The sequence below is a fragment of the Phascolarctos cinereus genome, unplaced genomic scaffold (assembly GCF_003287225.1).
Source record: "Phascolarctos cinereus isolate Bilbo 61053 unplaced genomic scaffold, phaCin_HiC Scaffold_726;HRSCAF=1367, whole genome shotgun sequence".
Classification (NCBI taxonomy): Eukaryota; Metazoa; Chordata; class Mammalia; order Diprotodontia; family Phascolarctidae; genus Phascolarctos; species Phascolarctos cinereus.
In genome coordinates this window covers 225044447-225171753 of record NW_027556098.1, presented here as the reverse complement: position 1 = coordinate 225171753, position 127307 = coordinate 225044447, and the positions used below count along the sequence as shown (strand labels likewise).

General features: G+C 37.4%; 1 protein-coding gene across 2 annotated transcripts; it reads right to left on the bottom strand.

The window, feature by feature from the left end:
- Positions 1–45266: 45266 nt before the first annotated feature.
- Positions 45267–115392, bottom strand: SLC38A11 (solute carrier family 38 member 11). 2 transcript variants are annotated; one of them, XM_020990848.2, is made up of 13 exons: positions 115209–115392; positions 114977–115040; positions 114348–114468; positions 112816–112890; positions 103650–103784; positions 101534–101599; positions 92100–92206; positions 87925–88004; positions 67452–67522; positions 66698–66859; positions 63499–63611; positions 58297–58428; positions 45267–45601 (listed from the first exon to the last, which is right to left on the bottom strand). In XM_020990848.2, the coding sequence occupies exons 2-13, from the start codon at positions 115037–115039 to the stop codon at positions 45314–45316; spliced, it is 1413 nt and encodes a 470-aa protein (XP_020846507.1). In that variant the 5' UTR covers position 115040; positions 115209–115392; the 3' UTR covers positions 45267–45313. The 2 variants fall into 2 exon arrangements, with proteins under 2 accessions (XP_020846507.1, XP_020846510.1); XM_020990851.2 differs by having other exon boundaries at positions 103650–103757.
- Positions 115393–127307: the final 11915 nt, after the last annotated feature.

Here is a 127307-nt window from a genome sequence, read left to right as displayed (position 1 = left end):
CAAGGGTCACAAAAGGAAATTAATAAGACAAACTAAAAGACTAGGGGTAGTTTTGTTCTGTTTTAATGGTCTTGAGAGGAAAGAATAGAGAAAGAAAATAAATTGATATTCCGGGAAAGAAGAGAAGAACAAGGAAGTGGACCTTACTCTTTTTCACAGATGGTATGTGAGAAGAAGGAATGGGAGGAGTGGGAATTAAATGAACCTAACTCTTATCTGAAGTTGATAAAGGAGGACTGCACACACACACACACACACACACACACACACACACACACAAAGTGGTATAGTAATAACTTAAATTGAACTGATAAAGAAGAGGAGAAAGGAGAGAGAGAGAAAGGTTGAAGAGGAAGGGTAGAGTTGGGAAGCAAAACAAAACTTCAAATTTGGAGGATGGATTATAAGAGGAGGATTATAAGGAAAGAATATAAGAACTAGTCATTAATATCTGAAAGAACGAGAAGAGGAGCAACCCAGTGGAAGCAGATACCTTCAATTATAGACAAGTGTTGACAACAATTCCTTCTCTCTCACCAACTTCTTCTCTGATATAAAGATGGATGCCCAGGGCAGAGAGAAAAAAGTGTAAGAGGATATTATGGGAAAAAATACACAAATGCCAATCATAACCACAAATATGAATGAGATATACTCATCTATAAAATGGAAGATGACAGCAGAGTGGATTAGAAAGGAGAATCCAACCTTGCGTTGTTTACAATAAATATACTTTCTACTTAAAAATTCATGCGGTTAAAATGAGGGGGCTGGAGCTGAATTTATTATGCTTCAGGTTAACTAAAAATAGGAATCATGGTTTCAGACAAGGTAACAGTAAAAATAGATATGGTTAAAGGAGATAAATAGGGAAGTTACATTACATTTAAAGACATCATTGTTAATGAAATACTACTGTTTAATATATGCAACAAATGGAATAACATCAAAGTACTTAAAGGAAAAAGTTGGTTGATTTGCAAGGAGAAATAGTCAGGAAGACCAGGAGTGTCTAGCCCTTAGGGTTCAAGCAGATTATAAAACTCCTAAATTCAGTCCAAACCAATTTAAAATGCAATTGAGAAATGTTTAACAAAATTAATAAAAATATAACATAGATAATGTTAATTTGTGGTTATTTAGTCAATATGTGGCCCACAGTGATCCATTTCTATTTGAGTTTGGCACTGCAGAATAAAACTATAATAAATGGGGAGCTGAGTATGCCCTTTTCAGACAAATCTCTTTTAAAAAGCTAAATATTGAAAAAAGTGATAGCTTTGGTAGAACTTTGGAAATGTTAGAAATAGAAGTTCCCTTGATATTACTGAAAAGACATAGAAAGGAGTATACATAGATCTTAGTTATTCATAGCACCTTTAAGATAATTGACCATATATTGGGGCATAAATACTTCATTAACAAATTTATTGCTGCTGTTGTTCAGTTGTTTCAGTCATATTTAATTCTTTGTGATCCCACATGGGGTTTTCTTGCAAAGATAATGGAGTAATTTGCAATTTCCTTCTCCAGATCATTTTACAGATGAGGAAACAGAAGCAACCAAGGTTAAGTGACTTGCCCAGAGTCACACAGCTAGGAAGTGTCTGAAATTAGATTTGAACTCAGATCTGACTCTAGGCCCAGTGTTCCATCCACTATGCTGCCCATTAACAAATTCAGAAATTTAGAGTTATTTTTCAGTCGCGTAGCTAGTTGGATTGAACTCATAGAAAGGAGTCTTCCTGCCTCCAGGCCCTCCTTGAGAGTAGGGATTGACTTTTTACTCTTCTCAGCACTTATCACAGTGCCTAGCAGATAGTAGGTTCTTAATAGACATTTCTTGGTTGATTGGGCGTGCAATTTAAGAAAAAAATAGAAAAGTAACAAATCAAAAAACTTTAATGAAGAAATAGAAATCCTGAAAATCAAAGAAGTGATTACCAAAATTTAATAGTTACAAAAACCCTGTTAAGTAGATAAATAAAAAGGAGTTGTTTAAAAAATAAAAATGATAATAATAGGTAAATTGTTTACTAGTCTGATTTTTTTAAAAGAGGAAATTCAAATTACCAATATCAAAATGAAAAATTAGAATTAACAACAATTGAAAAGGAAAGTATTAGAAAAAATATGCCCAATTATGCTCAGTGAAAGACTATTTTAACAGTAAAAACACCCAGATTAACAGTAGATGTAATGGAGAAGTAGAATGACTAAATTTCAGAAAAATAATTTGAACAAGTCATAAATGAACTCCCAAAGGGAGAAAAAACCCCTGAACCACACAGATTTAAAGTGAATCTTATCAAATATTCAAAGAGCAATTAGTCCCAATAGTAAACAAATTTTCTATGAAAGTAGAAAAGGAATGAATGCTCCCAAATTATTTCTGTCATACAAATTAGATCTTGATGCCTAAATCAGGGAGAGACAAAATAGAGAGAAAAAGCAATTGATCAATATCACTAATGAATATGATGCAAAACAATATTGATTAAGAAATTAGCAAAAATGCTACAGCAACATATTAAAAAGGTTACATACTATGACCAGGTTGGATTTATATGAGGAATGTATGACTAGTTCAATATTAGGAAAATTATAAACATAATAGGCCATATTAAAAATAAAAAATAAAAACACATGATATAAATTTGGACAAAATACAACAGCCATTTTTGTGAAAACAATAACAAATGCAGGAATAAATGTACCATTCATTCTTATAATAACTATTGCCTATCTAAAATAAATACTCATAATTGCATATAGTGGAGAAGCACTAGAAATTTTTGCAATAAGATCACAGATAAAGCAAAAATGTTTATTTTTAAAATATATTTTATTTTAAATTTATGGATGTTTATTATAACTACTACTCCTTGATATAATTTTCAGAAACGCTAGCTATAGCAACAATACAAGGAAAAGAAATTGAGAGAAATAGACAAAGAGGAAACAAAATTACCATTTTTTTTGGTAGATAATGTAACGATTTGCTTAGAGAACCCTAGAGATTCACCTAAAACTTAAATGGAACAATAGCTTCATGAATTTATAGGACACAAAATGAACTCACATTGATAATCAGACTTTCTATAAATTATCAACAAATCCCAGAAGGAAAAGAAAAAGAATTTCCATTCAAAACATTTATAGAATATCTAAAATATTTGGAAGTCTACTTACCAAGATACAAGTAGGAACTATGTGAATACAACTACTAAACACTCTTTAATGAAGTAAAGTACATATATATATATATATATATATATATATATATATATATATATATATAGAGAGAGAGAGAGAGAGAGAGAGAGAGAGAGAGAGAGAGAGAGAGAGGTGGTGGAGGGGCTTAAATAATTGATGAGATTTTTTTTGTGTGGTTGGGCTATGCCAATGTAATAAAATTGATAATATTATGTAAATAAATTTACTTATTCAGTGTCCTACCAATCAAACTACCAAAGATCATTCTATAGACATAGAAAAAAAATGAATTCATCTTGAGTAACAAAGGCCAATAATTTCAAGGAAAAGCTTGAAAAATATGGGAAGGAAAGAGGGACAATATCTCAAACTATAAAGCATTAATCATCAAAATGATTTAGTACTGGTTGAAAAATAGAAAAGTTCATCAATGGTACAGATTAGGAAATAAGACCCAGATATAAATGAACTTATTAACATAATGTTTGATAAACCCAAAGATATCATCTAATGGGGTAAATACTATTCACCAAAAACTTCTAGGAATACTAGAATGCATTTAAGTAGAAATTAGTTTTAGACCAGCATCCCAAATCATACTACACCTACACCAAATACTACACATCATCTCTATAATAAACTCTAAATGGATACATGAGATATAATATTACATCATTGACATAAAATCATTGATGTTAAATGTTAAATCATTTCTTAAAATGAGCAAAGAGACACCTTTCACAACTATGGATAGGTGAAAAGTTCTGGAACAAAAAAAGGTTAGAGAGGATCATAGGAAATAAAATGGAATATTTATAAAAAGTTTTTCCATAAACAAAATCAATGCATCTAAAATTAGAAGGGAAACAGTTTACTGGGGAAAATACTTGAAGTAAGTTTCTCTAATAAATGTCTGGTATCCAAGAAAAATAGGGAACTGATTCAAATATATAAGAATAAGACAAACAGATGAATAAATGGTAAAAGGCAATGATCAAGCAGTTCTCAAAAGAAGAAAAGCAAGATATTAACAACCACATGGGAAAAAATGCTCCAAACCCCTTAATACAAGAGATGAACATTAAAACAACTTTTAGGTTCCACTTCATATTCATCATATTGGAAAAAGATGGGAAAAAAGGAAATGACAATCATTAAAGGAAAATGAGAAATGTGGGAGGAAATTGGATTACTAGTGGAGCCATGAAGCTGTACATAACATTTGACCCAACAATACTGTTATTAGACTTAACATGCCAAAGAGATTTGGTACTAATTAAAAAATAGAAAAGTTCATCACTGGGACAGATGAGGAAATAACGCACAGAAGACCATTGTAAGGAAAAACAACTATGAAAAACTTAATAAGTCTGATGAATGCAATCACCAGTCATGATTCCAAAGGACTGATAATGAAGCAGTCTTTATACCCTTGAGAGAAAGTTAATGTATTAGAGTTGTAAAATGAGACATACATTTTTGAATATGGCCAATGGGTGAATCTGTGACTAGGCTTAAGAGTTACAAGGAAGAGTTTTTTTTTTTTTTGGTGGTGGGAGAATTTGGAGGGAGAATGGGGAAGCTGGAAATAAAGATGCAAAAGAAAAAAAAAAGGAAGAGAAAGAAATGATGAGTGTCAATGGACCATTTAAAAATGTACAAGAAAGAAGAGTAGGAGATTCAGAGGAAGCAGAAAAATGGGACAGCTAGGAAAACTTGACACTTTTCAAACCAATGGGCTGAAATTATATACTTAAAAAACAAGTTGTATATAATGGTTTTATGTACAATTCCCTCAGTACTTTTTTATAGAAATGAATATATGTTGGTCAAGTTTAGAATAATGAAATAAAATTTATTTAAATAAAATAGCCAGTCTTCTGTAATTTCTTAACTCATCATCATTTTAAAAATACTTTGGAGTTGAGCCTGGTAGCACACACCTATAATCCCTCTTATGGGGGAGGCTGATGCTGACTGAACCCAGGAGTTCTCAACTGTAATGGGTTAATCCAATGAGGTGTTTGCACTAAATTATGAAGGAATATAATGAGCCCCTGGGAATGGAGGGTGAGGGGGAGGGGCAGTTGTGGTGGTGGAATGGATGTTGCCCAAGGAGGGTTGAACTGGCCCAGGCCAGAAAACTGAGCATTTCAAAGCATCCAAGCTGATCATAGGAGGACCTCACCTGTAAACAGCATGAGATAGGGAGACAATCTTTACAAAAAAAAAAAGAGCCATAGGCTTATTTTAGTTTCACTTATGGCTTAAAATTCCTCCCATCTCAAATTCCCCCTAAAAACTTATTTTAAAAAATTGGTGGAATTGATAACTCCATAACAGATTAAAAGTGGCAGTATGAGAGGTGTTAACCTCACACCAAAACACCAAACCGATTTTTTGTAAACTTCTCAGTATTTCTAATATCTCCTGCCTTCTCCTGTTCAATCTTGGGAAGCCATCAGGCTAGCCTCTAAATAAATATCCTTCCAACTTAAAAATTTCTCATTAAAGTCTAAATATTAGATTTGCCTTCAGTCTCCCTACCTCCATAGAAATAAATGTATCCAAGACACATGTGGACTGAAACATTTTTTAAGATCAGATGCAACAGGATCAGCTGTAAAGTTGTTTCAGCTGGATTTATGATTTCTCATTTAATTTAGTAGGTAACAGGAGTAACCATGAACAACCTAACCTCCATTTTCTCAATGTATGCAGAACAAATGACTTTATTAAGCAGGCTGCAAGCCCAGCAACCTGAGACAAGTTCAAAATGTAAGAAAACAACTTTTAACTTGTGTAGAGTTGGGCAACGTATCACATTCTGAAGGTAATTCTTAACTAAATTGTGAATAGATTGGGCTAGCTGTCAAGAAATCTGAAATCAAATCCTTTCTCTCTACCACTGAGCAACTGAATGTTTTTGAGAGATACTTAATCTTTAATTTTACCATCAGTAAAACTTGTGGTAGAGGTCTGGGGAAAGGGATGTTAATATCTGTCTCCCAATTTCTTTATTCCATAGGCATTGTGGGAATATGTGCAGTAGCATATGCAAAACCACCTTAAAAAGAAAGATCCAGTATAAAATCAAAGAGATTATTATTATTATTTTTCAATTGGGTCTCCTTGGCAGAGTGAAAAAAGGATTTGGAGTCAGGAAAGACTTAGGGTTTGACTAGCACATGTGACATTTAATAGCTGGTGACCACAGGTGAGTCATTTAATCTTTATTAGCTTCATTTTAAATGGGAATTTGTAAAATTCCTTATCTGTAAAATGGGAATAATAAAGCCTGTATTACCCACCTTAAATGGTTAGTGGTTAGTATCAAATGAAATGATGTGTTTTTATAAAACGGAAAACTCAGAGTAAATGTCAGCTATTATTCATTCATTCAACAACCTTATTAGGCACCTTCTCATTAAAGATACCAGGTCTCCTAACTCCAAAGCTAGTAAGCTTTCCATTACACTCAACTCTTGCGGGTGGTTTAATTTTAATTTAGGCTGGTATTGAAATAAGTCTGCCATCACTGTAATTGCTGCAAGATATATAAATTCCATGTTAAACCAAACCTAGCATTCTGTTAACAGTTTCTAGAGGACAAGATGGATAACAGGCATTTGTAATTATGTTCCTTCTGCCATCTGGTGGACTATATCCTTAACTACAGTAAGCCCAACAATTGTGAATGAATTGGCTGGATTCAAACTGGAAGAGCTAAATGAACATTCATTCACCAAAGTCTCTCTACCCCAGATCCCCAGAATCCAAACTAATTATGGAACCACATTATCTGAATTAGATATATGAGTGAGAAAATGAAACAATTTAATCGTGTATAGAAACACCAGAGCCAATTACATGCATTACATAGACTGCATATTGCTGCACTGTGGATTGACAAAGCCCTCTAACTCTGGAGGAGAGAGTGAGTCTGATGATTTTGTGCAGCTCTGTCTCATTTTTTTATTCTGTCTCATTTATATCTAAATATCTGTCTCTCAGTTTCTGTTCCCCATATGTACTTTGGGAAGAAATGCAGTAGTATATGCAAAACCACTTTAAAAAGTGAAAAGGGAAAGATAACTAGTTCAGTTTTGCTCATCTGGAGGTTGAAATCCCTATAGGTTATCCAAATGGACATAGCAAGGTGCTAGAGATATCTGAATAGAGATTATAAATTCCTGGGAGCTGATGATATCCTTGGTGGAGAGAATGTGGACAGATAAAGAGATCTCAAGATGGAACCTGGGGTCAGGGAGGAACATTACATAAAGAGCCTGACATTCATGATCATGCAGTGGAGATTCAAAATGGATTGTCAGACAGGTAGGAACAGAATTAGGAAAAAAAAGAACTAGAACTGTCACAAAAAACCAAAAAGGAAAGAGTACCTGATATCAAAGGTTCAAACAGATTGAGTAAAACAAAGTCTGAGAAAAGGCTTTTTAGATTTAGCAATAAAGAGATCATTGGTGACTTTGGGGAAGGCAATTTCAGTGTTGTAATAGAAGCCAGGTGGTATGGAGTTAAGTACTGGGAAGTGAGAAAGTGGAGGCAAAGATTATAAATAGCTTTTACTGTATTCTCCTATTAAAATTTGTGCTCCTCAAGAGCAAGCACTGTCTTTTTTTTTCTATTTATATTGCTAGTGCTCAGTACATAGTATATTCTTAAAAATAGATTTCATTCATTCATTCATTTATGATGACAACTTGAGGGAGGGTCAAGTAAAGAGTATTTTTTAAAAAGGATATGGGAGATCTGGGCAGGGATAAGGAAAGTTTGGAAATTTGGGAGACATATAGGAAGATGGGGTGAAAATAGGGGATAAACTCCCAGGGGAAAGGGAAGGAAAAATGAAACCACAATGCTACTACAAAAAGGATGTGAATGAATAGCCTATATCAGATTGCTTGCTGTCTTGGGGAGGGGGAGAGGAGAGAAAGGGAGAAAAAAAAATGGAACTTGGGGCAACTAGGTTGCACAGTGGTTAGAGCACCAGCCCTGGAATCAGAAGGATCTGAGTTCAAATCTAGCCTCAGACACTTGATACTAGCTGTGTGATCCTGGGCAAGTCACTTAACCTCATTGCTTGGCAAAGAAAACAAAAACAAAATTTGGAACTCAAAATCTTATAAAAATGAATGTTGAAAACTAAAAAAAAATAAGCAATTAATTAAAAAAAGAAGAGTACAGCCAAACCAAATTAAAAAATAATTGGGAAATATTTGACAAAATAAATAAAAATACAAAAAAATGAAAAAAAAGTATGTGGAATGTTAAAGACCTATATTGATTAAAAATGATAATTGTAGTGCTTTATTCAGAGAGAATTAACAAAGTTCCCATTAATATTAGACCTCTCACAAGTAGTTTTCTTTATTGTAAAACAGAGGTGTCAAACATGCACCTGTATGAGTACCCCAACATGCTGAGTGTAGGGAACAGATTAAAATGTACTGCCAATTTTATCCTAATGTATTGATGTATTAGAATAAAAAGAAATCTATAAACATGTGCAGTTTCCTAAATGTGGTCTGCATATTGGGATCTTTGTATACAGCTAGCTAGTGGTCCCTGTTTCTATTTGAGTTTGACACCATTGTTGTAAGAAGGCATTTCTGCTAGTTTTGGGGCACAGTAAGGCATCCTGAGGCTACATATAATACCAATAGTGAAGTCTCATAAAAATCACAGAAATGAAGCATGAAAACATGCTAACCATTACCTCCAGGGGCTATATTTTTTTGAAGTGGATTTTCCTGTTCATCTGTAGTTCATTTTCCACCAGGTTTCACACCTTTGGATTTCTCCATCTTGACCTAGAAACCTCGTCATTCTGAAAAGTCACATCACCTTTGGAAATCACACATCCAAAGTAGCCCTGGGTCCTTTTCTCTGTTTGGAGGATTCCTCCCAGAACCTCCATTTAAGAGGGCCCCAGGCCCCTGAACTCTTCGTTTCCCACCAGGCTGCACTACCCTACCCTGGACTTGTGGTACTACTCCCCCCGCCCCCATGTGTTGTCTTCCCCATTAGAATATAAGCCCTTTGAAGGCAGGTACTGAGTTTTGCTTGTATTAGTATTCACAGTATTTAGCACAGTGGTTATTAAGCAAATAGTAAATGCTTAATAAATACTTACTGATTGACTGACTCCATATGAGATAGACAGACTGAAAAACTCTATCGAGTGTCCATCCAACTTCATATTGATATTTGTGCCAAAACCAAACTCAGCAGCTTTAAAATTTTAGAGCTTTTGAAGAAGAGTCTATGGTATTTGGGGATGCAAACATCACAAAACAGAAGCATCTGGAGGATTCCCCACAGGGAATCAATCCCTCTTTGATCTAGGCTCTCCATTGGATCTCCTGCACTACCTTGGGGAAGCATCCCTCTCCCCTTGGGATCCTTAGGATCAAAGAATCATGGAAAAGAATTATTTCTGTTGCTATACCTTCCAAAAAACTTTGGGTACCTCTAGGATCAAATATCAACCCTGCCACTTAAATCTCTTCACAACCTTTCTTGTTCTTGCCTTTACAGTATTCTTACAAATTACTCTCCTTTGTGCTCTAGGATCCAAACATGTTCGCCTATTCATTGCTCTGCTTTCATGAAGCTACATTTCCCATCTCCACACCTTTGTACTGGCTGTTCCTTAGGCCTGGAATGTACTCCTTTCTCATGTCCATTTCTTAGAACCACAGGTTTCCTTCAAGACAGTTTAAGTGCTACCTTTTACATGAAGCTTTTCTGATTCTCCAGTGCTAGTCCATGCTTCCCTAAACTATCACAAATTAATTTTATATATATTATGTTTACTTATATATGTATATATTGTCTTCCCTTACAGTTATATATGTGTACATGTATATACTTATAGGAAAAAGTCCACTGGAATTCTCTGATCTCAGAGCATGAGTTTCCTTATTACTTCAACCCTGGATGTCTATGGAATTTGTATTTCTCCTTTGCTCAGAGGAAAATGTTGATCTGAATATTTATTCCAGTTATCATAAATATTAGTGAATTGGGAGGCTTTGTGGTATAATAGATAAGATCATAAAATCCTACAGAGAGAAGAGACCTTAGAGATCATTAAATTCAGTGTCTTCACTTTTTAGATGAGGAAACTGCAGCCAAGGGAGGTAAGTCCCTAGACTTACCAAGGATCCCAAAGAAAGTAAATGACAAAGCCAGAAGAGGACGCTGAATGCTGGCAAAACCTGGAGGCTGGTCTCAGCTGGGTGTCACCTTAGGCAGCTCTTTAAACCCCTCCAGGCTTCAATAGCCTCAACATCACAATGTTTTAAAATTGTTATCTACCCAATCTCTGTTGATTCAATATTAGACTAATTTGTCTCTTTTCTTGAAAGGAAAAAAAAATCAGATGAAACGATTTTGCAAAAGAAAGAACCAAATCTCATGTCTATGGCATAGAAAAAAAAGTATAAGTGTAAGAAAATGTACTTATGAGGAAATTAAGGAACTAGAGCAAAGGAACAAGATAGAGATCTTTTGCTTCAAGATTAACAGAGGCAGAAAGAGAAATGACGTTGTCAATGGAGAACAATACACATGATTCGGACTGAAAGAGGAAATAGATGAGTATGGGAAACAAATACAAGCCTGGCATGAAAGCACAAGAAGGGACTCTGGAATACTGGTCAGTCAGTCAATAGGCATTTATTAAGCACCAACTGTGTACCAAGTACTAGGGACACATAGAAAGGCAAAAGGCAAGTCCCTACTCTCAAGTAACCCAGTCCAAGAGTAGGAGATAATGCAAATGGCTATGTACAAATAGAACATAAAACTGGAGATGATTTCAAAGGCAAGACACTAAGATTGAGGAGGGTTGGGAAAAGCTTCTTGCAAAATGCAGAAATACAGCCGAGACTGCAAGGAAGGCAGGGCAGCCAGAAGACAGAGGTGAGGAGGGAGAGCATTCCAGGCATGGAAGATGGACAGTGAAAATGCTCAGAGTTGGGAGACACTACTAGAATAGCAAGGAGGCCAGTGTCACTAGACTGCACAATATAGAGGTGGGAGGTCTAAGGTATAAGAAGACTGGAAAGGTAGAAAGGGAACATCTTATGGAGGACTTTAAAAGTCAAAAGATTTTATATTTGATCACAGAGGCGACGGGCAGCTAGCCGGTACAGTGTAAAGAGTACCAGGCCTGGAGTCAGGAAGACTCATCTTCATGAGTGCAAATCTGGACTCAGATACTTACTAGCTGTGTGATACTGGGCAAGTCACTTAACCCTGTTTGCCTCAGTTTCTTCATCTGTAATAATCTGGACAAGGAAATGGCAAACCACTATAGTGGTTTCTTTGCCAAGAAAACCCTGTTTTGGGATCATGAAGGGTCAGACATGACTGAAATGACTGAACAACAACAAAATAGAGGCAATAGGGAGTGACTGGACTTGATTGAATGTGGGGTGACAAGGTCAGATTTGCAATTTCAGAATGTCAACTTGACAGTTAAGTCGAAGATGGACTAGAGGAGAGTTGAGGAGCTATTGCTATTGCAATAGTCCAGACATGAAGTGAGGAGGGCCTGCACCAGGTGGGGGTGGTGTCAGAGGAAAGAAAGGAGTGTATGTGACAGACATACTATAAAGGTAGAAATGACAGGATTTGATAAATGATGGAATAGCAGTGGTGAGATAGAGTGAGAAGTCAAGAATGATGCTTAGGTTGTGAGCCTGGGTGACTGGGAGGATAGTGGTACCCTTGACAATAATAGGGAAGTCAGAAAGAAGGGAGAGTTTTTTTGGGAAAGATAATGAGTTCATTTTCAGCCTTGTTGAGTTTATGGTGTCTGTGAGACATCCAATTTGAGGTACCTAATAAGCTGTTGAAAATGAGAGACTGGAGGTCAGTAGAGAAGTTAGGACTGGGCAAATAAATCTGCATAGAATCATCTGTATATCATTATAAAGATAATAGTTGAAACCATGAGAGCTGATGAGATCACTAAGTGAAGTAGTATGAAAGAGAGGTGTGAACCATGCTACCTTCCAGGCTAAATGAAGCCCACAACACTCCCAAGTGTGGCCGAAACCAGATTAGAATGTAATTGGGAAACATTTAACAAAACAAATAAAAGTACAATAAAGCATAGGTAATAACACAGTTTAAAAATAAAACAATATGCAGCCCACAGGGATCCTTATGCACAGTTTAATGGTTGCCAATTCTATTTGAGTTTGATACCATTGGTATAGAAGAAGAGAAGAGGGGCTAGGACAGAACCTTGGGAGACACTCAAGATTAGCAGGCATGGCCTTAATTAAATTCCAACAAAGAATTTTGAGAAGGAATAGTAAGACAGTAGGAAGAAAACTAAAAGAAAGCAGTGTCACAAAAAAATTTAGAGAAAAGAAAGTATAGGGGGGCGGAGCCAAGATGGAGGAGTGAAAGCAGTGGCTGGCTTGAGCTCTCCCCCAAACCCCTCCAAATACTCATAAAAAATAGCTCTAAACAAATTTTGAAGCAGCAGAACCCACAAAAAGACAGAGTGAAACAACCAGCCCAAGACAACCTGGATGATTGATCAGAAAGGTGTATTGTGCCGGGCTGGGAGTACAGCACAGCGTGGTGTGGGCGGGCAGACCGCAGCAAACCTGGAGCAGGCCTCAGAGGACTGAATCTCGGGCAGCTGTGGAGGTTTCCAGACTCCTCAATCCACGAATGCCAAAGACAACTTAGAAGGTCAGTGGGAAAAGTCTGTTTCTGTCGGTGGTCAGAGAGGAAGGCAGGGTTTCAACTCCATTCCCCAAGAGCGTGGCCCTGGGGGAGGGGCAGCTGCTTCCCGAGCTTCCGGCCCACAGACTGAGGGGGAATCCAGTGGCTGATCAGAGAGGGACTGCAGGGATCTCTTTGCCAGTGCTGAGGCAGGAATCCCTTGCTTTGCCCGTGTGTGGATCTGGGTCACAGTTCTGGGTGGCAGTGCTGGGGTGAGGAGGAGCACTAGCGTGGTGGAGCTTGTAGTGGCTGTGGAGAGAAACCCCTCCTCACAGTTACGGGACAGAAAGGAATACTTGTGGTCACAGGCCAGGAAAGGAGTAATCACCTCACCCCTTATCATATCACCTTGGAAGAACTGAAAATTTACAGGTCCCTACAAGTATCTCTGAAAACAGCTACACAAACCCCTGAAGCTTGGGACAGTACACTCTCCACATTGGAAGCAGACTCTTACCTTAACAAAGAGTTTAAAACTCAAGTAATTGGCTGGGATCATGAGCAAGCAGCTCAAAAAGAGTCAGACTATATTATCTTACTTTGGTGAAAAAGAAGATCAAAATATACAACCAGAAGAAGACAACAAAATCAAAGCTCCTACATCCAAAGCCTCCAAGAAAAATATGAATCAGTTCCAGGCCTTGGAAGAGCTCAAAAGGGATTTTGAGAAGCAAGTAAGGGAAGTAGAGGAAAAACTGGGAAGAGAAATGAGAGTGATGCAAGAAAAGAAAGTATAGAAGTAGAAGAGGGTGATGGGCAATGTTGAAAGGCTGCAGAGAGGTCAGGGAAGATGAGGAAAAAACTCAGGTTAAAAACAAACAGTCACATTTAGACAGTGAGCTTGACTTAACTTCCTGGACTGGATTATGAAGTAGAAAAGGAAATGGTGATCACAGAGAGCTAAGTCATTCCGGACTAACCTCATTTTCCTTTCTGACAGTGGTACTGGTCTGGTAGGTAATAAGAATGCTGTAGCTATCGTTTGCTTAGATTTTAATGACACATTTGATAACATCTCTCATGCTATTCTTCTGGGAAATGTGGAAAGATTTGTGCTGGACAGCTAGCCAGATTCAGATCTGGCTGAACGACATTGTGATTTGGTGGAACTTGGAATTTGGAGTCAGGAAGATGTTCCAATCCCACTTTATATACTAACTACCTGTGTGACCATGGGGAAACTGTCTGAATTTCAATTTATTCCTGTGTAAAATAGGGATGAAAGTATCTCCAGGGTTGTGTGGCTCAAATGAGATAATGTACACACAAAGTTCTATGCAACCTTGAAAGTGATAACGTAAGTACAATCTATTATGGAGCTGGACCCCAAGAGCACTTGTTTCCAAAGTACTAGATCAGGAGAATCGGCTAACCGGTAGAAGATCTGGGGGTTTTAGTGAACTATGAGCTCAGATTGAGTCAACAGTCTGATGAGGTGGCCAAAGATGCTAACTAAGTTTAGGTTCTGGTAAGAGAAACATGGTGCTGAGGACTAAGGAGGTGGTGGCACATCTCTGTCCTGGTCAGTTCACATCTGGGGTAATGTGTTCTGTTACTGAGCACTCCATTTTAGGAAAGATATTGACAAACTGGTGGTAAAAATAATTTAATTTAAGAATCCTTTATCAAGCGTTTATTATATGTCAGGCAATGTGTTAGGCACTGAGGATACAAAGAGAAAAATGAAAAGCTTCTGCCCTCAAGCAACTTAGATTCGATTTGAGGAAAACATATAAATGTATAAGCAAATATAAAATATATACAAAGAAATTTCTTCAAGAAGGAAACAAGTTTAATATGAGGCATAGTTAACAATACACTAGAGGCTGCAGAAAGATGATGAAAGGAAATGTTGAAAAGACTGGGAGAGGGACACCAGAGGGATGGAGTTGACATGGATGAAAAGGAAAAAAAGGAGGAAGGAAAGGAGGAAACAAGCCTTTATAAAGTGCCTACTATATTCCAGGCACTCTGTTAAGTGCTTTAAAAATATTATTTCATTTGATTTTCATAACGATACTATGAGGTACTTGCTATTAATGTCCCCATTTTACAGTTAAGGAAATGGAGACATATAAAGTTAAATGACATGTCCAGGGCCACACAGCTAGGAAGTACTGAAAATGAATTTAAATTTTGGGCAAAGTGGCATAGTACTAGGCTTGCAGTCAGGAAGATCCATCTTCATGAGTTCAAATCTAGCCAAAGACACTATCTGTGTGACCCTGGGCAAGACCCTGTTTGCCTCAGTTTCTCATTTGTAAAATGAGATGGAGAAGGAAATGGCAAACTACTGTAGTATGTTTCCCAAGAAAACCCCAAATGGGATCACGAAGAATCGAACATAACTGAAAGGATTCAGTAACAGAAACAACTTCCTGATTCCAGGCCCAGCACTCTATCCAATGTACCAACCAGCTGGGATGGGCAGAAAGGAAATTTCTCTTTGTATTGATCTGAAATTTTCCTTTCTGAAACTGTCACTCATTGATTGCAGTTCTAATCTTTGGAGTGGGGGTGGGGAACCTGTGGCCTTGAGGTCACATGTGGCCCTTTAGGTCCTCAAGTACAGCCCTTTGGCTGAATCCAAACTTTACAGAACAAGTCCCCTTAATAAAAGGATTTGTTCGGTAAAACTTGGACTCAGACAAAAGGCTGCACCCAAGGACCTAGAAGGCCATGCCCAAGGACCTAGAAGGCCACATGTGGCCTTGAAGCCGCAGGTCCCACCCCTGCTCTGGAGTCATGAAGAATAAGTCCCAATCCTTATGACGATGCTCAAATATTTGAAGACAGGTACTATGTACCCCAAATCTACCCATCTTCAAATGACCAAAGGAACTTTATAGAAATGAAATATATAATAGCTAAATCCATGTTTCTTTTGAACAGCAGCCTCCCTTAAAATGTATCTCCTTTAACCTGTGACCTTGGCCTTTGGGTGCTTGTTTTCATTTTCTTGTTTGCTGTTAGCTAACTGTGACATTTCTATGATGTTTCATCATCCAGGGCAACTGAATTGTGAAAGCACATAATAGACTTGTAGAACTTACTGTGGTCTTACAGCTGGCAATAGATGGCTGTAAAAAAGCACTGTCTTGATCATTTTCAAAATTCAAAGCGAAGAATCTGCATACCACGACTAGGGCTGATACAATTGGAAATAGCAAAGCTGTTTGGCCTTGGAATTCAGGAATTAGAAGCAAGCTGCCAAGTCTTCTCTAACAACCGGCCATGAGTACAGTTCATTCTTTTGAGTTTCAAATACCAAAGGCAGGGCAGAGGCTTTAGGCATTTCTTCCCTTTTCTAGGAGGCAAATCTTCCTATTAACACCTCCCCCCCCCCCCCAATCTGTCCCCTAGGATTTCAGGACTCTGGAATTTTCTAGGCTAAGCAGCACTGATGAACAAGGAAGCAAGCAATGGAAAGAGGGTAGGGACTAAACATCTTTGAAGATTTTTATCATTGTTTTTTAAAGCATCCATAATGATCCCTCACTTCCTTATGGAATAGATGACTGACCTCTTTAAGGATCTTTCTATCTTGATGCCTCTAGGATAGGTCTATTTTGGTATCTTTTTTGAGGTCCCTAGACCCCACCACCTTTTTTCAAGGTGAGCTAGAAAAGTTTTCAGAAGAAACAAAAAAGCCTGAAAGTAGGCAACAATAACCACCATGAAAAGAATATCATATTTTAAAAAATCATTAACTGATCTAGGCTCTAATAGGTATCTAGCTCCTTTTGTAATGTAAGTCAATAAACATTGATTAAGTGCCTACTATGTGCCAGGAACTGTGTTAAGCCCTGGGGATGTGAAGAAAAGCAAAAGATAGTCCCTGCCCTCAAGGAACTTACAGTCTAAAAGGAAAAGACAACATCTACAAACAATCTATATACGGTATAAATTGGAGATAATCAAGAGGGTAAGGCGCTAGAATTAAGAAGCATTCGGAAGGGCTTCTTAAAGAAGGTAGGACTTCTCGGGGCAGCTAGGTGGTGCAGTGGATAGAGCACCGGCCTTGGATTCAGGAGGACCTGAGTTCAAATGTGACCTCAGATACATAATACTCACTAGCTGTGTGACTCTGGGCAAGTTACTTAACCCCAATTGCCCTCACTAAACAGCAACAACAACAACAAAAGCCAAGAAGGTAGGACTTCATATGGTGTTAAAGAAATCTGGGGAAGCCAAGAGGTGGAGATGAGGTGGAAAGGCATTCCCAGCAGGGGAGATAGCCAGAGAAAATGCCCTGGGGTTGGGAGATGGAGAGTCTTGCTCCAGGAGGAGCAAGGAGATCAATGTGGGGAGGAAGGGAGGGAGAAGTTTATGGAGAAAAGGGTGGAATTTAAGGAAAAAGTCATTTGAAGAGGAAATAATCTCTTTACCATTATAACTGGTTTCTTGAAGCCCCTCCTAGTTATCCATAAAGCTTACACACCTACTTCCAGTTCACCCTCTACTTAATCTACTACATTCTTCTTCCTTAATTACTGTCTACTTTTTTCCATTCCCCTAGGTCCTTCTCCTTTATCCCATGCAATATCATTAAGATATGAAACAACACAAAATTAGTAAAAAAGAAAAAAAAAATTAAATCCATCATATGGACACATAGTTATACTTTCCTGCAAGTGAATGCAACGCTTCTTGTGACCTTTTAAATATACACCCATGTCTTTGCAATATTCTTTAAAAAGAATATTCTTAGAGGTCAGAGACTGTTTTCTGTTATTAATTTTGTAATGAAGGGCATTGCTCAAAGCCTGGTGCTACAACTTGCTACCAGCCACTTGGAGTAAAACTTGGAGTAAAGCATCTAGGTGTTTGAGGTGGAGAGTGATGACCTTCAGGGGGTTTCCCTCTATTCTTTATTTGCATGAGAGATCAAAAAGAATTGTAGGGGGTGCGTGCATACAGTTAGCCCTTGGTAGCTTGTTGAAAGAGCAGACTCTAAAATGTATCTGAAGAGGTACAGTTTGGCAATCAGACATGGAGTGGGAGTAATAAAGGTTTTTTCTAACCATTTTCTGAACCCTGTCCTTGTTGAGTAGGAAGTTGAAGTTAAAAATACACTGTGCCTCTGGCTGCTACTTATCTGAAGTTAGTCCTAGGGAAGGGAACTCCTTTTGGGAAGGAAAAATCAACGTCCCTCAAAGCTCTGGGAACCAGTAGACTTTCCTTATGGAGAAAGCAGCTAAGGATTGGATTCCTTCCCTTAGCCCAAGACTGGGTTTGTGTGGGCCTTGCCTTTCTAAAAGAGCTAAAGCTTAAGTCTGAGTACTTTTCTAAAATAGAGATGCAAGGGCTTCCTTTTTAAAAATACATACATACATACATACATACATACATACATGATTTATTTTTAGTTTTTGACATTTACTTCCATAACATTTTGAGTTTTAAATTTTCTTCCCCTCCCTGTTCTCCCCCTTCCCCAAGATGGCATGCAATCTGATATAGGCTCTACTTATATGTTCATATTAAGCATATTTTCACATTAGTCATGATGTATAGAATGATTAGAACTAATTTGAGGAACCACGAGAAAGAAGAAATAAAAGTAACAACAAAAGAAAAGGAGAGTGAATAGTATGCTTCCATCTGCATTCAGACTCCATGGTTCTTTTTCTAGATATGGATAGCATTTTCTATCATGAGTCTTTTGGAGTTGTCTTAGAGCCTTGCATTGCCGAGAAGAGCTAAGTCTATCAAAGTCAGTCATTGAACAACCTAGCTATTACTGTGTACAATGTTCTGGTTCTGCTCACTTCACTCAGCATCAGACCATACAAGTCTTTCCATGTTTTTTTGAAGTCAGCCTGTTCATCATTTCTTATAGCACAATAGTATTCCATTACATTCATATACCACAGCTTGTTCTGTCATTCCCCAGTTGATGGGCATCCCCTCAATTTCCAATTCTTGGCCACCACAAAAAGAGCTGCTATAAATATTTTTGTACATGTGGGTTCTTTTCCCTTTTTTGTGATCTCTTTGGGATACAGACCTAGAAATGGCATTGCTGGGTCAAAGGGTAGCACAATTCTATAGCCCATTGGGCATAGTTCCAAATTGGAGGTTCCTTTTACAAGGAAGAAGAGTAGCACCTTAGTTGAGGGATCTAGCTAAAGCCAGAAGCCAAGATCAGAGAGAAGCTTTACAAACTTGGATTCATTGGAATCATGTCTGATAGGGTAGGAGGCACCAATGGAGAACGACACATTAGCAAGTATAGGGTGATCAGCAGGGAACACTGGTCAGCAGAGATGACACATCATGCTAAGGTACCCTGCAGAGACCACACAACACTACAAACTAACAGGGGCTTGGTTCGTTAGATGGAGAATCACCAAAAGACCAAAACGCCCCTGCAGCCCCAGAGTTCTTAGGCACAGCTCAGCCATGGAGACCCGATCAGAATTTAGGAGCCTGGAAGAACTGCTGGCAAACTGACAATCATTTTGCAACGTCTGTTGATGTCACTGTTTGTTTTGGCCCTCCTTGGGAAATTTGGTAGGAAGCCAAGGGGACAAAGGGCAGTACTCAAAGTACAGTTGAGGGAGGCAGTCAGGGTGGATCTCTTGAGAAAGAGAAAGAGAAAAAATGCTTTACTGGACATAGCTACAAAGGTTACATGAGGTTAACAAAACAGATTTAGGTTGGAACAAGTAAAACACCCCCGAAAAGCCTGAGAACAAATTGAGTCAGAGAAGATATACCTTACACTCGTGGGAGAAAAGTTTGGTCCTTAAGAGTGCCCCAAAATATACACACACACATATATATCAATATCTCTCTATAATATACAGTATATACATCATGTATATAATAGATATATACACACACATAGAAACAGAGACAGGGAGACATATCCATATCTGTACCATGTTATCATTCAGTCATTTTTCAATCTGACTTTTCATGACCGCATTTGGGGTTTTCTTGGCAAAGATACTGGAGTGGTTTGTCATTTCCTTCTCCAGCTCATTTTACAGGTGAGGAAACTGAGGCAAATGGGATAAAGTGACTTTCCAAGGGTCATACAGGTAGTAAGAGTGTGAAGCCAGATTTGAACTCAGAAAGATGAGTCTGGTTTACTCCAGGCCTGGTTTGCTATCCACTTTACTACTTAGCTGCCCATATCATCTAACACACACACACACACACACACACACACACACACACACACACGTATATTTGCAATCTTCTTTAAAAGAACATTCTTAGAGGCCAGAGACTGTCTTCTGTTATTAATTTTGAAATGAAGGGCGTTGCTCAAAGCCTGGTGCTACAGCTTTCTATGAGCCATGTATATAATAAAGACAGAGAGAGTCCATTGAACAATATTGATGACATTTTAGTTTAAATACTGTTGTTAATTAATACACGTGCTTTAGGCAAGTTGATGATATCCATTAAATAGATCTCACTAATAAATGTGGAACGAGGTAAAAAAATCTAGCAGCGTCTTTGATCTACCTACTTAATTATTTAATTCCTCTTGAAGAAAGGAATGCAAGAAGCTTCCTGAGTAGTTAGTTACTATGTGAATATAATGAATACTTATAGCCAGGAAGATATAGGGCAAAGTAACTTACAAAGTTACTCTGTATCCTACAGACCAGATTTATGCCACTGTAATACTCAAGAGTCTTCCATACTTTAATAAATCCGTGATCTAATTATGTGAGTATTCTGCCCAATTAACAATGCAAACAGAATCCCATCTACATCTTTTTTATACATTTATTTATTTTATTTTTAATTTCTGGAATAAAATAAATACTTCCATAACCTAGTATAATAAAAAAGATGCTTGCACATGAAACTGCACATCTATTTTGTACAACTTGCTATTCCTTTTAAATACATAATAAAGTTATCATGTAGATTTCTTTTTTCCCTTTCTTTTCTTCTCTCTCCTCTCCCTCCCCCCCCATCCCAATGGCTACCATGAGACACAAATGTACCATCTACATCTTTTCACTGTGTGTGGCTTTTGTCCCTGGTCTCCAGTGAATCCTCTACTTGGGGTTTGCCAGTGGTGGGTGGGGCATTGTCATTCTTCCTCTAGATTGATTTTCATTTTGTGGGCATCCTATAGAGGAGTATACAGGCTATCCAGTCAGCTTTTATCCTTGATCTTGCCTCGTGACGAGCTCAGTTTTTCTGGCCACACATTTCTCACTGACATCGTTATTCAACTTCTCTTACATAATTCTTTGTTTACAATGTATTGCAGCCTATTTATTCCTCCCTCCCTATCTCTCTCTATTTCCCTTTGGGTGACATTTCCCTTTTGTTCCTTAAAAACCATGGTATTTCATAGCCTAGCCATAGCATTACTGGGAGAATTTATCTTTTTTTTTTTTTTTTGGTGATTGTGGATGGTTCAAAGCTGTGATTTCACTAGTATAAAAAAAATTCCTAATGTGAAAAGTATGTTTCAAATGGAGCACTTCGACCCGTCTTCCTAGATTCTAAGGTTGATAATAGCTAACGTTTATATAGTGCTTATTATGTTCCAGATACTGTGCTAAGCACTTTACAACTCTGTGAGGTAGATGCTACTATTATCCTCATTTTACAGATGAGGACGCAACTCACACATGTCCAAGATCACCCAGCTAGTGAGTGTCAAGTGGACTTGAACTCAGGTGTTCAGGGCCAGCACTCTATATACTATGGTGCCACCTAGCGGCAAACCCATGCTGCTTCCAACCAGAGAACTTTTGGTTTGGACTCATGATTTCACTGTTGAAGGGAAGCCCTCTGGTGAGGAAATTTCCTCTACCTAGGTAGAGCTGTAATTTCTGGGTCACTGAGAAATTGAGTGACTTATCCAGAATCACGCATCCAGTGTGTGCCAGAGGCAGCACTTCAGGGCTTGTTGACGTTGACATCAGCTTTTTGTCCACTTTCTATCCCATATCCGAAGCTTTCTCTCAATCAGAGAATGTTATTGTTAAAAAATATGGGACTGTGTTTCAGAGAGAAGTTGTAAATCATTAAAGGTACCCGATAATTTCCTAAAGGCAATCTGTTCTACCCTCTTCGTCTTATTTAAGTCTTGGTCTAGCTCATTGTTCATGAAAGACACACGCACACATGGTATATCATATCTGCATATACAGACATATAAATACATGTACACATGTGCACACACAAATAAATATAATCTGCACATATGAACTAGCTCTATGTTATATGTATAGTTTCATATTTTAGTCTGTTAAATAGACATTTTTCATCTACTTTGTTTTTTCTGTGTTGATAATATGAAGTATCTGAATGATCCCTCTTAGGTGAGGTTGCAGCTAATTCTAGGGCTATCACTCCAAAACTGGAGCGTCTGGAAGACCTGGCCTACTTTGGACATAATCTACTGTAGAGACAAATACCTTTAGTGAGTATGTGATAACTTATTTTGTTATTTCCCTGATATCAATAATTACAGGGGGGTCAAACTGTGGTTATATACTTGAAATCTTGTATGATTTTTACATATGCATGAAAGCCAATTTGTAGGAGAAGAGCCCACAAGGTAACATTTTGCTTCACCGTATCAAATTTTTTTTGTAATCAACAGCTGCAATGTGATCAATATCTACCAGAGTTCCTTCCTCCCTGCCCCTTCCCCTACAACATGGGTTAGGAAACTGAAATAAAGCCAGGTCATGGCTTAAATCATGCCTCCCTTGACACAGCTTCCTAGTGACCTCTGACTATGCTGATAGACATAAAATATCCCATGTTGGTGGGGTGAGGAAAAGGGGAGTGACCTCCACCTTGTTGGATGTATCAATACCCCTTAAGTTGCTATGTACTGCTCTGCCGACTAGACTCATTTCTAGATGGAGATGAAGGAAGTTGAGTGTATAGAAACTAAGTGCCACTGTATCTTTGCTGCACGTCCTTGCCAAGTTAGGGCTAAGCTAACCTCTTTTTAACTGTTTAGTGACTCACAAGTGCCTTTTTTGTTCTCAAATCAAACCAGAACCACAAGGGGCCAACTTCAGGCCCACTGGGAACTACAAACAATAAACACAGTGGGATCTTGGGTTTTCTACACATTTCAGTCAATTGTATCACGGTATAGGGAGAGATCTGCTGCACAATATTGTTTGTGAAAACCTTCCTTTTCTCATGCCTTCATAGAAGATGCCTTTAATACTTGTGTAGATTATTCTCATAAAATCTTTTGTAGAGATGGGAAAGTAGGTATGTGGGTCAGTAGATATTAAAAGTCGCTCAGTCTACCCTTTTTGGAGAGTACCAATAAGATCAAAGTCCTGCTTCCCCCCCCCCCCCCACTTCTGAGCTTTTAACTTTCTGCTCTCTTTCATATACCATTGGAATCTATGACTCAGCAGCTCCGAAACTGTCTCATTCACCTTAGATTTCCTCTTTAGATATATTGTCTAGTTACATTGCTATTCTCATCTTTATTCTCTTTACTTTTCTACTTCTTAATTCAGAATGACAGCCTGTCCAAATGTTATGGTTGGTGGAGACAAGACTTTGTTTTAAAAATCCCTTTTTTTTTTGGACTGTTTGTATCCTCATTCTACTGGTTCATACTTAAATGACTTCAAAATGATTTTATATAGTTGGGTCTTTGGATAGATTTTCTCTATTTGCTTCTCATCCCATTGCTTCTCACTGTCTTATGAGATGGTATTTCTAATAATCACCCCCCCCATCCTCTCTTGTAAGATTTTATGAACAAGTTTATCAGAAAGACACTGAAAATCAGAGTGGCAAAGTACTCTGTAGGTTATTTAGTCCAACCCCTACTTAAGAAAGAATCCCCCTTAGACCCATCCAAGAGGTAGTCTCCCAGCCTTTGTATAAAGACCTCCAGTGAGGCAGAACCCCTTACCTCAAAAGGTGCCTAGTGCATTTTCATATAACTTTTATTTTTTTTTTAAATTTTATTCTTTTATGAGGCAATCGAGATTAAGTGACTTGCCCAGGGTAACAGAGCTAGGAAGTGTCAAGTGTCTGAGGGTGGATTTGAACTCAAGTTCTTCTGACTCCCGGGCCAATGCTCTATTTACTGTGCTACCTAGCAGCCCTATATGGCTTTAATCTTAAGAAATTCTGTTCTGGCCAGAAACTCCTAGGGTCTTCCCCTCCCACTGATTCTTTTGTGAAGGCACACTAGGCCATCTTTTGCTTTAATTATTACCTAGCCTCTTGCTGAATGGATATTGTCTCAGACAACCTGAGACCTGAGACCTGAGAAAAGACTTTAGCTTAAAAAGCCCCAGGTCTCCCATTGCATCCTGGGTCATCACTAGTGGTCTTGACATATCTTGTCACTGGAGTGAGGCTGACTTTAAGTAAGGCACAGCTTTGCCGCACTTAAATCTCATTCACTTCCAAGCCAAGACATCACCCTCCTGATGAATAAAAGACAAACAACATCATTTCTAGATACTTGGTATTGCTTTAATGATTTGTTGTTGTTCTGGCATTTCTATCATGTTGGACTCTTTGTGACCCCATTTGGGGTTTTCTTGGCAGAGACACTGGAGTGATTTGCCAATTCCTTCTCTAGCTCATTTTACAGATGAGGAAACTGAGGCACACAGGGTTAAATGATTCGCCCAGGGTCAAACTGAGGCCAGATTTGAACTCAGAAAGATCAAGGTGGTTAGTATATTTAGACTCACAGTTGTCTTTAATGAATGAATACCTATTGAGTGAAAAATGAATTAAGTTTAGATGTACTCGGTGATATTTTGTTGACTTAGCCTTCTACTTTCTGGTACCAGGAAGGCAAACATTGAGTTTAATTGAAAATATTATTTAAAAAAGGAGAAAGTAATTGGGCACATCACTCTGAGAATGTTATTTCAACACTAATTCCTTTCTTTTTTTTTCTTTTACCCTAGAGTGTTAATAGGAGAGGGTAACTTTTTTATTTCAGTGTAATTGATCAGTGACCTACCTCCAAAACCTTAGGTATGAGATAAAACTAGTTCATTAATCTTGAGTCAAGTTCTCAGACATTCTGAGAAGAATGTGAATTCGAACACATTTGGACTCAAAAGAATTATTATAGACAAATGTGGGTCCACTGAAAGTCTGCTAATATAAATTGAAGATAGGTCTAAAGCAATAAAAGACTTATTTTTAATGATCAGTTTATATGTACTATGTATCTTGAATATGTATTCTAAACTCTAGCTAATGTCTGAAGTGAGGGAAGAATAATTAGCAGATTCTTTCTTATACTTTTTTCTCTCCTAGCTGGCTAATTATCTACTTGTATAAGTAAGGTCTTCTTTACTTACCAGGGCTTTTTGCACACGAACAAGAATCTTGCATTTCACACAGAGAACCTAAACTCAAGGGAAAAATTCTCCCAACTTTCATATGCTAATTTGGCTGGTCAACATAAAAGACCTTGTTTAATCAGTAAGTTGAATTCAACAAAAGATTTGCTAAATCTTCTTCCCTCATTGCAGATATGATATTTATAGGTACAGAATCTGAATGTTATTTTCATTATTGATATAGGGGATGTCTTTCAGAAGTTAACAAAAATGTGGGTGCCCACCTGAGGAAATTATTGTTTAATAATTTTAATTTTCTTTCCCCTGGTTTGTTCATAATATTGTTTTGTCTCCGTACCATAAAATTACTTTGAAAAATGTGATACATTTAGTCTCATAATTGAATTGGAAATTTTAGGAATCTAAGATTGACTATATTTCTCACAATATCAGTGGTAAATAACAAAATGATTCAGATTCTTTGGAAGCTCCATGTTATTCTTCATCCCTATGACTAGGCTTTTTCTCTAGGGATTAAAGAGCAAGAATAAAATCAGCCCATACACACTGAATCTGGCTGAAGATTCATCATTCCTTAGCTCTCTATCTTTGATGTTTGCTTTATTTGATCCCTGGAGCAGATCTACACAGGCACTCATACATTATAACTTCTTCCTTGCTGGACACGGTGAGAACACAAGGAACCTAGGCTCTGGATTCAATTTCACTTTTCCCTCCCACTTCGACAGGTTTCTCTAAGTGCTCAGACATCACTCTCACTACATGTTCAACTTAAAACCATGCATAGGCTGCTGTGACCAAGAACCAGCCATTCCCATTTCCCTGACTACGTGACTGTACTAAATATCCTGGTAGAAGGAAGGGCCAAGCCAGCCTCCACACATGGGAGCGCCCTAGGAGAATCTTTCGTATACACCTTTTTGTATACATAAAAGGCAACACCTGTGCCCTTTTCTGATTTTGGACCCCACTCTTCCTACCACACTAGGATACAGGTCAGTAAATGAGAATTTGTGTGTTCAAGCTGCTCTGTAAATAAACTAAAAGCTTATTTTAGCTTTCTAAAATTAAAGCAGGAAAAAAAATCCTTAACAGATTTTTGTGATGGAAGGAAGTGAAAATTGGAAATGTTATTAATAATCTATCATCAAAGAAAGATCATAGAAATGAAAAAATAAGTACTAGTGTAAGTTTGTCACTTTAAAAGTTTCTCTGGGCAGAGTAGGGGGGAGCAGGGAGCAAACGTCCCTTTCTCTTGGTAGACTTGGAGCTATCAGCCTGGTTAGACAGGGGAGTTATACTAGAATTAAATGGATTAAGCCTCCTCCCCAAAAAAAAGCTTCTGCTTTCAGTTGTGTCTGACTCCTAGTGACCCCATTTTTTTTTGTGGGCAAAGATAGTAGAGTGATTTGCATTTCCTTCCCTAGTTCATTTTACAGATGAGGAACCAGAGGCAAACAGGGTTAAGTGACTTGCCCAGGGTCACATAGCTGATAAATATCTGAGGCTGGATTTGAACTCAGAAAAATAAGTCTTCCTGACTCCAGGCCCAGAACTCTATCTTATCCACTGCACCATCTTGCTGCCCCTTCTCTTCCGTATTGGAGCTCAAATGTTCCTTGGGTTGGAAAAAGATGTCTTCATCCTTGTCCCATATTTTTTAATGGTGCTAAATTTATGTTAAATTCAAGGAGGAAGCTTCTATTTTATAGACAGAGCCTTGTGAAATTACCCCCCTCAAATATATATATATATATATATTTTCCTACTCTATTAGGAAAAAAAATTACATAGGAAAGGGCCTTCTCTGTAAACCTATGTGAGTACTCATAGGTGACTTGGCTATTGGTATCCTCTCTTCACCCTCCTATTGGCCACACTTTAAAAGTGAAAGAAAAGGACAAATCTAATACTTTTCTATGAGCATTATATTTTTTGGGGGGTGGGGTAAGAGGTAAATTCTCTCTCTGCATAAATCTGTGAAGGATGGTTCTGTGTTGATTTGTGCATACTTCTTTTCTGATATACAGATTGGAGTGTTATTCTTACTGTTTGCTCTAGATTATAATGGGAATATATTATTATAAGTACCAGCCAATTATATCTCATTTATAATTACATTATATTTCATGGTACTTAAACACATGTTGAAATAGTTCCATTTGTAGGGTAAATACCAATTCAGAAATAATCTCTCAATTACCAGACTGGAAATCAAGTTCTAAGCTCCCAAATATGTTAATGCAATAGAAATAATTTTTTTTAAAAGACCTCCTATACTAATATAGGTTCATTTCTTTTCCTTTGGCAAGGCAATCAGGGTTAAGTGACTTGCCCAGGGTCATACAGCTAGTAAGTGTCAAGTGTCTGAGGCCACATTTGAACTCGGGTCTTCCTGACCCCAAGGGCCAGAGCTTTACCCACTGCGCCACCTAGCTGCCGCAACAGGTGCATTTTTCTCAGCAAGATTTGAATCTGTTATAAGCAAAATGATTTGTCTCACTTCTTTGGTAATTATAATTTCTGATATTGCAAGATTTCAGGGTAGCTCCAATTTTGTCACAGAATGTTGTAAAATTTTCGAAGGCATAAAGATCCAAAAATTGACTTTATTCAGAAAAGAGAATGTGTGCTATATAGCATAATTTGGGGGAGTTAAAAGAATTGGTATACTCAAACTCCAAAGATATTGGAACTATTCTAGAGTCCTCACCATCATGTGAGAAGGGCTTTAGAAGTAGACCCAAATAGGCAGCTAGGTGGTGCAGTGGAATAAGCGCCAGCTGTGGAGTCAGAGGGACCTGAGCTAAAATTTGGCCTCAGACCAAACTGGCTGTGTAAGCTAGTCATGTAACCCTGTTTGCCTCAGCTTCCTCATTTGTAAAATGAGCAGGAGAAGGAAATGTCAAACCACTCCAGTATCTTTGCCAGGAAAACCCCAAATGGGGGCATGAAGAGTCTGAAACAATTGAACAACAACAGGCCTACTTTACTTTAGCTTCCTAAATCTGTGCTTTTCATGCTTTCCTTTTATTTGCCTAATATTTTTTCTTTGTTTGATGTCCCTTCTCTATAGAAGTTCTTTTTACTTTTAAGCTGTTATTAAACCAACTTTGTTACCTATTATTTCCAAATAGAGTACACTGCCTGATAGGTGGAGTATCTTTATAAATATATTATGTTCTGTCCTTCTAAAGACTTTCAAATATGTATGTAGCTGTTTTGCTGTGTGATGGAAGAGTATATTTACAATGTGCTTTTGAGAACATTTCAGACCTCTCTTTTTAATTTCCCACTAGAAGCAGCACATAGAGCCAGTCACTGATTTGAAAATGTCTATCCTTTCATAGATCACCTAGGTGGGACAGTGGATGGTATGCTAAGCCTGAAGTCAGGAAGACTCACCTTCTTGAGTTCAAATCTGGCCCCAGATGTTTACTAACTGTGCAACTCTGAGCAAGTCACTTAACCCTGTTTGCCTCAGTTTCCTCATCTATCAAATGAGCTGGAGAAGGAAATGGCAAACCATTCCACTATCATTGCCAAGAAAACCCCAAATAAGGTCATGAAGAATCAGACATGACTGACCAAAACAATTAAACAACAACAAATCCTTTCACAGATGATTGATATATTTTAAAATGAGCTTTAAACTATTAAAAACATTTTTTTAAAATGAAACTTAGGGCTGTTACAGAAGTTTGAATTTTCCTGAAGGTAACCCATCCTACTTTTTTCCTCTGGTGTAACTGTGGCCCTAAAACCTTGTCCATTTATATTTATTGTCTGTTGTATACACACACATGGGCACACACACACACACACACACACACACACACACACACACTGACAAGTTATAATAGGTTGTCCATCTAACTACTCATCTTAAGTTGGGCTTCAGGTGCTCTTCATCCATTTGGCTTTCTCTGTGTGGATAGTTAAGTCAAACTTTCTTGAGCAGCTACAGATGTCTTCCAAGAAGCTCTGTAATATTTTTGAGCTTCATATAAATAGTATGATGTCATTTCCAGGCAGGAGGAGGAATTCACAATATAAAGTCAATACTTTTTCATCATGGACTCTGCATTGACCCTCTTTCATGACGGCCACAAATCAAGAAAAATTATAGTCCCCAAAGAATGAAAAATGATTACTGCTTAGAGAGCAGAGGAGAAGCACATGCTTAAATGGGCAAGAATGTCACTGGGGAAATGCATGAATGAAAGAGAATATGGGCTCATGCCATGAGTGCCTGCGTCCGCAGCCGTGGTCTGATGCCAGCAGAGTGGGAAGAGAGAAAGAATCATGGGCCAGGTGGAAGATGTGAAGAACAAACTTTGTTTATTATCTGAGGGCTCAGGCTTATATAGTGCTGGATCAAGCAATAGTAACATTATTTTCTAAGAAAAGCATAAACCTAATTAAGTGATTTCCTTATTTCCTTGTACCTTAATTGTTATTTTCTTTCCTGCGTCCTGTCCTGTTCCCTATCCGTTTCCTCCCTTCCTGCATCCTGTTCTCAAGAGACAGAACAGGGGGGTGGTGAGCCGACATCCTGAGTTTCACAGCTGTCGGGCTTAGTACAAACTACAGATGAGACCCGGGCTGGCCTAAGCCCTCCAACTCTCTAGAGCCGGCCCTCTACAGGCTCATCATATGACAAGGGCAAGAGGCACTATGTGGGCAGCCTGAGGGTTGCACTCAATGTCAGGAGAAATTGGAGGAAGACCCTGTAGCATGTCAGGGGGGCAGGAGACTATTGAGGCAAACTGATCATAGGACATGGGACAGAGGCATATAGAATGGGCAGTCAAGGATGGGTCATGCTTGGCATTGGTGGAGGAAGAATCTAAAGTGATGACATTGCAGATCCATTTGAATATTTGTAAGCCTTTTTTCTTTTTTAAGGCAATTGGGGTTAAGTGACTTGCCCAGGGTTACACAGCTAGTAAGTGTCAAGTGTTTGGTCTGAGGCCAAATTTGAACTCAGGTCCAGTGCTCTATCCACTGCGCCACCTAGCTGCCCTGAATATTTGTATTCTTAAATAATTGAGCACATTCATACATTTATTTATGAAGTTTTCTGTGTGCATTTGCACATACATATTTTGTTCAGTGCTCCAAGATTAGGCATTTACATATAGCTTTACTTCTATTATTCCTTTGTAAATGACAAACATAGAGCATAAATTAGAAACACTTCATTATGAAATAAACCCTTCTTTCATCCATTTGTCACAATTATAAATGTAGAATTTTTAGAATTCTAAGGGATCTCTTTTACTCTCTCTATTGCACTACCTTTTGGGTCCTCTTACAGTGTAGCAAAGAAACCATTCAATTTCCTAATCTAGACACTGCATTTTACCAAATGAACTGATAAAAAAATGTGGTGTTATGTGTATTTGTTTACAGTTGGGTCTGTTATATGTTTATTGATAGAAATGAAAACAGAACAAGGCCCAATAACAGCTGTAAGCACTATTAGGCCTATATCCCAAAGAGATCAAAGAAAAGGGGAAAAGACCTATCTGTACAAGAATATTTATAGCAACTCTTTTGTGGTGGCAGAACAAGGAGAACATTGCACACAGAAATAGCAATATTTTAAGGGTGTTCAACTGTGACAGACTTAGCTGCTTGGATCAATACAATGATCCAAGACAATTCCAAAGGAACCCATGATAAAAAATGCTATCCACGTCCAGGGAGAGATCTAATTAACCCCTAGTGCAAATGGAAGCATACTTTCTTTTCACTTTCTTTATGTTTCTTGCTATTTGTTATTATTTTTACAACAAGGCCAATATGGAAATATGTTTTGTATGGCTTTACAGGTATAATTGATATCATATTGCTTGCCTTCTCAATGGGTGGGGTAGAGGGAGACAATTTGGAAAGCAAAAATTTTTAAAAAATCAATGTTAAAAATAAATAAATTTTTTAAAAGTTGTCCTTATTTTCAAGGAGCTCAGAATCTAATTGAGAAAAACAGACAAATATGTGAAAAGGTTAAGCCAGGAGAAATAATTGCCAAATTGGGTGTGGGAAGAACTCATAGACTCTTAGAGTTGTAATGGAACTTAATATCTTCTTATCTAGTCCAGCCTCTCAATAAAGTATGAATATTCTCTCTGACAGTCTTATTTTGAGACTGATCTCCCTAACTTGTCCAGGCTGAAAGTCTAATTACTTTTTGCTGCTCAGCACTGAAGCCGACTCAACTCTGTTCCTAACCTGGATGGGTTCACCTCTGTTTAGGCAATATGGTGGCTCCCCTGCTTCTACAGGTCATTGTATTGGTGCTGGACTTAATATGGATGAATGAAAGGTTTTAGCACTACCGTAGCTCAGATTTCCCCAACTCAAGCAACTCACCAGCCTCAGACTCCCCTAGTATTAAGGATTATAGACCAGTACCACTTCCCTGGGTTTCTCTCTGAAATTTCTGACTGGTCTCTGCTTCCATTGTCAAGGAACTCACTACTTTGCTATCTTACAAGAGAGTCTATTCTTCTGTCCGATTGCAAATAGCAAGCATTTTTTGTTCTGGCCAGAAACTCTGAGGGTCTTCCCCTCCCAGAATGATTGTTTTGTGAAGAAAAACTAGGCCTTCTTTTGCTTCAATTCTTACCTACCCTTTAATTACTGAATGGGTGTTGCCTCAGACAAACTGAGACTTGGGAAAGGCCTTAGCTTAAAAAGGTCAAGGTTTCCTATTGCATCCAGAACCATCGCCAATGGTCTTGACTTATGTCTTGCCACTGGACTCAGACAATTCTGGAGCAGAGAGTGAAGCTGATGACTTTGCCCAGCTTTGCCTCACTTAAATCTAATTCACTTGCAAGTCAAGACATCACCTTCCTGAAGTCTTTGGTCCTCTTCAAGAATGAAGGGTGAATAACAAACACAACAATGCCTCTGCCAGGCAGCTCTAAGTATTTGGAAATTCATCTTCATACTGAGCTGACTTTCTGGAGCTTCTAAATATTGAAGCTTCTTCAACAGAAATGTGAACCACATACATTTCTAAGTCTATCCTGCTTTTGAGGGGGTAGAGGGATGAATCCTTTTTGTAAAGATTTGTAAGGCTTCATGCCCAGAGCCTTGTCTGTAAATTTTGTTCTAAAGTGATGACTCCCTACCAGTTCAATAGTTTACTTTGGGTAGCAGAAAAGGCCAGACAAATCTAGGATTTAATAGCTAATAATAGTAGCTAGCCTCTATAGAGGGCTTTACGGTTTTCAAAGCACTTTACAAATACCATCTCATTTATTTCATACAACAACCTAGAATGTAGGTGCTATTATTAGCTCCATTTTGCAGATAAGGAAACTGAGGCCGGTAGTACTTGTGACTAACTGGGAACCACACAGCTACTGTCTGATGTTGGATTTTTTTTTTTAATTTGGAGGCAACCAGTATTACATGACTTGCCCAAGGAAGGTCACACAGCTAGTGAGTGCCTGAGGTCACATTTGAACTCAGCAACTCCTGACTCCAGGGCTGGAACTCTACCCATTCCTATTAAACATATTCTCAGATTAGTGATGTAAATAAAAACTAGAACCAATAGGAGGAACCACCAGAAAGAGGAAACAAAACTCAACAGAATAGAAAAAAAAGCAAACATTATGCTTCAATCTGCACTCAAATTCCATAGTTCTTTCTTTGGATGTGGATAGCACCCTCCATCATGAGGCCTTTGGAGATATCCTAGATCCTTGCATTGCTGGAAGGGTCAAGTCCCTCAAGATTAGTCATCGCACAATGTGGCTGTTATTGTGTACGATGTTCTCTTGGTTCTGCTCACTTCACTCAGCATCAGACCACACAAGCCTTTCCAGGTTTTTCTGAAGTCATCCTGTTCATCATTTCTTATAGGGGGAGGTGTCTTAACCATTTTTATGGACCTTTTGTCAGGTGGTGCAGATGACAGAGTGTTAGGCTTGGAGTCAGGAAGACCTAAGTTCAAATTAAGCTTCTGACACTTACCAGTTATATAACCTTGGGCAAGTCACTTAACCTCAGTTAACTTTCCTCAACTATTAAATAGAGATAATAATTCATACCTTACAGGGTTATTTTGAGTGTCAAAAAAAGATAATATTTGTAAAAAATGCTAAGCACGATGCCGAGGCATGCTTATTCCTTTCCTTTTTCTTCCCTGAATGCTTTTTTAAAAAAAATTCATAGAAATTAAAATATTTCCTTCATAGGAAGCAAATGCTAAGTTTTACTTAGAGGTTAGTGAAAATAAAGATGTAATTTTTTTTTCACACCCAAGTTCATAGACCTTCTGAAATCTATCCATAGAAAAGAACTCCTGTTGTAGAGCGCTAAGCTAGCTGGGTCTACTGTAACTTTCCTTTGGAAAATCTTAGTGTGGATCAGTAGTGGTACATACTACCCAGACAGAACTCCTATTAAAGACTTCATCAGGAAATGGAAACTGGGAAAAACATTCCCCCAAATTGTGCTTCCAAATGAAACATATACCATGTGTCAGAATTTTAAAAAAAAGAAAATCTATATTCTCTGGCCAGGAGTGCTGTAGGAGATTAAATGAGAAACCTTCATAAGCTGGAGTGGCTTGGAGAGGGTATTGGAAGGGAGAGGATTTTGACTTTGGACTGAAGAATACATAACATTTTAATAGCCGGAGAGAAGCAGGGGCATCAACTCAGCCAACATTCAAAAAGACGTGAAGGGTAATAGAGTCATTCATTCCTTAACTTATTCAATGAGCACTTAATAACTACTTAATATATGTAACGTTAAGAAGCAGTTCTGTCATATATTGGTTACATGATGGTAAGAAAGTCCCTACACTCTCATTATCCTAGGATCTATATCAGGGGAGAGTTTCCACACTGATGGGAGCATAAGTCCAGATCTTCCCCTTGTCCCTTCCTCCTCCCACTTAAAAAAAAAAAAGGAAATATACAAGATGTGATCTCTGCCTTCACAGATCTCACAACCTATAAGGAACAGGGATAAAAACATAAAATATTTCTACTCAGAAAGCTTACAATCTTTAAAAAATGAATTTTTAGCTAAAATCTATTTTCTCCTTAAAACACACACACACACACGCACACACACACACACACACACACACACACACACACACACACACACATACAAAATGTCTTTCCATGGAAAAGTCAAATTGTTTTGTAGGACAAGGAAACTTGATATGGTGGAAGTAGCCAAACACCAGGTTTCAAAACCTGTCTTTACTACTTCCTAACCATGAAACTTCGGGCAGACCATTTCCCCTTCTTAGGACCTCAGTTCCCTCATCTGTAAAGTGAGATTGGATAAGATGATTCTTAAGGTCTCTTCCAATTCTAAAAATCTATTCTTTTGAGACATTCTCCTGACATGTATCTTTTTATAACCCACAGACTCCATTGTTGAGTACTTATATAGGGTTGTCTCTTGCCCTCTTCAAAGACTTTTATTTCTTTCTTTCTTACCTTAGTCTAGGACCAGCGCTCCTACTTTACCTAAATGAGTTTAAAATAGTGCAGCTGAAAGACCACACTCCTTGAGATCTGGCCAGCAGAAAGTTTCAGAATGGGTTGTAGATAGGGCATATCCTTCTCATATGACCCTGTAGTTATGCAAGAAATAAATATTTCTCTCATATTTAATAACTAATTATTGTATTAGGACCAAAGTTTTTCCCCTTTTCTACTTCCTCATCCAGAAATCAACCAGTATGGGAAATCCCTCTTAAAGATTTACCCAGGCCAAGATCTAATCAGAGAGTAAAATAAATTCTAAGATTAGGCTTATGAGTATATTACTGCTTGTGTTTGCTCAGATGGGTCCTGGGAAAATATTGATTCTCCCTATTATGAAGACAGGTGATACAGAAATGGATGTCTCTGATAAAGATTTGAGGGACCTAAGTTACTTACCCAAAGATAGCCCACCTCCTATTTGATTAACCAATCAAAGGTGAGTAGGCACCAGGGGACTACCTCCTCTTCAAAGGGCATGTAAACTGTGACCCCACTGCCATTAGGAGTCTTTGGTCTAAGAAAAACGACCAAATAATCATCTTTTTAAAATTAACTACCTGCTGGCCTTATTAATAAAATGATTAAATTACCCAGAAACTATGTCTCTCAAACTTCTTAATTGTCACAGTTAAAAAGGTGCATCTACCATCCAAGTCTTTGCTTTTTAGGTCAGTCCTAGTATATTCAGTTATGTACTGACTAGAATATCCTGCTAAAGGATTGTTACAAAAAAAATGAATTTGGAGGGGCAAGAAACAATATATTTTAATTTTAATCCTAGGACCTACAAATTTTTTAAAGTGTTCTGTTGCTACAACCGTGGCTTGTTTGCAAGAAGCCTGTGCTGAATTTGTTTTCTGGAACTGTCATTACTACCCTTAGGCCAAAAAGAATAAAGCAAAGATAAATAAATTTGTGCCACAGTGCTTTGGAAATAACATTTTCCAAATCCCTTGAAATTCTAAATTATAACCTGCTACTTTTGCCTGGAGGGATTTTCCTAAAATTATTTGCTTGTTCCTGAAATGTCACCTCTTTGTTCAGGAGGGTATCAAATTACTAAGGGGTTTTCTGAGGTTAAGCCTGGTGACAATTGTTTCTGGTCTGTAAACAAATTTCCTTCAATGATTAGCTCGTTTCTTTATGTAATGACTCAAGATAATATTGAATGAGGACAAGGCAGCAATATCATATAAAGGGTCCTTGAGAAAGTTTCATGATGGCGTATGAAGTTAGAGATCATAAATATACTTGAGTGACATATATTGAATCAGTTTCCATTGGGTATTAGGCTCAGTAGCAAAGGGAAAGGTTTGTGGTGAGGGAGTATGGGTTTTAAGAATTTATTAAAGCTCTCTAGAATAATTTCTTCAAAGACTAACCTATGTACAATGATGCAGTCCAAGATATAGCCATATCTTGGAAAGGATACTGACCAAGGTATAGCGTTGATTCATTTGAGTACAGCTTCCTGCTTTTGGGTTAGCCATATTGGTCTGCTGGCCTGAAGCCTAATGGAGAACAACTCCTGGATTCACATTGGCTGGGTTTTTTCCTTAGGCCACTAGGAAGCTATATCAATAACTCAAGACTTAGTCCTCTGAGCCAATTAAATTTTGAGGATAATTTCTTTTTTTTTTTTGAAGATGATTTTGATACATTTAAAGGAGAAACTAACATAGCCTATATAGCAGATATTGCTTCTACCATAACCTGGAATAAGTTGCCTAAAATTACTTGAAGATTTTCTGTTCTGTAAAGTACTCAGGATGTCACTATGGACAACAAATGAGTAAATAATTAATAATAATATAAACCCACTTTGCTGGATTATTCTGTATTAGACATTGGAGGAGTAGATTGTATCCCTATTCTTGGAGGGCTCACAGTTCACAACTGATAATTTATCTTTTGATTTATAATGGATAGAGATTATTTGAGGAGACAGGACATATACCAATAAAACATCTAAATAATAATTTGTGGCAGCATAGAATTAAGAGTTAAAATCAATAATGCATTAATTCAATGAAAATTTATTAAGCATCACTGAATATTATGATAGACTCTGGGCAAGCTACTAAGTTTAGAGGGGGACATATCCTTGTTCTTTCCTTAAATTAAAAAAAAAGTTTCTAAAACAAATATACAGTAAGAGAAGAAAAACAAACATGTAAACTTTAGTAGTAAAACTTAAATACAAAATATAAATAAAAATAAATACAAAAAAAGAAAAAAAGTCACGTGCATAGCAGAATGTAAGAGAGGATTCAAAATATATAGCAAAATTTCCATTTCAAGAAAGTCCATGTAACAAATAAGACATGTTGTGTTGAGAGCCAACTGTCTTTCCTTCCTTGTAAGTTTTCTTTTGTTGTCTGCTGTGCACTTTTTACTTTGTTCTTTTTCCCCCCTTCCTCATCCTCCCCCACACCTTAGAAGGCTACCATTATGCATGGATATATTTATATATAGATATAGATAAACATATACATATACATATATACACACACATACATAAACATATACTTTCCCTAACAGATTTTACTCCTGATCTTCGTTTCACATTTGTTTTATCTCTTATTTCCTATTCCTCCTGTCTCTTTTACTTCACTTCTGCCCAGTACCTTGCCTTCCTATTACTTAACCTACCTTTGCCCCTCAAGAATCCCTCCCTTATCCTCCCATTTTCATAAATCTAAACCCCCTCCCATACCCTCTCTTTGACCTATTCCCTCCCCCCCCCTCTAAAAATCCCTCCTTTATCCTCCCAAGGATTCCTCCCTTATTATCCCATCTCCATTAATCTAAACACCCTTCTATACCCCCCTTAATCTATTCCCCTCGCCTTAGAGATCTCTCCCTTTTTCTCTCTCCTCTCCTCATCCCCTTAGCATTTTATTTCTTTCTGAATTTAGACTTTTATACTCTTCTAGATATATATGTATTGTTCCCTCTTGAACCCATTTTCAATGAAAGTAGGTTATTAGAACTAACAACTCTCTTCCCCCTCTAATTCTTTTGTGTCAGTTCTTCCTCTTGCACCTCATTTGTATAAGATAGTTACTGATTTTAGTTGTTCCTAAACAGTTTTACTTTTTAAAGTCATATCATACTCAGGTCTACCATAATCTTTCTTATGAACTACCCATTTACTAATAACAATCTTAGACATGTTTTTACATTTTACATGCATAAAAGGTAAACAGTCTATCCTTATTGAGTCCTTTGTAATTCATCTTTGTTATGTACCTTATATTTCTCTTGGCTCTTCTATGTCAAATTTTCTATTAAGTTTAGGGGTTTTTTTCTTTACAAAGTCCTGAAAGTCTGACGATTCATTAAATGTCCATTTTCTTAAAATTTAGGATTATGCTTAGCTTTGCTGGGTATTTTTCAGCTAAAACCCCAATTCTTTTGCTCTTCAATACATAATGTTCCATTACCTGTGGTCTTTTAGTGTCACTGCTGCTAAGTCTTATGTGATTCTAATTATGCACCACCATATTTATTATTATGTTTTTCTTGTTGCTCATAGGATTTTATCCTTCAGCTGGGGGTTTTGGAATTTGACTATAATATTCCTGTGAGTATTCCTCATAGGATCTCTTTCAGGTAGTGATGGCTGGATTTTTTTCTGTTTCTAATTTCCCCTCTTGTTCTGATGCTTCAGGACAATTTTCTTTATTTCTTGTATTATTGTATCAAGATTCCTTTTTTTGATCATAGCCTTCAGGTAGTCTGATTATTCTTATGTTTTCTCTTCTCTATCTGTTCTCCAGATCAGTTGTGTTCTTATGAGGTGTTTCACATTCTTTTCTATTTTTTTCATTTTTTATATTTCATTTTATTATTTCTCCATCTTTTATAACTTCAGTGGCTTTGCCTTGCCCAATTCTGATTTTCAAGGAATCATTTTCTTCCTTAAGATTCTGGATCTCCTTTTCTAATTGGTTGACTTTCTTCTCATAATCTTCTTGTTTTTCTTGGATTGTTCTTTTTTTTTTCTCAATCTCTCTCATTTGATTTTTAAAGTTTTTTTTTAAGTTCTATGAATTCTTTTTGGGCAGGTGATCATTTGACATTACTCTTTGGGGTAGAAGAGGGTTTCTTTACTTCATCCTCTTCTGAAGACAAACCCTGGTCTTCTCTATTCCCCTAGCAATTCTCTATTGAATTCTTTCTCCTTTCCCTGTGCATTTTCACTGCTGTGCATTTATTATTGTGTGTAATAGCTTAATTTTTATAATCATCTCTAGTCATGGGGTATAGGGGATGGTGCCTCTGGCCTCAGATCCTCCTTGAGTTCTGCTCTCTGGCTGGGAACCTAGATCAAGACCTCAAGCCTCCTGTAAGTGCCCACAGTCAGGGGCATCCTCCATCCCACTGCTTCTGCATTCACCAAGCTGGTGTGTGCTGGTGCCCTCCCTCCCTCAGCCACCCTCCATCTCTGCAGCTGGGTCTGGTGTTCCTTGTCAGCAAAGGTTCCCAACACAGCTGACTCCAGGGCTTGTTATTTAAGCGGTCTCTAGCCTGGCGGTATTTACTCTTCATATTGTCCCAGAAGGACCGCTCTTCTGCCCTAACTCTTATTTATTTTTATCACTGCTATGTTCACCCTGAAATGCTATTTTACCTCTTTTGTGGGGGAAAGTCTTGAGAGCTTGGAATTTTCTGACCTACTCTGCCATCTTCCCAGAATCCTCTCCCACATCCTTGTTTTTATAGAGCTCACTGTATACTAGTGGGACAAGACAGAAACCTAGATAACTATGGTATACAATATTACACAAAGAGGAACAAAGGTACAAACAAAGTGCTTTGAGAGGCCAAAGTGGAGAAAGGTCATTACTGGATGGAGTGAAAGACTGACAAGTCAGAGGAAGGTGGATCAGGGAAGGCTTAGTAAAAAAGCAGAGAATGCATGTTACAAGAACTCAAAGAAGAGATCAATGTGGATCCGAATGATTGAAGGTGATTCCATGAAGTAGGACCTGAGGTTTGGTGTTGTATAATTTTATAACAAAAACATTTTTTGGGGGCAGCAAGGTGGTGCAGTGGATAGAGCACTGGCCCTGGATTCAGGAGGACCTGAGTTCAAATCCAGCCTCAGATACATAACACTTACTAGCTGTGTGACCCTGGGCAAGTCACTTACCCCATTGCCTACCAAAAAAATTTTTGTTTTTTACTAAACTATTACCAAGGGCTTTATCCAAGTGAAGGAAACAATGGAAAGGACTGGACTAAATGGGTATATAGATTGACATATAGTTCAAATATAATTTGCATAAGCTTACAAAAAGACAGTCATTTCTCAATTGATTTCAGGCTCCTGTACCTGAATTCACTTAGTCCTTTGCTACCTATACACACTGTTGTTGTCCCAGATTCCTGACTACCCCCACCTCCCAAATAAAAACAAAACAAAATAGAGTGAGGGATAGGCAGCATGCTACAAAAAGAGTGCTAGTCTTGTAGTTAGAAGCCTGGAGTTTAATTCCTAGCTCTGACACTCATTAGTCATGGACTATGAGCAAGACAGTAGAATGGAAAGGCCACTGGGTTTGGAATTAAAAGACCTGGGTTTGAATCCTAGCTTTGCTATTTATACATTACCGGAGACAAGTCACAAACTCTCTGAGCCTCAGTTTCTCCATGTGTAAAATGAAGGGACTAGACTAGATAATTCTGAGGTTTTTTCTAGTTAAACATAATGATCCTTGTGACACACATCTTTCGACCACTTGATAGGCTGTCCCAAGAATAGGAAGTGGTTGACTATGATAAGGATATCAATACATTCCTATGAAAGTTTCATCCATTTGCCCATAAGCTTGTACTTAAGGGATAGGAATTGGACTTGAGATTTCACTGGTATAGGGAATTCTTAGGTGTGGGAACTTCTACCAATGTAGGTCAGCAACTTCTCTGCAATTTCAGTAAATGTTGGCACTTTTACATTTGCTACTTTCAAATGACAAAACTAAATAACAACTATAGTTCTTTTATATGTTAGTATCAAATTCAATGACCATAGATGACAGATAAAATGGATAATGAAGACAAAGTTCCTTTTTCAAAAAATAAATGGTATAGCAATGATTAGCAAACCTCATGTCTGTCACTCACCAACTCATAAATTGGTTACAAAGGGAACATACAGTTTAATTTATGATATACGTTTGTTACAGTAGATGTGCAATGAAATCTTGAATAAAGGTGCTCCAACATGGTGGTTTGATGTGTGTGTATGTAATGTTAATAATATTATTGATACAATATAGCATATATAAATACATACTATTTATTCTATATACATAGTCTATATATAAGTCTATTCTATTCTAAAATGTATTTGTATATATACATATGTATTTGTATATATATAAAATGTATTTTGATATACATATACATATATATGTGTGTGTATACACACACACACAGAGATATATAAAACATCAGAATTGCATCAAGGCAATCTTGATAGAAGAATGAAGCATAAAAAAAGAGAAAAAACAAAATGGAAAGAAAAAAAATGTGCTTTACACTTTTAAGTACAACAAATCCACACATTTCTAGAGGAAGAGAGGGTAGGACATTCCTTAGGACACTGCCTACAGCCAGGGCATTAATGAATGGTGCCCCCTTTTTTTAATCAACATGGCTGGTAATTCAACTGAGTGCCTAAGTATCACTGGCCTACTTTGGACAAGCAGTTCAGCCTTACTAGCATAAACAATCACTTGTCTAAACAAATCTTGGTCCAAAAACTCTACATAGGAGACGCCTATGTTCTACAAAATCTACCAAGAAAAACAATTACTGTTTTCTGCAATCATGAAAAGTGGTACCAATGAAGTTTTCTAGATTATAAAAGTGCCTTAAAAAGTTTGTAACAAAAAAATTCAAATCTCAAAGCAGATTTATAAATGGCAAGATACAGTAGGCATCTCACCCCAAAAGAACTTGATGTAAAAAACCAGCATGGGAAGAAGGTGGTCCAATTCTTTGAGAGGAGCCCCTGAAGCTTTGCAAAATGGCAGAATTAGGGCACCATTATAGTGGTGTAATTTTACAAGTTCTTGTGAATCTCTTGGAACAGTTTTATAAACAACACTGGCATTGTTATTGAAAGTATGTGGAGAAATCTGTCAGTGCATGAGCCTTTTAAAATGCTCTACTGATTCTACAAAACAAGTCCCGGTGCTGCTAAGATGCTATACGTAGGGGAGTACTGTTCCTCACTATCTCTCCAAGCTGACGGATAGTGACAAAGCTGTGTGTCTAAATTAAAGAGGCTGTGCAGCTTCCTGTAGTGTTATTTGCCTCCAAATTTTAAAGGAGTTATCTTGATGTTGGTAATTGGTGGAGTAGGCAGCTTGGAAAGTAGCTTCTGTGTGTGATGGAGTATGTCAAGAACTCTTTGTAGATGCAGAAATCAGTGGTGTGGTTGTAATAGAGAGATTAATTATAAATCTATGAGGAGACTGCATTTGGGAGACTAATGTGCCTGAATAGAAGAAGCTCAGAGCATGAGTGGTTTATGTCAAGGTATGGATGACAAATTTGCCCCAAATCATTACTTTAGGGAGTGTAGTGAGTCTAAGAATTAGGGCACTATGTGGAGGCATGCACTTCCAGCCTATGTAGGTAGCCCGTAGGATTGTGTATGCTGTATTCTTGCTGCGAAATAATTACTGTCTTTTGGGGTCACATATCTGTCAGATATGATATATTTGAATGGCATAATTCTGAGCTTCAGAAGAGAGATATCCTAGGGGCCCAAATAGGCCTAGAATCCAGGGTGTGAGTAAAACAAGTATTTATTTAGTTCTTAATATGTCTAACAGTATATAAGATTTTATTAGGAATAGTACCTGACTTCGAGTAACTTCTATAGTTTCATTGGAGAGGTGAGATAAATGCACATGAATCAACGGCAAAAAGAAAAGAAAAATAAGAAATATAAATTTCTTAACAGTAGAGAGTGAATTATTCCTTGTATTTGTATCTCCAGCATATAGCACATCTTTTGCACACAGCAGGGGCCTAACAAATGTTTGTTGATTGACTGATATGACAGGGAGCATAATTAAATACTATAATGTGTGGTACAGACTAACCAATTTTAGAAGTCTGGGGGAGAAGTTTGAAATGATGAGAGGTATAGTTTAATGGAAAAGTATGAGGAGATAAGAGGAAAAGGTTTTATGTGTGTGTGTGAGAGAGAGACAGAGAGAGATAGAGAGAGAGATAGAGAGAGAGAGATTGAGAGAGAATTTCAGATAAGGAAAATATAAACAAAGGCCTATGGGTGGGAAGGTTATCATGTTTGAGGGAAAAGAAGCAACAAGTTTGGTTGGAGCCAAGGGTTAATGTTCAGGGAAATGATGTTGGTCAAGGAGGGTAGAGCCATATTACAGAAAGCCTTAAAAATTAAGTACAGACATTTAGATTTATTTTAATGAGGAATACCAAACCATTGCAGGTTTTTTTTTTTACAGAGCCACGGCAAAAGTGATATTTAAAGATGGATTAAAAGGGAGAAAAACTGGAGTCGAGAAGACTAATGAGAAGAATGCTGAAGTAATCTGCACATGAAATGAAGGCCTGAACTCAGTTTGTAGCAATGGAATTAAGGAAGGTATGTCTATGAGAAAGATTTTAAAGGAAGAATTGATAGGGTATGGTGACTCACTGAGTACGGGGAACAAAACAGAGACAAAAGGATAAAAAAAATGACTACAAGATTTTGAGTCTTGATAACTGGGAGAATAATATCATTAACACACAAGGAAGCTGACTTCTATCAGTGGGGGAATAACACCTTATTATTAATAATTATTAATTAATTAATATGTTAATATAATACCTTATTAATACCTAAGAATTAATACTTCATTAAGGAAAGGAAAAAATCAGTTATCAGTGATATAAGGTTCTGAGAACTTAGGAAACCCAGCACAGAATTTTAAATATCTTTGAAATTATTGTTCCCAAAAGAATAATAGCAATGATTAGTTCCTAGTGTCTTTTTTTGTAGCTAATATTCACCTGGACACTCAGTCAGTCAATAAATATTTATTAAGCACCTATTAGGTGCCAAAGACTGTACTAAGCCCCAGACATACAAAGAAAGGCAAAAGACAGCCTTGTTCTCATGGAACTCTAGAGTCTAATGGGGAAGACAATACATAAATAACTAAGTACAAACAGGATATATAAAAGATAAATGGGAGATAATCCACAGAAGGGAGGCACTAGCTTGAAGGGAAATCATCTTCTTGTAGAAAGTAGGATTTTTATTTCGACTTGAAAAAATCTGGGGAAGATAGGAGGCAGAGATGATGAAGGAGAGAATTCCAGCCATGAGAGAAAGCCAGTGAGAGTGCTCAGAGTCTAGTTCTGGGAACGAGAAGGAGGCCAACATTACTGGATCACCAAGTATTTGAGGTGGGGGGTGGAGAATAAGACTGCAACGGTTGAGGGGGGAGAGGGAGAAAGTATGAAGGATTTGGAGTGCCAAAGAGAGGATTTTGTATTTGGTTCTGGAGGTAATAGGGAGCCACTGGAATCTTTTGAGTGGGAGGGTAACATGGTCGGACCTGCACTTTGGGAAGGCCACCTTAATAGCTGAGTGGAGGATGGACTATGGCGGAAAGAGACTTGAGGCAGGGCAAACAAACCAGAAGGCTGTTGCAATAGTCCAGGCATAAGGTGATGAGGGTCTGTACCAGAAGAGTGTCAGTGTCAGAGGAGAGAAGAGGCAAGAGGTGTTACAAAGGTAAAGCGGACAGTACTTGGTAATAGATTAGATAGGCAAAAGTGAGGAATCAAGGAGGGTGACCCCCAGGTTTCAAATTTGGGTGACTAGGAGGATAATAGTAACCTTGACAGTAATAAGAAGTTAGGAAGAAGGGAGGGTTTGGCAGAGAAAATACTCATGCTCTAGAAAATTACAAAATACAACAGATAGCTTATTTTATCACTTTACTCAAAAAGAGGTGTATCACTAATTTCTGTCTTACCTAATTTCAGTGTAGATATCTTTGTTGGTCTTTGCTTTGTCTTTTCTTTCCTTTTTCTTTTTTCCCCCTTTCTTTCCTTTTAAAGACTTGATCTCGAAAATTTTATAATGTTCTAATATTTATTATAATATTCTATTGCTTATTAGAATATTATAATTTAGGAGGAGCTAGTAGATTTTAAAGACTAGACTTCTCACTCTATCTTTAGCAGTCATTTAAAGATGTGTGTCCTACTGCAAAATAAAACTCCAACCAAATTTGCTTCCTTCTTCAAATCACGGGCGCGGCCTCACGATAGAAAAGAAAGTGAAATATGAATAAAGGCTAGGGTATCAAGGGTATCTCCTGAACCAAGAGTAAGAGAAACAGAGAGGAATACAATTATGCAGCTCAAAACTTATAGGTCACATGAAAACATAATATTATTATATTTTTATTAGCAACTAAATCACTAGACAGTACTAATATTCAAAACAGGAGTTTGTGTTATTGGTTCAAGAAAAGATGACATATTGAAAAAAGAGACATTTGTGGGAAAGCAATAGACTATTTCCTGCCCATGGCTGCAATCTTGGGGATGCCGAACTGCCATGACAAATCCAACTACCATCACAACCACACCATTAAGAAGCAACACGCTGGCCATAATCTTATCTGGGTGGATCCATCTTTCTTCAGACAGCTTCAGATAACAAGCGGATGGGATAACAAAAATAAGTGGAGTTGCACAGAGGACACCCTGTGAGTTGGAAATGAGAAGAAACAAGGTAATTTGGCAGAACAAACACTTTTTTTTTTCCCCAGGCAGTTACCAAGCAAGAGTGTTTGTAATGGTTCTTGAAAACTTGTTTAATGATTTGCAACTGAATCAGAAAGAGGAGGAGAAAATGCCAAAGGATTTAGGAATCATATTTTACTCTTCTCAGGGTATTTTTACAAATAGAGGATTTTGCAACCACAGACCCAAAGAATATTAGAACTGGAACGGACCTCAGGGAGAATCTTGGACTGAAACCTAGAGATGTGTGCGGTAACCTCCCCAAGATCAGAGCCAGGTCTAGAACCCAGGCTTACTGACTCCTAAATCCAGTGTTATTTCTACTTATAAGACTTCAAAATACAAAAAGCAAATCACAACAGTGTAGGTAAACAAACAACTTTCTGAAGCTATTATGATTCAACATATATTTAAGAATAAGAATTATTTCTCATGAATACCATGGCAAATTGTTTTTTTTTTGCAAATACATATTTGAATCACTTTAAGAAATGTGTTTATCTACACCACAATTTCATTCAAATATCCTATTCATCAAACTAAAACTTATACTTCACATAGTCAATAAAATAAGGTATAAAGATTTATTTTAGACAAATTCTAGAAATTTCTTTTGTTTTTGGTTATGTCTTAGTTCTTTAACTTTTCTATACGTTGGTGAACTCTGTCAAATATAAAATGCCTAAACCTTTGTTGGCATGAGAGTAGATTTTTTGGGAAGCACATCTCCCCTTTTCATCTGAGAAGGCTCCTCAGTGTAAATTTAAGTATATATCCATGTAAATAAAAACAGGAAAAATAGCACTCTAAATGCACTTAGCAATAAATAGCACGTCTAAACCCTCCTTTGAGTAAAACCAAACATATTCATTACCTTTACAAATAGACATGAGGGCCTAAGTAGCCTGGCTAATCCACCAGATCAGATTAACATGTGGATAAATTCAACCAAAGGGCAAAGTGGTGGATTTAAAACAGAGGTTAGGAGATAAAACATAGAATTAAGAAAAGAGAGATTTGGCTATTCTACCTATTGTCAACATTTCCTTCCCCTCTCTCCTGCTATAGGTGTTATTGACCATTCTCTGTAGTTTATTAAAGACAGGCCAGAAGTTTTTAATTTAAAGGCTTGATAACAGAAAGTCTTGCCTTTCAGGCCACACAGCTAATGCACACATAGAAGTTTGTTGGATTTAACTGGATCCATAGATAATATTTTTCATAAAAGCAGTATTTTTAATTTTTAGAGTTTGCTTTATTTTCTGGTACTTCCACACTTTGCCTTTGAAAACACTTGTAAAGGCAAATCTTCTGAATATGAAAAAGAAAGAATAGATGACATCTACAGAGTAGCTTTAATGGAAGCACAGTCTTCGATGTGTGTCGATTTGGAAAACCTTGATAATACCTTGGTAACCTTGATAAAACTTTGATAACCTTGGAAACACCTTGATAAAAAGAACATGGGCAATTATGGGTTACAAAATTATTTAATGAGCAATAATGCCGACCTAAAAATGGCAAAAGGTGACAGATGCTATAGTGGCACTATGGTAAAGGTTTCAGGATCTGGGAGATTATGAATAAGAAAGGTATCACAGTATAATGCTGTTATTGGAGTTCAGATCCCAACTTTGAGACTTCCTAGCTGTTTAATAGCAGTAAGTTACTCAGCCTCACTGAGTCTCATGTATAGAATGGAGACAATATCTGCAGTCATTATCTCACAAGTTTTTTGACAGGCTTAAAAAAAACACTTCTAGAAAAATTCAAACTCGTTAAAGGCAAAAACGATTTAATTTTTATTTTTGTATCCCTGGTGCCTGGGAGGTTGAACTGAATTGAAGCAGGATTAAGGAAGGAAGAAAACAAGCATTTATATTGTGCTTGCTGCATACCAGGCACTGTGCTCAGCATTTACAAATATCTTTCATTTGATCCTCACAACCGCCTCGGGGTTGTTGTTGTTCAGTCACGTCTGACTCTCTATGACCCCATTTGGGGTTTTCTTGGCAAAGAGACTGGAAGGGTTTGCCATTTCCTTCTCCAGATCATTTTACAGATGAATGAACTGAGGCAAACAGGGTTAAGTGATTTGCCCCGAGTCACAAGACTAGTAAGTGTCTGAGACCAGATTTGAACTCAGGAAGATAGTCTTCCTGACTGCAGGCCCAGAACTCTACCCACTGTGCCACCTAGCTGCCCCTCAACCTGGGGAAGTAAGTATTGTTATTAACCTCATTTTACAGTTGATGAAATTGAGGAGACAGAAGTTCAATGACTTGCTCAGAGAAACACAGCTGGTTAAGTGTCTGAGGCTAGATTTGAACTCAGGTTGGGCCCAGTGTTCTATCCGCTCTACCTGCCTTCCCCATGCAGTTTGGGGAAGCAGAAAAGGCACTGAATAGGACTTAATAATCCTCTGTGGGAATGAGATAACACCATAAGACTATAAAAATGCTTTCCAATAAAAAAAAAACACTCGGAGTCTCTCTCTATAGTTTCCATTTAGAAAAGCTAACTGTAAAATGAATGGCTGAAAACTGACATGGAGAGCAAAAAAGATTTGTTTTCCACTGAGCCAGTTTTGAGTGCATCAGTGAACTGCGCAGACTTGGGCCACATAATGAGGAGCTGACTAACTATACTTGGGTGTGTGATAGAAGAGCCTGAACTGGCTCAATTCCTGTTTCTATGACATAAGTATTACTGTTCTATTGCTTTGAAATAAAGGCTTCTAAACATATCAAATGCAAAAATAGAAAGACTGTACTGTACTCTTCAAAAATTTACTTCTTGGCAGGGATAAACATGTGTGATGCTTATTCATCTAGAACCACAGAGGTGTGGAAGCACTACTAAGGCACAGAATTGCCGATAGTTCCTCTTAATGAGATCCTGCTGTCCAGACTTTTGGAACTGTTCCAATGCCAAGGTACTGGGCTTGGCAAACCAATGAGCATTGTGTTTTATGCTTCTCACAACTGAGAGAGTAGTTACTAGGAAGAAATCTAATGATTAGAAATAAAGCTAATATTTGGACTGGAGGAAGTCTGGTCAGATGTTATGTCTGAAGGCAAGGCTCCTGTCTCAGGATCTGCAAAAGCCTTCAGTCATCAGGAGTTAGCCCTGAGAATTCCACCAGAATGATGGCAAGTCTGACGATAGATGTCGACATTGACAGCACGCCCATTATCATTTTCTTTGCTTTGAGAAATTACACTCTTTCAAATTGAGGACACTGGGTCTGCTTTTGGAAGCATGTCATTATATGTTGTATAACAGAGAAATAAGGCAAGGCCTGTAAAGGTCTAATATTTTACCATCCTGTTAATGGAACATCAATTTAACTGCTAACACACTTAAACAGTATGATGTGATCTTTTCTACATGGCAAGTAAAGTTTCCACCACTTCATGTTGGCTACTATTAATACAATAAATCACATGAGTCACTTTCCTCTCAAAATGAAAAAAATAACCAAAAAAACCCCACTCAAGCTCAAATTAATTTTTTTCCTAATTTTGTCCTTTAATTCCTTTCACACTGGGCCAAATGATTCTTTTCCTGTTATTAATCCAATTCTGGTTATTAGATAGTTAAGTAATGTAATAACTTTATTTTCACAGCAAGTCCAGTCTCCTTCATTCCTTTAATCATATTACTTATTTTTTTCTCTCAGTTCTCTTCAGTTTAACTGTATGTGCCAAAAATAAACTCAGTATTTCAGATCCACTCAGAGCTATATTATCTTGCCTGGGTATTACTTTTAAAAGATTGTTTGGATGAGACTATTTTACTACTCAATTAAATTTTCAGTTCAGGGCAGTTAGGTGGTGCAGTAGATAAAGTACCACACCTGGAGTCAGGGAGACTTATCTTCCTGAGTTCATATCTGGCCTCAGACATTTACGAGCTATGTTACCTTGGGCAAGTCGCTTAACCCTGTTTGCCTCAGTTTCCTCATCAGTAAAATAAGCTGGAGAAGGACATGGAAAATCACTACAGTGGTTTCTTTGCATAAAGAGTCAGAGATGACTGAAACAATAAAATAAGATTTTCAGTTTGCTTGATTTCTTTTACTGTATCATACTTCCCAAAGTTGCTCCCCAAAGAGAATTAGAGATAGCAAGACTGGATTTGGATTCAGAGGACCTGTGTTCAAAGCTACCTCAGACATTTACTTGTTCATCTTTTCATGTAATGACTCAAGGTAATATCGAATGATGACAAGGCAGCAGTATCATATAAAGAGTCATTGGGGAAAGTTTCATGATGGAGTATGAAGTTAGAGATCATAAATATACTTGAGTGACATATGTTGAATCAAATTCCATTGGGTATTAGGCTCAGTAGCAAAGGGAAAGGTTTGTGGTAAGGGAGTATTGTGGCCTCGGTTTCCTCATCCAAAAAATGATGAGGTTGGACCTCTAAAGTTTTTTCTAGCCCTAAATCTATTATCCTATGACAAAGGTCCTTTCCAACCAAAAATCTGTGATCCTATGTCTTCAACAAAACATCAGGACAAAGACAGAGACCATTACTAAGTCTCCATAACCCCATTCATTTAGGTGATTTTTTTTAAAAGCAAATATGTAGCTTCTCTAGTGAATCAGAATCTCTGAGTTGAGTAGAGTAGGTGAAAAGCTGATGAAAGCTAAAGAAAAGGCTAGAGAGTATGCAACAGCACCCCATAGCCAGAGGTGAAAATACAAGCCCATTCTTTGTTTCAGGATTCTTTGTGAAGGGAATTTATTGGTATTTATCACCACTTAGAAGTAACCACATTGATTTTTTAAAAATTTCTGTTGAACTGCATCTACCCTAGGTCTCTTCTACATTGTACAACATTCTATAGCTTTGTTGCATATCATTTTCTCCAGAATTAGCAGTTTGCATTTTTTCATTTGAATTTCCTTCTGCTTTTTAGTCTAATAAGTGGTTAGTCCTACTTTTCTATCAACAAAATATCCTATAGCCTTTTCATAATCTGAAAGCATTTCCTGAGCTGCTCACACTTTTTTTTAATCAACAAAATGGAGGACATAATCTTTATGCCATCTTCTGCAGACACCATACTCTGAAGTAACAGTAAATGTTAGAAAAACAACACTTAAGAGAAGACTACTACTTTACTACCTGTAGGACATTGTATCTCTCTCTCTCTCTCTCTCTCTCTCTCTCTCTCTCTCTCTCTCTCTCTCTCTCTCTCTCTCTCTCTCTCTGTCTCTCTCTCTCTCTCTGTCTCTCTCTCTCTCTCGTCCCTATCCCCCAACAATTAAGTGGGAAAGATATAATGACTTCTGTCTCCGCTCCCCCCACCCTAGCCTTTTTGGGAGGTAATCAGAATTAAGTGACTTGCTCAGGGTCACACAACTATTAAGTGTCTGAGTCAAATTTGAACTTGGGTTCTCCTGACTGCAGGACCAGTGCTCTATCTACTGTGCCACCTAGTTGCCTCTGACTTAGTTCTTAACTATGATATTGAACATAGGTTCTCCTATTCCTAATTAACCTAATGTCTTCTGTTTTTACCCATTCATTTTCTGGTTGAGATTAGAAACTGAAGTGTAATTACAAGAAGAGGAAAAAAGACAGTTGTCCCTCTGTCCTATGAGATATGGAGTGGGAAGATCTAAGTGATTACCTTCCTACCCTGGGGAATCATGGAAATGATGGCATCACAGCACCAATATAAGGTTGCTATTGTAACCCCCACATCAACGATAGTGCTAGAATGGTATTATCACTTCCTCCATTCCACCTCAGTCACTGAGCCTAAACCAACTCAGCGCACCTTTACCACTTCCTCAGTCCAAGGAAAGCCAGGTGTTTTGCATCCTGTGGAATGTAATTTCTTTAGGGTTACAATAGTATTTTAAGCAAGAGGTTTAAAGAAGTATGACAGGCCAAAGGAGCAGTCAGAAGCAATTATAAGCTGGGTGCTCGTGAAGGAATTCAAATAAAAATCCTGGTAAATGTTACTGTGGTTTTGTAAAATGAAAACTGTGATGCTGCATGCACGTCTCGTTTGTGAGGTTTGCTCTGTTGCTCAGCAGTGGCCATCAGACAGGATTGCCAAAATGCTAAAGCTTATTAGCTAAGATAATATTTTTCCCTTAAGGTTCTATTTTTATTTCCTTTCCAGGCATTTAAACACAAGTCCTCTGTCACAGCCTATCCACAGGTGTCATTTTCCAATAAACTCAGTGGTTGGAATTTTTTAAACTTAGAGAATTTACAGGGAAGGGAATTGAGTTCTTTTGCATACTTTGGAGCTCAAGCTGAAGGGGAGAAGCTAGTTTCAGGACAGTCTTATAAAATGTTACAACAATAATAATAGCTAACATTTATATACGTGCCAGGTACTGTGCTAAATGCCTTACAAATATTATCTCATTTGTTCCTCATAACAACCCTGGAAGGTAGTTACTATTATTACACCCATTTTACAGTTGAAGAAACTGAAGCAAACAGAGGTTATGTGATTTGCTCAAGGTCACATAGCTGGTTAGTGTCTGACGCCAAATTTGGATGCAGATCTTCCTGACTCCAGACTCAGCTTTCTGTCCATTGTGCCACCTAAAAGGAAACATAAGTAGCTAGCCCTTCTAGTCTGTACTACCCAATTTAGTATCAATTGCCAAATGTGTTTTTTTATTTTTATTTTTTTTAGTCATGAGATTTATTATCACCAACCATATCATAAAATCTTGCTTAGGCCAAAGTACATGTCTTAGACATCTTTTGCCTTTACCCCTACTCCTTATCACTGGCCTCATTTCTCCCACTCACACACCAGATACTGACTGGCTTCCTAGTCACACTACAATACCAGTATGCCATCTTAGTACGCAAGTGTCAATTGATTGGAGGACTTTAAATGTGGAAATAGATGTCTGATTTTTATAGAGGGAGGTTCACAGAAATAAGGAACTTGCTTTATGGCCAAAAGGACTGGAATACACTAATCTTGTAGCATTAGGAATGTCTACATGTCTGTTTTGAAGCAGCAACAGAAAGCTATTTGAATGTTATTCATTCATTTCAATCATCTCCAACTCTAAGTGATCCTATTTGGGGTTTTCTTGGCAAGGATATTGGAGTGGTTTGCCATTTCTTTCTCCAGCTCATTTTACAGATGAGGAAATTGAGGCAGACAGGGTTAAGTGACTTGCCCAGGATCACACAGCTAATAATTGTTTAAGGTCAGATCTGAACTCATAGCAGGATGTAGAGTGGTGAAGAAATTACTAAAGATTTTCATTTCTCCTGTAATAATGTTCCAACTATTTCATGAAAAAATAGATGAGCTCAAATGAGACATTCCTAAAAGAGTAAATAATTGAGCCAGAAATGCCCATGTTGATCATTTACTGTACAGATGATGAGATACTTTCACTATGGTTCTCAATCACTTTAAAATTATTTGTGCTTTCCTGTGCCAGAAATCTCCCACTCTTGAAAAGATGTAGAAATAATTCCTGGACTATGTTCTCTTCTGAAGAGTAGTAGAGAATTATTCATACTATGTGCTAATTTCTCCACTAGTTTGTGTAAGGGATACAGAGAAAGGATAACATATATCAGACTCTCCTCTCAAGGAGTTTGCAGTTGAATTGCACAACCACAACTAACAGAAAACAAAGAGTCAACATGGATTTATTAAGCATTTACTATATGTCAAGCAAACTACAAGACACAATATCAGGGATAAGCAAAGCTGGCATACAAAATGACTTGTAGTGACACATTTAGGCACTTGTCCCCTCCCTTCAGTACCCTTTTCTTCAACCTGGTGTCTTACCTCACTCTCTTGGCTCCCAAGGTCCTTATTGAATTTATAAAGAGTACAGCTAACGGGTGGGAATAGTTCACTCTGTTGCTGTTTTCCAAACTGTAAGATTGCTGTATTGCCCTGAACGCTATTCTCGGGGGCAAGCTATCCTATCGCGTCCCCAACTATTCATGTGTCAGTCTGTCAAGTTGCCCTCATTCCACAGCTTGGAGATGTGGTATGTGGCCCATATGCTCTCTTCCCCTCTATATCTGGGAACTGGAGAAGGTGGGTTAATGTCTATCTGGCCCTCATAAACTAGAACCCAGTATTTCCAAGGAACTGGTAAATGAGACAGTGTGTTACTGTGGATGACCTTTGAAAAACTGTAGAGAATGAGATCATTGCCTTAGGACTTAAGAAGGGCAAATGCTGTACTGATTTTCTAAAAAAGGTAAGATAATGGGTTTTGTAAACTCTAGGTTAGTAAGCCCAATGTTAATCCTTGGCAAACTTCTAGAACATATTATTAAGGGATAGTTTGTAGGCATTTGCAGTGGGAAATGGTGATTACTAACAGCCAACCCATCTTTGTCAAAATGCTAAAATTTAATAGGAGTATGGAAATGCCGACATTTGGGTCCAGAAATTGGCTTCACAAATACAAGACAGGAATGGTTTGGCCTGATAGCAGTTTGTGTGAAAAAGATAAATGGGGTTTGGCCTACCATAAACTCAATATGAGTCAGCATGAAACATGGCTAATACAATCTTAGGCTACATCAAGACAGCCTATAACAGAAGAGGATCCTCTAAAGGAACTGGGGCTGTTTAGTTACTCCTGCTTGGGGTAGGGTGGGACCTGACTCCTGTCTTCAAATAGTTAAAAGGCCGTCATATGCTGCTTAGTTCCAGATGGTAGAACTGGAAGTAGTGGGTGGAAGTTGCAAAGAAGCAGATTTCAGTTTCGTTGGAGGGATCATAGGATCATATATTTAAAGTTAGAAAGGAGCTTAGAGGCCATCAAATCCAATATCCTTGTTTTACAGAGGAAGAAATTCAGCCACAGAGAGGCTAAGGAACTTGCTTACTATCCCTTAGCCAGTGGCTGAGGTGGGATTTTAATCTAGGTCTTCTTGACTCCAAATCCAATGCCCTCATGACTACATCCTGCTATATCCTTAAAAAAAAAAACATACCAGGAGGCAGCTAGATGGTGCAGTGGATACAGCACCAGCCCTGGATTCAGGAGGACCTGAGTTCAAATCCAGTCTCAGACACACAACACTTAATTAGTTATGTGACCCTGGGCAAGTCACTTAACCCCCATTGCCCAAAAAAACCAAAACCAAAAACACACCATAGGAAGGGATCTCAGAGACCTTCTAATCCAATACTTTCATTTTATGAGAGAATTGAAGTTTAAGTGATTGCTTTGCCCAAGGTCATACAGGCAGGAAATGTCAGAGGCAGAGTTTGAACCCAGACCCTTTGACCACAGAGTCAATGCTCTTTCCATTATACCAAACAGGCAGGTAAAAAAAAAAATTACAAAGAAATAGCACTACCTGAAAATGGAATGGACTCTTTGGGCAGATAGTAGATTCCCTCATAACTTATTTTCAAGCAGAGGTTGGAGAACTGCTTGTCTAGGATACCACAGAGGAGATTCCTGTTTTAGTGTGAGTAGATGACATAAACTTTGGGGCGGCTAGGTGGCACAGTGGATAGAGGACTGGCCCTGAATTCAGGAGAACCTGAGTTCAAATCTGGTCTCAGACACATAACACTTACTAGCTGTGTGATCCTGGGCAAGTCACTTAACCCCATTGCCTAACCAAATTAAAAACAAAACAAAACAAAATAAAAAAACCAAAAATAAATACTCCTTTAAAAAATAAAAGATGAGATAAGCTTCTGAAGTCATTCCAGTTCTGAGATTCTGTGATTCGTTACTACCCCTAAAATATAAATATAAAATATAAAAATAAAAATATAAAAAATAAATATAAAATGAGGACATGTTAAATTGTGCAGTAGAGATAAAAGGGTGATATAAATTCAGAGAAGGACGGTGAGGATTATAAGGACTACAGTGGCCAGTCTTCCTTCATAGAGGAAGACAGAACTTGAAGTGGGCCTTGAAGCAGAATTATGATTTGGATCAATAGTGTCCAATGTCGAAGTCATTGTCAAGTTTTTTGGATTCAACCTCTGTAACATCTTCCCCTGTGACCTGTTCTCTTTACTCATGCTACCAACACCCAAGTTTATGCTCTTGTTACTTTATCATTACAATACCTGGATTAGTGTAATAGCTCTTAAATTGTTTTCCTTCCTTCCAGGCCCTCCTTTGTCAAATCTCTTTCACGGCTACCAAAAGAAATTTTCTAAAGCATGGGTTGGACTGTGCCATTACCCTGACAAGAAACTTTCATCATATCACTATTGCCTGTAGGATGAAGAGCAAACCCATTAGCTTGGCATTTAGGGCCTTACACAAGTTGGATCCAGTCTAGATCTTTAGCCTTTTCATGTTATTCCTCTTCACATACTCTGTATGTCCTGGTCAGACTGGACTGTTAGCTGGCCCCCAAACTCTGCTTTTCATTTTCTACTGTCCCAAATTTGCATAGGATAATCTTTCATGCCCAGAAGTCCAATGAATTTTCTGTGATTTTTGACCCCAGTTGGGACACAATGGGAAGAAGTATCACTATAATATAAATATTATAAGTATGTACATGTAATATGCTATTGCCTGTGAATAATAATTTCCCTCGAGGCAATCAGGGGTTAAGTGACTTGCCCAGGGTCACATAGCTAATAAGTGTCAAGTATCTGATTCCGTATTTGAACTCAGGTCCTCCTGACTCCAGAGCTAGTACTCTATCCACTGTGTCACCTAGTTGCCTCAATAGCTCACACTTCTAAAGTGTTGTATAGTTTGAAGTTTCCCACAACAGCTGCTGTGAGAAAAAATGGTACCAGTATCATACACTCTACTCATCAACTTGTTATTCTCTATACACAACACTCTATCTCCTTTCTCTCTGCCTTTGCATGGGCTCATCCTCATGCCTAGAATGCTCACTTTTCCTTCTTGAAATCCCTAGCTTTCTTCATAGTCCAGATCATGCCACCTTCCACTCAGGGCCTCTTCTGGTCCTCTCAATTGTTAATGCCCTCCTTCCAAAATTACTTTGTATTTACTTTGTATGTATTTTCTATTTACTTATCTGTATCTGTGCTTTGCCCAATTAGAATTTAAGCATCTTGAGGGCAGGGGTTGTTTCATTTGTTTTTCTCTTTGTATTCCTAGTGCCTAACCCACTGCCTGGCACATAGTAGGCACTTGTTAAATATGAAATGCTATTTTCCAGATTCCAAATCCTCATCCAATTCTCAGCTAAGGTATCATCTCCTCTGATGCTTGCCTGTTATTTGCATTCCTTTCCTCATGTAATTTTCCTAGAACACTTTGGCTGATCTCTCCTTTGCCCCCTTCACTCTCCGCATTATATCATACTTTTCTGTGTACTTGTGATAGCCTCAAAACATGTAAACATCTTCAGAGGAAGGAATGTTCTCTTCATCTTTGTTTTAGGCACTGGGCGTATGATGTGGGTTGAGATGGATTGTAATTGAGGGATTTAGCTTTAATGGAATAGAAAATAAGGTTTTTGAGTAGTAGAGTGGCATGATGAAAGTAGTGATTAAGAAAGATTAGAATGGTGGTAGCATGTTGAATGGATTAGAAGAGAATAACCCATAATCAAGGAGAATAGCTAGAAGGTTATTGTTAAAACAATCCCAGACACGTGGTGGTGAGGATCTTGAATTAAGGTGGTAACAGACTGAAAAGAAAGGAATTAATGTTAAGAATAAATCAAATTTATGTACTACTTCTAGGTTTATAAAGAAAGAGAAGTTTTATAGGAAGAATGGTCAAGACTTGATGACAGCCAGATCTATGATATGGATAGATAATTATCTTTTTTTTTTTTTTTGCTAAGCAATGGGGTTAAGTGACTTGCCCAGGATCACACAGCTAGTAAGTGTCAAGTGTCTGAGGTGGCATTTGAACTCAAGGCCTCCTAACTCCAATGCTGGTGCTCTATCCACTGCGCCACCTAGCTGCCACCTAGATAATTATCTTTTATATGCATGGAAATCAATCCATCAACAAACATTATATTAAACACTCGTGATGTGCTAGGAATTAGGGATACAGAGAAAAAAAATGTAGTAGTCCCTGCCCTCAAGGAATTTATATTCTACAATATGTACATAAAGATGTTAGTTTGGAGAGGTAGGTTGGAATCAAGTTATAAACACTTTTAAAAGTTGTAAACAGAAGAGCTTATCTTTGGTCCTAGAGGCAAGAAAGAGACACTGGAAACTGCTGGGTAAAGGAGAGACATGATCACATGTGTAACTTTAAGAAAATCACTTTAGTAACTTTGCGGAGGGACGCATTTGAGAGAGGAGAGTCGTGAGGCAAGGAGATAAATGCATAGGCTCTTGCAAAAGTCCAGGTTAGAGGGGATTGAATTAGGGTAGTATCTGTGTGAGCAGAAAGATGTTCTGGAAGTAGAAAGACACAATTTGGCAACTGACTGAATATGAGGGATAAGTAAGTCGTTCTGAATATGTCTTTGCTTGGTAAAGCATTCAAAATCTGTAGGATTATACTTTAATGGCATATGGGAAGCACTGCAAATGCTATACATTGTTAATCATGGAATCAATATATATTTCAGAATGCGTTTTATTGCCATTTGAAAACATATCTCGTTAAGGATAACACATCCTTTGCTGAATGTAAACCTGTTCTGTTCTTCAGAATGGAAGAAGGAAATAATTTAATTACACTTACATTGAACTCTAGCACAATCCCGAGGCAATCAACCATCAATGACACTAGTGTGGCCATAGTAATGATGACTGCTGTCACCAAAACATGGGAAATTTTTGAAAGGTTCCCACCAAAGAAAACATTGGCAATTACCTGTCAAAAAAAGATAAGATTTAGAAAATTGAGTGTCCATTTCATGTTTAGGTATTTTTTCTTTATACACAGTTTTTTGACACATCAGTCACTTCCTAACAAATAATGCTTTCCTGTAATACTTTCCCAGAAAAAAAATGTTAATTGTATGCAACTGCTGGATAGGATATTTTTAGTACTATACTACTAGACAATATGTACTAATGTTATGTATGTATATATGTGTATATAAATGCACACACCCATATTTAAAACCTTTACAGTGAAATCAGAACTTAATAATAATGTCTCTGTTCTTTCCAAAACACACCCTTGACATGACCGGTAATGCTAATTATTGCATTTTGTGCTCAGGAAAAAAAAAACATGACAGACATATGGACAATCGAATACCAGCATTAGGGTAAGATATAAACTATCCTTGTGATGGAAAAGTCCTTGAGGACCTATCTTATTCCTTTTCCTTGGATACATAGAGGTCTACAACTAAAATAAACTAGACAGATGGCTGTTTATTTGGAAGGTTTCTAAGGAAGGATATTTCACAACTTTGCTCAGTGATCCGTTGCTTCTTTGTTTTTGTCTAAACTCCCTCTTGCAATTAAAGACTGTTTTCCCTTGTCCTTTTCTCAGTGAGGATAGAGAGGAATCGATCATTATTCTTTAGAGAATAATCAACTCAATCAACAAGCATTTATTGATCCCTTACTATTTATGCCACACTGTGTTAGACACTGTGGGGAATAGAAAAGATGTATTAAGTATGAAATCCTTGCTCTTCAGAGCTTTCAATCAATCTTGGAAAATAAAACAAACAGTATGAAACTAACATTAAAGTGCTAACATCATTAGCATAGTGACTGTCTACAGGAGGCACGTAATAAATGCTATTTGACTGACTGGCTCTCCGGACTCAGGATACTAGGATTTTGTGGATAGAGTTTACAGAATAACATAATTTACAATTGCAAGGAAACCTTTGAAGTGACCTAGTCTCTTATTGTACATAAATACTCTCCATCAGCAAGTGCTTATAGAGACCCTTCTTGAATACTTTAAGTGACAGAGAGCTTACTACCTAGTAATACTGTGTGGACTGGAGTAGTCACAAAAGCCTTTGTGGAGAAGATTGAACTTGAGCTCATATTTGAAATGAATGAGATTGTATGTTATTGGAAGGCATTCCAGTAAGGTAAGAAGAGCATGAACAAAGTCACGGAGTCATGAATGACCATGCTATACGTACAATGCATATAGGATACGAAAAAAGGTTGGTGAATATACTGGAGAAAGCAGGGTCCTAAAACTGGTTAATTCCTAGGGCTGGAAGACATCATCTAGTTAGATGACCATTTAGATCTAAGATCATTAGAGATCTTGATCTAATTATCATTAATCTAGATTGTAGAGTCGTCTAGTCCAAGCTCCTTACTTTACAGATAAGGACACATTTTTGGAATTCCTTAGGCTTTCATTTAATGCCCATCCCAATCTGACCATTATCTCCTTTTTCAGAGCCATATTTCCCATTACTCTCCTTCACGTAGTCAGTGCTTCAGCCACACTGGCCTACCAATTATTCTTCTAACCTTATCTATTTATGCTTTCACATAGGCTTTCCCCTATTTTTCAAATGCGCCCCCTCCATACTTGTGCTTCTTAGAATTCTTAGCTTCGTTCAGGGCTCAGGTAGTGTGACCTTTCCATGATGCTTTCATTAGTACTCCTAATTGTTAGCATGCTTTCACTCCTCAAATTGGCTTGTATTTACTTCTTTGTTTGCCTCTTGTAACCCACTCAGTAGCATGTAATGTTTTACGGAGTTGGAACTGTTTCATTTTTTTTTCTTTGTATGTCCAGGACCCAGCACAGTGTTTAATGGAAGGTACATAATAAATTCGTGTTGAATTGAATACATAAAAATGACAATGGTGGAACAGTCGAATTGGTATTAGATTGTAGAATACTTGAAAGAAGCCAATAATTTTTCTTGTGTTATCTAGATAAGTAATTTCTCCCAAATGATATAATGTAGCAGAGTCTCATGGATAAAAGGCCTTGAAATTAAGTTCAAGCCCTACCTCTGATGCATATTGACTAAGTGACTCTAGGAAAATCACAATCTCTCAGTGACCCAGGCAATTGCTTAGGGCTCTAAGTTGTTCATGCTTTTCTAAGTTGTACCAGCAGACAGTTTCCACAACATGAGTTGTCCAAGTAGATGAAGTCATTGGCTTGTTCTGAAACAAACCAAACAAAAAACCTACATAATGCCTTAAGCCAATTAAAACATACATCCCTGGAAGGTCTTTAAGGAATAATTATACTGATAGGAAGTTGAAAATTGTAACAGTGGTAAAGGAGTTATTTTAGGGCTGATGGATATTTTGGCAAAGCTCAAATAATACCCTGTATGCTCTCTACTCTGCCTCTGAATAACCCTTGTTGATCTCATACCACATGGGTGTGTTGTGTGTGTGTGTGTGTGTGTGTGTGTGTGTGGTGTGTGTGTGTATCTGTATTGCTTGTATATGCGTGGAAGCAAGAATAAAAAGAAAGAGGAATGGTGAGGGAGATATAAATGAAGATATATTTTATTAAATTACTATTCCCATAGCAAAGTTTTTAATTTAATTACTTTTCCAGGTCATGGCACTTGGAAACAGAAAAAAAATGACAAATACTCAGTTCTAAGTCCTTCAAGATGCAGATTTGAAGGTGGAGTGATTTTTGAACAATTAATGCCTAGCACCCACAATTAAACAAGGTGTGCACGTTGCATCAGTTCTGATCTGAAAACCAGATTTGGACTTGAGATATGGCTGGAGAAAAATTAAAACAGAAGATTCCTATACCTTTACTGCTGATTTCAAAATCAACCTTTAGCTCTTTCTTCTTTTACCACAGAAACAAGAACCCATACTTAAGCCTCTGAGTTGCAGTATTCACAACCTCACAAAAAAACCACAAACCTACTAATCAGTATAAATTAAAAATGAAATCTGTGAATTAGTCTAGTTATTTTGGAAATCAACTCAGCATGACACACAAAAAGTCCCTAAAATGTGCATACCCATTGATCCAGTGATATATCTCCTAAGCCTAAATCCCAAAGAGATCAAAGAAGGAGGAAAAGGACCTATGCATACAAAAAGTATTTAGGATAACTCTTTTTCCAAAGGCAAAGAACTGAAAACAAAGTAAGGGAGTTCCCATCATCTGGGGAATGGTTATACAAATTAGTGTATGAATATAAAGTAACATCATTGTGCTGTAAAAAAATGATGAAAAGGATGGGTTCAGAGAAACCTGGAAAATTCGTATAAACTGATGCAAAGTGAAAACCAGAGACCAAATATATAATAACAATAACATTATAAAGACAGATGACTTTGAAAGACAATATCCAATCAATGCAATGACTAACCACAATTCTGGCAGATCTATGATACCCACCTCCAATGGAGATAGACTTAGGACAAGGAATGAGACAGCCATTTTTGGACATGGACAATGGACATATTTGCTTTGCTTGACCATGCCTTTTTGTTACAAGTGTTTTCTTTTTCTTTTAAGATAGGTGTGAAGAGTGAGAAGGAGAGAATGCTTAATTGGAAAATAAAATGAAGCAAAAAGAGTATAAGTAGTGTTTTGAATTATATATTCAAGATGTGCCTGGCCCATGACTGGCATTAGGTAGCTGCCTGTCTGAGAAGCAGGATGATATAGTGGACGGAGGGTCATACCTGACTCTCCAGGTATGTCTCTTGAATATATGTGACCCTGGGCAAGTTGCCAATCTACACAGCTTGACGGAGCTTCCATACCTAGAATCACCTCTTCTAAAGATAAACTCGTAGGTCTGAACCAACCCTCTCAGCCTCCCCCCCCCAAAAAAAAAATCTTCTTGCCTTTTAGAGCAATGTTAAGTTGAAGATTCTGTTTTAAGTTTCAGGCTGTTCATTTAATATATTAAACCTATTCACCCTAGACTGTGTAAATAATTTCTAGGAGTAGGCTTTTAAGTCTAGGGGCCTTCCCAGTGTGACTTCTGAAAGGTTGACTGTGAATCAGTCATATTAAACTACAAATGGATGCAGAAGGATTTTTGATGGACTTCATGATGGACCACCTGAAAGCCGCGTTTTCTCACTTTGGTATGGCAAGAATCAAAACACTTCCTTTAGTCTCTACCACCCACCCCCGTCTTAATATAGATCTCCCTTAATTTCACAAATTCAGTTGGATTGGATTTCATAGTGGCTGCCATCAGAGGTTAACGAAGGAGATAGTGAAATGTAAAAAGTACATGCATTCTTGTGGGGGCAAAGCTAAAGGTATAAATTTGAAATGTAGGGATTCAAGGAAAAATAAAATATTTCCATGTGTGTATGTGTGTATGTGTGTGTGTGTGTATGTATATAAAAAATATATATGAACTAATTCTACCGAGGGGAAATATATCCCATATTACTTCTGTGCTTAAATAGAGTTGACTGTGGGGAAAGAAAACTTTAAGTAGCAAAAGTCATGAAAAACAGTTTGGATATGGGTTTTGTTTTTAAAATTTAGTTTGGCTGTACCAAATGCCAGGAAAAACCATGGAATGCACTTATATAAATATTTGACCTTATGTTAATATAAACTCAAGCCTAACCATGATTTACAAATTCTGCTTGTGAAAGTTTCTCATAAACGTCTGAATGGGCAGCAGTACTGGACAGTTAGTGGAATGAGTAGAATGACTCTGAGAGTCAGAGTGTCAAGTCTAGTTCCAATCCTGTTACTAATTAGCCAGGGAAAAGCTATTTAATCTTTCACTCTTCAGTGTCTTCATCTATAAAATGGTGGAAGTGGCTCAGATGATATTTAAGGTCCCTTTCAGCTCCAGAATTCAGCTCAAGAATGAAAACTTTTCTTTAAATCCTGCTGCTGAATAACTAAAAAGAAATATGAGTGGTAGAACCTGTCTTGAATGCATATATTTGCAACAAACTATTCTAATATCAAGTCAACAAAGAAACTACATGTGCAACACCTATACTCGGAAAATGAATTGCAAATGCTCACCTCTCTGGTCACGAAGCATTCGATTGGATAAGTCAAAATGACAGTGATTCCATAACAAAATCGTCCAAAGTTAACTAGGTCATCATTTCTGCAATAATTTTCAAACAAATCTCCTGGGGAATAACATAAAATTGAAGTATTTAATAACTCAATAAACCTGAGAAGATTTGTATGAACTGATACAGAATGAAATGAGCAGAACCAGAAGAACAACTTATACTAAAACATCAATACTGTAATAAATGAACAATTCTGGAAGACTTAAGAATTCTGATAGAGTGTTCAACATGATTCTAGAGGACTTATGATTAAGAATAATGCCCATCTCATGACAGAGAAATGATAAGGATGAGACATGCATTTTTAGACACGGCCAACATGGGCATTTGGTTTTTTTTGACTATACTTATTGTGATACAAAGGTTTTATTTTTCTCTCAGTGGTTTAGGGCAGGCAGAAGATGGGAAAATGCCTGATAATTGAAAAATTAAAAATATTAGTGATAGCTAGTTATCAGGGGGATAGCCTTTTCTTGTTCTCACCACTTATTTTTGGTGGCCTAACTACAAATTACTTTTGAAAGCTGTCTTGGAAGAGTTTCTGCCTGCTTGCAATATTTTTCTTTTTCTTTTTTTTTTCAATATTTTTCCTTTGACTTAGGAGCTCCGGATTTGGGGAGCTCTGGATTTTGACCATGACATTCCTTAAAGTTTTCATTTTGGGCTTTCTTTCAGGTGGTGATTGGTGGGTTCCCTGATCAATGCAATGACCCACTGTGACTTCAGAAGTCCAGTGACAGAAAATGCTACCCACTTCCTAACAGAGAGATGACAGATTAAACATGCAGCATGAAAAACATTTATGGTCAATATGAGAATTTGTTTTGCTGAAGTAGGCATATTTGTTACAAGGGTTGTTTTTTTTTTCCTGGGGGGAGGAAAGAAAATAAATATTTGTTAATTGAAAATAAAATTTAAAAAGCGGAAAAAAACCTATATCGGAAAACTCTGGAATTAGCTTAACAAAATGTCCTCATGCTCCTTGCTTCTGATTATTCAATTAATAATAGAAAGAAAAATTTCTGGTTAAAATAAACAAGTTTTCTTTTGAAGTGTTATTCTCAGAACAAGGACAGCTCCCAAAGGAAGTGGAAAGACAGACATCTGGAGACCTGCATTTCCTGAATACTACATTACAAGATCTAAGCACAGTTTCTAACATGGGGAGGAATTTCAGACATTATCCTTCTTGGCATTTAGGAGCTCTTGGTCCATTTATTGTTAACAGAAAAAAAAATGAGATACAAGCTTCCGTAGACAACATTATATGGCATCAGGACAAAGAGAAATGACAGAGTAATTATACCTTTAAAAAACTGCATTAGTGACTTTATATCTCCATCAAAATAGGCGTTTTCAAGAGACAGCATTATCACCTCTGAACAATTTAGAGAAGAGGATGCAGAGAAAAAGGCAGGAAAGGGGAGGGGAATGATAAAAGAATAGTTATTTAGGGCTTGTCCTTTTCAGCATAAAGTGTTTTTCCTGCTTTTAAATTATTTGGCCACCTTGTTTCAATCAACCCAGATGGAAAACTAGATTAAAATCACATATCCTATTCAATCATTCCAAAAGGAAAAGAAGGGAAAACAACTTCTGAATTTTTTCTTTCAAATGCCAAACCTGCTTATGAATGTAAGTATGATTCCTCTAATTCCTCTCACGATAGCTTCCTTCAGACATTGAAAAGCTTTTGTGGGGCAGAGGGCTTAGATTTGTTCCATTTGGCCCCAGAGGAGAGAACCATCATGACCCATGGACACAAACCTCAAAGAGGCACATTTAGATTCCAGGTCAGGTCTTGACAATTAGAGGAGAATTCCCAAAAGCAGAATAGGCTTCCTCTGGAGGTAGTGAGTTACTCCTCCCTGGATGCCTTCAAACAAAGGCTGGCTATTCATTTGTTGGGCACGTGATAGAAGGGATTCTTTTCTCAGGTATGGATGGGACTAGATGGCCTTTTGCGTTTCTGTCCTATTCTGAAATTCAGATTCTGGGATCTTAAACATTAGCAGTATTCTTAGTTGGTGCCAGGGGAGCTGCAGTTTAAGAGTGGTGATGATGGTTCTGAGATTGTCATGGTTGAATTACAAATAAAACTAGTTTGTGTTTTTAATGTGTTGTAGCTTTATTCTTTTTTCTATTTAACTTTTATTCTTATGAAGCTAGTGTGGTATAGCAGATAGAGAGCTGGCCTCAAAGCCAGGAGGACCTGAGTTCAAATCCCACCTCTGATACATGCTGGCTATGTGACCATGGGCAAGTCACTTAGCCTCTAGGAAACTCTCTCAGATTTTAAGTTGCAGCAAAAATGCTGACTTGCACTGAAAGAAGGAGTTTTCTCATCTGGGAGTTCCACACTGTCAATAAAATCACAGGTCCAGTCCAGTTCTCATTTCTATTGCTAGTAAAAAGATGAAAGCTATTTCCATCAGGTGATCGACATGAACAATGGTACAGGGATATGAATGAGTATGGTGTGTTTGGTGAACAGTAAATAGACCTATCCAGTGATTCATGAAGGAGGGTGATGGGGCATAAGTTTAGAAGGGTATTTTGGGAATTGTACACAAAGCTGGGGAGCTGATTTTTATCCAGTGGGCAGTGGGAACCATCTAAGGTTTCCAAGCAGGGAACTGACATGAAGATAACTGGGTTTTGGGAAGATTAAGCCCACAGTGTGTAACATGAATTGAAGGTGAGGTCACCCAGGGACAGAGAAGCCAGCTAAGAGTCTAGCCATGAAGTAAGTGTGGTCTTAACTAGGGGGATGGCCGTGATGATGGAAACGAGTAAACAGAGAGAGGCTGGGGAAGGAAGACGCAACAGGCCTTGGTGACTAAAGGGGTTATGTGGGAGGTTTCAAAGAGCAATTCACTATTGGAGAAAAATGAAACCACTGAGAAAAATGTGCAAAGCAGCAAGAAGAGGTAGATTGGTGAGGGAATAGGATGAGTTTAGTGGGAGATTGAGTTTTAGGCAGTGTGGCATAGGCAACCAGCATGGAGGAGTTAACACTTCTGGAGGAAAGGAGAGGATGAACAGGGAGATACGTGAGAGGAGGAGTTAAATTAAAAATAAGAAAATATTAAATACTTCCCGGCAAACAATGAAGTATAAGCTTGCATCTCTCACTGTACCTTGTGTGTGGCCAGTAAATGTCAGATAACCAGAGGTAGCAAACAGCACACTGATAAATGCAGAAATCATGACTGATGCATGAATGACCTGAGACCACTTAGCCACTGTGGGTTCCTCCAGGGAACCATAAACTAAGAAGCTGTTATGGTGGCAGATGAATGCTATAATGGAAAATAATGAGAGCATTAATAAAACACACTCCGTATTTGACCCACGGTTCTCTTCTTTATTCCAGAAAAGATTGAGAGACATTTGCCTCTGGGGAAGCCTAAAGAGTGATAGTCTAAATCAACTAATTATAAGTAGGCCAATGAAACTTTCTTTTACACTTCTACGAACAAAAAGCCCCCTACTCACACCAGGTCTGTGTGGTAGTCTTATGTCATCTCTGACAAAAAAAATCCTCTTGGATGGAACATTGGAAAATCGTACCTTTTCCTGTCAGTCTCCCTGGATAATCTCGGGTCCAAATAATAGAGCAGTTTTACAATACCAGGCAACTAATAACAAGTATCACCCAAAGCTTGGGAAGAATATCATGACACCAAGCTAAGAAATATAATTGTCATAATAGAATTACTGTGCTTGGAAGGGATTTATCTACGTGTAAACAGAGACTTTGGTGATGAATGGGAAGGGCTCACATGCCACTGATAGGAAAGCTAAAGTACTAGACATCTAAAAATGAACCAAAGTGCTTTTACACTGTACAGATACCCACAGGCTGAACAAAGATCTGTATTACTCACTTACTGAATGACATAATGCCAACCGCTTGAATTGCACTGGGCTTTGCAAAAACCCAAGCATCTTCTGTTCTTGATCTAGGGGGAAGAGTTTTAATATTAGTTTTTAAACAATGTTGCATGATTAAAAGTGATAAAAGAATAAGATTATCAGAGATTGCTTGAGATGCTTCACACATTTAAATTCTGTTTTGCCAAGGTAATGTGTAAAAAAGTATTCCCTTATCCCTAATTAGCTGCAATAATAAACAAAATACAGAAAAAAGGTGAGATAATAGGAAATTCTGATTATTTTTCTCCACACTCCATCTTCCACTGTAGGGCAATACCCAAGCAGGCTTTATACTTCTATGAGAAATAGACTTTCACATATACTTTTATATTATGGGGAAGGGAGGAAGGAAGGGAATGAGCATTTATTAAGTGCCTACTGTATCTAGGTATGGTACAAAGCACTTTACAAATATTATCACATTTGATATTATTATCATGGATGGATGATCAATAAAAAACATGGTCCTTTTCCCTCCTCCATCATTCTTTATGTGTCTATGCCTAGGTCATTCTGGCAAGTTGGCCCTGCATGGATTCTAAAAGTCCTTGCTTACCCTTAAATAGAAGATTGTAGATCTTGAACTGGAAGGCACCTTGGAAGTTATCTAGTCCAATTCTCTCATTTTATAGATGAAGAAAACAGGAACCAGAAAGGCAAAATGATTTTTTTGCCAAGAGTCATATTGATAATAAGTGGAGGAGGGGTAAACGGGAAGAGAGAGAAAGGAAAAAGGAGACAGAGATAGAGAGATTTGAACCCAGATCCTCTGACTCCAACTCCATTGCTGTTTCAACCATATCACAAAATGTCTGTGGATTTACCCATTAAGGGAACTATGATTTTAAATGGATTAAGTTAAGGCATTATGTTTGCTTGGCAGGGCAGAGAGCCAAGGGAGCAAATAGTAGTAACTAGTTAACACCTTTAATAGATTACTTTAGCCGATTAAGCCATTACTATCCCAACTCTCCTTACTGAGAGAGCCAGGCTCTATGGGTCACAGGATGGGTGAATTTTGCCGGAGGGGAGAAAGTAGCAAAGAGTCTGGATCCTAAATTGATGCTGTGGAAAGGCAGAATGAGGTGCCACAATAATTACGATCTTGGACAGCATAAGGGTGCCAGGAATATTAATTTAGACTTATGGGTTCTTCACTTGGGGCCCACAAACTTTGTTCTCTTATATTTTGAGAAATGTGTTTCAATATAATTAATTTCCTTTGTAATCCTATGTATTTTAGTTTATGCATTTGAAAACATTCTAAAAAGAGGTCCATAGGCTTCACCAGACTCTGTAAGGGGTCTATGATACAAAAAAGGATTAAAATCCCCCGATCTAGAGAGATTAGATTTGAACACAAAGTTTCTCTATATATAGTCATTCAGTTCAATCCACTGAATAAGCATTTGCTAAATGTCTCCTATGTCTCACACATTGTGCCATGAGCTGGCAGACAAAAATGAGACAGTTCCTGGCTTCAAGTGGCTTACATTTTAGTGATTACATATTTAAGATCAAATGGTTCTGTGACCTCAATGACATTGATTGTAACCTATCCATGTCTGTTCATCCTGTGCAACAATTCTCCAAGTCCTCCTATAATTTCACTATAAGAGATCAACCCAAAAGGCTGGGTATCTTCCTCAATTTCTCTTAGCATCTCTAAGATATCTGTGGAACACATGGGCTGTCTATGTTATCCCTCCCTCTCTTACCATGTAATCAACCCATCTTCTTTTTTGCTCATACCTTTCTTGTATGACATAGATTTACAGAATCATAAAATGTTAGACTTGGATGGTACTTTAGAGATGATTTAATTTAAGGGTTATTAATGTGGGTATGTATATCTGTCAAATGAAGTCTATGGACTTCACTTGCTTTCAAATGCTTTTAATAATGTTTTTAAATGCATGAAATAAAATATATAGGATTGCAAAGGAAGCCAATTATATTCACTGGTAATCAAAATATATATTTTTAAAAACAGGTTCATAGGCCTTAGGTTAAAATCCCCTGATCTCCATTCTCTTCTCAGATGAGGAAGCAGGGACCAAATTTCATGTTTAGTCTTCGTAATGGGGCTGGAGTAGAGCTAGAAAGCACTTTCTTCCTCCTGACTTGGTAGAAACTCTGCATCTCTCCACCTTAATGGGCCACCATTCCAGAAAAGTGAGATGGCCAGCACAGACACAGGAGAGCTTTAAAGAGAAGGAAGCCTGCATGTCAGCCTGCTGCCTGCTACTAATTAGCCTGCTTCAACTCCCACAGATTTTTGAGTGGGAGATGCTGCCACCTGCTGCCTCCATCACTGCATTAAGAATGAACAAACAGCCATACCTGTCAACCTTCCCTATTAATGGGACAGCACACACACACACACACACACACACACACACACACACACACACACACACACACACTTTAATTTGTCTGATTTCCTAATCATGACTCAGCTCTGCCAGAACCAACTGACAACTGTCGAAACTCAAAGATTGCCAGGCTTTCCAAGGCTTTTGAAATGATTTTTCTCTCCCTATTAGCTGCCTGCATTTGAAACCTCTGCTTTTCCAATGGAAAAAAATTCTGACAATAATCCCCTTTCCAAAGCTTTGGACTTACTTAAAAATTGGGAGGTAGCTTTCCATTCTCCTCCTCCCTTTGACTTTTATGTTATCCAAAAATAACAAAGCCTTCCTTTCTGTTTCTATCCAATTTGGGCAAAAGCAGGGAAAGAGAAGGAGGGAGGCACAGGTAAAGGTAGGTAAAATCCATATGGCCAAACTTAGAGAAGGAGAAAGAAGTGTTGGGTATGGTTTTTTTCCCAATGCAACAAACTTATAGGCAATTTGAAAGAACTTATCAATTATGCTTTGGGTAACTATCAGCTGCAAGTTGTTCATGTAGTTGCTCCATGTTTTAATACTGTACACTGGAAAGTGGGGTTTGGGGAGGAAGGTAATAGCAAGTCATTAAAATTCTTCTAGGGGGCAGCTACATGGCATAGTGGATAGAGCACTGGCCCTGGAGTCAGGAGGTCCTGAGTTCAAATCTGACATCAGACCAAAAACTTGACACTTACTAGCTGTGTGACCCTGGGCAAGTCACTTAACTCCAACTGCCTGAAAATAAGGGGGAAAAAACCATTCTAGATGAATTTCATTACCTGGGGCTTAGACTAGTTGGATTTCAAGATCTCTTCTAAGTTACAACTATTACGAACCTTGTTTTTTTTACTCACTGCACTTAAGTGAGGCAGCATAGTGAAGTGGATAGAGAGCAATTCTTGAAGTAAGGAACAACCTGAGTTCAAGTCCCAACTCTGACATGAACAGGCCATATGACTGTAAAAAGTCATTTATTTAATATCTCAGAAGCAGCTAAGATTATGTGTTGTAGAGAATTCATGGACCCACATTGGAATAGGAAGTTTCCTCACTCAGTAACTGATGGATAGTTCCCATCCCCAACTTCTTCTCTTTTACAATAGACCTGTGGATAGCTGAGGATGTGCAGATAGCATCAGATAATAATAATAATAATAATAGCTAGCATTTGTAGAACTTTTTAAAGTTTTCAAAGTGTTATATAAATATTAACTCATTTGATACAACCACCCGGGAAGTAGAAGCCAATTTTATTCCCATTGTTATAAATTAGGAAACTGAGGTAAACAGAGGTTAAGTCACCTTCCTAGGATCATACAATTAGTAAGTATCTGAGACTGGACTTGATCTCAGGTCTTCCTGATGCCAGGTCCAGAGCTCTATCCACTGTATCACCTAGCTGTCTGGCTGGTAGGAGTTATTGTCTTTGAAGAAGAGATGAGAACATCCTGGACAACAGAACAGATGACATTTTCTTTGGATGACTTTCTGTTGGATGGACTTTTATCCATTTTTGCTTGCATAATGCTTTGTATCTCTAAGGAGGATCACTTTGGAGTCTAGTTAGGAAATATTTAGCAAAGGCTCCTTTTGCACCTTAGCATCCACCATGGCTTTCTAGGTTCCTTTTGACTTTGCCATTTGGCTTTATGTGAATCATTTAAACCGGATAGTGGCTATGAAGCTTGCTAAGTCACAGGAGACTTTCCTTAGTGTCTCAGACACATTCCCCAGGAAGGCAGCTACCTTCTCTGTTAATATCAACTTGACAAATAGCTGCCTTGGTAAGACTCAGCAGGAGGTGTCCCTTACAGGACGATCTCTCTTCTGGAAACACCTGTGTATCCACGGCAAGAAAAACAGGTGCTTTCTCTTCAGAAAATCCAGTTACCTTGCCCCTTACTAGAAGAAGAGCCTGCTAATTATTCTTTAGCTCTAAGGGTTTTTCTTTTTAGTGGTCAGCCTCTTCTTCTGTGTCACCCTATTCCACCTTCCTTCTCTATTACAAACAACTCAAAATATCATTATGCTTCTTCAGATTTTTTTTCTTCTTTCTTTTTACCTGGAAGCCCTTCTTCAAATTTTTTTTATAAAAAGGCTTCTTCATTGTTCCTGATAGTCTGGGGATTAGAGAAGTGATTCTCTAAACCTTTTATTTTTCCTATCAGAAGGGAGACCAACAGCATTTTTAGATTTTAAACATAGATATCAATTTACCGGAAATAGAAGTGTAATTCCTAGTCCTCTGTTGTCAGTAGCTCTTGTGCTGAATTGTGACGGCAAACTTATGTGTGGACCACACCCATGTGCCTCTTGGGGGCTTCTGAGCATGCATTATCATAGAGCCTCCTTTCCTTTTTACTTAAGATGAGGCTAGCTTCTCCAACTGTCTTCGAATGACAATTATCAGCTTTCCAAATGTTGATAAGGGAAATTTTGGCAGTCAACAGACATGGGTTTTCTTTCGACATGGAACTCTCAGCAAGGAAATTCCCTTTACCCATTCAGATCAGCACCTTCTCTGCAATGTATAATCTTAGAGAATTTCCTGGGACACTGAGAGGTTAAGTGACTTGTCTATGTTCACATAACCAGGATGTCTCAGAGAGGGGACTTGAATCCAAGTCTTTCCAGCTTCCAGGCCAGTTCTGTATCATGCCATGCTCCCTCTCATGTATATTCATAATAAAATCAAATGCACACTAAGGATTTTTATAGATTATTATAGTTTGTGATATGTATTGTGCCACTTCTTTTTTAAGATAGTATAGAAATACAGATAGAGAATATTTTTATTATTATTATCTGATGCTATCTGTACATCCTCAGCTATCCACACCTCTATTGTAAAAGAGAAGTTGGGAATGGGAACTATCCATTACCTGGAGCCGAGATACCTATATTAAAATCCTCCCTCAGATACTTCCTAGTTTTGTAGTCATGAAAAAGTCACTTAATTTCTCAGGGCCTCAGTTTCCTCATATGCAAACTGGGGGCATAATACTTTTACTTCTACCCTCCCGGAGCTATAGTGAGGAAAGCACTGTGAAAACCTGAAAGTACTACAGAAATATATCTGTTATCATTTACACCACTTCTTATGTTGAGTTTTTCATAACGTTATGGCCTTTTTTTATGCATGTAGCAAAAAGCATTGAGGACATGCATGACTGGAAGAAGATAATCCAGTGATGAAGTGAGATACGAGATAATAGATAGACAACCCGAGTTATACACTGGTATCCTTAAAAAAAAATTGCTTTTTTTTTTTTAAAGAAGAGGATAGTCTTCAATATGTGTGGAAGACTTATGAGAAGCAATGGACAAGAATTGCATAGGATAAGACAATATGGAAGATAACCTATATCAGAGAAGAGGGCTTTTGTTATTCAGTCATTTCCGTTGTGGCTGACTCTTCACAATCCCATTTGGGGTTTTCTTGGCAAAGATACTAGATTGGTTTGTCATTTTCTTCTCTAGCTCATTTTACAGATGAGAAACTGGCGCAAAAGGGTTGACTGATTTGCCTAGGGTCACACAACTAATAAATGTCTGAAACAAGATTTGAACTCAGGAAGATGAGTCTTCCTGATTTCACACCAGTGCTCTATCCACTGTGCCATCAACACCAATAAAACCACCAGTTCAGTAGAGTAAGATCTATATGATCACCAACTATTGGATCTGTCAACTTGGTTTTGCAGCAATCCCAACTAGTGCAGAGCAGCCTGGTCCTTCGCTGAGAGTCTGAAGCTAAAATAGCCCACACCTTGGAATTTCCCCATGTCTATCAATCAGTCAATTACTTACAAACCCAGCCTTATGGTAATCCTGCTTTGTAACACTCAGGTGCACCTGTTAATCTATTTGGATCTTTCCTCTAATAACACAGATCACAAAGCCTTAATATCTGCTCATCACGTGTTTCTTGTCCATGCCTTCCCATGAGCTCTTTATTGGAGGTTCACTTACCCTCTTGGAGGATTCTTTTTTCTTTAGACTTCATTAGGATTCGAAGTGAGTACTGGGCTGTCCAACTGTTATTCCTCCTTTTTCAGGTATACATCTCCCTAATGATATCCATTACTCTAGTTCTTCAAAATTCTCTCTTCATTATGTGTTATAGGTTGTTCACACCTATCATCACTCTCTGTTTTACTCTGTGTGGTTTTTAATTCTTTGGAGACTATAGTATTCTATGATTTGCAGCCATACAGCAATATCATCAGTAGATTACTACTATTAAAAGGATGAATCTTTGTTTCTTGGAGAAGCTGAGGTCATTAAAGAGCTTTACAATTTCCCAAGAGGAATCTACCCTGTTTTCCTCCTGTTTAATATACCGTATTTATAATTTATACACACACGTGTGTGTACATACATACCCCTCCACATACATGGTAAGCTCAGTACTGACATGTCATAATTTGGGCAACAGGCATTCTTCATCCATTTGATTTTTACTATGTGGTTAGTTAGGTCAAATTCTTCCTATTCCTTTACTTGTATCTCTCAAGAGATCCAGTAAAATATCCTTCCATTTAGATATAATTTCCTTCTTGTCAAAAATGTTGAGATTGATATGATTCACTTCCTTTTATAGTATGTTTACTCATTGGTTGTGGGACAAGGATTACACAGTTAGCATCCCAAGATGGTCTAAAAACTGAGATTCTGAACTCCCACTACAACCTATGCCACTCTGCCACTGTCACTACTGGACAGGGCTGAGGCCCATTTGAAATATGTTTTTTCTTTTCAGGGGTTGCTATGGACAAAGAATTCATCACTGGGTAGCCTACTGATGATGAACCTCTCTACACTTAGTCTTGGAAAGCAGACTCTCTCTTTTTTTCTTTTTGCGACGTTAACACTCAGAGTCTTTTTAGAATGATAGAACCTAGCAGAACTTGGGCTTTCCTTCCACAGTCTTAGAAAACTGAGGGTCACTATCACATCATAATATAGCTTTGCAGTAAGCACATCTGGAATAGTAAGTTTGGTATGATAAATGCAGGATGTTGCTGTGAAAAAAGTATCCAAATAGTTCTCTGAATGTATGAGCAAAAGAGGGAGACAGCTGAGAAATCCTACAAATCAAACTGATGAAGGAAAAGTTGTTCACCTAGCTAGATTCTATTTTAGACAGAACATTCAAATAATCTATGAAAAAATAATCTTTAATATTATGGTCACACTGCTATCCTTTAGACCAAAAAAAGTCTAATTTAAATGTTATTTAGTTATGCTAGTTATTGATGTTTTGCCTTTTCACCTTTTTAGCATGAAACAAAGAGTTACTACTACCACAGTAATAGTAGAGTTCACTTTAATTCTCTTAGATTTCACCCTAGGGCATGGTAATGAAAGACAATCCTTAAACTTTATCACTCATCAAATTGTTAACAATATTTTTCTTTCAACATTCATTTCTTGAATACCTAATGTTCCTTTCCTGAAAAAAGTCATACGCTACCCGGTTTTCTTGGCTTCTTTCATGTGGGGCTGTTAAATATTTATTTGGCATATGTTTGGCAATCCCAGTGGATATCTATGCCCTGCTCTTATGCTCCAAGCTCCTTTATGCCTGAATATTGCTAACTGTTGAATTAGTTTCCTATTTAGCATTGCCATTGATGACATGGTCAAAGAATTCTTGGGGAAATTATAGATATCCATTTATTATCTTAGAATATTACAGATTTTAGACAAATACTTTACATATCAACTATCTATTTAAGAGATGGCAGCATCCCTAAATGCGATTTAACAGATTGACCTTAAAAAGTAAAGATCTAAGGAGCTTGAGTTCTGAACCTGGAGGTCTCTGCTCTTTCTTTGTACCATCAGGAATATTTACAAAAGTTAGTATTATTCTCCTGAAGGTTTCTAAGTCCCAGCTACAATGAACTAGATTTATTAATTTGTGCTCTTCTGAAGGACTCCAGACTAGAAAATGTTGCTCTGTTCCCTTTCTCCTTTTAGGGCATGAAACAACACTTAAAACATAAAGTTGATTTCCCTGAAGGAATCTACGGTTTACAATTTTGTATTTAGGTTCTGCTGCTTTAAAAGTCTTATACCAGTACTTGAGCCCTGAAGTAAATTTATTATCAGAAGATGAAATTTTATAAATGTAAATAAATAAAAGCAATATAGGAGAGGGGCTAGAGGATGCTGGGAGGCTTTTAGGATTTGGCACAGAGGCCAAACAGACCTGTGCCTACTCCAATTGCTTCAGAGTTTATGCATTCATAATTTACTATCAAAAGATTAAAATTCATAAATATAAATAGAAGTAATATGAGAGGGGATAGAGGAAGTTTTGGGAATTTGGCACAGAGATCAAACTGGTCTGGGTTTACGTTCAGGATACTTCAGTTGCTTCAGAGTCTATTCAGTTCAAGGCATAGTGGATGTCCTAAAAGGGGATGGATAGAAAAGATAGAAATAATGTCCCATCCCCTAAGATCAACACAAACAGAAAACACACACATGCGCACGTGCGTGCGTGCGTGCGTGTGCACACACACACACACACACACACACACACAGAAATACAGAGCAACAACTTTTCCCCTAAAACCAAGACAAACAGCTAGCTAGCCAGATAGACAGATGCATATACACACAGCACTAATAACATCTTGTCTCCTAAAACCAAGAGATATAGATGGACAGACAGAAACACACACACACACACACACACACACACACACACACATACACACACACACACACACACAGATTTTCAGTTACAAATTTAAAGGAATATTTTAGAGTCAAGGAGAAAGTGCTTGGACTAAATTCATGGCAAATTTAACTAAAAATACCCACTTTGCACACAGTGTATCCAGTTCTGAAAGAGAACCTTCTTATTTCTGAACAGTTGAACAGTGATAAGATAAAGTGATAAGAAACAAAGAGGAGGGGGTTGGACCATGTGACCTCTGAGGTTTCTTCCCACTCTAGATCTAGCATCCCAAGATAGCTACAGTGATCACAAGCCTATGAAAACATGCTGCGGGGTCGATCCTTATCATCAGAACATTTTGCCTCCATGTCAGGAGATCAAATGTTACATCTCTCCATGGCATTGCTCCAAATGTTTTCTGCCAAACACAGGCACCTTCCAAAGCACACAATCTCTACAGGGACTCTTGTTATTGGCAAGAGGACATCATACATTAACCACTTTAACTAGACACATACCTGGAGTTAAGTGCTTTGGCTGGTGTGTAAACAGAGCTCTCCATTTCCTGTCACATTACAAGCCATTAATGATACAGACAGACTTCTCCCCACTTTCTGAACCCCTTCTCTTATCTGGCTTTGCAATCACCATTTGCATCAGTTGACTATTTCCCACCTCCCCCATACTTGTTGCTCAATCTGTCCTGGGCAATCAGTGTTTAGATGAGCATATACAATTGTTCAGAAAGGAATTCTTCTGTAAAGTTAACTTATGCTGTCATCCCTACACCTAACTCATTGTTTCTGTGCTTCATCCTCTCCATCTCGACTTCATTCGGTTGTGTTTTCTTTTAACTCAAGAATCAAAGAGGGAAATGACATTAAAATTTGCAGGAAAACAGAGCCAGGCTTACCCTACTTTATCCTGATCTTTTACTGACATATCATTTTAAATTTTCTCTAAATCATGTATAAAGCAAGGACTGTCAGATAGCAACAATAATGCAAGTGTTCTTTTAAAGAAAAAGAAGGGAATTACATATTGAGACTTTTACCCCCACTAATGTCCAGACTTCTCTTTAGGACAAGACATTTTCTTCACTTTTTGTTTAAAATGAGGCATTTCTCATGACTTTTTGATAAACCTAGGCCACTTACATTCCTTGATAATTTGATAATACTTGAAGAATGATTTCATTTAAATGAACATTCAGATAATACATACCATTTCACAAATGGGGGAGCCAAGCAATGGAGAGATATCATTTGGTAGGACAATCCACCCAAAGGACACTGGAGAAACACATTGGTGGGAATGAATAGGCTGCAACATCCCCAACTGTCTACTAGACATCTCCAACTCAACACTATCGAAAACAAAATTCATCTTCCCTCCCCCAAATCCATTCTTCCTCCTAATTGTGCCTGCTTTAGTTGGGAGTACCAATGTTTTTCCAGTCACCCAGGTTTGAAACTGAGGAATCATCCTCAAATCTTCGCTTTTATCCATATTTCTCTATCCAATAAGTTGTCAGCTCTAATTGATCCTACCTTCATGGCATCTGTCATATCTATCCTTTTTTCTTAAGAAATGCTAAAGGTGGGGAGACAGAGCCAAGATGATGGAGAAAAGGCAGCGATTTGCCTGAGCTCTCCCCCAAACGCCTTAGAAAACGTTTAGATAATACCACAAAACAATTGTTAGAACAGCAGAATCAGGGGCAGCTAGGTGTCACAGTGGATAGAGCTATGGTCTTGAAGTCAGGAGGACCTGAGTTCCTGAGTTCAAATCCGGCCTCAGACCAAACACTTGACACTTACTAGCTGTGTGATCCTGGGCAAGTCACTTAACCCCAACTGCCTAAAAAAAAGGAAAAAAAAGAACAGCAGAATCCACAAAAAGATGGGATGAAATAATTTTCCAGCCAAAGCTGACTTAGAAGGTCAGCAGGAAAGGTCTGTCACACCTGGGTGAGAGTTAAGCACAGTCTAGTGCAGGCCATGCCAGCACCGCCTTGGCCCCAACAAACCAGGAGCAGACCTTGGGAGCCACTGAATCAGCAGTGGCAGCAGTTGTTTCCGGAGCTTTCAGCCCACAGGTAGTAAGAGGGTCGAACAACTCGTCACTAGGAGATTACAGGGATCTCTTTGCTAGCACTGAAGAAGGACTCCGTTGTATTGCCCATATTTGGAGCAGGGTGACAGTCCTGGGTGGCAGTCCCAGGGCAAGGAGGAGCACTAGCATACCAGAGCTTGAGCCACAGAGGAGGGGGAATCCTCTTCACAGTTTCAGGGCAAAAGAAAGTGTGGTTGTGGTCACTCAGACCAAGCACAGGCCAGGAGAGTAGTAAACACCTCTCCTTAGATCATACCACCTTGGAAGAACTGAAAACTTTCAAGTCCCTAGAAGTATCTCTGAAAACAGCTGCATGAAACCCCTGAAGCTTGGGACAATGTGCCTTCCACCCTAAAAACAGTTCCCTACTTTAACAAAAAGTTAAAAATCAAGAAATGAACTAGGCAAATGAGCAAGCAACTGAAAAACATTCTGACCACAGAAAGTTACTATGGTGACAAGAAGGATCAAAACATGCACTCAGAAGAAGATAACAAAGTAAAAGCTCCTACATCCAAAGCCTCCAATAGAAATATGAATTGGTCTCAGGCCATAAAATAGTTCAAAAAGGATTTTGAAAACTGGAAGTGCCTGCCCCCATTTCATAATTCCATAAATTAATTAGGAATTCAGAGACTCAGGAAACTGGAATTCAACAGCAGACCCTTTTCTGGGATCAATATCTATATGAACAGAATCTGAAAGAAACCATGACTAAGGGAGTAGCATGTTCCAGGTCTAGTCAAGCATCACTAGAATGATTGATAAACTATAGGGAGAGCTATATAGTAGATAATAAGAATTCTTGAAGATCTTTCTCCACCCCCACCCCCCACCCTTCACCCCCTTTCATACACAGCCTGGTCAGTGGAAATTGCACAAAATGACAGAGAATTCATCCATTTTTTTCATTGTTTTGCTGGAAGACAGTTGTGCTCCCTTTGGAGTGAGAAAACAAGACCCAAGGATCCCCCTATGGAAGCAATAAAAAGCAATACCTTGAGCTTCCTGCCAAGGGCAATGAGAGCTGTAGAGAGAACCACACCACAGAGCTAAGGGCTACTTGCAGAGAGGAACACGTGACAGTGAACACAAGACTCATGGAGGTTTGAAGGAATCTTTGTATTTGAGACTAAAAGTGATTCTCAAGTGATTTATACTGGGGTTCATTCAGGAGCTTCTATTTTTGTTCTTTTTAAATAAAAATTTCTTCTGTAATATTGTAAGCATCCTGTTTGCATGAAGAGTCAGTCTCAGTATCCTGGGGAGGATAGCATGTGAAGATTTTCTTGGGTTTTTTTTTTGTTGTTGTTGTTTTGAAGATGGGCATATAAGTCAAAAAAAAAAAATGAGAAAATCCACCCAAGTAGAGCCATTGCTATCATGTCATTGGAATCTCTGAAACAGGGGAACAATTAGCATCCAAGTGATGCTAATCTCTCGCTAGACTTACTCAGAGGATCTAATAAGAGGATCATTTCACCAGATCTATCACTGAATTTTACCACAATGAAAATCACCCCAGGAAACACTAGTATTCTTTGTCATATCACTTCAATTTTATATAAAAGAGCATTTCACAATTACAACAATTTGGTCAGTTTTTTTCAAAGAATTGTTACTGCTCTTACCATGACTCCATGTTGTCTACCAAATAAAGTTCAAATTAATGGTATGGGAATCTAAATCCACATTCACATTTGAGGAAGAGGGTGTAAGCATCACAAGTCATTCTTAGAAATTTAACGTGATTATAATATTGTAATAAAGGAGACATGCAAAGGGTATACAACTGAGTATTTTGTTGTAACGTAATTTCTATCCCAAGTGAAAATTATGTAGTAGTACCTTGATAGATTTTCGTTTGTAAAAATGGGTGAACAAACAAAAGTAAGGATTTTGATAAGAGGAAAATGAAGGTTTTTATGGTGAAAGTACCTTTGGTTGAAGATGCCATTGATTCTTGCAGGCAAAACATCAACAACAAAAAAAAGGATTTCTTTGCTATTGCTTTGGTATGCTAGCTGAGTTTCTGGAAAACAATTAAACTTCCTACCACTTAAAATTTTTAGAACATAAATGGTTAAAAGTATAAAATAAAAATAACATTATGTCTCAGAGAATCCCAAAGCCCCTGGACTGTAAATATTTGAAATTATGTCAAAAAGTAGAATTTATGGCACTATGGAAGAGGAACTTGAATTGTGTGCTTTATTTTTAAAACACTGCTGCTAAAAATTTGTTTCCATAGTAACAAGGCCAACATCAGCAACTACTGTAGACTTCCTCCACTTTTTTTTATAGTGTGTTTCAAGATCTGTTTCAAATACCCACTTTAGAAACTCATTGAGGGAGCGGTTTTCTTGATCATCCATCTGAAGCAAAATGAGGCAAAACACACACACAGAGCACTGAAAGGCTCATGTTTTATGGATTATGAGCATTCATGGTTGTCACATTTTCAGCAAGAAGTCAGCCCACTAGCTACCATGCCAACCCCTAAACATGTTCTGCAATAAGCCTGCTCATCTATCAAGATAAACAGAAGGTTATTTACAATCTTATTCAAACAGAAATGAGAAGCTGCATGGTATCTAAAAACACCCTTCTTTTAATACCTAAATACTGAAAATACTAAATGTATAATCCCAATTATTAGAAAAGTTTCATACACTCAGGTGAACCTAATCATTTGTTAGAGGATGAGTTATCATAAAGTTGCCAAATTCCATTGCCATATGAACCAATCAGCTATCTGGCCACAGAATAAAATAATTTAACTTAAGATCTGCCTTAATCACATGATATTTCCATGAAGTAATACCTGGTCACCCCAACTGGAAACAATTCCCCACATCTCTGAATTCCTATAACTCCCCTCTCTTACAGTAGGTGTCATGTACTATCTTGTTTATCTGTTATAGTTATTTGTACATACAGTTCCTCTACTGAGAGACAACTGGAAACATTTTTGCATTTGCATTCCCATTCACTTACTACCTGAAAAATGTGAAATTATTTAACCTCACTTACTCATCTCTAATAGGAAAATAGTAATACTTTCCCTAATTACCTTACAAGCTTATTGTGAAGAACCAATGATATAATATACATGAAGTTTTTTGTGTAGTGTACATCATTACATAACTTATTATTAGCTTATGAGTTCCTTGAAGGTGGGAACTTTGTAGGATCCATCTTTAAATACCCCAAAGAACTGGCAGAATGCCTTGCACATTGTAGGCACTCTGTAAATATTTATTATTGAATGAAATCCTCTAGATACTCCTAGTAGTAGGTAACATTGTGCTAATTGCATGTGACCCTGAAATATTGGATAGCCTCTTAAATGAGATTTATTTTACTAAAAAAATTTAGGCTTAATTATCAGCCCAGGAAAATCCAAATGGAAGAAAAATGTTTATTCTTCAGAACAAGATATACAGGTGGATGGGCAACCTATCTATTAGTACATATATCTTGGATAGACATTGAATATGAACAATGAATTAGGCCCAGAGCTGAAAAGGAGGAGGAGAGCAGGTGGGACTGCCTTTGGAAAATTGCAATTGCATTTCATAGGCCAAGTTTCTCCCTAAAATAAAGGCCTATCTTTTTAATACTGAAATTTTTTTTGTTGATATTATATGGATGTAAGTGAAGGGATGCTATAGTTGCCAAAGAATTGAAGTTGAGGCACATAGTGGCCATGAATAGGCTACAATACTTTACCAACCAAGAATTGCCCAAGTGAATTGGTATAAGGGATGCAGTCAGTGAGATGACTGGAGAAGAATGCAGTACAGTCATGTGGAAAGGGCAAATGGAAGCGTAGGTGCTCAGGGGTGGTCATACAATGGGAAGAGAACTAGAGAAAGATTTCCCAGCATGTTATATGAACCTCCTGAGGAGAATTTATAGGAGGACACGGACAAAAGATGGATAAGATGAGAAAATATGGAAAAAGTTATGCAATACTTGATCCAAATTTAAACATTGAGTGTCAGCACACACATCTTGTCTAACTGAGGCAGCATATTAAGATGGAAAAGCACTGGATTTGCAGTTAGAAGATTTGGATTAAAATTCAGGGTCTGCCACTTACTACCTGTGTGAACTTAGGCCAGTCATTTAACCATTCTAGGCCTGAATTCCTTATTTGCAAAATAAAGGGATTGGATGAAATAACTCCTAAGGTTTCTTCCTGCTCTAAATCTATGATGTTATCATCTCGGATAAGAGGTGACAGCCATCAGAGAAAGGACATCAGTCTTTGCAGTTCTCTTGGAACAGAAGATTCAGACCGAATGTTTCAGTTGTCCTCACCTCTTTGAGGACTGTGGGAAGTTATTCCCAAAGGTTTGTTTTATCTCCAAATTCCCCTCCCCACGCTTATCCAGTAAGAGACTATATTCTGGTCATTTCTTTTACCTAAATGTTTTCTGTATCCTGATTTTGCTTCATCAAACTTAAATAGATAAGGGATTAGCTAGATATATATAGACTTTAAATTAGGATAGAGAGTCCTAATGACTTTTTTGTCTGCTCCAATACAGTCCATGAAAGAGTAGAGAAAGGGGCCATGTGGACCTAAGGGACATTTCATTGCCCTATGGCCAAAAGTAAGATAGTTTCAACACAGTGTGGCTAATTAAATCTCTGGCCTCCACTGTGAGAAGAGAAAAGGGCAAGGTGGAAATAGGGGAGGCCTAGGTGAGAGATTCAGTTGCATCTTCTCTAGAGGAGAGGAATGAACAGAAAGGAGAAAGAACCAGCCACTAGTGTAACAAACGTATTTGTAGGCTTAACGGCAGCCAGAGACCATGTCTTACTTGACTTTGTATCCCCATAATGTCCTATACTTGGGAGGTGTTCAACATATGTTAAATGAATGAATAATAAATTATTTTTATTTTTTTTCTTCATGTCAGCCTATTCTGTAATACTTGCTAAATAAAGGAAAACTTTTGTGGCAGTTTATTATTATTATTATTATTATTATTATTTGTTGTTGTTGTTGTTGCTATTCTTGCAAGGCAATCAGGGTTAAATGACTTGCCCAGGGTAACACAGCTAGTTAAGCCTCTGAGGACTCAGGTCCTCCTGACTCTGGGCCAGTGCTCTATCCTCTGCATCATCTACCTGCCCCTCCTGGCGGTTTAAAGAATGAGTCTTGGTGAGGCAATGTTTCAGAATGAAATAATTTAATCTTTTAAAAGAAATAGTATAATGAAACCATACTTTGTAGGGGTGGGGCATAATAGGACAGCCCTGAAGCTGGAATTGGGAAAACTGAGTTTGAATCCCAGCTTCCATTTTTAGTAGTTGTGTGACCTTTGACAAGTCACATAAGCTCTCACCATTTTATAATGCAGGCAATGATTGTACAATTTGCCTCACAGGATTCTTATGGGCAAATAATTTTGGACACCCAAGTGCCATATTAAGTTATCATTATTATTGTTTATTCTGCCTTAATGTGTCTATGTATATAGATACAGGGATAGAAATCATATTGAATATATATGGAAAATAAAAATAGTGCACTGGACAGTATGGGCTAACATTATTGAAACATAAAATATTAATGACTATAAATACACATATCTTTTCTATACTAGAACCTTTTTAAAAATAGCCTTAAAAGATAAAAGCCTTTTATTTATTAAATAAAAAAGCCAAATAGCTCACACTTCTTTCCAAATGAACTTGAAGTATTTTGTATTAAAGTGATTGGTACTAAAACCAAGGAGAAGCCTGCTGTAAACATAGTTACAAAATTAAGTGATATTACAGAACAAAAATCTAATGAGTCAATATAAAAATGAATTTTTTTGAGGGTGGTACGGTTTGAAGGATTGGTTGCTAGATAATTTCCTAATCCATTTCACGTGATTTCTTTTAGAATAGAGAAAATCTCAAAAGTGAAAATTTCTCTGAAATTTGAAAATGTGCCAATTATTGAGGGTATTCTGAAAAAAATATGAGAGGAGAGTAGGCAGGCTTTTGCAAATGATTTCCTATACCACATCATATTTTTATAGCCAAATAAATATTGACTGAAAAGTATGGTGAATACAAGATTTTGTTGTGCTTCTCAATTGGTGATTACCAGAAAGCATTTAACTGTATAACTAAATGCTCTCTTCCAATAAGAAGTCTCTTGTGTATGTTAAGATTAGGCAAGATTCTTTGACATACACAACCACAAAGATAACTTTGACCCACTGATTATTAATATTAATAAGTAAGAAATAAAACAGGAGAAATGTTCTTGCCCAGAATTTTGACCACAGTTATAGAGGATGGCTTGCACAAGGTTCAAAAGGTGGTGGGATTCCCCATAGATGATAAGATCTTCCAGATGCTTTAGTTTATGTGTAGCATTGTGTTAATTGATTCAAACTCCAGATTATTATATGGACTCCCATAATTGGAAGCATGTAGGTGGCTCAGTGGGCAGCTAGATGACTCAGTGGATAGAGTGCTGGGCTGAGAGTGAGGAAGACCTAAGTTAAAATGTAACCTCAGATGCATATTAGCAGTATGACCCTGGTCAAGTCACTTAACTTCTGTTTGCCTTAATCCACTAGAGAAGGATATGGCAAATCACTCCAGTATCTTTGCTAAGAAAACCCCATGAAAAGTCTGGTCCATGAGGTCACAAAGAGTTAGACAGGACCAAACAACAATAACTGAGGGGGTAGATCACTAGACCTAGAGTCAGGAAGATGAGTTCAAATCCAACCTCAAACACTTACTAGCTGGATGACTACTGTCAAGTCATTTAATCTCCATCTACCTCAATTTCTTCAACTATAAAATGGAGGTAATAATATCATGTATCTTGCAGGGTTGTGAGGATCAAATGAGATATTTGTATGCCTGGCATAAGTAGGCATGAATGAATGCTGGTTTCCTTCCTCCTTTCCTCTCCTTAAGTGAGATCTATGATTATTCAAAAGACTCGTAGAAGAAGAAGAATGAATTGGATAACAAATGCTTTTCATCTCGACTGAAACATGCAGTTAGATGGTCAGTCCAGGGCAGTTTGTGCATCACTACCTATGTTTGGGATTGACATTGTGGATGGATAAGTTGGACACAGATTTGAACAGGAGGAAAAGCCACAATGCTTTTTAGTGATCATAAGTCACTCCTTAGAGTAAAGATTCATATTTTCAATTGAAATTTTCCTCAGTCATGGCTAGTTAGGCTTTAGAATCTTATAATATTACAATTTTCAAGAAATCAAAGTCAAGAGTGTCTTAAAGGGAAATTGAGAGACTTGTGGTCAGTGCAAATAATCTTCTGCACATTTTCAGTAATGACCTATGCTCGAGAAATGGCATAAGGCAGAGATTGGCCAACAATGGACTATTTCTGTGTGGCTCACAAACTAAGAATGGTTTTTGACATTTTAAAATACATTAAAATTTTCTTTAAAAACGTAAAAACCACTCAGCTCACAAACCATACAAAAAAAAAGTTTGCCGACCCCTGGAAGGGATGTCTGAATGGAAATGAAAATGGATCAGTCATGTGATCTAAGCAAGGAGCAGCCGATGGACAGGCCGAATGCTCCACTTGTACCCTCAACATGTAAAAAGACCTAGAGGAAGGCTTGTAGGTGCATTGGGTGAATCCACTGGGGAGGTTCTGTGCAAGAGCATAGATAAGAATAACACAATGCAAGAAGGCAAAGCTGGGCTGCCGTCTTCACTAGTGGAAGGAATGTCTGCTTTGATGAACCATCAAATATTAAAGATTGAACAAGTACATCCATAGAGCACCGACGTATTGGCCTGATGATATACAAATCCCTGAAGCAAACTAAGTTTCATTCAGCTATGCCCTTGAACTAGTGTTATCTGGTTCTTAAATGCAGCTTAATAAAATCTTGTGACTTGTCTAATGATAGTAGGTTAAAATAAAATGGCATTTGTTAATTAGAGTTTGAGATGCATTTTCACTAAATCTCTGGTGTCACCACCAGATAAATAAGGTCCTGTTTGGTTGAAGTTGCCCAATGTCTTTATCTTCTTTTATCTCCTTCCCTAGGATGTTGAAATTTAAATTTAGTAACTGAAATTAAATTAGGTAAAAGGACTTGAGTTTTTTGAAAGGAGATATCCTAGAAATAATTAAGTATGTTTATGATGTTCCTTTTGCTATCTTAAATGAAGACTTTCATGGAGGAGAAACAGAAGTTTCCTCCATCTCCTGCTACTTGGTTCCATGGTTTCTTTGCTCCCCACCTTCCAGAATTCTTATTCCAAGAAACTGAAGTCACTGCTCAGGGCCTTCTCTTAAAATTACAATGACCCATAATTTTAATCCTGCTAGCAATAAAAATTTCGACAGAAAAGATCATTTGTGAATTTCTTTCCACTCTGGTAAACAAGGAAGATAATGAAGAATCTACATAGTCCTTAGAGTTTACAAAGTGTTTTCTAAAATTATGTCAACCCTATGGCTTTATTAAGTGCCATCTCCTCACTCTCTCGAGAATACTTATGCAGTCATCTTGAAGCTGGGCTTCGAGTTAGGAAGACCTGAGTTCAGAATTGGCTTCAAACACTTACTAGCTGTGAGACTCTGGGCAAATCATTTAACATTGTCTACCTCACTTTCCTCAACTATATAAAAATAATAGCACTGTTCTCCCAGGGTTGTTGGGAAAATCAAATAAGATATTTGTTAAGTGCTTAGCACAGTGCCTAGCACGTAGTAGGCACTTAATAAATCCTTCTTCCTTTCTCAGAACAATCTTGTGAGATAGGTAATATAAGTACCCACATTTGACAGGTGAGGAAATTAATAACAGCTGGCATTTAGATAGCACTTTAACTTTGCAAAGCTCTTTACATGTGCTATCTCATTTAATCCTTATGAGGTCCTTGTGAGGTAGATATGTATAGGTGCATGAGATACATATGTAAGTGAGGTAGGTATAATCTGCATTTTATAGATTAAGAAATTTAGATGCAGAGAGGTTAAATGACTTGCCCAGGGTAACGCAGCTAGTAAGTGTCTGAGGCCAGATTTGGCCTCAGTTCTTCTTGAGTCCAAATCCAGCACTCTACCCCCATTCCACCAAGCATGAAATAACTTGTCCACATTCACACAGCTACCATACAACCCTCTTTAATATATATGATGTTTCATTATTTAACACATATATTATGATTGTAAGTTCAAGATCAAATTAATAACAAAAAAAACTTACATGAATGGACCTAGGGTGAATACCCTAACAATTACAAATATCAGGATCATTGCAGTTAAAGCTGCAGAAATAAGGGATGCCTGCAAAAGAAAACACAAAAGTGTCATCAGTTTATTGATACAGATACTTTCATTTTAATCTTGCTTTATTCTTCTAACCAAATTTGGCTTTTCTGATTACTTAATACACTGAGAATCACTTGTTAATTCTATTTATTGCTATAGATAAGGATAGGGAAACCCCAGCCTACAGGTCAGATTTGAGCTTTGACTTAATGCTTGTGGCTCCCCTCTAAAATTATCTCTAATTTATCTTGTAGATATCTTGTTTATCAGCCATTTTTGCATGTTACCTCCCCCATTAGACTGTGTACTCCTTGAGAGCAGGAATTGGGGTTTTATTTATTCACTTATTTATCTATATATCAATTTATTTGTTTATTTGCCTTTCTTTGTATTCCCCAACACTTAGTTCAATGCCTAACAGATACTAGAAAATAAATTAGAAATAAATGATTATTGACTCTACATAGTTTTTATCCAGTCTACTGGGTAGGTTCTAAGTAGTGATATCACCATATACAGCTACTTCTGCAAAACCACAACCACATTTGCAAGCTGTTAGTGGATTTTGATGGATAGCTGTAGGTTGGTAATTGGTATGACTCTTTGTCTGTATCTGTATTTATGTAGATGTTTCTATTTATATTTCTGTGTTTGTTTTTCTGTGTCTGTTCCTGTGTGCCTATTTTTCTGGCTCTTTGTGGACTCTTTCGGTCTCTATTGCCCTTTTCTTCCTCATTCCTCCTTTTTCTCTCTTTTTCATTTCTCTTTTAATTGCCATATCACAGAACTAATATTAAATTTAAATTGTACGTGCTAAATGCATATAAATTACATAAAATAGATGTGCCTATTTCATGTTTTCTGTTCTTAATTCTAAAAGCAGGCTTATAAAAAAATTGTATGTTTTCTCATAGATGTACAGAGAGAGAAAATCTTTTTAAGAAACTCATCTGATCTTTGATTAATTTTTTTTTCTTTTAGTTGGTAATTCCTAATATAAAAAACATCTCACTTCTGCCATAAACAGGGGCGTGCTGGAGTCAGCTCAACCATCTCTCAGGGGCTGATTGTTAAATATTCAATATAATTATTTACACCCCCCAATTGGCAAACACTACAAATCAGGGCTTGATTTACTGTTTCATTGACTGTTTAGACTTAAGAAAGTTATTATGGAGAAAATGTTAATGCATATTAAACTTAAAAGTGTAACAGGCATAACTTTTTTTTTTTGGGATAGTCAGTCATTAAACCTTTATCAGCACACCGCTGCCTATAAGGGCTAGGAATCCAATCTCTATTGGATCTGTGATTTTAACAGCTTAAGAAATTCCCTAGTGAGAAAACTCCCTGTACCAGTACAGGTCAGTACCTTCTCTGCTACTTCTGACTTTAGAACACCGGGCAGTTAAGTGACTTGTGCATGGTTACACAGATAGTATCTGCAAAAGTGGAACATGAATCCATGTCATCTTAGCTTGAAGACCAGCTCTCTACCCGATACTTCCTGGCTGCTTTCTTCTGTCAGGGTGGCAGAGTGACCTAATGGGCCAGATGCATGCACTTCTGCAAGGAATTCTTTTCATTTCCTGGCATTTAAGGTCTCTTGAATAATTTGCCTTATTGACAGTTTTCCTTTAGCTTTTCTATATCAAATCAAAAATAGAGTGTAGGCTCCTTTCTAGTAGGAATTGTCTCATTCATTGTATTTATCTGGCATAGTAGGCACAGAGGAACATAGTAGGCATTTAATAAAAGTCTGTTGATTTACTGACATTAAAGGGAAAAGCAAAAAGAATGTTAAAAATATCAAATACAATGGGAAGGTTCTCCTTTTAATTCTCCTGCTTTTTTCTACAATATAAAAGTATATAGATGAGAAAAAACCAGAATGAAATGAAGCAAATGACAAATACAGCCAGGCAGGCTATGTATATATTCCTACTATTAAGTGAAAAACTGTTGTAATGATCTGGATAATTCAAGCAAAATGATACTTTGGACAAAACCTGGGTATTTCAGGTGGAAAGTCTGGGGGAAAGAGGATGGAACCTCACCTGTTGTTCAGTTGTTTTAGTCATGGCCATCTCTTCCTAATTCCATTAGGAGTTTTCTTGGCAAAGGTACTGGAGTGGTTTACCGTTTCCTTCTCCAGCTTGTTTTATAGACAAGGAAACTGAGGTAAACAGTGTTAAATGACTTGCCCAATGCCATACTGCTAGTGTCTGAGGCTGGATTTGACCTCAGGTCTTCCTGACTCTGGGCCTAGTACTCTATCCACTGTGCCACCTAGCTGCCCTATCATTACCTTAGCTCTATGCTTTACATTGAATGCATATCCCTATAACTGTGGATGTATGATAGAGAAGCAAAGTTTAAAATTGATTGGATTATTAAAAAATTATGAGGAAATTGCTAATGAATGACAAGTTTTCATTTTTCATCATAATGTTTGCTGTTATGTTAGTAGAGTCATAGATTTAGAGATGGAAAGGACTTTAGAGTTCAACTAAACCAACACAATCATTTTATAAATGAGGAAACTGAGGCCCAGAGGTTAAGTGACTTGCCAAAGATTACCCAAGTAGTAAGTGGCAGAACTGGGATTTGAACCTAGCTTCTCTGACTCCAAATCCAGTGGGTTCTTTTTCTCCTTGTTACTTCACACTCAGCACAATAACACTTAATGCAAATATGTCCAGGACAACAAGAAGTATGCTCCAAGAGTCATACTTGAATAAAAGTATAGTAATAAATAAAGGCTACAGTTGTACCTTTATTGTGAAGTGCAGAGTTGATCATTCTTATGAGAACAAGGACCTGGCATTTATCAGTATAAAATACTTTGCAAACTTGAAGCACAATATGGTAGCTATTATTATTATTATTTGCAGTAATAATAACTTAAAAATTTATCAAACCTGACAAAAAATGTTAGCAATAAATGGATAGTACTTTGCAATCAATTATATTTTATTATGGTAGAAATGTACAGAAAAAGATTATAGAATCTAAGAGTTGTAAGAGACCTCAGAGGCTCGGTGGTCTAACCAAATATGAGCCACAATCTCCTCTATAATAGCATATACTTAATTTTTAAAAATTATTTTTATTTCATTAAATATTTCTCAATTACATATGAAATTTTTTTCAACAATCATTTTAAAAAATTTTGAATTCCAAATTCTTTCTCTGCCTCCTACCATCCCTGCTCCTTGAGAAGAAAAACAATTTGGTTTTGATTATGCATGTGAGGTCATATAGCACAGACTTTAACAAGTTGTCACCTAGCTTTTGCTTGACAATCCCAGTAGAAAGAACCCATTACTTCCTGAGGTAGCTCATTTCACTTCTACATAGCCTTAATTGTCAAGATTTCCTCTGCAATTTTTTTTTTACTTATTTTTCCTTGTTCTCTGAGATAAAGCTGATTAAATCTGAGCTTGTCCCCTTCCCCTTTTCCCTCCCCCATCTCACCTCCCCACCCCCTCCTGCCAATCTTATCTGATGGGGAATCTTTTCTAGTCTCACCTTTCTTCTCACCCTCTTCTGGATGTGCTCTAGCATGTATGTTATTCTTGAAATGTAGTACCAATAACTAAATGCATTATCTCAGTTGTGACTTGATGATAACTTTCCTCATAAAAGATGCTGAAATTTAATTGATACACTCTGCTGAATTTTTGCTACTAATGCCACAGATTTAAATCTTGATATTGTTTTAGCTACCTAAAAAGGTTGGAAAATGCATTTTAATAAATCCTACTTGCATGTATATTATATATGGATATATATTATATACATTATATTATATAGAGTCTGTTTTCATTTTTGCTCTTGAGTTACAAAGCTTGTGGCTTGCAATAGTACCTGCTTTTAACAAGAAAAAGAAAGGGCACATTTAGTTCACACTGTGATGTGATGTTTAATCACTGATACTTAAAGACCTACCTAATGACTCAACTACAGTTTACTGTAGGATAATCATAAATCATTTGGCTTTGCAGGAAAGCACTACAATTAAGAACTCTGCAATGAAGACTGTGATTTGGCACAATTGCTTCAGTTGACAAGGGACATTTCTGTTTCTATTTTAATTGTGGAGATTACCTTTCCCAGCTTGGCTATGTCACGATACAGAGATAAAGGAAGAGAAAAGGCAACTGTGGAGAGCCCAATAATGAAATGGCGGCCAATGAAAAAGTTACCAGGATCAACTAAAATACAAAGAAGATTATTACACATTTAGAGGCATACATAATGAGAGCACACACACATAATTAGACACAACTTTTCAATTTTTTTTAAACCAGAACTGTGATTTTCCTGGTGTCAGGAATTTCCTCTCCCAGAGTGAGTTGGCACTTTCTCTGCAGCTGAGAGTATTAGAGACTTGCCTGGGGCAACACTGGGTTGGCCCCCCCTAGCCACCATGTGTCAGACATAGGACTTGAACCCGGGTCTTCTTGACCCCCAGACAACCTCTGTGTCCACTACGCTATACTGCCTCTCATGCAGAGCAAAATTCAAGCCACTGAATACATTTTTCTTTTCCAGATCTGTGATTTCATAATTCCACCATGTCCCTAACAGATGGTTTTAGAAAGTTGGGGAGGGGGGAAATTGAGAGTTTAAGAGACAAGTCCAGGGTCACACATCTCATATATGTGTGTGTATATGTATGCATGTATATGTATGTATAAACATATACACATATGTACACATATGCATACACATACACATATATGTCACAGGCAGAACTTGAACCCTAGGTAACAGGATAATAGCACCATAGACCCACAGCTGGAACAGACCTCGACGCTTTCATTTCTATGACTGAGAAAACTAAGGCTGAGGGAGGCTGAGTAATTTGTTCCAGATCACAAAGTCAAGTAAGATTCTTTCTACTGTTCCCAAGTCTTTTTGACTCCACGACTACTCTTCTAGCCACTATAATGTACTGTCACTCATTTTTTTAAAAAGTTCATTATATTAAAATATAAGTCACATCACAAATGTTTTAGGAAGAAATAATTCTCAGGAAACCTTGTCAAACATATAAAACTACAAATGTACATAACAAAGTACCTTAAGGTTAAGTCTCTAGTTAAAATGTCCTAATATTTCAAACCAAAGTGGGAGGTTTTTTTTTAACTTTATCTCATTTTAAAACAAGAAATAGACCATGGAATGCACCACCTTTATATCTTTACATCCTGCCTGGGAAAAAATAAATGCATAGGGGTTTTTTTTTCCCATCATAAGAACAGATGGAAGTCCTGCCATAGCCATTGCAGAACTTCATGGCATAACAACCGTAAATATTGTTGTGTTCTGAAAACATAGGAAACACTTTGATATTACAATAGTAATAATGCTTTTTAAATCTAAAAGTAGTTTAATTTTTTCTTTTAGTTGTATGTCTGGCTTTGAGACAGAAACAATGAGAAAGAAATTGATTAAAAGCTTTCAGGAAATAAGACGACCTTTTTATATTATCATTCTTTATGAGATTAGGATTAATTTGCATTTCTGCTCTTCTAGGAACACCTAGACTGCTATTTCATTTGATCCCTGGAGAAGCTCCATGATCCTGTGTTTCTTTACATAGAGGACAGCTGACTAGGGAGAAAGGTGTTGGCGTCTTTTCTCATTCCTTCTTCCTTTCCTGTTTAAGTAATTGGGAATGGGTAGGAGATATCTATTAGCAGGTATGTATGCCAACGAGTGGGCCACCATTAAGTGATGGCTGCTGGAGAAGAAAAAGATGAAGAAGGGAGGGGAGTTTTGCAATCTAAGAAGTGAGGGGGCTTGGATGACTGGCTTTTATCTTGTATTGAGTGGGGTGCACTGGAAAAACTAGCCAGAGAGTCAAAACTACTGAGCTAGAGAATATGAAAGGGGGAAAGTGAGAGGTAAAGGGGAGGAGGGAAGAGACATAAAGAAACAGGGAGACAGAGAGTCAGAGACAGGGACAAAGATGGAGACAGAGTGAGGGAAGGTAGAAAGGCCACCAATTCCTACCCCAGATTTGACCAGTTGGATCAGTAGGTGAAACAAAGACAACAGGATTTGTCATTGTGAAGAAGGCCTCTTCCAGGGAAACCCTTATATTGAAGACTCTAGGTGACACTGGGGACTTAAAATTCAATAACTCCCCAGGGCTAACAGTTGTTTTTGTAGGCATCTGTTTTGTTTTCTTCTTCTAATAAGATTTTCACCTATAATATTGTGATCTCAGCTTGGGGAGAGGGGGAAGGGTGAAAGGGGATGGAAAGTCTATGAGTCAAGAAAGCCATAAAATCCTCCAAAGTATATTTAGGTATTTTGTGTTACACATTTTGGTGACACTAAAGTTATACTCATATATGATCTATACTTTTCATTTTAAGCCTCTTGAATGGTCTTTTGATTGAAAAAAAGGTTAGAACAAAGGTCTGAATCTAAGAAGGTAAAATTTAATAGCTATAACAGTAAAGTCTTACACTTGGATTCAAAGAATCAAGTGTACAAATAGAGAATGGGAGGGGCTAGACATGTTTATCTAAAAATGACCTTTTTTTTTGGTTCTATTTCGATGTCATTAGGAGGCAATAGTCTTATGGTAAAAAAACTGATTTGATAATCATGGGCTGCACTGACAGGCATAGTGAGCTTCATACCCAGATCTCTAACTACCTGCTTGCTACTTAGATGTCCCAGATGCATCTCAAAATCAACATGCACAAAATGAAACCCCTTATCTCCCTCCAACTTCCAAGTTACCTGACCTCCCCTAAACTTGCCCATTTCTGTGGAGGGTACCATCATCCTGATCACTCAGCTTTGTTCACAAATCAGTCATCTTTTATCCTTTACTCTTCCATCACCACCCCACCATCTCACACACACACACACACACACACACACACACACACACACACACAGAGTCTTATATATATCCCTTATCTTTACTTTCATGACCACCCCTAATTCAAGGTTTCATCAAATCTGATTAGTTTCCTAATTGGTCTCCTTGCTTCTAATACCTCCTTTCTTCAATCAATCCTTCATACAAGGGTCAAAATTAATTTTTCCAATGTATGAATGAGGCTGATGGGCCCTAGTTTACATTAATTCATAGCTGTTCAAAATTCTACCTCCTCAACATGGCATTTAAATAGAGTGGATAGAATGCTGGGCCTAGAATCAGGAAGACCTGAGTTCAAATGTGACTTCAGACACTAGCTATGTGACCCTGGGCAAGTTACTTAATCTCTGTTTGCATCAGTTTCCTCATCTGTAAAATGGGAATAATAATAGCTCCTACCTCCCAGGGTGGTTGTGAAGCTCAAATGGGATAATAATTGTAAAGCCCTTTGCACAGTGTCAGGCACATAGTAGGTACTGTATGAATGTTAGCTATTGTTAAAGTTCTACATAATCTTTGTGCAGCCTACCTTTTCATGGTTATTTCAAACTACTCTCTTCCATGTACCTTATGTTCCAGTCAAGTGGCTACTCTGTCTTTCCTCTTCTCAGCATTTCATGTTGTCTTTTCAGAGGCTGCCTTCCCATGCACCCCGTTTTTACCTCCACATCTTAGAAACCTTAGCTTCCTCACAGTGTTGACTCAGGTGCCCCTCCTACAAGAAGCCTGTCCTGATCCCTTAAGTTGTTAGTATTTTCTTCCTCCTCCAAATGGCTTGCATTTCCTTAAATTGTGCACATACAATGAAATCCCCAGTATGATATAAACTCTGAAAGAGGAGGGACTTTTTAAAAATCATGTCTATCATGAATGTATCATGTGTATCAGGCAGATATCTTCCCGAGTTCAAATCTAGCCTCAGACACTTACTAGCTGTGTGACCCTGGACAAGTCACTTTCCTCACCTGCAAAATGTGCTGAAGAAGGAAATGGTGAACCACTCCACTACCTTTGCCAAGAAAACGCCAGGTGGGGTTCTGAAGGGTTGGATATGACTGAAAAACGACTGGACAATAACAATTTCCCCTTTACCATTTCCACCTTACACTAACAAATGCTTAATAGTCTTGAATAGAATTGAAATGAATCACATAATGTCCAGAATGAAATACCTGAAGTCCTCTGTACTCTGCCCTGTCAGAACACACTAAAGTGTTGTATTCACTTCTGAGCATCACAGTTTAGAAGGCCATAGGTGGGCTAGAGTGCATCCTAAGGAAGGCAAGTGCCCTGGGGAACTAGTTGAAGGAAATAGGGGTATTTAGCCTGGAAAAGAAAAGACTTGAGAATGAGGGTAAGGGAGAGGGACATGTCATAACTAGAAGGATTAAACTTGTTCTGCTAACCTTGTTCTTAGAGGGCAGAATTAGGAAGAAGTAGAATTTGCAGGGTAGGGGGAGAGGAAAGAAGGGAATAAACATTTGTATAGTGACTACATGTGCCAGGCCCAGTGCTAAGTGCTTTACAAATATTATCCCATTGGATTCTCACAACAGTCCTGTGAGACAGGTGCTATTATTATCTTCATTACACAGTTTAGGAAACTGAGGAAAACAGAGGTTCGGTAACTTGCCCAGGGTCACACAGCTAGAAAGTGTCTGAGTTGGGATTTGATCTCAGGTCTTCTTAATTACAGTCTTTGTGCTCTATCCACTGTGCCACCTGGTTGCTTCTAAGACAAACTGATGATATTTAAGGGAAAAGTGAGCATGAATTATGAATTCATTCATTTAAGCTGAGTCTTCTATATCAAAAAATGAAGGTGATGGTACAGATAAGCCAAGTCTTAAGTCACCTCAGAAGGGCTTCAATTATCTGGATATTTTAGGGAAAACACTGACTTGAATTATCTGGATAATAGTTTTCACTCCCTACCTACATTCATTTGCATAATAGATAAATATGTGCAGAAGAAAATGAATTTTTGTGACGTTGTTACATTGAAGAATCTTTAGGGTCCTGGGGGAACATTCAAGTTGAATGCTATGATTAGTCACACTATGGTCTAATTAGATGTATCTCACTAGTTATTTCTACTTTGGATCTATTACCATAATGGATCATATGGGATAGTATTTCTAAAGCACTTAGCACAATGCCTGACACATAGTAGGGGCTTCATAAATCCTTCTTCTCCTTCTCCAATACCCTTCAGCCAAATATGTATATGAAAATACACTTTTAAAATAATTATTTTTAGTGAGTCTGGAAAATGAGTCATACATAATTCTTTATGGTCTTGAGATACAGCTATGAAAACAGTTTCAAGGAGGGCATACTTAATCTGGTGTGCATCAAGAATTATGGCTTTGATTTCCTGTAAAAGTGTGGACAATCTCCAAATACCCTTCTAAAAACATTGGCATTTGGGCAGTCCTGAAAAATAGATTTTGTATAATGACCATTACTGAAAATATTCTGGCCTCTATTTTTGGCTGTTTCCCAAGAAGCTCAAAGAAGTCACTTAGCATTAGAGGAGTCACACTTAATGATGGGGAAGATAATCCATCAAAGGCAAAGCACTCTTTGATCACATATCTTGTTTTAGTATTTATTTCACTAAAAAAAAATAAACAGTTCATTCTAGGCAGAAAGCAAATGTGGGGAGACTTACAACAATGGCTTCCATCTATATATCATGCCTTAAGGTTTGCAAAGTATCTAATTTGATCTTCACAAACACCAATTTAGGTAGATACTACAGGTGTTACGGGCAGGTAGGTGGTATAGTGGATAGAGCTCCTGCCCTAGGAATCAGGAGGATCTGAGATCAAAATTGGCCTCAGACATTTATTGCTGTGTGACCCTGGGCAAGTCACTTAACTTTGTCTGCCTCAGTTTCCTCATCTGTAAAATGAGCTGGAGAAGGAAATGTCAAACCACTCTAGTGGTTTTTCTCTTTGCCAAGAAAATCTCAAATGTGGTCATGAAGATTTGTACACAACTGAACATTTTAGAGATGAGAAAACTCAAGTTCAAAGAAATTCAGTTACTTGGTTGTGTTTACATGACTTATAAAAAGTTGGAGGTGGAATTTTAACCCACGTGTGTCTTGGCATTCTCTCTACCATACATACCCCTTTCCAAGGGGTGGCATCCATGGGAGGCCCCTTGCCTTAGGAGTAACAGGTATAGGTTGCTCTAGGAAAGCCACATTGATTCTGGAACAGTGATTGTGTCCAAGGCCTCCTCCAGGTCTAAACCCTGCGATTTCTCAGCCAATGTCCCTTCCTTACAGCTTCACTTATTCCTAGGTATATACCCCTGTACAGCAAGTTTGAAAGAAAGAAGAGTACTTTTGACAATCTACATTTTGGTTCCATAGGCACCACAAAGTGGAGTGGCACGTAAATGAGATCTCACTTGACTGACTCTAAGTAGAACATGCCTGTGCTGGTGACCAATAATCCTTATCACCAAAGGAAACTTCACATAAGCAAGCTCCCTCCTAAAATGGGAGACACAGTTTTCATTAGTCAAGTCACAGGTATGGTCAGTTCATGGACTAAAAGAGCCAGGACAGAAGAGTCAAAGGTTAGCTTGGCACTCTCGTGCTCCTGCAACTGGCAATCAATCAATTAATCAATCAATAAACATTTATTAAGTCCTAGAGACACAAAAAGAGGCAAAAGTCAATCTCTGCCCTCAAGAAGCTTATGATCTAAAGGCAGGCTAAAGTTTAACGATGTTAACCCTCCTAGGGAGGCACAATAGTCTGTGACTACCCCTGCAGTAAGTATCAGCCCTGGTACCCAAATTATCCCACAGGAAACCCTGCTGCCCCAAGGGTGCACTGAACTCGTCCCAGTGTTTAAATTATCTTTATCCTGTGGTTATGAGTAAAAATATGGAAGGAGGATGGCATTAGCCCTTATAATTTTACTGTGATTAAGGCTTAATAGCTCATGGAACCTAGAAATAATAATAATAATAGAATAAGAATAAGAATTGCTAATAATAGGCAATTTTTATGTAGCTCTTACTATGTGCAAGGCATTGTGCTAAGTGCTTTACAGTTATTCTCATCTGATCCTATTATTATTATTATTATTATTATTATTATTGTGCTATTATTATCCCCATTTTACAGATGAGAAAACTGAGGTAAAGAGAAGTCAAGTGACTTGCTCAGTGTCTGAGGTTAAATTTAAGCTTAGCTTACTTACCTGGCTTGACAGGTACTGAATCACCCTGACTTCTAATGGTTACTCAGAAGAGATTGAGACACTGACTTGATACCATCCTCAAGGAGAGAATGGCTAACCGAGAAAGAGCAGAACTTACATAGTCTTTGGAAGTTTCAAGTATGATGAATAGGGCCTCAAGTTATAATAAAACTGTTAAGGAACACAAGTTAAGGAGCTGATGTCGTCACAGTCAACCTTGTACAATGGATTCCAGTGTCCCTTCCACGCTGAGATTAGAAGAGGCAGTCAGTAGCTGCTTTACTCCATTGGGACAATAGAATCTTTCAGACTTTTCTTTGTCAATGCTATACCCTTCAAGTTCATGGGCTGCTTAGTCAGTAAACTGATATCTACCCAGACTTTGTCTCCCTTAATTTGGTCTGGGTATTCCATGTCAGAAAAGTTTCCCTATTTTCACTTGCCTTCACATATGGGAGTTTCGACCATTAGGACTGACAACTGTAACCCAACATCACTAATGAGTGGCACTGGGTCAAAGTAGATTGTTGACCCCTGGGCTCCGGTGACACATTTTATAAATAAAAGTTGGATGGAGGGGTGGAGGAAGCATACACTGAAAATGTCTTCTTGTCTAAGATAATATGGTTAATCAATTAAAAACACTTACTGAGTGCCTACTATGTGCCAGGCACTCTACTAAGCAAAGTTGTGTGACCACGGGTAAGCTACCTTAGTTTTCTCGTCTGTAAGGCAGAGACTATTTACTTACCTCCTAGGAAAGTACTTATTTAACTATCTTATAAAATGCTATATAAAGTTAGTTATTGTTTATTTCTGAAACATATCTTAAAATCATTTTAAGATTTTACTAGATCTGGAAGTCTATAAGCAATTGACAGTCTCTCATGCTCCTGAGCCTAGATCTATATGATTTCTTTGGTAGAGGGAAATCGATGAGAACACTCTCTCTGCCAATACAAAACGGTATTTTCTCTAAATTTATAGTTTCAACTCTCTAAGTTGTCTTGGGCACTGAGAGTACTTTTACAGACTTGCCCAAGATCACAGAGTCAATGTATGTAAGAGGTGGACTTGAACCAAGATGTTTTTGACTCTAAAGCCAGATCTTTATCCACCATACCATGATGCCTCTTATGGATAAGATATGTAAATGAAGGCTGAACGACAGTGGTTAAGTGGACACAAAACTGGTTAAATAAATGTATCCACAAGATTAACAATGGATGTCAACCTGAGGAAGCTTTCTGGGATTTTTCTATAGAGATGTCCTCACCCTGTCCTACTCAATATTTTAAATCAATGATTTGAAGATGTATGCCATGCTTATCAGCACGGGGGATGATACAAAAATAAGGGCCATCATTAACTGCTTTGATGACAAAATCAGGAGCCATAGAGATTTTAACAGTATGGAACAGAGGAGTAAAACTAACAAGTTGAAATTTAATGGAGCAAATGTGAAGTGTGACATACAGGGTTTGAAGAACCAATTGCCCAAATATGGAACTGGAGAGACCTGGATAAATAATAATGCATGTGATAAATATGTACAGGTTTTAGGTGGCTGAAAGCTCAAGAGTGGGGAGCTGCTGACAAAAGCTAAAAACAGGATAGGAACACTGAATCAGAAGGAGGGAGGTAACAATCCCACTGTACTCTTTATTAATCAGATCATGTTTGCTGATGATATTTAGGAGTTATGTTGACAACATAGAAGGTTCTGACAGGATTGGGATCGGTATTTCTTATGAGGACCTAAAAGGATTAGAGATGTTTAGCTTAAAGAGAAAATTGGGCAGGATAGATTCATAGCTATTTTTAGTTTTGTGGATGAGTGATTAGATTTATTCTGTATAGCTTGCAAGTGATGCAGTAGGATCAATGGGTGGGAATTAGATTTTGGTTCAATATAAAAAAATGTCTACCAATTATAGCTATACAAAAAACTAAATAGAATTGACTTCCTTGTGAGGTAGTGAGTTTCCATTATCTGGAAGTGTTCAAACAGTGGCTAGATAAAAATGCATTCAGGATGCTGTTGAGGAGATTCCTGCATGGTACAGGAGGATGGACTAGATGATCTCTAAGGCTCCCTCTAAGAAAATAGAGAGCATGAAAATATCGTATTAGAATCACTAAATATATATAGTACAAAGAGCAAAAGATATATTTGACTATATGATAATTTCAAAAAAAATTGTTTTTAGTTTACTGAGAAATAATTGTATAGAAATGTATAGATAAAATGAATGACGTATAATGAAGATGAATATTACTATTAGTAAGCATGGCTGTAAGATGACTAAAAATCATGACTTGGTAGTTTTTCTTCACAAAAAAATGTCAACTACAGAAACCGTATGAACATAATTAATAGCTAAAAAAAATCTTTCATTAGGACTTACCTCCAGGAATTCTTTGAAAAACTTTGCCTAGAGTGTCTCCTGTTATTATGTTATAGCTAATCATAGCTAGAAACAAAATAAAGATAATAAGTTAATATCAGACACAGTTATTAATCATATACTTAATCCTGAGCAGTTCCTTCCAAAAAAGCTCCTACTTATATATGTAATTTCAATGTTTTTTGTTTGGGGTTTATTTTTTATTTTTTTGTTTTCAATTTTGTGAAACCCTGATTTTCAGAATTTATATTTTCACAATTAGGTGGGGTATTAATTTGTTGCTTTTCTACTTTTTTTTAAAGTTGCATGCCCAGTTCATTGATTTGTTTTTCTCTCTTTTGTTTATAAAAGTATTTAGAATTTCCTTCCTAAAGACTATCTTAGCTACATCCCATAAGTTTTAGTATGTTGTATGTTGTCTCATTGTCATTTTCTCTGATGAAATTTTCCATCATTTCCAAGACTTATTCACTTACTCACCAATTCTTTAGCATTAAGTTAATCTATGATTAATTTTAGGTAATTTCTTCTCTGACCCTTTATTGAATATGTTTTGTTGCACTGTAGTCAATAAAGATTGTATTAAATATTTCTGCTTTTCTGTATTTGTGAGTTTTTTATGTCCCAACACATGGTAAATTTTTGTAAATATGCCATGCATGACTTAGAAATATATAAAATCATTTTTGCTCCCATTCATTGATTTTCAGAAATCTGTTATCGCTCCTTTTTCTAAAATTCTATTTATATTTTAAATAGTTTGAAGAATAGTCTGAAGCTACAGGCATTCTTTAATATGGGCATTCTCTGATTTATTCAACCAAAATATATGAATTCAACTGTATACCCAATATTCAAGATGACCCCAAATTTTAAAATCTCAAGTCAGAAGACAGACAAGTAGTTATTTACATTATGAAAATAAATGTTTACTTTACAAAGGAATTCATCCCAGGAACCTTTAAATAGTCAATCCTCCTAGCACACTTAAAATTATTGATCACCCTGTTAAAGAACACATGTACTGAGTTACAACAACAGCAAAAGGGGAAAGAAATTCTAAACCCTCACCTCACTTGCAAAAGCAAGGAAGACTTTTCTTAGAAATTTTATAATCCTTGGCTTTTCTGCTGAGATTTACAGCCATTGCACAACTTGTAAGATGGCTGATATGACATGTTAAAATCACCAATTAAATTTGTCATGAAAACAGTTAAGAAAATGCTATAAACTTGTTAGTGACTTTTTAATACATTCAGTCCACTCAGGCCAAGTATCTATGGTGAATTGATTTTGTATATTAACAATGAACAGATGACCATTTCATTATGATACTGCACATAGTAAGGAATATTTACTATAAGTTTCAAGTGAGTCAAAACACAGAAATAATTTTATAAATAGACTATTAGTCTTGGAAATGTTTTTCGTGAGTCATTAAGTTCACAGAAATGCTCTTCAGTTTCAAATAGTAAGTGCTTAATAAATGCTCATTGATTTGACTTGTTGGTCTAAGACCCAAGAAGACATGTATATGTTCCCATAATACTCTCATTTTACCCTGCACAGATTCTCATGAAAATGAAACAGAAGAGGGCCAACAAATTCAGCAGAATATTCCACTTCTTCTAGTTTTACTGTCTGAGTTCTTTTGAGCATGTTCTCTTTGGGATTACTTTCTGAAGTGGACCATGAAAAGGATAATGTCTGACATATTGACACAGGTGTAACACTAGCCTCTACATCCATACAGAAACAGGTCAAGTGGCACTGGCATTGATACTATGACCTGGACTGACTGAACAGACTCTCTCACCTGGAACCTGGCAAGTGAGGTCTGAAGAAGCAAGAATTGATTAACTTTTAAAAGTCAGGGCTTTAGAATTGGGCAGGAGGCAACATGGGCAAAGAGAAATAACATAATAGTAGTCTTAGGTTTCCTCTTAGAATTATTATTTTATAAAGTAACTAGATAAACAATGGCTACATTTATTCTTGCAATATACAGACTATCTAAAATCTTTAACATTGTTTCATTGCAAATGCGATTTATTTCAGAGGGAATTGTCACAGTCATGAAGATAATTGTCAATATTTAACTTTATAGTGGTCTTACCAATGAAAGGATATAAAAATTGTAGAGATGAGAGGAGTAGATACCCTGGAAAGCCAAATGTCTTATGGACCAAAGATTGATAGCTATCTGTTCCAGAAAGGGATCCTCCTTTTATCAATAAAACAAGGGAAAAGTCTGTTAAGAAAACAAATGAGCTATGCATGAGATTATATACTGAATGCAAAGATTTTTTTGTTTAAGTCTAAATCATGCTGGAGGAAAAAAATTGCTAAATTATGGGGCCATTTTAGAATGAGACAACAACAAAAAATCAGGTTAAATGGATCACTGGTGAGGACTTAACTTGATAAGCTATGGTATTCTTTTTAGGATGCCATGACTATATATTTGCTGCTGTTTTTCATCAACTTTTTCGATACTAGGGACAAATATGGTCAAAGGATTAGTGCACTGACCTGAACAGAAGGCAAGCCCAGGAAGTGAGTGTCAGGAATTCTATCTTTATTTCTTATACTGACTTTCCGCAATTTTGGAAAATTCTATCATCACTTTGTGACTCTATTTCCTCACTTTTACAATGCATATAAGCAAAATTACATAAAAACTAAGTTTTAAAAAAACCCCACGCAGCACATTGCTCCTATTTTTTCCCTCAAGGTAACAGACAAAATATGACTAGGAAAAAGTGTATAGTTGGCCTCCAAGAATAAAAAGAAACCCCAACAACTCTGTATTACAGTTATTAAGTAAATGCAAGGAAATATTTCCATAATATTGCATTTACAGCCTTTTGATCATATCTGAGGAGGTCAATCTTGGATGAAATATATAGAACGCAAATGTTTTAAAATGTGATTTCCCTAGTCACATCAGTTGTCCAAACTATTAAATGTGTTTTTGACTAAATGTTTAAAGGTATTTTTTAAGCTATGAAATTTACTGTGTCCTTAGTTCTAAAGGAAAACAAATATTGATGACATATACATGAACAGAATTCCTCCACTAACTGGCTGGTCATAACATGAAGGTGATCATGGGGTCTGAAAGGCCATGCCAATGGGGTATAAGGTGTGAAAGTCCCTGAGTTGAGAAGCTGGGTGTGACAAGGAAGCCTGGGACTATGGAAAGTTGGGGTGGATTTAGAGTCATAGAATCATTGAAGTCACTGGGTTACTTACTAGATGTATGATCTTGGATACTGTAAAAATGAAAATTTTGGATTAGATGATTTCTAAGATCCTTTCCATCTCTGAATTGATATCAGTGGACTACATGTCAGTTATGAGGGGACTAATGTACCTAAGTTTGGAGAATTAGATTTATCATCACCAGAAGCTTGGCTACCAGTGACATATCTATCCATATCTATATCCATATCCATATCTATATCTATATCTATATCTATATCTATATCTATATCTATATCTATATCTATATCTATATCTATATCTATATCTATATCTATATCTATATCTATATCTATATCTATATCTATATCTACATCTACATCTACATCTACATCTATATCTATATCTATATCTATATCTATATCCATATCCATATCCATATCTATATCTATATCTATATCATCTATCTCTATCTCTATCTCTATCTCTATCTCTATCTCTATCTCTATCTCTATCTCTATCTCTATCTCTATCTCTCTATATCTATATCTATATCTATATCTATATCTATATCTATATCTATATCTATATCTATATCTATATCTATATCTATATCTATATCTATATCTATATCTATATCTATATCTATATCATCCACAGGAATCCCTTGAAACTATGTACTAAAGTATGGTGAGTTCACAACTGATGTCCATAGAAGGAGGACCTTCAATGATAAAAAACACAGATCCTCTGAAGTGTTTAGGTATGAAAAGAAATAATATTCATTTAGAAGTTTTAATATGACCAAATTTCAATCCACATACAATTATGATTTCATTTTCACTGTGCCCATGAATGTTTGTAAGCAGATGCAGTATGTTACTTATTCAGGAAATGGTCACTTCAATCATCAAATATGCATTTAAGTTATAGACTATTTTTGATGTAATCAACAAACAAGAGACAATACTCAAATAATTTAAATGAATGATGGAAAAAAAAATCACTGTCCGTTTTTACCCTCAAATAAAGCTTATAACATCACATGAACAGAGGAACAGGGCAGAGACAAAACACTTGTCTGGCAGAACATACCTCATTAAAGGCTTAAAATAGACTTAACAAGTCTGGAAGCAAAACACCAGCCAAATTAGAATATGAAGTTAAAAGAGAAGAGATATACATTTATCCCTTACTTGCAGACTTTCTTTAAGAATCCTCATTTGAAAAGTAGCATTTCTTCACCGTACAGTAGCATTGTATAACAAAATAAAATACAGTGTAGAAAGCTAAGGGCTAGATAAGTGAAACACCATGAAGAACATTTGAGTGAAGATAAATGAAAAGAGAAACACCAATCATAGTGTGCTTTTACATTATGGATCCCCCAGCCAAAAGCAGAAATTAGATAATGAGTTCCAAAAGAAAGCCAAAATGCTGGCATAGAGACATAATATAGTAATGGTGAGGAACTTCAATTTTCCAGAGCATCTAGAAATTCCTTTTTGCCAAAAGCAGAACTGCTAAGAAATTTGTAAATTTATGACTTGCCTTAATGGTTAGTTCAACCTTAAGAAGGTAGAGAGAGCAACAAGGGAGTATTAGTGAAGTTTCCAAAGTAGCATTATTAGAACCTTGGAGGGAAGTAGCTAATCCATATCAGAGTTCATGATAGGATCATAGGATCATGGACTGAAAGCTGAATGGGATTTAAGGGGATTTTAATTGAACTTTCTCATTTTGCAGTTGAGGAAACTGAGGCCCAAGGAAGTGACTTTCCCAAGGTCACACAAGTTGCAGATGTAGGTGATAGGAAACATAAAGAAGAGAAGGCTGGGCATAGTCAGAGAAGGACCCAGGATTTTGAGAGAATAAGTTTCAAATAATTCATAAAGGAAAGGTAGAATCTTTTTTTTTCTTATTAATTTATTTATTTTTTAGTTTTTAACATTCACTTCCATAAGATTTCGAGCTCCAAATTTTCTCCTTATCTCGTCCCTTCCCCCACCCCAAGACAGCAGGCAATCTGAATACCCCTTCCTCTAATCTGCCCTCCCTTCTATCTTCCCCTCCTTCTCATCCCTTTTCCTTTCTATTTTCCTGTAGGGCAGGATATTTTATTTGCCAGTTGCATGTGAAAACAATTTTTAACATTTGTTTTTAAAACTTTGGGTTCCAAATTTTCTCCGTTCCTCCCTCCCCATACACCCCCATTGAGAAGTGAAGCAACTCTATACAAGTTATGCATGTGTAGTTATGCAAAACACTTCCATAGTAGTCACATTGTGGAAAACTAACTATATTTCCCTTCATCCTATCCCACACCCTCCCCCCATTTATTCTAGTCTCTGTTTTGACCCTGTTCTTCGTCAGAAGTGTTTGCTTCTGATTATCCCCTCCCCCAATGTGCCCTCTCCTTTATCATCCCCCTTCTCTCTTAGCCCCTTCCCCCCTCTATTTTCCTGTAGGGTAAGATAGATTTTCATACCCAATTGAGTATGTATGGAATTCCCTCCTTAAGCCAAATCCAATGAGAATAAGATTCGCTCATTTCCTCTCACCTTCCCCCACTTCCCATCCACTGTAAAAGCCTTTTCTTGTCTGTTTTGTGTGAGACAATGTACCCCATTCTACCTCTCCCTTTCTCCTTCTCTTGGTATACTCCTCTCTCACCCCTTAATTTTATTCTCCAGATATCACCCCTTCATCTTCAACTCACCTTGTGCCATCTATCAATCAATCAATCAATCAATCTATCTATCTATCTATCTATCTATCTATCTATCTATCTATCTATTTATCTATCTATCCATATAATGGAAAGGTAGAATCTCATGGCAGAAGTTGGAATCCTTCTAGTGTAGATGATGTTGGCTGGAAAGGGATGTTACGTTCTCAAATACAAACACAAATAATTCTAATGAGGAGGAAAGGGGGTCACCTTTTTTTAAAGAGATTGGTCTGGCTACTCGGGAATTCAATGACCACTTCTGGTTTTTAAAATACACATACAGAAACTGGAAACAAGGACAAGTAAGTATGTTTGACCACAAAGAGTAGCTTGATCCTTTAAGACTATTATAAATGCTAATTCCAGAACAACTTGAGACCTTGAGTGAATGCTAAGGTCAACCAAAGAATTTTTTAAGCTCTGTTAGGCACAAAAGAAAAATCAAAGAAAGGATAGTAGAAGCACTATTTGAGTTAGTGGAACAATGATAATATATGACGGAGAGAAGACAGAAGTCCTGAAAAGATTAAGATTGATCCTTTATTATTTTCTTATTAATCCTACTTACAATGAATTGTTTTTGTCCTATAACTGCTTAAGTCACGGCTCTGTCTCTGAATTTGGTTCAGAATTCAGCTGGTGTGTAATGGATTAAGTCTAGAAATCCAGCTATCCTGCTAATCACTGATCTTTTCTTGTGTCAAGGAATTTAGTTGACCTTGGGGGGTGCATGTATCTTTATACCATCAAGCCATGCTTCAAGGATGTCTGGTTTGCTGTCCAACAAGAGCTGATCTATTATCTTTTGACCTTGCACCTGGACTCCAATAATGAGCACTTCTTAGTGTCATGGAAGAAGGGAGGTCATGACTACCTCCCATTACCAAACTTCCAACTAATCATATTGTCTCCTGAGCCTCAGCTTTGTAACCAATCATGTTGTCCCCAATCCCATGATGTCATCTACCCTGTTCTATTCTTTGTTCTGTATTTACCAAAACTTATGAAAGAGGAACTTTCCTTTGGCCTGAGATCTTTGGCATAAAAGAAGGCAATTTATTTACCCCTTTATTGACAGGCAGCATGGCCCCTGTTAATAAATGTTATTTTGCTGAGAGAATAGCCTCAGTTTACCCTTTTGCTAAATTTTTTTCATGACAGTACTTAACTTCTATTTTTACTTCTGTTCTCTCTGCCAAGAAAGACGATTTTTTAGTTTATGAAATACAAACAAAAGTAGTCAACAGGGAATAGAAACCCAAGTTCAGTAAGGATATGTCAAGAGATTCTTAACAGCCTTCAATGATTTAAAGATAGCAGATTTGTACCAAATGAATGCTAGGTTATGGAAAGAATCTGTGGATACAACTGCTAAGCCACTTCCTGTCAATGTTATTTGGAAAGAGGTGGAGAATGGAAGAAGTGCTGCCAAAATGGAAACAAGTGAACACGGCTCCAATTATCTAAAAAGAGGAAGGTATTTCCTTCAAACTATGGATCAATGGGGCTTGAGGTTCCTGGAAAAAAAAATGGAATGTACAACTAAAGCAATAGTTTGGTATCATTTAGAAATAGAAGCAGTAACTAATATGTTGGCATTAGTTTATTAATGTCATGACAAACTAATCATAGATCCAAGTATATCTGGATTTCAGTCTGTAAGTAATTTAAGTCTGTCACGATATCCTTGTATGTACATGATGAAATGACATAAAATTGATTTAGAACTAATTAATGACCGGACACAAAGAATGACTATCACTGGATTAATGTGAACCGGGAAGGGATTTTGCCAACAGGGGTGGGGAACCTGTGGCCTCGAGGCCACATGTGGCCCTCTAGGACCTTGAGTGAAGTCCTTTGACTGAATCCAAACTTTATGGAATGACGCTTGACCTAGAGGGCCACATGTGGCCTTGAGGCCACAGGTTCCCCACTCTTGTCCTAATGCATGCCAAAGGAATCTATCCTTGGTTGTAGTCTCTTTAACATTCATATCAGTCCCTTGGATGGAAACATAGATGGTATGGGGAAATATGAAGCTGAGAGGTGTGACTAGTATAATATATAACAGGATTGAGATATAAGAATACTTCAGTGGATGGTTTTATGGGTTGAATCCATTAGCTGACAATGCCAAAAGTAAAGTCTTAGATTTGAGGGGTTTTAAAAAATCAACTACACAAATCCAGTAGGTGAGAGATGTAGCTAGAGTCAGCTAGGTGATGCAATAGATATAGTACTAGGCCTAGAGCTAGAAAGACCTGAGTTCAAATCCAGTCTATGTGACCCTGAGTAAGTCACTTAATATCTGTCTGGCTCAATTTCCTCATCTGCAAAATGGGAATGATAGTAGCACCTACTTCCCAGGGTTGTTGTGAGAAGAAAAGGCTTTACTACTTATAAAATGCAGGACAAACTTTAAAATACTTTATAAATGGTAGCTATTAAAGAGTTCTTAGTGGGAAGCATATTAAATATGTCAATCTTGTGACCAAACATTAAAAAAATCAGTGACATTGGGATATATTTACAGAATGTATTGTCCAGAAAAAGTAAGTTGACAGGCCTCCTGTATTTCACTCTATTCGGACTTTATCTAATGTATTATGGCTAGTCATGTGCACCATATTTTAAGCAGGAATTGTTAAGTTGGAGCATATCCTAAAGGTAAGTTACTAAGATGTTTGGGGACTGGAAACCATGATATATAAGGATCAATTGAAAGAATTCAAGGGGCAGCTAGGTGGCTCAGTGGATAGAGCACTGGCCTTGGATTCAGAAGGACCTGAGTTCAAATCCGGCCTCAGATACATAACACTTACTAGCTGTGTGACACTGGGCAAGTCACTTAACCCCCACTGCCCAACCATAAAAAGGAAAGAAGAAAGAAAGAAAGAAAGAAAGAAAGAAAGAAAGAAAGAAAGAAAGAAAGAAAGAAAGAAAGAAAGAAAGAAAGAAAGAAAGAAAGAAAGAAGAAAGAAGAAAGAAAGAAGGAATTCAGAATGCTTAGACTAAGGAAATTTAGGAAATGATGAAGTATACTTAAAAAGCTGCCATGGGGAAGAGGGCTAGACTTGTTTTGCTTGGTCACAAAGGGCAGAAATAAGAGCACAATGGGTAGATGTAGAGAGCTGTTCAAATATGGAATAAGTTGCCTCAGGAGGTAAATATTTCCTCATCCCCAATCTCAGTCTGAATGGATACTTACTGAGGCTGTTGTTGGTGGGGGGGGGGATTAGGATTAGGATTAGAGCTATGGTTTGGATTTGATGACCTCTGAGTCATCAAAGTCTGACTGGTGACCTTCCTACTCTGTAATTCTGTTATTCTATGGAATGCAAGATGACCCAAAATCCTGTTTCCTTTTATTTTTGTATTTATCTTTTTCCTTTACCCCTCAAATATTTTCTAAGGGTTTGTATTGTACCCTTAGAACATAATCTTATTATGATTATTTGGATCTGTTAATTCAGTAGCATAGTAAACCCTCATACTGAAACGTCCTCCAGCTCCACAAATGCAGATTAGGAATTCACCTATATGTTATAGTATTAGAACATTGATTATGGGGATTGAGGAGTTCAGTAGCTTGCACACAGTCACATAACCAGCATGTGCCAGACACTATACCTGGATCTAGGCTAGGATTTTCTGTCTCCAAGGTTGTCCTTCTATCTATTATGTCTTGCTGCTCCTCTCCTTTATCTTATATTGAAAAAAAAAATTGGCCAGAGTGCACAACAATAATAATTGATATTTGTATAGCACTTAAAATTTATAGAACATTCCCCTAACAAGAAACTGAGAGGGAGGTAGTAGAAGGATCATTATTCTCCTTTTACAGATGAGGAATCCTTAGGCTCAAAAAGCCTAAGGGACTCTTCTAAGATGAGTATATAGTAAATAGAAAGAGTGGTAATGGACTTGGAGTCAGACTGCGTGTGTCTTCTGTCCCTTGATAGCTATGTGGCTTTGAGCAGGTCAAGGGAGTTGTACTAGATGTATATAATTACTCCCAGTTCTAAAGTTTCATGATTCTGTAACTACACAGTAAGTGGCAGAGGTGAGAATTAAACCCCAGGCCTTGTGACTCTAAGTGCCTCTCAGGATGTAAAATCAGAAAATGCTTTAAGACCCATTTTTCTTTTCCTTAATTATCACTGTAAAAATACATTCAGCATCTCAGTGGAGTTGCCAATAGTTTGAGCTAAGCCTTTGTGATACTGTTTTAATTCATTTTAAGAGGTAATTTTGAGGCCTCTAAAAAGTGAATGAACAGAACTGAATTTATGAACAATCTGAACTTTGCTAGGTTTCTGTGTGTTTGCTCGTGCTGCACATAATGTTTCAATGTCCTCAGATAAACCATAAGTAAACATACCTGGGAAGAAATTAATTACTTGACAGCACAAATGTACTGGGAAGCCGGAAATTAAAAATTACTAGAGGAAACCCCTTAGGAAATTGTATGGGAAAGACTAAATACATTCAGCATTTCAGTTAAGCTTTTAAGACTAAAGCCAAGAAACACCAAGTTCCAGATCCCACGCAAATGAAATTGGGCTACAAAGCAAGAGTTGCAAAAGAATGATGAACTGGGAGGATCTTAGGAGGGGGGCTTGCTGGATTTTGGGAAGTTTCTTTCTCCCCCTAATTCTACCCTCCATTTAATCTTCACCACGGGCTTCATTTGCTACCCCCCCCTCCCCGCAATAGGAAGAGAACTAGGTCAAAGCATACACATTTGAAGATAGCACTGGAAGTTGTGGTAAGAAGAAGAAATAAGGGTGAATGTTATAAAGTTTAAATTTCAAAATATCTGAGGAACTCTTTCTAGCAATTGGAAAAAAGGATAATAGATGAAGGTGACTTAAGGAAAAAGGAGAGAGGAAATAGAAATTGTCAGGGAGTTCTGAACTGCTGAACTTCAGGACAGGTTCATGGACAACATGCACATTGTGAGGGGAAAAAACTAAACTACTAATTAAGCATCTGCATTTTCAGGGACTCCTGCACAGATAGTGGTCAGGACCATTAATTCTGAATGCATTATACCCTGTTAATGATTTTGTGAAGAAGATACACTTCCAGTGTCTATCCTTCATGCTTTAACCAAACCTTAAAAAACAGGCCCAGCACTTTCCCCACATAATATGGTCAATATAATGCTCTGCCTTTAATAATCAGATCTTTGGATTAGTAATACAAGTAAATGTCCTTAAACATTGCTGACATAATTTTATGAATGTACTGATAATCCCCCAATTCCAAATGCAGATATTCTCTGAACTATTCAAGTAGCAATGATGACTATGCAAGATTAATCAGTTATAGAGTACCCTACCTGTCACATAAGAGACCCACAATAAAAGCAGTATCCCTAAAGGAAGACCAGCTTGCTGCATTGAGTACGGTAACCCTGGGGAAAAAGAAAACAAATACCCCCACTGATTAAACATGCAGTAGCCCTTTCATATTCTGGTTATTTATGCTAATTTTATATTGTAGGTTTCAATGGTATCACTGTAGTTCCATACACTTTTTAGTCATTTGTCATCTGACTAAATGCTAATTTACATAGTAAGTCTGGAAGTACAACAAAGTTCTATAGATACTGAAAAATGAACAATTCGGTCTTACCAAGGAAGCATCAAATAAAAAGGAGAGGCTGACTATTGATAAATAATTGTTACTTTGACTAGAGGTGAAATGGGAACCTAAACAAATAAAGAAATAAGTTAATATGTAAGAGCACAAAAAAATTTTACAGTTAGTCTGATGAGCACTGGATTTTGGAGTCAGAGGACTTGAGGTGAAATCTCAGCTCTGCCATTTACTACCTGTGTGAATCTGCAAGTCCCTTAAGCCTCCGAGGCTCAATTTTCTCATCTGTAAAATGAGCAAGTTGGACCTGATAACCTTTAAGGTCTCTTCCAGCTCCCAGTCTATGCTCTTATCTCTAGGATCCAATGATACCAGTGAACTTTCGATTTTCAGAAGTAAATGAAGATGATTAAAAAGCATAAGAAAAAAGCAAAATTGCAGTTATAGCTCAGAAAATGACTGACTGGACAGTTTTTGATCTAATAAAAGTTGTATTGAGCCAGTGCTTTTTCTTTTCTGAACTTTTCTGATATGCATGCTTTCTAACACTATGAAAGACATTAACTTTGGAAAACACAATGATCTTTACTTTACTATAAGGATAAAAATCTATTTAGTTCATGCAAAGCTTTTGTCTCCATATCACTTGTTGAGAAAAAACAAAGAAATACCAAGTTCTTTAAACTTAGGCAGATTGTAGCTTCATTTTATAATAAAACTTAAAACAGTAAAAATAGATTCTTTTTTGGGGGGGCATAAGTGATCTGCATAAACTTATGTTTCTAAAGTATCTTGGTGATTTTATATCTGTAAAAGTGCTAAAATATTGCATTTTTCCATTTCTCCTAAAATGTTTACTTTTAAAGTGACTATTTCCTTCATGACTTTCATAATTTATGGAGATTTTTCAACTCCATAATTGTTCTTGGAAAGATAACAAAAATCGTGGCTGTTAAATGCTGACTGGGAAAAAGCATAGCTTGAGCCCGTAGCTTACTGTTCAGAACCCTACAAAAACAGGGTTAGGACCTAACAGTCCTATGAGTTATCATCTTATTCTATCCCAGGAGAGAACACTAACCACTAGTGGTAAGACAGCAACAGGGAATTTATCCTACTTTCATATATATGAAAAACATTCAAGAAAGAAAATGACTAATTTCATCATTTAACTGAAATCATCATATTTGAATGATAGATTCAAAATGATATTCTCTTTTAAAGAATGACTATATTTGCTTAAGGCTAGATTAGAATTTAAAATACACTTACCTATTATTCCTGATCCTATGATTGAGTTGACAACATTAAAAATAGCAGAGAACTGACGACAATGTCCCTTTTCTTTTTGTTTATGTTCAGAAACCAGAGATTCTTTGTCATCAGGATCTCTCTAGTCCAATAAGACAATATTGGTGTTAAATAAAAACCCAAGAGGGAAAAAAAGAAAGGTGTCAGACAAGATTATCAGTGATGAATACAGACAATAAGACAAGTGTGAGGATGGTAATAGTAATAACAACTATAGCTGAAGGATACTTTGTAAATATTAATTCCCACATCCATTCCTGAAATTGACTATTTACACAGTGTCCCACAAAAACAGGACTGGCACAAGACTGGCACCTGGTTAAACAGCCCTAATTCAAATGGACTGAAGCAATACATGTGGCTTTGTTAAGTGACAAGAGACATTTTTCTGATGTTAGAAAGCCTTTGTCAGAAGGAAGACAAGCATAAGAAAAAACTTTTTTGGGGAAGTGGAGTGAGTTCCTTGGAAGAGTTCTAAGTGGAGAGAACCCAGAGGAAGTTCTGGACCTCTGCCGGTGGATTAAACATTCCATGACCACTGGCTTCACTGCCCGGCCCATCAGTGTCTCCCACACTTGGTCCCGGGTTACCTTCAGATTGCTGCAAGGCCGCTGTCCCTGGTAGCCCATTGGTTCAGAGGTGACCAGGTTCATGCTGGAGAGGGAAGCACATAGGTCAAATGCTTGGAGCCCTGCGTCTGTCTGCCTCTGCCCCAGCGCCTGCAGCCGCCTCCTCCTGCAGCCACTCCCCCATCCCACGCAGCAGCTTCCTAAACTATAGGGTACCCCAGCGCGAAAACCCTGAGGAGACTGTTCCATTCACCTCACTGGGGCCCCCTGGCAAGGCCCGCGCTCCGAGCCAGGCTGCTGAGGGTGAGCAGTTTCTCTTTGACCAGCTGGAGTTCAGCAGTCCCAGGCGAGAGTTTCTTAGTTGAATGCCGGGTTCCTCCTTTTGGAGATGGTACAGGGTGTTTCTATCTCCAGGACAACCCCTATTTCCTCAATAAGAGAGGATTATGCTTGCCCCCAGGCTTTCAGTGGCAAGGAACATCTGGTTCTGCTCTCTCCCCGCCCTCTGACTTCTACAAGTAGAAAGTGACGGCCTAGTAAAAGTCAGCTCCTGTTCTGGTTCCCTTTCTCCTGATTACCGGGTAGGAAAGCAGAGGGGCTGCGGTTAGCTTCACTTTATTTCTCCTGCTTTGCCATTTGTGCCCATCATCCTTCCAACCCAAACACCTTTGCCCTTTCCCTTTCTGCCTCCAGGAGGAGCGTTGAGAGACACAGTTTGTAATTTGTAGTTGGAAAATTGGGGATTATAGATGAGAAGATTAAAAAGCTTCCCGCAAATATGAAAACAATAGTTCATATGAATCTGGCCCTGTAAAGTTTGCAGAGCATTTTCTTCACAACAGCCTTGGAGGGAAGTAATGGAAAGTATAATCTGCATTTTACAGAGAAAGAAATTGAGGGACCGATCTCAGGTCATATTAGGTAGTATCAGAGTGGGGATCTGTACCCAAATCTCTGATCTAGTTGCTTCCCAAATAGCATTTAGTATAGTAGAAAGAGTACTGGATTTGGAGTTAAAATACCTGAGTTTGAATCTAATATATCTGTTCACTACCTGTATGACTTTGGGCACTTAAAATCAGACAAGAAAACCTTGGTTCAAATCCTGTCTTAAACACTAGCTTTGTGACTCTAATTAAGTCACTTAATCTCTTTAACATTCAGGTTTTTCACTGGTCAATTGGGGATAATAATGGCACCTACTTGGGAGATTTGCCATAAGGCTCAAATTAGATAATGTAAGACCTGAAAGCTTTATATAAAAATGAGTAATTAAACTCTCAGGGCCTCAGTTTCTTCATCTGTAAAATAGGAGGAGAATAACAATAGTGCCTAATTGAAAAGTTGATTATGAGGATCAAATTAGATAATGTATGTAAGCCACATTATAAACTTTAAAGCATTATAAAACAAGCTATTAAACTTTCTAGGTCTCCTCACTTTTAGAATTAGGGGTTTGGTTTTGTGTTGTTCAATCATATCTGCCTTATTGTGACCCTATGTGGGGTTTTCTTGGCAAAGATACTGGAGTGGTTTGCCATTTCCTTCTCCAGGTCATTTTACAGATGAGGAAACTGAGGCAAACAGTGCTAAGTGACTTGCCCAGGGACACACAGCTTGTAAGTGTCTGAGACTAGATATGAACTTATGAAGATGAGTCTTCTTTGACTTCGTGGCCCAGCACTCTATCCACTGAATGGGTCACCTAGATGCCTCATAGGGAGGTCTAGCTATTAACTAAGGCCCCGGACTAGCTCTAAGTTTTGATCTGCTCACCTGTCCCGACTGCTGAGTATGCCAAAATGAACTGCTAGTTAGTATCATTCAGGCATTTCAAGCTGGGATTAAAAGAGGGAGTAGAAAGATAGTTTTAGAACTGGGGCCACGGGGGCAGCTAGGAGGCACAGTAGATAGAGCGTTGGCCCTGAAGTCAGGAGGACCTGAGTTCAAATCTGGCCTCAGACTAAACACCTGACACTTAACTAGCTGTGTGACCTTGGGCAAATCACTTAACCCCAATTGCCTAAAAAAAAATAGGCAAATAGGGTCAGCCTTGGTGATAGACCTGAATATAGGGAGGGTTTATTAGAACAGTAGGGGAGAGTGTAAGGTATAATGAAATAAATACTGTTATCAATGCTGATTGGACTTTACCAATGTTATCAAATAGGCTAGTTAAGCCTTTGACTGTACCAAATTTACAGAAAGCTTGAGATCTAAGATGATGTACCAAGTCAAATGCACAAGTACAGTTGGCATAAGTCTTGGTCCTGAAGAGAGACCATGTGGTATGGGATTTGTAGGGAAATATAGAAATATAAAGGAAGCAAAACTATTTATTCTTTACCTTAATCTCCTGGAGGTTTTATATATTTAATATTGTCCATATGTAATATTGTCTTCTGTGACATGTTCATACAAGTAGGTGACCTCTGGGACTCCATCCACACTGGGAGAATGAACATTCCCTCAATATGAGTTACCTTGATTATTCTAGAATTCAAGCTGTTCATGACAAAGAAGAGCCAAAGAAGACATGATTTTGTTGAAGAAAAAAAACCCACGAGCAGGAAGGTATATAGAGATGAAATACAATCCACATCCTCATATGGTTAATACGTTCCAATTTTTCACAAATGTTAACATGAGAAAATTCTCCTTTTTGGTTAACCTTAGTCCTTCCTCCTGTCACTTAGTAACTTGGACCTAATTTCAGCAGATTCTGGAAAGAATCACATCACTTCAAGCTTCTAATGGGTGGGGTTAATGTCCTGTTAGGTAAAAGTGAGCATCTGTCCTCCATTTCTAAAGAAAACCTTTTTTTCCCTATATTACCTCCAAGCCCTAAATCTAACAGAACATTAACCCTACCCATTTTACAGATTAACAAATGAAGAGAATTTAAGTGACTTGCCCCAAATCACACAGCTAGAAAGTGTCAGACCTGGAACTAGGTCCTCTGATTCAAAGACAAATGCTGTTTAACTCCTGAAATGACAGATAGCACAATGACAAAACCTGCAATCCCAATGCTCCTTCTTTTATGGGGCCCATTTTAAAAATGTCATCATTTTTGGTGTCTTTTTTCCAGTCTCTTTACTCCTTTCTAAGTTTGGTGTCTCTTTTCTGTGCTCCCTTTTAATTGAGTCATGTACAACAGAAAGTAATTGCATATATGATGCACGGAATAGTTGAACTTAGAGGTGGCACAGTGCATGGCACATAATAGGTGTTTAATAAATGATGGTTTAAAAAAAGTAAAGGTAATCGAAATAGTAATGAGCTAATAGAAGAGTCTTGAAGTTGACTGACTAAGTGGAACGTAGATGGTGATTGGGCAGAAGGTCTTGAGAAAGGGATTATGATTTTAATCTGTCTCATAAGTAGTTGATTAGAAATAGTTAATAAAATACTAATAGTTAGATGAAGCAAAGGACTTCAAATACGTAAAAGCTTCCTACTCATCTTGCCAGAGGCCTGTCCACTGATGGCCAGAAGTAAGAACAGAAGAGAGAAGGATGACAGTATAGACTTCCAGTCTTATCCCAGGCCAGAAGGCTTATTGATTCAGACTGGGGAAGTAGTATGTGGGGTTCCAGAAGTCTTACTGCTTCTGTCTTCTCTATCTGCATCAACAGCATTCATTAACATTAATTAAGTCCCCATTATGTCTAGAGCCATATTATGCACAGGATACTATTATGTATCCAATATATACAGAAAAAGACAGATACTATGCACCATCGAGTAAGTGCCAAATGAGCGTCATGTACAATCATTGCTACAGGAATTTGGAAGACGGCTTAGCTATAAAGGGGGTGAGATGATAATAATAATGATAATAATAATAATTGGTGACATTTATATAATTATTTACTGGGAAATACTTAAGCTGGCACTTGAAGTCTAGGAATCAGGAAATCTGAGTTGTAGGTCTGAATCTACCACCACTAAATTGTGTGATCTTGGGTTTAATTTCACTTCTTTGAGGTTCCATTTCCTCACCTGGAAAATGACAATATTCGATTGGGTGGCTTCTAAGGTTTTCCAGCTATAAAACGCTAGTCACTTCTAGGGTAAAATACGAAAAAAGCCCCTTAAAGTCTGCAAAGCACTTTACATACTGTTCCCAAACCTCCCCAATTGGCCTTTCTGAGATCCATAACACTCACTTGAGGTAGGCTGCCTCTGCTCTAGAATCTTCTATATTTAGAAACTTCCATGCCCGATTCCTCAGCCAAGAATCCTCTGGCCAATGCCCGCCTCTCCCTGTGTGTGACGTCAGAGACTGCAAACCAATCAGAGGCATCAAATCTAAGTAAGCCCCGTCCACCTCCCCACAAGATTCTCAATTGCATTCTCAAGTTATACGTGCACGGAAGAGACAAATGACTGAAACACTCTCTGTATTGACTAAGAAGAATGGTGAATTCTTGGTGGAAACTGGGCATACCAAGTTCAGCTTCTCACAGGCCAATTATATGCCCCACTCCACCTCTTTCTTCATAGGATCATACATCATAGGATCTTAGAAGTAGGGCTGGACAGAGGTCAAATGTGTCAACCACCTGATTTTACACAGGATGAAATTAAAGCCCATCGAATAAAAGTTACTTGCCCAAGGTCACAGAGGTAATAAGTGGCAGAATCAGAGCTTGAATCCAGGATTGTCCTCTCACTCTAGATCCAGAATTCTTTCTCTTGTAAAGTACTTTTTTTTTTCTTTTTGGTGAGGTAGTTGGGGTTAAGTGACTTGCCCAGGGTCACACAGCTGGCAAGTTTCAAGTGTCTGAAGTCTAATTTGAATGCAGGTCCTCCTGACTCCAAGGCAGTAGCTCTATCTACTGTGCCACCTAGCTGCCCCTATTGTAACATATCTTAACTCCTTAACTCCTGCTTATCTTAACTCCTGCTTTGACTTGAATCAGTCAACAAGTATTAAGCATCTACCATGTGCCAGGCACTAGGAATACAAATGAAATGAATTAGACAATCCTTACTTGCAAGGAAATGCACTGAAGATCATCTACCTGAATCCCAGTAAATCCATCCCTTCCCTACCTCTACCATAATCCTAGACCAGTGATATTCTTTATCTCTGTTCCTTCATACCCCTGCCCTTCAATGTCTGTAAGGCCTTATGGTTTCTTTTGTGCAAATTAAAATGTGCTTAATAAAGGACTAATGCTTTAAGCATTTAATGGATTGTCTGACTCTTTTGTAATCCTCCCCAAGTTTGAGTCTAGGGTCTGTCACCTGCTAGTGATATGACCATGGGCAGGTCACTTCCCTCCCCTGTAAGATGAGGATAATAATATCTGTCATTCTTACTTCTGTAGTTTTGTGAAGATAAAATAGGATACTTGTAAAAAACATAAAGTATGATTGTTATATTAAAGAAGCTTTTGGGAGCTGGAGATAGGTTCTAGTTAAAATTACTATGATGAACCAACAAATGATGGTAGCCTTTAGCTCATCTCCCCAAGTGAAAAAAGAAAGAATGGGGGGTGGAGCCAAGATGGCAGAGTAAAAGCAGCAACTTGCTTGAGCTCTCCCCCAAACTCCTCCAAATACCTGTAAAAAACGACCCTAAATAAATTCTAGAGCAGCATAGTTTCAAGACGTACATGATCTCTTTTGCTTCTAAGTTTTTAATAGTATGATCTTTAATATTAAAGTTACATATCCATTTAGAATGCATTGTGTTGTTCTAAGCCTAATTTCTGCCAGATTGCTTTCCAGTTCTGCCAGAAGTTTATCAAATGAGTTTTTTCCTAGGTAATACATATTTCTATTTTATCAAATGCTAGATTTTTGAGTTCTCTTGTTTCTAATTCTCTCTTTTCTCATCTGTTCCATTGATCTAGCTCTCTATTTTTTAACTAACATAAAAAATTTTTGATCACTGCTACTTTGTGGTATAGATTGAGGTCTGTAAGTACTATTCCCCTTCATCCTTTCTTCATCATTTCCTTTGATATTCTAGATCTTTTGTATTTCCAAATGAATTTTGTTATAATTTTCTCAAGTTCTATAAAGTATTATCTTAGTAATTTAATTGACATTAAATTAGTAAATTAATTGGCATCATTGAAAGTATATATTAATTTTGGTAGTATTGTCATTTTTATCATATTGGCATGGCTTAGCCATGAGCATTGAATATTCCCTCAACTACTTAAGTTATCCTTTATTTCTTTAATGACAATAGTTACAATTAACTTTGTAATTGAATCTATATGTCTTTTGTATGCTTTGGTAAGTTGATCTCTAGATATTTTATGCATTCTGTAGTTATTTGGAATGAGATTTCCCTTTCTATTATTGCTTCTTCCTTTTTGCCATTTGTAGAAATGCTATTGATTTTTGAGGATTTATTTTATAGCCTGTAACTTTGCCCAAGCTTTTGATTGTTTTAATTAGTTTCTTTGAGGATTCCCAAGGATTTTCCAAATAAACCATCAAATCATCAGCAAATGGAGATAATTCTATTTATTCTTTGCCTATTTTTATGCTTTTAATTTCCTTGTTTTATTGCTATCATTAGCATTTCCAGAATTATATCAAATAATAATGGTAGAGTAGGTATCTTTGCTTCACATTCATGTTTACTGGGAAAATGTCCAACATATTCCCATTGTATATGATGCTTTCTTTTGGTTTTAGATGCTTTTAATGATATTTTTAAAAGGTCCCTCTATGTCTATACTTGTAGGGTATCCAAAAAAATGTTAATGCATATTTGTAAGAATATGATGCTTCAGCAGTGTCCCAGACATCATGGCATGTTGTTTTTATCATTATCATTTAATTTTACATGGTTATTAATTGTTTCTATGATTTGTTCTTTGATCCACTCATTATTTAGGATTTCATTGTTAAGTCTCCATTGGGATCTGTGTCCTTTGTTTGTGGTCCCTGAGCCAATTACTATTTTAACTGTGTTTTGGTCTATAACAGATGTATTAATTATTTCTGTCTTTTTACCTTCGTTTGCATTATCTCTGTGCCTTAGAATAGAGTAGGTTTTTGTAAAAGTTCTATGTGGTGCTGAGAAATATGTATATTCTTTTGATGTCATAATAAGAATGTTTCTTTATTATTGAATATCCATCTTTTTCATTTATTTTTGTCTTAAGCTCTAGTTTTTCCAGCAATTTGTTCAGTTCCATATTTTCCCTTTTGTTTATCTTTCTGTTAGACTTACGCAAAACCAAGAAATCTTCTTGTAGCTCAGTTAATATTTCCTTTATGAATTTGTATGCTAAGGTATTTGGAGCAAATAAGTTTATTACTGATATTGGTTTGTTATTTATGGTTCTTTTCAGCACAATATAGTTTTCTTTTTTATGCCTTTTAATTTTTGTGTGTTTGTTTTTATTTTGTCAAATAGCATCTTTTCAACTCTTGCTTTTTTTGGATTCACTCAATGAATAGTAAATTTGTTTTCCATCCCCTAATTTTCTTTTTGTATATTTCTTTGCTTTTAAATGTGTTTCTTATAAGCAACAGATTGTAGGATTTTATTTTCTTATCCAATCAGTCACTCTTTTTCATTTTATTGGATCATTTACTCCATTCTCATTCAAAGTTATGAGAGTTAGATTTATGCTTTCCTCTGTCTGTCTCTAATAGTCTTCCACCTCAAATTATTTTTCCCTATTCTTTTGTAAACACACTACTATGTTACTTCTGTTACTTTATCTTAATCTTTTTTAAGGTGGCCCTGTTCCCACTGGCTTTCTTCTCAACCCTGATCCTTTCCTCTAATGTATTACCACTTTACCTTTGAGATTTTGCTTATTAGTTCCTTTTTGTCTTTTGCTTTTATCTGGTCATATAATTCCTCCCCCTCTCTTTTTTCCTCTTAGTTGAACTAGTCCTGATCATTAGAATTAAAAATATTTTTTTTGCTCCTTTCCAGAAATGGTTTCTCTTATTCTCTTCATTATTCATCCTCTCTTACTCTTTACTCTAGAACATCATTTTCTGGTTCATGACCTCTTTAATTATCTAGTCTCTCTCTCTCTATCTCTATATTCTTCATGGAATCAAAACTTCCAAGATATCCATTCTGATCTCTCTCTTCTAGGTAGTTTCTGCCACCGTCTTATAAAGCTTGTCCCATGGATTTCCCTTTTTCGTTGTGTCTCACTCCTAGAACAATGCCAATTTCTACAGATGACAAAGAGGAAACTGCTCCATGGTAGGACTCCATCCTCTATCATATAGCTCATTAAGAAGTCCACCATTGAGCTATACCTTATCCTTCATTACCTTCTTTTCCTCATTTTATTCAAAATCTTCCTAAGTCCATGCCCTCCCACTATCCTAGGTGCCTATTGCTCCTAGGAGTCCCAACTCTTCCCTCCTCCTGAGGTAGGATGAGTGGTCTTGTCAAGCAACAGATCCCTCAAACCATACTCAGAACAGGGTCTCTATTTCCTTTCACAGAACATCCCTCTTCACTTCTCATAGTGAAGGCAAAGCTTCCTTTCCTCTACCCCACACACTTTTGAATACTTTCTTACTTCTCCTCAGTCTCCTGCAGGTTCATTGCTTCCTATTACCATATGACCTATGACCATGACTTTCTCTTCATTGTTAGCCCTCAATTTGACCAGGGCACATTGCACATCATACACTCTCCTCTACCCTCCCTTTTCCCATCTCCCCTTTCACGTACTCTTCCATTTTGTAATGTAGCCCTACAAAAAAAAAAACCTTTTTGATTTGTTTATAAGTTCTATTCATAATGCTCCAGGCCCACCTCTTCACTGTTACCTCCACCCGACTTCCACCTTTACCAATGTCTCCTTGTGTAAAGTTAGAAAGGAGTCTCATATGTCATTTTGTTGCTGTTGCTGTCAATTCATTCATCTCATCCACTCCTGTCTGGGGTGTTTGAAAAGCAAATAATCTCTTCAGGCTTAGTATCCTTTCTAACAATGTTTCAAATGTTTCTTCATTATTGAATATCTTTTTCATTTTTTAAGCTCAGATTTTCAAGGTAGGTCATCCTGGGCTGCATTCTGAGCTCTGCTGCTCCTTAAAACACATTATTTTATTCCCTCCTGAATTTTCTGCTGCATGTAGAATAGTCTTGTATTATTTGAATTGCCTTCCTTTGTATTTGATAGCTTGCAGAACTTGTTTCTCAACTGAATTGTTAAATTTAAACACTATGTGTTTTGAAGTTTTCAGCCTTGGATTTTTTTTTTCTAGAGGCAACCTATGAATTTTTAAAATTAAATGCATTTTCTGTGTTCAGAAATTCTGGGGAGTTCTCTTGTATTATTTCCTGCATTATAGTGTTCAAATTTTTTCTCTTATCATGTTCTTCTGGAAGACCTTTGATTCTTGGGCTATCTTAACTCATCCTGTCTGAGTTCAGCATGTTTTTTCTTGGATAACGAACTTATTTTCTTTTAATGTTATTGCTTTTGCTTCTGTTGTTTTAGATTGTCCTTTACTTCTGTGTATTTGTATTCCAGTCTATTTTCCTCTCTTTTGTTTATTTGATGTGACTTGTCTTCAGATTGAAGCTCTCCTATTCTGTTCATTCTTTTTGTTGTGCAGGCCATAATCTGCTCCCATAATTCTCATTTCTCTTTTAAGTTACTCAACAGCAGCATGCTGTGGGAAGAGAAGCAAACACTAAGCATTTTACTGGGCAAAAATGTGGAGGGAATGTATTCCAGACATTGAGAATAAACTATACCTGCACTGATTAGTAAAAAAAAAAGGAAAAGACCAGATCAGGAATGTGCTGAAGATAGTGTTATATCTGATTGAAAATCAATTGATTTTCATGTAGATTTCAGATGATTCAGAAATCATCCATCACTGCCAGATGGAGCTTGATGCATTGTTTTATTGAATTCTAGAGTTAAGAAAGTTTTCATAATGAACATTAAACTTAAAAGTGCGTGCATACTTTTTTTTCCTGGAAGGCTGGTTGTTAAGCATTTACCAGGACAGTCCTATATTGTTCCATAAACATTGCTTCAGCTCAGGCAGGGGTTTATAAAAGACTCAGGCTGTGAAGTCATCACCAGTCTGCACACCTGGGGACTGGTGGCTGCTGCTGCTGCTGATGATGATGATGATTACTAGCATTTATATAGCACTTTAAGATTTGAAAAGTGTTTCATGTCCGTTATCTCATTTGAGCCTACCAACATCCCTGCAGCTAGTAGTCTACTTTGGCTTGAACATAGAATAGTGTAAAATGAGGCTATAGAAGGATATTGAAGTTAAACTGTAAAGGACCTGAAATGTCATTCTGAGGAGTTTTTATGTTATCCTCTGGGGTCAACAAACTACACTGAGGACCAAATCTGCCTGCCACTTGTTTTTGTCCTACCATGAGCTAAGAAGCGTTTTTACATTTTAAAATACAATACAGTTTTATTTCAAAACAAAAAAAAAACCCAAAAAAACATTCTTAGCTCTGTAGCAACACACACACACACACACACACACACACACACACACACACACACATACACACAAATCAGAAAGAGGGGGTTGGGTTGGGCCCAAGGTCTGTAGTTTGCTGACCTCTGATCTTGGCAATAGGAAGCCACATAAGTTTTTTAAACAGAGGAAGGATGGTCTGACCCTTTCATATTAGGAATGTTATTCTAGCAACTGGGTGAAGGATGAATTGGAGAGGAAAGAAACTGGGTTGGAGTCTCTTCAGTTAGGAGGTTATCAAAATATGGAGACCAATTAGGAAGTTATCAAATTCTTATATTCTTAGCATTGGAGAAAACCGCAGAGGTCACTTAACCTAACTTACACCTAAACCAATCAAGAATCTTCTCTACATAAAGGCTGATACCATAAGTAAACTGGGAGAAGAAGGAATAGTTTACCTATCAGATCTATGGAGAACAGAAGAATTCATGACCAAACAGGAGATAGAGAACATTATGAAAAGCAAAATGGATAATTTTGATTACATTAAATTGAAAAGTTTTTGCACAAACAAAGCCAATGCAACTAAGATTAGAAGGAAAGTAGAAAATTGGGAAAGAATTTTTACAACCAGTCTCTCTGATAAAGGCCTCATTTCTAAAATATATAGAGAATTAAGGCAAATTTATAAGAACACAAGCCATTCCCCAACTGATAAATGGTCAAAGGATATAAACAGACAGTTCTCAAATGAAGAAATTAAAGCCATCTATAGTCATATGAAAAAATGCTCTAAATCATTATTGGTTAGAGAAATACAAATCAAAACAACTCTGAGGTACCACATCACACCTATCAGATTGGCCAACATGACAAAACAGGGAAATGATAAATGTTGGAGAAGATGTGGGAAAATTGGAACACTAATACATTGTTGGTGGAGTTGTGAAATGATCCAACCATTTTGGAGGACAATTTGGAACAATGTCCAAAGGGCTACAAAAATGTGCATACCCTTTGATCCAGCAATAGCACTTCTAGGGCTATATCCCAAAGAGATCAAACAAATGGGAAAAGGACCCACATGTACAAAAATATTCATAGCAGCTCTTTTTGTGTGGTGGCAAAGAATTGGAAATTGAAAGGATGCCCATTAATTGGGGAATGGCTGAGCAAGTTGTGGTATATGAATGCAATGGAATACTATTGTGCTATAAGAAATGATGAACACTCTGACTTCAGAAAAACCTGGAGAGACTTATATGGTCTAATGCTGAGTGAAGTGAGCAGAACCAAGAGGACTTTGTACACAATAACAGCCGCATTATGCAATGACTAATATTGCTAAACTGAACCCTTCTCAGCATTATGAGGATCTAAGACATCTCCAGAGGCCTCGGGATGGAAAATGCTGTCCATATCCAAGGAAAGAACTGTGGAAGTTGAATTGCTATCACTTATTTTTCCCTTCTGTTGAGTTTTGTTTCATCTTTCTGATGGTTCCTCCTATTGGTTTTAATTTTTACTTACAACTTCACTAACGTGAAAATATGTTTAATGGGTATGTAAAGGTAAAGCCTATATCAGATTGTGTACCGTCTTGGGGAGGGTGGGGGGGAGGAAGGGGGAGAAAAATTTTCAACTCAAAAGCATATGGAAGTGATTGTTGATAAATCAAAATAAATTAATAAAATTTTTTAAAAAAGGATCTTCTCTACAATTTAAAATAAAGAAAAGACCAGATTAGGGAGCATCTTCTCATAATAAAAATAAAAAAGTTAAGTTTTGTTTTTAAAAAAAATCCCCTTTATTTACCTGAAGGTCACTAAGATGGAGGGGGGCAGGGCAACACTACCCCTTAAAGCAATCCTTTCTACTTATTAATAGCATGGATTCTTAGGAACTTTTTCTTTACTTCTTAACTTTCTTT

Coding starts and splice junctions, on each gene's coding strand:
- SLC38A11 (XM_020990848.2), bottom strand. CDS start 115,039: ATGAACCTGGTCACCTCTGAACCAATGGGCTACCAGGGACAGCGGCCT. Junction 112,891..114,347: donor CATAGGATCAGGAATAATAG/GTAAGTGTATTT, acceptor CTTTTTCCCCAG/GGTTACCGTACTCAATGCAG. Junction 63,612..66,697: donor ATTTACTGGCCACACACAAG/GTACAGTGAGAG, acceptor GTTATTCCCCAG/GAGATTTGTTTGAAAATTAT.